The 144179-nt window shown below is 36.0% G+C and overlaps 1 protein-coding gene across 3 annotated transcripts; it reads left to right on the top strand.

Moving 5' to 3' along the window:
* The first annotated feature begins 53836 nt into the window (after positions 1–53836).
* LOC149564477 (uncharacterized) lies at positions 53837–104021 on the top strand. 3 transcript variants are annotated; one of them, XM_089818022.1, is made up of 6 exons: positions 53837–54081; positions 54184–54343; positions 102366–102459; positions 102740–102777; positions 102954–103089; positions 103381–104021. In XM_089818022.1, the coding sequence occupies exons 1-6, from the start codon at positions 54002–54004 to the stop codon at positions 103803–103805; spliced, it is 933 nt and encodes a 310-aa protein (XP_089674148.1). In that variant the 5' UTR covers positions 53837–54001; the 3' UTR covers positions 103806–104021. The 3 variants fall into 3 exon arrangements, with proteins under 3 accessions (XP_089674148.1, XP_089674147.1, XP_089674146.1); XM_089818021.1 differs by having other exon boundaries at positions 54154–54343; XM_089818020.1 differs by having other exon boundaries at positions 53838–54343.
* The last annotated feature ends 40158 nt before the right edge of the window (positions 104022–144179 follow it).

The following is a 144179-nucleotide window of genomic DNA, read 5'->3' as shown; positions in this document are numbered from 1 at the left end:
AAATCAATGACCATGAGCTTAACTACACCACTTATTAGTTGGAACTTGTAGCAGTTGTGCATGTGCTTGTGCATTAGAGACATTTCTTTTTAGGACATAGCTTTGAGCTACATAGCAATCATCATAGCTTCTAGTATATCTTTACTCAGCCAAACCTAAATGCATGACAACATTGCTAGATGGAGTTCCCATGTGAATATGATTTTGATGTTGACTGCATCAAACAGAAAGAAAATGTCATCATGGACGCCTTGAGTAGGAGGTGACATGAGATATCAATTTTTTCATTGAGAGTGGATTTGTGAGGCCATATCTTAGAGTCTTTTCCTAGTGAAAAATGGTATCATGAGGTGAGGGCAGAGATTGAGTCCAGACGTACCTTTAAGGACAGATTCATAGGTTATTTTCTAGATTTTGATGGACTATTGCGACACTTGGGGCTCATTTATGTGCTAGCATCTGGTGATTTTTGTACCTTGATTTTGTCAAAGGTACATTATGCACCATATTTTGCACATCCTAACATCAAGAAGATGCATGTTGATCTTAGACAATTATACTTTTGGGTAGGGATGAGGTATAATTTTGTTGATTTTGCTTCCCTATGTCTTGAGTGCTAGAGAGTGAAGGTAGAGCATTAGCATCTAGCAGCACTTTTGTAGCCACATACTATTCTAGAGTGGAAGTTAGATACTATATACATTGATTTTATCATGAGGTTTCCTATTTCATCATGATTACATGATTGTATCATGGTGATAGTTGACAAGTTGTCCAGGGTAGCACATTTTTCACCCATGAGAGCATCCTACACAACTTCTTTTGTAGCAAATGTTTTCTTGGAAGATATTGTTCATTTGCATGGAATCCCTATTGGAAATAATTGAAAATATCATGAATGAAGGATAATGGAATTGGCAATGAATGTTTTCAATCATTATTTTGTCATTGATGTCAAACTTGCTACTTCAGGAATGACATTTTCTTTAGTGATCCAAATATTATTAATTGGTTGATTGACAAGGAGGTGGCAATCAATAAGATGTAACTAGAGTACCTAAGAGAAAAGGTTGAAGTTATGATGATGTAATGAAGTACAAGGATCAGCTGAGCCATTGATGAAATAGTATATTGATGACATATTCTAACACATGTTGTAAGGATTAACTAAGTGCTGAACAGATTCTCAGTTGAAGTCGAGCAAGCTCAACTTAGTGTATGCCGAGTGATCTTCAGGTGTCGAGTGAATATCAAGTGACGAGCAATGTTCAGGTGCCGAGTGAAGATCAGGTGCCGAGTAGCAGAAAAGATAATAAGTGTCGAGTAAGTCTTCAAGTGCCGAGCAAGATATAAGTGCCAAGTGATATTAAAGTGCCGAGTGAATTCCAAGAGCCAAGTTTCATAGAATTGCTTCAAGTGTTGAGCATCAGTAAATCAATGATGCTGAGCTGCTGGATTATTTTCAAAAATTGAAGATTTGCCAGATCTAAGCTGACATGGTAGTTATCTAGAATTTTGTGAACTAGATAAAAGATAAGAATGATGAGCTGGTGGAACATAACACTATGTAAAACATTTTTGACGAATGCTAATGGATTTATCATGAAGTTTCTAGATAGAAACAAGATATGGGATAGATACATTGTATCCTACCTAATCCATTGAAACCCTAAAGTTAGAGAGCAATATTTGAGTGGAAAATGAAGAACATAACTTCTTTATAAGGAGTTATAGGTCAAAGATCAAAAGTGAGTGCAAGAGAGGGAATTGGTCATAAGTGTGATCATGCGAAAAAGCCAAAAAGGAGTAAGAATAGAGCATCAAGACTCGGAGTTGATCAAGTGACCAAGAGATTGCATTGGCATAACGAGTGGAAGAACTCAAGGAGACAGATCTTGAAGGGTGAACAAGTTGTCAGCATTGCAACAAAGAAAAGCCAAGCAAAGAAAGGAATTGAAGAGTGATATGAAATCTACACAGTTAAGGTTGCAAATCTGTATCAAATCAAAACTTTTCTAATACTTTCTTACCATTGTATTAGATATTGAAATCCTACATTGCTAGGTTAGCTTAACAGCTAGGTGGATAAACCTTAGGAAAAGGACAAAGAGATCCCCAAGAAAAGGACAAAGAGATCCTTAGGAGAAGGATAAAGAGATCCTTAAGAGAAGGATAAGAGATCCTTAGGAGGAGGATAGGAGATCCTTAGAGAGGGATGAAAGATTCTTTTGAGTAGGTGACTAAAAATCCCATGGACTTGGGTGAGCCTAACAGCTCTCTGTAAATCCTTTAACAGGGTGACATTCCAAGTTGAATGTTCTTAAATCCTTTAACAAGGTCACATTTAAAAATGTGTTATAGCCTTTAATAGAGTAGGCCTTTAACAGGGCAGACCATCAGAAGTGGTTGAAATCAATTGCGCAATTATTTTGTGGGTATCATCCCCACTCTAGTTTTACCTTCTTATTCTTGGAGGGTTTCTGGGTTATCGAATCCTTAGTGTTATGATGTGATGCATGTTTACTTTTTCATGGTTGTTTAATGTTTAATTGCATGCACGATAATTTCAGTTATGTGCCATTAAGGATTTGTAAAAAAAGTTTTAATCGAACATCATTGGACCTTGGATAACTGATTCACCCCCCCCCCCCCCCCCCCCCCAGCTATTCTAAATAATTCTAACAATCCCTTGATAGATTATATCAAATAGATATCCAATATTTACTTCATCACTATGGACATCTCTCCAGAATACTTTAGGTGCACAACTCAGTTTTAGTTTAGCTTACCACCTAGAGACCAATGGTCAGATAGAGAGAATGAACCAGATTTTGGAAGACATGCTTCACATTTATGTGATAGTTAGGTAAGTGAAGTGGGAGGACTATGTGTACCTTTTTGAGTTTTCTTATAACAATGGGTACCATAGCTCTCTTGGCATGTCACCTCTTGAGGCCTTTTATGGTATACCATGTCATACCCTTTGAGTTGGGATCATTTAGAGGACCAAGTGATTTTAGGTCCAGAGATGCTTTAGGATATGGAGTAGTAGGTGTTTCATATTAGAGAGCATTTGGTTACTACTCAGGACAGGTAGAAGAAATATGTCGATGCCCATAGGTTGGATCATCACTTTTTAGTTGGTGATGGGGTGTTTTTGAGAGTGCATCTGAGGAAGAGCCCCATCCATTATGGGAAATGCTCTAAGTTGGCACCACATTTTGTCAAACCATTTGAGATCCTTGAGAGGATTGGTCATGTTTCTTATCAACTAGCATTGCCACCTAGCTTATCATACATCCATGATGTTTTCCATGTTTTTGTTTTGAGGTAGTATATACTAGATGTGACCCATGTACTTGATTGGGATGCTTTGCAAGTGGAGGAAAGACAACTTTATTTGGAGCCCATCCATACCCTTTAGCATTGAAGGCTAACCCTCAAAGATTGGGACATAGAGCAGGTAAGGTTCCAATAGGACCTGAGTGATGAGACTTCTACTACTTGGGAAGATGCTACACGGTTGAGAGATTTGTACCCTTATATATGTGTAAGCTTCCAGGAGTAAGCCTATGCCTAGTGGGTGAGGATGTAGTGCCTCCCATGTTTATATTCTATACCTTATTATATTTTGGTTTTGAGATATACTTTTATACTCATGTTAGAGGACATTCAAGATCACCTGATGGTCAGATACTTTATTTTGATTTACCAAAATCATAGATGTTAGATGCTATTTTGTTCAGTTTGATCGTATCTACATGATGATGTTTATTGATGTGACATGAGGCTTTATGATGATATCTAGTTATTTTGTATTCAGACATATACTTTGTTTATGATTATATGAAGGACTTATTGGATTCTAGATACTTTGATTTTTTGCTACGACTATTGAATTCATTCTTGCTTTGAGATATTTTATGATGCAGTGAGTGATTTAAATAGATGATTTTAATGTGATTAAACAAATGGTTATTTAATGTGATATAATTCATTTATTGCTTCATCTATATTATTATATGCAATTGCACTTGATCATGTTATTCGGTGTGCAAGATTTATATCCCCGGTAGTGGCATGTGGAGTTAGTGATTTGATTGTTCTTACGTTGCCAATGTCATCCTTGTATGGTCGATGTATCTTATTTAATTGATTAATTAAACCCTCTTGTGTCTAGACCCATTTGCATTATGTGATTAGACCAGTGAGTGTGTTTGTGCATTTATAGGTTTGCAATTGTCATGAAAGTTATATTGAAATATCATGATTTAATAGTTTAAGGGAAATTTATATTTGATTTAATTATTTTAATTCCTAGCAGCTTCTCCATAGTTGAGTTCCATTTATTTGGAATCGCTAGTTAATTTTTTAATATTATATTGCACTTTTAAAAAGTGAATATATATCCCAAAATAGAATTATTCCCTCACTTATCACTTTTGAATTAGAAAGTTTGAGAGAAAAATTCAAATCCTCTTCAAGAGGAATTACTCTTTGATTTATTGTGGAAGCTACAAGAGTGGGATTGTCACTAGGCTGGTCTTGTAACTTGTTGGATCTAGCTTGGGGAGACTTTGGTTTTTCAAGCTTTTATGACCTCCACAGAGTGATTATTTTATTGTGTGCATTCCTATTTTGCCCCTTTTGGTTGCTAGGTAGGGTTCTCCCATTTTTATGTTTTGGCTATGTTTAAGAATTTGTTTTGGATAGTATTTTGCTAGGAGGCAGAGAACTAGTGTTCTCCTTCATTCCTGTATGTCGGCTCTACCCAGTTAGGTGGGTACGAGCATTTGATTGCTTTTTGACTTGAGGGTTTGGGTTTTTGTGTTGTTATGTGGTCATTTTCACATACAAACTCTAAAGAAAACTTTCATTTGACATTTGTGGCTTTTGTACCAAAAGACATAATCCCCTTACAATGCTTAGATACTTTTTGCTTTGACTCTAGGTCTATCATCTAATGGCACAAGATCCTTTGTTATAAACAATCCTTCTTGTTAGGCCCTCAATGGTTGTAGTGCTATGGATGGAAACATGTTCAACATCATGAAATATTTAAGTTTTTGGGCATTCCATTTACTAAGCCTCTCCTATGGAGCTATAGAATGTTTTCATGTTACAGATTGAGAAGAAATTAGACTATTAGATCACCAAGCCTTTCTCCCTTGCAAGCAATTTTTAGATTTGCCCCAAAGTGCTCACTTCTATGCACATCTACTAATCCTTGTGTTGGGCCCCTTCCAAGGCTTCCTACCTCAAGCTTGAGCATCTCGTATGGTATTTCCTCTAGGCCTCTGATGTTGTGCATCATGGCTTTCACAGAGTTGCTTGGGATTTCTATTATTTTCCCAAAGACTATGGTGGTCTTGGACTACTTTCCACTCACAAACAGGGGATTTCCCTCTATGCTAAGTGGGTCATCTGATCTCTCACTAGTGATGAGGCCTAAAAATTTTTATAGCGACATTGCATATCTCTCACAAAATGGTTGTTAAGCCAAATCTGTTAAGAGATTTGAAATCACTGTTGCAATTGTTAGAAAGTAACAATAAATTAACCTGAATTAGGATGCAATTGGTTTTGTTGATTATAGGTCTCTGATCATCATCATTTTATCCTCCTTAATCAATTATAACTTTGATGTTCCTCAATGATCTCTGGTAATTCTTCAAAATTCGCTTCCGTAATAACCAGTCTTCATATCACATTAGATCCATCACACATTTAGAATTTGTAACTTGACTTCTTATTTATATCATTCAGATTATCAAGTCGGCTCATTCACATGTTACATTTATCAATATACATCAGTTGGCTACAAATATTTCTTTAGACAAATAGACGTTATTTCAAAAATCAATTAAATCCTTTATCGGTCGACCCTTCTTGGTAGATACTGCTTCCAAAAATTTCCTGAGTTAACCATCTTGACTTGATTAACATTACAACTTCTGCAAAATCCTTAGGTTACCAAGTTAGCTCGGTAAGCGCTAAATTCCTTCTTTGACCATGAGATCTTGGTAAGAACTATTTCTTCCATATTTCCCTTTGATGACCGAGTGAGCTCGGTAACAACTAAATTCCTTAAAAGCTCAGTAACAACTGTCTACTTTCTTTACTAACCTTCTGAGCTTGGTAGACTCTTTCCTTTGCCTTACTGACCAACAGAGCTCAGTAGACTCTGTCTAATGACTGATATGACATTTGTGTGACATCAAATACAACACATAATTGAACAATTGTATCCAACAATCTCCCTCTTTGGAATTGATGGCAACACAACATGTCAAAGCAGAATGAAATTTGAAAACAAGTCTTTACTAACAAAATACTTCACTTTCTTCTTCAAACACAGTAAACTCTCTCTTTCATAATAATCTCTCCCTCTTACACAAACTCTTATTATATTGCAAATTTTAGAAAGATATGACAATATATTCTCCCTCTTTGATAGCACATGCCAAAGACAACATAAATCAACTGAATAGCATTGTACCTAATGTATTGATTCATATGCAATGTCTTCACTACTTTTCTGCATCAACTGATAGATCTTCAATTCTATTTCTGTTGATGCATCACTAAAACTGTATTTAGTGAGCTTCAGATAGGGGAATGACCCCTAACTTACCTCTAAGATAAAAGAATGCATCCTTAAGTAAAGGCTTTGTGAATATGTCAGCAATTTGTTCCTTTGTATGGACATATTCCAATCTGATTTCCTTTTCTTGTACCAATTCTCTAACAAAGTGATACTTTATGGCAATATGCTTGGTTTTTTAAAGCATCACTGGATTATTGGAGATATTAATTGCACTTGTGTTATCACAAAACATAACAATAGGTTCTTTGATTTCTTGCTACATACCTTCCAATAATTGTTTGAACCACACAATGTTTGAACAGTTTACTGCTGCTGCAACATATTCAGCCTCTATTGTGGATTGGGATGTACAATTCTACTTTTTACTTGTCCAAGAAACCAACCTTTTTCCAAGAAAGAAAACTCCTCCACTTGTGCTCTTTCTATCATCAACATCTCTTGCCAAATCTACATCAGTGAACACTTTTAAATCCAGATTTCCCCCAAGTTTATACCATAATCCATAATCTTCAATTCTTTTTAAATATCTCGTGATCCTTTTGATTGCCATCATGTGATTTTCTTTTGGTTTTGCTGAGAATCTTGCCATAATTCCTACTGCAAGGGCAATGTCTGATCTTGTATGCACTACATACTACAACTTTCCAATCATAGATATATACAATGTCTGATCCACTTCCTTTGATTCATCATCTTTGGTAAGTTTCAATCCAATACACATAGGAGTCCCAACTGGTTTGCAGTCTTCCATACCAAACTTTTTCAGTATCTCCTTGATGTATTTAGATTGAGTAATGTAGATGTCATTCTTGCTCTATTAAATTTGAAGACCAACAAAGAATTTGATTTCACCAAACATTGACATTTCAAATTCCTTGTTCATTTGTTCTAAAAATTCTTTGCAAAGATCATTATTTCCTATGAACAAAGTATCATCACAAATATCTCTGGTAAAATAATCTTATTATCTAGTCCTTCCTTTATGTACAAACTACTATTATCATTAGTTCTTTGAAAATCAATCTGAATAAGATAGTTATGCAATCTTTCATACCATGCTCTAGGGGCTTGTTTCAGACCATATAATGCTTTATGTAGTTTGTAAACCATGTCCTTCTTGTTTTGATCAACAAAACCTTTAGGTTGTTCAATGTAAACCTCTTCATCCAATGTGCCATTGAGAAATGTTGACTTGACATCCATTTGATAAACTTTGAATCCTTTGTATGTAGCATATGCAAGTAAGGTTCTGACACCTTCCAATCTTGCAACACGAGCAAAAATTTCTCCATAGTCTACACCTTCTTCTTGAGAGTATCCTTTGCATACCAGTCTAGCTTTGTTCCTTGACACCTTACCATCTTCATTTAACTTGTTTCTTAATACCCACTTAGTTCCAATCACATTTTTGTCTTTAGGTCTAGGTACAAGAGTCCATGTTTTGTTTTTCTCTATTTGTTCTATCTCTTCATTCATGGCTTCAATCCAACTTTCATTTTTTAATGCATCTTTGACATTTCTAGGTTCAAAATCAGCAAGTAAACAAGTGCCTTTCAACTTACTTCTTATCATTGTTCCTTCTGATTTATCTCCAATGATCTGATCTGGTGCATGATGCTTCCTGACATACTTGGCTAATACAGGCTCCTTGCCTTTTGAATGACTTCCATTGTTATCTTTCTGTGTCTCAACTTTTGGTTCTGGATTTGGTTGCTCGGGCTTGGTAGATGTTGATTCTGTAGCTTCTGTTTGCAACTCGGGTTCTTGCAAGTCGGTAGGCATTAGCTCAATTTGAACTTCCTGTGACTCAGTTACTGAAGACTCTAGAGTTGAGGATTCCTAATTAATAGGTATACTTGGCATTGTATCAAATTCAATTTAAACAAATCTCCTGTAGTCTTCAAGTTCCCTTTTGCTTTCTTCTTCAGATTTTTCTGCAAACTCATCAACTTTCACATGTGCACTTTCTATGACTTTGTGAGTAGACAGATTCAAACAACTATATGCTTTGCTTTTGCAAGAATATCTCAAAAATATTCCTTCATCACCCTTTACATCAAATTTACCTTTTCTAGATTCTTTCAAAATGTAACATTTGCTTCCAGATACTTTTAGGTAACTTACATTAGGTTTGTAGCCATACCATAACTCATAGGGAGTCTTGAATGAGTCCTTTTTCAGCTGTACTCTGTTCAAAGTATGAACTGCAATGCTGATAGCTTCCTTCCAGTATTTGATAGCAATGCTCTTTTCAATCATTAAGGTTCTTGCACAGTCCATGATAGATCTATTCCTTCTTTTAGCTATTCCATTTTGTTCAAGAGTTCCTGGTGCTGAAACTTGTCTTTTGATTCTCCTTTCAATGCAAAAGTTATTGAATTCATGTGAAATAAATTCACCACCTCTGTTAGACCTTAAACATTTCAGTCTTTTTCCTTTTTCCTTTTCCACTCTGGCCAGATACCATTTGAATTTTTCAAATGCTTCTAATTTTTCTCTTAGGTACATGATAGTCATCATTCTTGAGTAATCACCAACAAAAAGAATGAATAATTTTTCACCAGTATAACTTTCAATGCCAATAGGTCCACATAAATCAATATGCACAATTTCTAAAATTTCTTCAGACTGACAGTTCTTGCTTTTAAAGCTAGTCTTTTCCATTTTACCAATTTGACAAATCTTGCATAGACCAACTTCAGGTTTCTTTATGTTAGGAATGCCTCTTACTTTCTTGAATTTACTTATCTTTACCAAGTTGTCAAAGTTTACATGACACAACCTCCTATGCCATAGCCAACTCTCTTCAACTTAAGCAATAAAACACATGAACATTCACCAAGTTCAAGATAAAAACAAGTTACCTTTAGTTTGAGTGCCTGATCCAATCAGCTTTCCTTTGCCATCCAACAGTCTTGCTTTTCCATGCATAAATTCCACTTTGAATCTATTATTGAGTAGTTATGCCACACTCAAAAAATTATGCTTTAATCCTTCTACCCAATATGCATTATCACATACAAGTTCCTTGGTTAGTGAAATTTTTCCTTTTCCTTTTATATAACAAAGTTCATTGTTACCAAATCTTACACTACCACCATCATAGTCTTCAATGTGTTCAAACTTAGTTTTATCACCAGTCATGTGATGAGAACAACCACTATCTATAATCCATGTATCATTTTTTCTCACATGAGAAATAAGTGCCATTTCTTCATCATTATCAGAGTCATCCTTTATAGCTATGTAAACAATTTCATCTTCTTCTTCATCATTAGAATCATTAGAATCTTTAGCCATGAAACATGTTTCCTTACCTTTGTCCTTGAATGATTTGAAGTCTTTCTTGCCATTACACTTGTGACCCTTTTTCTCATCCTTGTTTTTCTTATTTGGGCACCTAGCAACAATATGTCCAATTTCTTCACAAGAAAAATAGATTAGAGGAACCTTACCTTTGTATTTTCCTTTTTCTCTTGAATATTTCCTTGCTAGCAGAGCTTCAACCACTTCAAGATCACTGTCTAAACTTTGTTCTAATTCTTCATCGCTGTCTGATTGAGGATCCTTTAACTTTTTGCCTTTTTCTTTGAGTGAAAGCTTGGCTTCAAATGTTGATTCAATGTTTTTGGCAACTGGAACATAATTATCATAGTTGTCTAGCTCAAATGCAATCAATCTTCTAACTATGGCCTCTAGATTTATCTTATGATTTGCTTCACATCTTCTTTCTTGAATTGTAGAGACTCTGATTGCATAAATAAGAAGTAGAGTTCTAAGAACTTTACTTATAACTATCTCCTCCTTGATATCTCCTCCAGATGCTTTGATTGCACTAACACATGCTTTAACTCTTTCAACATATTTTGCAATGTTTTCATCCTTTCTCATCCTCATTTGATCAAACTATCCTCTCAAGCTTGCTACTTTGGCTCTTCTCACATTATCATCTCCTCCATAGATTTCTTTCAACTTGTTCCACATTTCAAAGGTAGTTTTGCAGTCCTTGATGTCATCAAATTCTTCATAACTCAGAGCAGATGCTATATCTATCATCATGTTGTTGTAGGTCTTCTTTTCAGCAATATCATTGACAAATAATGTACCAGTAGGTTTCGCATATTTTTCATCAAGGTACTTCAATCCTATATCTCCAATAGAAGCTAGATGAAGTCTCATCAACCCTTACCATGCTAAGAAGTTGTCCCTGTTAAGTCTTGGAATTTCCCTCTTATAAGACATCCTGACCTTTGGTTTAGATCCTTGAAATCTTTTCCTGCAAGCACCAAGAGCTCTGATACTAATTGTTGGAATTATAGATGGAGTAAATGAGAGTGGGGGGGGTGAATTAGTTACCACAAAAAAAATCCACAGATCCCTTATATGTCTTTAATAATTATTTACTAATACTCGGTAAACACTATAAGAATGTTGTAACTTGGTAGATTAACTAGTTACTGATCATCTAGCATTCATAATTATTAATATGCATGCAAAAAAATGAACACAAGAGACACCAAATTTAACGTAGAAACCCAATATGGGAAAAACCACCAAGTAACTAGCTACCAATTTTTCACTCTTCTGAAGTGAGCCCTGTTAGGAGCCAACCCTATTAAAGGTTACAATACACACTATTAGGTGTGACCCTGTTAGAGGATTTAATCACCCTGTTAGGAGTGGCCTTGCTAGAGGTCTTTAGAACAATTCAACTGAACTGTCACCTTGTTAGAGGATTTACAAAATGGCTGTTAAGTCAACTCTGTTAGGAGATTTGAAATCACTACTACAATTGTTAGAAAGTAACAATGAATTGACCTGAATTAGGATGCAACTGGTTTTGTTGATTATAGGTCTCTGATCATCATCATTATATCCTCCTCGATCAATTATAGCTTTGTTTTTCCTCAATGATCTCTGATTATTCTTCAAAATTCACTTCCACAATAATCAATCTTCATATCACATTAGATCCATCACACATTTAGAATTCACAACTTGACTTCTTATTTATCTCATTTAGATTATCAAGTCGACTCATTCACATGTTATATTTATCAATATACATCAGTTGAATACTAATATTTCTTTAGACAAATAGACGTTATTTCAAAAATTAATGAAATCCTTAACTGGCCGACCCTGCTCAGTAGATACTGCTTCCAAAAATTTCTTGAGTTAACCATCTTGACTCGGTTAACATTACAACTTCTACAAAATCCTTAGGTTACCGAGTTAACTCGGTAAGAGCTAAATTCCTTCTTTGTCTGTGAGAACTCGGCAAGAACTATTTCTTCCATATTTCCCTTTGATGATCGAGTGATCTCGGTAACAACTAAATTCCTTGAAAGCTCGGTAACAACTTTCTACTTTCATTACTAACCTTCTAAGCTCGGTAGACTCTGTCCTTTGCCTTGCTGGCCAACAGAGCTCGGTAGACTCTATCTGATGACTAATATGACATTTGTGTGACATCAAAGACAACACAATTAAAAAATTATATTCAACAACTCCTCCTCATGATCACCTGAGAAGCCAAAGTGGTTTTGTGAGCCATTCACAGACTCCCAAGTCGTAGCCTCATTATTGCTCTCCCAGTGGTAGTTTTGGTGGTCAGCACTACTCAGCCTTGCCTCTGTGGAGGTTGGGTATGGGTTGATCCCCTAAGGCTCCCCCTGCCCCCTGATGTAGGTTGGACTTCTATTCATAGAGACTCAAGTAGGCTTTCCATCAACTAGACTTAGGTATCTCTCTACCCAGGCAGAAAGAAGAAAAAGAAATTGTTGATGTTTTTATTGCCCCTGTTAATGGTTGGGATCCCACTGAGCCAACTACCAACCCCAAAGACTTCAAAGGGTTTTGATGATAAAAAGCCTCCCTTAGTTGGCACTACTCTTGTAGCCTAAGAGCTTTATATTTTTTGTTAATGTTTTTTTTTTATGAATAGTTTTCTTATCCAACTTCATGCTGAGTGAACTTGCAGGATATGCATCTTTAATATTTTAATTAATAGAAAAGGTCTATTCATCAAAAAAAAAAATGTATTGCAAAAAGTTGCTAATTGAATGTTCATTATATTGATTTTTTCCAAACCAACTCACACAATGGCTAGGATAGTTTGAAAATAAAAGTTGTCCTCTGCCATAGGATCAAAATGACCTTTTGCATAATTCAAATTAAGGAAATGTACTATCATATTCCAAATTATAGATCTAGAGGAGACAAAAAAAAAACTATTTTTACTACCAAGCCCTAGGTTTTAAACATCTCGCTATTAGAGGGCAATTGGCAACTAGGTCTAGTAGCCCAAAAGGTAGTTTATGAACTTGGGGGATATAAGGACTTTAGAGATCTATTTTTTTAGTTGTAATAAGATACATTATGAATTTTTGAACCCTTTCCACTCCCTAACATCAAAAATTCTATATTTGTACACTCATTGTGAAAGAAGGCCAAGGAATCAAATGGATTCTTAGCATAAGTATAACATGAAATTCATGGCAATGTTCCATAACTTTGCAAAAGGAGTTATAGGAACTGAAATGCTCTAAGAAGCCTAGTTTTTGTTCCTATCCTAGAGGGAACTTTTTTTTTTGTTGGACTTTTATTATTGACTGTTGGCTCTTCCTTTCCCTCTACATTTTCATTTCATCTTTTGTGTCTTATCATTTTCAAGTTTGTTTTTTAATTTAATGGCCTTCTTCATCCATTTTTGAAACCAAATTTATAGTATCCTCATGTTGTTACTTTTTTTCACACTTTATTTTCAAAATCTATATTAGTGCACTTGTCATCAAAGAAAAATTCCAATTTATGAGGAGAAATAAGAACAATGGAGCACAATAAATATTTTGCATGATTTTATTTACATGCTTATATTATTTTATGAAAATATAATTTTTAATAGCTTTGGGAATTTGAATATGACTTTTGTGCTTTTTTCTAACTCGTATCAAGAGAGTTTCACATCTTTTTTACTTGAAATCAAGGTTTTAAATATCTAACTAATAGGCCTTTCCAGAAGGGTATAACTTTCAAGCCCTTTTGGTAATAAAAGTTGGCATTCACAATGAAGGCAATTATATGGTTAGAATGGTTAATCTGGGAAGATATGATATGAAAATGTAACTTTAGTCCCACCTCTACTTTTTTTGCGAATAGTATGTTTTATCTCTTGTAATAAAATGAACTATATATATTACAAAATAAAATTCTTCTAAAAATTTGCCCTTAAAAAATTTAAATAAATTAATTAAATTCAAAATGTTCTTCATCATAAAAAGTCTATTAATTTCAACAAACTGTAAATATATAAAGACAAAAAACTTTAAATTAAGCACTAGTCCCATGGGATGTTTACTTTCCCACCCCTCTACTTTTTTTGTGAATAGTATATTTTATCTCTTATAATAAAATGAACTATATATATTACAAAATAAAATTCATTTAAATAATTATCTTTAATGAAGATGAGAATAATATTTTGGAGGCACTTTTTTTGCCTTATACACCTGAAGTTGTTACTACTAGATTATCTAATGTTGGTCAATTGGAGAGGTCATGGTTAACTTTTTTTAAAAATTGGGTTAATTTCTCTAAGATTCTTGTAATCAATCATGTTTACTTCTTGTCAGGGTCCCTCAAAGACTTATCGAGGATCTCTTATCTCATACTAACATTTCTCTTTTAATTTAAGTGGGTATATAAAATAATGTGATGGTAGAAGTCTTATGATTTCCTTTCCCACCCCTCTACTTTTTTTTTGTGAATAATATATATGATCTATTAAACGTAAACAATTATATAATACAAATTAAAATTCCTTTAAAAGTTCGCTTATTAAAATTTAAATAAATAGATAAATAGAATTCAAGACGTTACTTGAAAAGTGAAGAAAGGAAAAATGCCTAACGTTTAAAATATTAAGATACTAATGAAACAAAAATAAAATAAAATGTTTCTTTTCAAATTATGCAAATTGCTACTACAATTAAGATTCATACAAACTTATACATTCCAATACATATTTGCTCTTTAATCATGTCTAATTATTAGATGTCTAAAATTAACATTTAAATTACCGTGTTCACTCCAATATATGTTTGCTTGTTAGTTGTAATTTTATTTTTAATATTGAGATCCTAATCGTTACACGTCCCTGGAGAGAAGCCCATGAATAAGATGTAAAAACCATGGTAAGACTACACGAGGAGAGCTTAATATTATTGAGGATATAATACCCTTTCATCGGTTACCTATATCCAACCTGGAACTAAAAGCAATAATAACAACAATAAAGAGTTACATCATACAACTTTCCGACCTTTGATCAGCCGGCAAATTAGCAGTGTCTGGTGAAGAAACGTTACCATTCATATCGTTAGTGCCACCATTTTCGCAGCTCTTTGGATTCCTCTTACCATTCATGGCGGCATTAGGATTACTTCTAAAACTACGCTTCCCAGAAAGATGACTGGCTGCGACTGTTGCGGGTGTGCACTGGATTCCATTGCGTGGTGGTGAGAATTTCACCGGCAAATACTTTTCAGTGTTGCATGGAAATGTCGAGTTCAGAAAATGCTCTTCTAGAGCTGACTTGCCCTGAGAAAAAAAGAATGAAAGGGATCAAATTCGAGTATAACTAGGTATATAATGAAACCCTAAGTTCCAATTTTTTTTGAAAAATAAGAAACCCTAAAACATGAAGCTTTAGGGTTAACTGAATGAATGTACCTGCAGGCGAGCATAACTTATCTCGCAAATCTTGTTTGAATTGAAGCGCTCCCACATTTTCAAATGGCGAGCTCTGTAGAATCTCAGGGCTCCTTTCACATTCGTGAAATTTACAAACCCGTAACCCAAATTGCAGCGGTTTCTGTTCAAAGACCTTGAATATCATTCACAAGGATTTGTTTGCGATTTTCTTTAATGAAAGACGAAATATATGACTCACTTGAAATCGATAGGCAAGTAGACAAAATCATAGGCCGATTCAACTTCATATGAACCAGAATTTTGGCTGTTTTGCTGTAAACAATGCTCATCCAGCAATTTTATCAGCTCAGACTGGCTGTGGCATAAAAAATATCAAAGTGACCAAACAGGAAGATTCAGCTTTCCAAACGACAAATAATTCACTGTATGAAACCATGGCAATCGGAAATGAAAAAAAAAAGTGATTTTGTTGAATACCTGTACTTGTTGGGAATATTTCTGACCATTAGAGTAGTACGAGGTTGGCCCTCATATATTTCTGCTGCATTCTCATCAAAAACGTAAAAGTTACCAGAATCTCTTGAACTAGTCCGAGGACTCAACCCCGTGTGGTAACTCAGATGATGAGCAACTCCATTGTCAGATCCCTTGAGAGGAGGAGGAAAATTCCACATTAGCTTTTGTTGTTGCTGTTGTTGCTGGTGAATTACAGCCATTTGTCCATAGATGTTATGAGAGTTCACAGATGAACTAAATATGCACTGTGAATACAAGATTGAAGGAGGGGTGAACTCGGGAGCATTAGGGTCCAGACACTTGCCATCCCCAGGATTCGAACACGAGACCCCCAAACCAGCTGGTCACCATACCAACAGAGAAAAAAAACATCATCATGTCAAACCGCAAGACATTATAAAAGATGGATTCTTTAGCCCCTCACCAAGAAGACATGAACATATGAATTGGGTGCTAGCAACAAATGATAATTTTAAATCAAATATTGGTTTCAGATGATAACACAAGGATTTCCATAGCTTTCTCAGAGCTGATTTTAATATTCAAAAAAAATTTCTCATGAAAGAACAAGAGCTAACTACCTCTGTTGCCTCCTTCGATTCGATGAGCTCTTTCTTTCCCTTCGTCCTTGAGACCACATCCTTCACTCCTCATCCTTCCGAAAAAATGTGGGTGCTGCCAAAAAAATTGTTTAGAGTAGAATTTTCCTTGCTCCTCACTCACATTACCAAGTATATGGCTCCTCATGTTGATTCCTTGTTTAAATGCAAAGAAAAATGAAATCTTTGCTGTGTAGATTCCAGAGTGAGCCGCCCCTCAACGTGACGGTTACATATATTTCATGTCTATTGTGCAGAGATAGCCGCCCATTAGCGTGACAGTTACATGTTTCTCAGACCAGAAGATGAAAGAGTGTATCATCCATCCGTTACAAGTTTTTCTTTCCTATATGGACGTCCTGACAGTTATACACTTAATTTCTTTCCTATTTCATCGCTTCAACCTTACTCCCTCAAAACAAGCTCTGCTCTCCGTATTTATCTCCCGCCAAATTGTTATCATATCATGCAGAAAAAGAATATGACACGACAAATGCTATTATTGATTTCAGTTGGATGGATCGATTGCAAGTCGCCCCATGGGATGACAGTTATACCCTCTTTCTTGAAAGCGTTCTTAAACCTGCGTGACATTCCGAACATATCAGGATTGTAGGAGTTGTAAAACATGTTAGCTAGTGGCTACTATTTGTCTTCCTAGTATTGGAAAAGTGGTATCTGTTGTGGCATTCTATAAAATAGCCCTAAAACGCTTTTTATATTATTGATAGATGAATCATTATAATCATTAACGGGTCTAGTAGATTCTATAGATGATGGTTGAGGTTGACATTTGGGTGGAGGTAGCAAAGAAGATTATGAGGTAGATTATCTTAGAAGAAAAATATATTAGCTTCTTAGTTATCATTTTATGTTATTAAATCATTTTAGACAGTATTGGCTAGTTTCTATACACTATTATTGCTCCATTTCCTTCGTTATAGTATCAATGAACATAGGAAAAACCAAATTTACCTGTTCTTCTTATTATGCAGCACACAAAATGTATGGTAATCCATCTAAAAACCTTCCTAGTCTTAGCATAATATAGAAATTTTACATAGTGTTGATGTGAAGTATTTAGATGTGTCCACTAACCCAGATGACACTCCCTCTAATGCAAATGTATATTTTCATGTTCGTAACCTTAAGCACCCCAATTTCGATGCGAAGTATTCAAATATGCATCTTGATGCATATAATTCTCCCTCTAATGCACAATTATACGATTTCATTTTGGTAAACTTAAACACCTCAATAAGGAGACCATTGACTAAAAACCTTTGTGATTTATGGATTGTTAATCTCATTATAGTTTTGACATTATAGTGACAAAACACTTGGTCATCATCTAGCATAGTTAGTTGGTCATCTTTGTGACCGAGCTACTATTTAGGCCGAGTGCATAGTGTATGTCGAGTGAACAGAGTGAACCGAGTGATTAGTGCAAACCGAGTGCATAGAGTATGTCGAGCATAAGTTTCTAGACAATACATGTCAAGTGATATGATAGTTAGTGTCGAGGAGTTAGTATGTGCCGAGTCACTCAAGTGCCAAGCAGACAATGTATGTCGAACATTTAGTGTATGCCGAGTGATTTAGGAGCTGAGTAAACAAAATTAGAGCATAACTAAGGTCAAACATTAGAAGCCTATTGATGTCGAGTAACCAGTCAATGACATAGATGTTTGTGGTGGCACAAACTTCTATGTAAACCATTTTTGGCTGACATAATCTCAAATTTTTGATATGAAGAGGTAAGGATCAAGTCATGTCATGCATCCCTATGCAATACATGCAACCAATCAAAAAAAAGAGAAGCATTAGGCAACAATAGCAATCAACTAGATCCATTAATTATTACCTAAGATCGTCTCCAAGTGCCTACTTAAAGAGGTAAACCCTAAAGGGGAGTAAGAATGCGGAGGATACTAAGGCGAGTATCTTGTATGAAAGAGGCATGGGGAAGATGGATAATTGAATGAGCAACAGAGTAGAATTAGTTAAGGAGAACATATTAGTTGTGAAGACAGGCAGTGGAAGGTTAGAGGGTATATATTAGATCAGGAAGATCAAGATACAAACTGTAAAGAGGAGATTTGACATCTAGCAAAGAGGTGCTAATCGAAGGATCAGGTAGTGAATCATTTAAATGGGTAATACAGGGTAAATCTCTTTAACAGAGTAGTCCTAAGAGACTTTTGTAAATCTCCTAACATAGTGCTTACTTAATTATGAGTTTAAATCCTTTAGTCAAGGTGAGACCTAATAGTCTTCATAAGCCTTTAACAGGGCAGACCTCTCATAGGGTAGATCATAGATTATGGAAAGATCTTGAAGATGGAAGTCTACAAATTAGGAAAGACTATTGAGAACTAGAAGATTGGAGTACAACTTGCCCTACATCAACTTAAGGAGGCAAGAGATGAACACAACATTCATTGAAAAGAAGAAAGGAATTGGCCATTCAACAAAATAACACTCAATATCAAGAAGAAGACACTACTAGATCGTTTGAGGAAAGAACTCTGAAGAATTTGATGCAACAATTGCAAATATGATGGAAAAGAATAATGCCCTAAATGAAGAAGTGGGGAATCTAAAAAGGGAACAAGAAACTCAATCGGTTATGTTATGTGAGATAACTAAATTGAAAAAAGAAAGATGAAGAAGACAAAGTCATGATTGAATAAGATTAAAAGAATATTGGCAAACAAACTTGAAGATAAAACATCAAATGTGCAAAAATTGGCAATCATGCAACTGGACACAATGAATTAGCTAATGATTGTAAATCAAAAACTAAACATAAAAGACATTGAGAATACAACTATGAAATCACAGAATGACCTACTACATAATGAATTGAAAACAAAAAATTAATTTATTGAAAGGTTCGATAAACCTAGTGAAGCCATAAAGTACTTTGAAAAACTAATGAACACACCAAGGACAAATGATGATATTGTTGGATTGGAATATTCTACTACTGAGGAAGGAGAATCATTTAAAAGTGGTGAAAAAAGGTATAATAATGGTGTAAGAATTTTTCTAAGGGAAAAATTCACCCAGGAACTAAGAACTCAAACACAAGCACATAGTAGACCAAAGAGAGAGAGAGTATGATCAGAATGACAATGTAGTCAATATGCCATGCAATGTGCAATGTAATGTGCAACATAAAAGTACACTAGGAGTGCCTGTATATAAAGGCCTCTGAGATACATCTAGAATGCCTCATAATTAGCACCATGATGTGTCATACAACCAAGCACATGTCCACCAGATATGGGTTATCCTCCATTAAGCACAGAAGTAAGTGTGGCGATGAGAGGATAAGCCTACAAGGGTGTGATATGCAAAACAATGTTGTAGACACCATGTGCTAAAATAGAGTTGCATATTCCTGTGTTGTCAACATGACAACTCAAAAAGGTGCACAAACTCCTAAGTGTCTCACAAATAAAAATAATAAAATAATGCAAAATAATTAAATAATGCATTAACCTAAGTAAACTAAAGTAAGTGTAATAAGTAAATACTTATTTACACCAACAAATGGAAAGACCAAAAAACCCACTTGTCATCATTGTGGCAAACTAAGTCACACAACAAATGTTTGCAAGAGTAACATTGGCAATCAAACCCCTAAGCAAAAAAATAGAGGACACTACTATAACTGCAAGAAGCAAGGACAGCAAGCACATGAATGCAGGACAAAGACCATCAACACTCGTAAATTTGAAGGATATTATTACAACTATCAGAAGTATGGACACAAAGCATATGAATGCAGATCTAAATCTAAGTGGACATCAAACAAGAAAACAAAGGTACACCATCATGAAAATTCTTATAATTGGGATTTCAACATAAGGTACAATTGTTACATATTGTGGAGAATATGGTTATGTTGTTGTAAATTTCATAAGGACTCACTTTAGAGATAATTACAAAAAGTGGTTAAATGAAGAGATTGTAAGCTTTAGTTGTCTTAAGGTCAGTTATGTAAGCAAAAACTACCCAACTTGGTAACTTGCACCGAGTAATGAATTTAACAAAGGAAAAGAAAAGGTAGATGTTGAAAAGACAAAGATGCACATGAACAAGACATGGAGAAAGAAGGAAGATTGCAACACATCAAGCCAAGATGAGGTCACTTTATCCAATGGATTAGGTGATCACATCAGCCTCAATTAGGCAATCAAAGGTATGTATGGAACTAACATTTGAAATGATATATTTTGCATCAGTTCCAAGCATTTGAGGAATGAAAAGGTTTATTAGCATGAATTAAGATGCAATGAAGTGGTTAGAGGAGAATTAATCTATCAATATGTTATATTTTGTGTTATTGTTGAGTATTAGAGAAATGTAGTTAGTGTCGACTTATGGAGGTATCATAGTGGTTACTGAGTTAGCTATGTTGACTGAGCATTTTGAAAATCCTATGGTGATCAAGCTTACAACTATGTATGCACTAAGCATTTATTGCAAGGTTTTCAAGGTTATATAGTCAATTTTTGAATTATTTGCACTTACTAGGTGATCAAAGAGAAAGAAGGTGAATTGTGAAAAGAGGATTCCAGCAACTAAAAACAAGATTCTACTACACCACGACACTATTTTTTCAATTCAGAAGGTATTTACTAGTGTCGAGTTACAATGTTTCAAGTTTGTAAACCCTAGACAACAAAAATGGTAGTGATCTCTCCAACAACAGAGAGGAAAGAAGGTAAAGAGGTTATGAATGTTTAGTTGATAATTAATGATGTACAAGAACCTCCTACATTTTGAGCCATACCATAAATCACTAACAAGCGAGACTCGTCGGGTGTCTTATCAACTATCGCAACGAAGTATTTGATGATTCACGATGTACATTGTTGCTATATGTGCAAAATAGGTGAAGTTAGAGACCAAGAGATCAAGGAGACCTACCAAAGGCTATGTAAAAATGGAGTGTTGAAGGAAGAGAACAAGATTGTAGAACGAAAAGGGTTAACGGATGCCCTAGATTTTTCGCAAAATTTCAAGAGAAAATGGATTAAAATTGTGTTGAGCCAAATTCATGATAATCAACTATGGTTAGAGGATGGTCCTATCAAAATTTCTAAAAGAATTATTCATAGGGTTACAGGGTATCCTACCCTAGATAGACCCAAGACCATGAGGAGTGATGCCAAGGAAGTAATTTAGAAGAACATTTGAGTAGTATTCAAAACAAGAGGGGTATGCCAATTGATCCAATCATAGACCCTATTTATTGCATTTGTAGTGCATGTGATAGAACATAGTTTTTACCAGTCTAGCCAACTCAATAGTGTACCATGTGGTATCATGGACATAGGTTATAAAATTGTCAAGAGAGATCACAACTACAACTTAGCCAAGCTACAACTTCAACAATTTTCAGAAAACCTAGAAGCTATCAGAAAGGCAAAGAATTCACAATGTAAGTTTGGCTCACTCATTTTCTACATATTATTTTATGTCTGAAATACTTTTCCTACATCTGGCAAGGTAGTTTGGAAGACCAATCAATTAGTTACACAACAGATGCAGGAGTATATTGAGCAGTTAGGTGAACATTTTGATTCAATAATGACTAGCTATTTTGAATACTTTAAGAAGTCTATGAAGCAAAGATCAAGAATTCATGTGTCTCTAGTGGAGCAACATTATAATGATGTTTGTTTCCTAGTAGATGTCGACTGTGCATATGTTCATACAACTATTCCAATGGTTAGATGGTTGAGACCATTACCTTATGAGGTAAATGTTGATGAAGTATCAACAACTATCACTGCATTATTGGCAGAAGAAATTGAAAAGGATAGGTTGCATTTTGTTTTTTATGAGGATATCATCCTAGGTGCTTATAGACACATTGACAAGGTTATTGGAACAATAAATGACATGAGATTTATAAGGTTGATAACTCCTTAATCCTAACGTGTTGTTGAATCTACCAAATATTACACATATATCTATTCTAGTTAAGTCATTCATTAGTTTGGCCAAGGGTGCTTCGTAGAAAGGATCACTTGCAAAGGCTCAATTACCTTTAAACTTTCAAGATTGTCTAGAAAGGGGGATTCTTTGAAATACACATAGAAAAGCCATAAATCTTACGTGACACCTTGACAATGAGGAAAATATTCTTTATCTAAGTTGTGCATCCAAATTCTATACTTTCCTAGTCATTACCATATAAGTTCCAATCCCTTATAACATAAACATCCAAATTGTTTAGATTTTTAGTATTTGTTGAAGGCTAAATACTATTGCAATCACTTTTCATTAACGAGTGATTAAATTTTCTTATTTCAACCAATTATAACTCAAGATGATTTTTTTCTAATTTCTAAATTTATGTTTGTATAGTATACTTGTGAAATATTTTCTTTATAAAATTATCTTTAAAAAATTTCTCAATTGTGATTGGTGGATATGGTTGACATCTTATTAGTGAATTTCAAGCAACCACTACTCATTGATGCTACTTTTAAGGATGCATATACATTTTAATTTTATAGTACATTCCTTCACAAAAAAAGGATTATTTATAATAATAATAATAAATTAAAAGCATTCTTAATTTTTGAGGACCCATTATTAAATTTTAGATTTCACTCTTAATTCTCTAAGATACAATGTTAATTTTTAAGAAGAATTCTTAATTAATTTTATAGCATTTAATTGAATTTTTAGTTTATTTTTATTTTTAGCATTCTTACTATATTAAATTATAATTAATATTATTATTCAACTAAATTTATTTTCTTATAGTTATTAAATTTATTTTTAAATTCTTAGATTAATTCTTTATATTTTCCTTTTATTAAAGTTGTTTCTACTATACCTAATTGTATTTAAAATTAAAATATAATTAAATTTAGTTTACTATTTTTATCAATTTTATTAATAATTAAAATTGAACTAAACTACTTGTTAGTACTTGTCGATAGGCTAAGTACTATTGTGTCACACCAATTTAAATTTATTTCATTCCATACGTTTCTATAATATATTGTTTATTGAAGAAATACATGACAATTTTTTTAACTCTAAAATTTATTTATATTAATTTTCTAACTTTTAATTGGATAAATGAATTAGAGTCTTATATGAGGATTCGCCATATTGTGCTTTTTAATTTCTCTTATTCCTAATTTGCATTTTTATCTATTTATTAAAAGTGTGTTAAATTTCTATTTTAACACTAGGATAGAAAACTCTATATTATAATAGTATAATAAATAATTTGACGTTTCTTACTTTTCTAGAAATATTGTAATTACTTTTTGAATTATAAAGAAATACATTGAAAAAAATATTTTATATATTATTTACTTAATTATTTATTACAATTCTTAGATAGGATGTTATTCCCTTCAATTTTTATTAATTAGTAATAAAAAATCTCTTAATTAATTTTTTAAAAAATTATATTAAAATTGTAATATTTGTTAAGAGTTTTAATTGATAGATATACTATAGTTATTTCTTATCAAACTTATTATTAAATAGTTCTTTCAATTTTCATTATTTAATTATTAATATTGTATTAAAAAAACTTTAAAAATAAAATATTATAACACAACTAGTATTAGTATTAGATGACAATTGAAAAATATAATATTGTAAAACTATAAAATTATTATTCTACATTTTTCATATGTATTATAATATGTGAATCTTACGTGAATTAATGTGTTGATTACTGATGCTTCTTAATTTGAATCATTTGTCAAACAAAATGAATTACACTTAAATATTAAATATAGATATTAATAATTATGAAAGTAAACATTAATATATTTCATACATATGATAAATATATACTAAAATTACAACTAAATTTATATACCAATTTAAAACTAATATTATTAAAAGGCAAGTACTAAACCACTACGTGGCACTTGTTTTAGACATAAAACCTATCATAGCCATTATTTTTCTTGATCCATATAAATAATTATATTTCATCCAAGATCACTAATTTCTTTGAGTAAAATACTTTGTTAAATATATTTAATTCAAATACAATATAAATTTTAGAATATAAAATTTTGAATCCAAAACTTTTTTAATACCACCAATATCTACACTATATATTAAATAAACTTTCCACAAAAAATAATTATTAGTTAATAATCAAAATGCTCATATATAATTGTTGGGGGAGGAGATGGTTTTGGGGTTTTTTTCACTCTGCTAGGGTTTCATGTTATCTTTGAGTTTTGTTGGGGGAGGAGATGGTTTTGGGATTTTTTTCACTCTGCTAGGGTTTCATGTTATCTTTGAGTTTCCTTGAATACGGCTCTTTGTATGAGCTTTCCTTTTGTGTTTTCCACCTATCAAACCACATTTACTATGGGAGTTTTTAGGCTAGTTTATAATGGCCCTAGCCAGTGGTGACCCAGTTGTTGATATCGGTGTTCACATTGCTACTTCGGAAAGCCATGACACCTCCATTGAACAAACATCCTCGCAAATTCATCCCAAAGGTTTTTCACGAGGTAATCTTGATATTATCCTTCCTTTGCAAGAATTTGATGTTGCGTGTGATTGGTTAGAACAACATACCTTGATAGGGTATTTTGTGTGTAGGACTCCTTCTGAAGCTATGCTCCGAGAATGGGTTAACAAGAGTTGGACTCATGGAGTGTGCCTTGACGCTGTGCAAAACTTTACCAAAGGTTTTTTTTTTTTTTCCTTCTTTTTGCTTTGCCAACCCATCACAATCAAACATGGTTTTTAGCAATGGTCCTTGGTCTATGCGTTCTTCCCTACTTGTTTTTCAAAGATGGTCGAGAGATTTCACTATCTTTGATGACAAAAAGCTTAGGGTTCTTATGTGGGTAGAGTTCCTGGGTTTACCCTTGCCAGGTTGACCTTTTATTGAATCCATTGCCAATACTCTTAGCAAAGTTATTACAAAGGAACATGATTTTTTTTTCAATTCTTGTCCTTAGAAACGCGTTGAAGTTGAATTTGAAGTTGATCTTGAAGGATTTGAGCAAATATTCAAATCAAATCCACTAAGCCCTCAAATACCTATATGTTGAAAACCTATCACAGAGAAGAAAAAGGCAAGAAGAGGCAAGGGTTTGCTCTTAAAAACACTCAAATTGTATTCTTAGATGAAAAAAAGATAATGAATTACAAAGAGATCAATCCTTATAAAAGGAGATCGAAACTCAAAAAGGGTAACCTAATAAGTTGCAAAAGGTAACCGGGTAAGTGCACAAAGTTGTGCCAAAAGGGGGGTATAAGTGGACACCTTTTTCTTGAAATCTAAAAATTTTGAACTTCAACAAGAATTTGAAGATAGTTACGCTCAAAATTTTAAGATATGAAAAAAACAAAAGTCGTAGTCCTTTGAATCTAGTTTCTAAACTACTAATTTTTTTTCAAAATGGTTTAGTTTTAGGTCCTCAAAAAAGGGGGCCACAAAAAGTGGTACTGTTTATTCCAAAAAAACATAACACAGTACAAAGTGTGGCCCCCCTAAAATTTTAACTTTTTTTTTTAAATTCTTTAATCGCTCTGGTCAAAAGTTACTTAACACTATGTAGTTTATCCCAGATTTTTCGGATAATTTTATAATGTGTATTTTTTTTTTAATAATTTTTTTAACTAGACACATCCCAAAAATGTGAAATATCTGTGTGCTCCCGCTAGAAATAATTGAAAACTAATCTAAAATCAAAACTTTTTTTTTTCAAAGTGTGTAGAATGGAGTCTAGTTTCTAAAAAACTAAGTTGTTGCAAAATTCAATGAACGAGCTAAAATCTATAGCCCAATTAGTACATGGTGGTCTTTGACAAAAAATGAATATACATTCAAAAGAAATTATAGATGAAAGGTTTGAAATAGTTCAAATTAAAAATAAATTATATGGTTAGATAGCTAATACAAAGACCTATAATGCTATGTAACCTAATCTTATCGATACCCAACCATGAGGAATCTTGAAGGGGAGCACACAAGAAAAAAAATCATTTTTGGTATGTTTGCTGGAAAACACATCTCAGACCTATTCATAAACTCCAAACCTTTGGGTTGGATCTCCAAGGCAAAACCAAGCCTTAGGCTCGGGTTTAAATAAGCTTTCAATAGTGTGAGCGCTCTATAGCGCACACGCGCTATCTAAAAATGATTTCTCAGTAGTGTGTGCACGCTATAGTGTGCACGCACTATTAAGACCTTAATTCCATAAGAGAACTAGGTTGGGGGGATAAGGGAATGGCCATGTGTGTGTGAGAGAGAGATAGAGAGAAAGTAGGGATGGGAGAGGGGAGAGAGAAAGTGAGAAAGAGTAGGGATGGCAAAGAGAGTATAGGATGGGAGAGAGAGTAGGGGTGGCAAAGAGAGTATAGGATGGGAGAGAGAGTAGGGGTGGCAGAGAGAGTACAAGATGTGAGAGAGAGAAAGTGGGGGTGGAAAAGAGAGAGTGCAGGAAGGGGGAAAGAGATTGAAAGTAGGGGATGGGAGAGAGAGGAAGTGTGAGAGAGCATATAGGTTGGGAGAGAGAGATTAAGAGTAGTGGATGAGGGAGAGAGAGAGTAGGCGATGGGAGACGGAGTGGGAGAGGAAGAGTGAGAGAGAGGAGGATGGGAGTGCATGTGTGTGAAAGAGAGAGAGTGTGGAATGGGAGAGGGGGGAGACAAAGTATCTCAAGAGAGAGTAGGGGATGGAAGAGAGAGTAGGCAATGGGAGAGGGAGTGGGAGAGGGAGAGAAAGGGGGGATAGAAATGTGTGTAAGAGAGAAAGAGAGAGAGAGAGTAGGGGATAGGAGAGAGTGTGAAAATGTAAGAGGGAGTAGAGAGAGAGAGAGAGTAGGCAGTGGGAGAGGGAGAGCGAGTGAGAGAAAAAGTAGGGGATAGAAGAGGAGAGAGGGGGGATGGATGTGTGTGTGTGTAAAAGAGAGAGAGAGTAGAGAATTAGAGAAGGGAGAGAGATAGAGAGAGTAGGCAATGGCAGAGGGATGGGAGAGAGAGAGAGAGAGAGAGATAGTAGGCGGTGGGAGAGGGAGTGGGAGGGAGAGAGAGGTGGAATGGAAGCATGTAAGAGAGATAGAGTAGGTAGTGGGACAGGGACTGTGAGAGAGAGAGGGGGGGAATGGGCATGTGTATTTATTTATAAGAGAGATAGAGTAAGAGATGGGAGAGAGTGTGAGAGTTTGAGAGAAAGTAGGAGGTGGCAGAGAGAGCTCATACAAGATGGGGGCGAGAGAGAGAGAGAGAGAGTAGGGGATGGGAGAGAGTGTGAGAGAGAGTAGGGGATGGAAGAGAGAGAAAGAGAGTAGGGGATGGGAGAGAGAAAGTAGAGAGGGAGAGAGAGTACTTGAGAGAGAAAGAGAGATAGTAGGCGGTGTAAGAGGGAGTGGGAGAGGGAGAGAGAGGGGGGATGGGAGTGTGTGACAAATCTAGAGAGTAGGGAATGGGAGAGGAGAGAGAGAGGGAGGATGGGAGTGTGCTTGTAAGAGAGACAGAGTAGGGGATGGGAGAGAGTGTGAGAGTTTGAGAGAGAACTTAGGTGGTGGCAAAGAGAGCTCGTACAGGATGGGGGAGAGAGAGAGAGAGAGAGAGAGAGAGAGAGAGAGAGAGAGAGAGAGAGAGATAGTAGGCGGTAGGAGAGGGAGTGGGAGAGGGAGAGGGAGAGAGATAGGGGGGATGGGAGTGTGCGTGACAAATGTAGAGAGTAGGGGATGGGAGAGAAGAAGAGTGGGGGGATAAGAGTGTGTGTATCTCTAAAAGAGAGAGAGTAGGGGATGGGAGTGTGTGTGTGTAAGAGAGATAGAGTAGGTGATGGGAGAGAGTGTGAGAGAGTAGAGGATGGGAGAGGAGAGAGAGAGAGTAGGGGATGGGGGAGAGAAAGTAGGCGGTGGGAGAGGGAGTGGAAGAGGGAGAGGGAGAGAGAGAGAGGGGGAATGGGAATGTGTGTGACAGATGTAAAGAGTAGGGGATGGGAGAGAAGAAGAGTGGGAGGATAAGAGTGCGTGTATCTGTGAAAGAGAGAGAGTAGGGGATGGGAGAGAGTGTGAGAGTGTGAGAGTAGGGGGTGGCAAAGAGAGTACGGCAATGGGGGAGAGAAAGTAAGCGATGGGAGAGGGAAAGAGAGAGGGGGGATGGGAGTGTGTGTGTAAGAGAGACATAGTAGGGGATTGGAGAGAGAGTGAGAGTAAGGGATGGGAGAGAGAGAGAGTAGAGAGGAAGAAAGAGAACTTGAGAGAGAGAGATATATAGTAGGTAGTAGGAGAGGGAGTGGGAGAGGGAGAGGGAGAGAGTGGGGGGATAAGAGTGTGTGTATCTATGAAAGAGAGAGAGTAGGGGATGGGAGAGAGTGTGAGAGTGTGAGAGTAGGGGGTGGCAGAGAGAGAGTACGGCAATGGGGAGAGAAAGCAAGCGGTGGGAGAGGGAAAGAGAGAGGGGGGATGGGAGTGTGTGTGTAAGAGAGACACAGTAGGGGATGGGAGAGAGAGTGAGAGTAAGGGATGGGAGAGAGAGAGAGAGTAGAGAGGAAGAAAGAGAACTTGAGAGAGAGAGAGAGATAGTAGGCGGTAGGAGAGGGAGTGGGAGAGGGAGAGGGAGAGAATGGGGGGATAAGAGTGTGTGTATCTATGAAAGAGAGAGAATAGGGGATGGGAGAGAGTTTGAGAGTGTGAGAGTAGGGGTGGCAGAGAGAGTATGACAATGGGGGAGAGAAAGTAGGCAGTGGGAGAGGGAAAGAGAGAGGGGGGATGGGAGTGTGTGTGTGAGAGAGACAGAGTAGGGGATGGGAGAGAGTGTGAGTGTGAGAGAGTAGGGGATGGGAGAGGAGAGAGAGAGAGAGAGAGCAGGGGATGGGGGAGAGAAAGTAGGTGGTGGGAGAGGGAGAGAGAGGGGGGGATGGGAGTGTGTGTATGAGAGAGACAAAGTAGGGGATGGAAGAGAGTCTGAGTGTGAGAGAGTAGGGGATGGGAGAGGAGGGGGATGGGAGTGTGTGTGAGAGAGAGATAGAGTAGGGGATGGAAGAGAGTGTGAGTGTGAGAGAGTAGGGGATGGGAGAGGAGAGAGAGAGCAGGGGATGGGGGAGAGAAAGTAGGTGGTGGGAGAAGGAGTGGGAGAGGGAGAGAGAGAGGGGGAATGGGAGTGTGTGTGTGTGTGTAAGAGAAATAGAGTAGGGAATGAGAGAGAGTGTGAGAGTGAGTAGGTGGTGGTAGAGAGAGCTCATACAAGATGGGAGAGAGAGAGAGAGTAGAGAGGGAGAGAGAGAGATAGTAGGCAATAGGAGAGGGAGAGAGATAGGGGGAATGGTAATGTGTGTAAGAGAGACAAAGTAGGGGATGGGAGAGGAGAGAGAGTAGGAGATGGGGGAGAGAAAGTAGGTGGTAGGAGAGGGAGAGGGAGAGAGATAGGAGGGATAAGAGAGTGTGTGAGAGATCTAAAGAGTTGAGGATGGTAGAGGAGAGAGGGTGAGAGAGGTAGAGAGAGTAGGTGGTGGGAGAGAGTGTGAGAGAGTAAAGGATGGGAGAGGGGAGAGAGAGTAGGAAGAGAGAGAGGGAGGGGATGGGAGAGAGAGTAGGGAGGATGGGGAGTGATGTGATTTCACATAGTGCGTACGCGCTTTATAGTGCGTATATGCTATAGTGTGTATGCACTATCTCAAATACCTAAAAATGGTAAAAGAAACCAACCTTGGGGCCCATTTCATCCATTTCTTGCTTTTGGTCTATTATGCACTCTGTTATTCCAATAGAAATCACGGGTTTCAACATACCAAACACTATTTCAACACTTTTGGAAGTTAGCAAACACCAAATTCAATCATTGGATACGTGATTTGAAGACTTTTTGAATATTCCTTGTATAGAAAAGGTTAGTGCAATCCATTTTAAATATTGTTTGTCAATATATAGATACAAATTTGATTATAATTTGACATGTTATTTAATATATAGTGAATTCATTGAAAATTGTATGTTTGAATGAAATGTTATTTCGGAATGGTTAGAAATTTGACAAGTCGTTTGATATATATCGTGTAATCATTCAAATAATTATAATTTTTATATGTAATTGAATAATTTGTAATTTACACATTTTAAGTAATTCAGATGTTTGAATAATTTGACATGTAGAAATCATCATCATGCCAATGAAGAAACCAAAGATTCAAACAAATAAAGAGAGGGAGAGAGATTTGGCAATTAAAAGAGATAAAATGAAATTACTACGTGAACAAAAAAAATTACAAAGCAATAATGAAGAATTGACTTTCGAAGAGGATCAAGAACCACCAATACAAAGAAACAAAGAGGAAGAATTAGAAAGACAAAGAGAATGAATGAGATTGTTACACTCAAGAAGACAATTGAATCGTGAAGCTACACCATCCTCCAATGTTGGAGTCATATCATCCACTACACCATCTTCCAATGTTGGAGTACCATCTTACAATGTTGAAGGCATATCATCCTCTCATGTAGAAGAGACACTGATTTGTAGACCTGACGATATACACACTCCATCATGTCATGTTGAAAGCACAACATCAACACATCGAGTAGGTGATACTCCATCTTTTACATCTTATTGCCAAAGCACATCATCTTCGGTTCAAGGTACGCAATACACTCAACCTTATATTGATGTTCAAAATGTTGAGAGAATTGAAGAGATTAGAACACCTTCTAGAATTCATTTTAGAAGACCAAAATATTTGATTGATATTGATACTAACATTTTGAAATCAATGCTTGACAAGATTAGCAAGCGTACTTGTCAAAGAAAAGTTAATAGTATGTGGAGATTTTTTTTGAAAAAATAAATATTACAAGTCAATGCCAATTATTTGTTGAAATGATGAGAAATTTAAAATTTAGGCCTATCATGAAGATTCTTGGGCTAAGAACGATGGACAATTCAAATGAAAGAAACATTGTAAAGAATCTAATGAGTGCTTATGACAAAGTGGGTTCTAAATCATGCACCAAAGATAGTAATATCACAAGATGAGTACTCACATCGACAATAGTAAGTAGCCAAATGAAGAAAGCTCGACTCATGAGAAAGACAAGCAAAACATTAAAAATTGGTAGAGGTACCCTAAGGAGAGCCATGCTAAGGCGTGAGAGATTAGAAGATCCAACAAAAAATGAGCTATGGACATTTAGCGGTAGACTATCGCGAAAGGATAAAGAAATTAGTGAAGCCTTGAAATCATTGATCGAAGATTTTTGGAAAAATAATACACGTGTTTCTCCTAATCAAAGAGATGTTGTAAGAAGGAGGATTGGTAGCTGAAATCGCGAGCCACATGCGAAACATTTTTTGGACTCAACTCAGACACAATTTTTTGCAAAATTTATTGGTATGTATCCTCAAATTCGAATAAGTCAAAGATTTTTTGAGATGGGTAAACCTTTTTATGTGAAGATAAATCACACACGCACAACTTGTTGTTGTAGGATACATATTGAATTTTCTAACCATTTTGATGTTTTTAGGCATATATGCATAGTTTTGCATTCTCATTTTGTTTTGTAGGATTGTGACATAAAAGAGCCACCAAGATCTTCAAGGGAATTCATATCCAACATTTTATTTTAAATAGGTGATGGCCAACAATTTTACAAGACATCATGCTTGGATGGTATGTGCTTATTTTGTGGTTCTTTGCAACTTTTATCAACTTGTCAACATATGGATAGTACACATGCAATTGGAAATGAAATAGTAGATTACAGAAAATTCAAGATAGTGACATATGCTCTAAAAGATGGGAAACATGGTAAAAGATGTGATCTAGTCATTGAAAAGATTCCAGTGTATGAGTTCATGAAAAAATTTTGTGAAAAGATTATTTACGAGTATGCAAGGCATACCCATAGAGCTCGATGGTTGGATTTGCAATTCAAGTTGTGCAAGGATACGTTTCCATTGGATACCATTGTTTCAATTGTAGATTTTGCAGAGAACTACACACTACACCCACAAAATGAGGTGCAAGCAAAGTATTATACATCTCAACAGGTTTCCATATTTGTTTACATAACATTCATGCATTCACCTACAAGTATAGAGGATGATAGGAAGATTTTGAGGGAGTACCATTTTTACATCAGCGATGATCGATCACATTCTACGGAGTTCGTACATGGTTTTTTTCAACTATTTTATGGAGATTTGGCTAATAGGGGCATATCATATCGTTAGCACATTATTTGGTTAGACAATTGTGCGTCTCAATTCAAGAATGCACGGATGTTCTATTGGTTGAGTAGGATGCACAGGTTGTGTAGAATTCAATAAATGTGGAATTTCACAGAGGCTAGTCATGGTAAGGGAGAGCACCATGTTGTAGGCACATGCATTAAAAGAGCCTTGGCTCATGAAGAACTAAAGTACAAAGATGGAGCAATATTGATAGATGCAAAATTCATAGTCCAATGGTGTAACGCTACAATGGGTCTAGGTAAGGAAGGTGAGTCTACAGTTCGTAGATTATTTTGGTTGATAGATAATACTAACATTGCACTATATCAGGATTGTTGCACACTAATAGGATCTAGTGAGTTACACTCTTTTAGAAGCTCTGATGCAGGTTCATGGAGTATCCACACACCAAAAATGGCATGCTATTGCCCATCATGTGCAGAGGGAAATTGGGATGACTGTGAGTCAACTAAATGGGTGGACAAATGGGATATACGGGTATTGGACCCAATTGACACCTATCATCCCCCACAAGTACTGGAAATGGTAGAGATGGATTCGTCTATTGACTTTGACTGCTTGTCAGATCTAGTGCAACCTGGTAATATATATATATATATATATATATATCTTTTTAATTTCAATATGTAACTTTATAACTTTTACCTAAGTATTTTCTGAATTAATGACCGCATTTTGTACATTTGTCACTGCAAGCCATGTTTTTGTTGTTATTGCACCTAAAGACAATGAAGAAGGGATAGATTATTATTTGTGTTGTTGTGTTGAAGCCAAACAAAAATTGGATCACTCGGTTATAGATGGTGAAGGTTTAGAGTACCATGTCGATGCGGTGGTTGTAACAGGCACATGGCTTAGACGATATCCTATGAAGAATCCTAACTTGTGGTTATTTGAGGATTGGCAAACAGAGAGGAAGATTCTTCATTATTCAAACCTTGTTGTTGCATCAAATGTCCACTTGGAAAACCACATAATAAGATTGTTTGGAAAGTTTGCGAGTCAGACCATGAGGTAATACTTGAGACATTAAAATGTCGAGTAGATCCAGTTGGCTCATTAGATTGAATAGGGAGAGAGGGAGAGAGATAAAAAGTGATCAATTGGATCCAAATACAATGTTACAACCTCTTCCCCAAGACTATCACATGACTAAGGTGGACCGTATTGTTATGATGTGTAAGTGATGATATTTAGTTTTCATTTGTTTAGAATCTAGATACATTATTTGAATTTATATTAGATTCTTTAATAGGACCCATTTTTAAAATCTTATCTTAGATTTTTTACTATGCTAATTCTTCATTTGTAGGTCACCAAAGAAGAGGGCTAATAAAGTTGACACATAAGTTTGTTCAAGTGACATATGATGAGGTTGTCGCATTAATTAGTCACATTCCTAATATTGACACACAACTGAATTGGGACCAACTATTCCTCACAGGTTTACACCAGCAAACATATTTTAATGTAGATGCTCTATACATGTGATGCTCATAGTCATCTATATTTTAAGAAAATCATCACTACTTACATGTGATGCTCTATACGGCATATTGTGTGGTGACCATTCCAAATATAAATTGTTCACCATTTCATATGAAACTAAACTATCATTTCTTCCCATATTATTGGTTTTTCTTCCCCTTCCTCTGTTTGCATTTCCTCTACCACCTTCTTGTCTCTCTTTCTTCCTATTGACCACATCTTATGCACTTATAGCCAATTGGAAACTATCTCTAAGCGTCTTAGGAAAAATCAAGGTAATCCCATTTTGCAAGTTTTATATGAGCCCATTAAGATACCTTGCAACATTTTCATCTTTATGCTCTAATCCACCTCTTATGCTCAACTTGTGAAATTCCTCTATGTAGGTCATCAAACCCATCTCCTTTTCTTTCAAGTTATTCCTTATCCTCTATTTTTGGATTGTATTATTTGATGGAAGAGGCACATCCTTCACCATTTGGTCATGTTTGTTCCACCCTTACAAAACCTCTTTTCCATTACACTACTCCACCATGTCAATGTTGTCCCTCTTAGCTATGTTTTGTATAGCTTTGCCTTATTTTACTTCACTTATATCTCCATAATTATAATAGTTCTCTTGGGAATCTATCAACCGCAAAACCTCTTCACTATCTATCTTGCCATGATACATATGGAAATTAGTTATTGTCTTTCTTCTACCACATTGAAATATCTTCAACAACCTTATCATCCTTCTTTCTTCAAGATCTAAGTCCCCTCCATCCTCTCCATGAGGATTCTCAAGTGCTTAAGCATCACTTTCTTGTTCTTCATGCGCATCCCTCATAGGAATCCTTTCCAAAGCTTCCAAGATTTCCAAGATGGTTGCATTTTACTTGCTTACTTGTCTCAGTTCTCTTTACCTTATTACATCTTAGTCTCTTTGTTTCCTCAACTCTCTATCCATTATTTTAGTAGCTTATATCAGCTCTTGTATCTCCTTCTATATTTTTTTTTGAGGCATCTTCTCAATATAACAATCTACAACACAAGTAACTAATTTTGCACCCCTCAATAGATCTACTAGATTTGATACCAATTATTTGAGGAGTAAAACTAGATCCCCAAGAAGTATTAACATTCAGCAAATGACTTGTTTCAAGAATAGATTCAAACCATTAAACTAAATACCTACCCTTCTCCACAAGGGTCCCTCCAAATGTTCAAATTGGGTTACCAAACCACATTCCACAAAATATCCTTCTTATGAGGAGCATTCAATCCTCTAATATTCTATGATATGATATTCCTTTATAACTTTTATTACAACTCTCCTAGATGGTGAACTGTCTCCCATTTACTATATCAACTTTACTTGCCAATTCTCTTATTTCTTTATTATTCTTCCTACCCAAAAAATAATTCTTACCTTCCACATTAGGTTTGTACTTTCTCTTAGTAACCATGTTAAAAAAGGGGCTAGTAGTCGACAACTTCTTCTTCCTACTATTGACTTCTACCCATTGGCTTTGAGCTTTGTTGGTGCAGGAGCACCTAGGAAATATGCCAAGTTTCCTAAATCATTTTTGGCTTGTAGTGGTCTTGGCCAGACCACATGAATAAGGTCTATGTGATAAAGCCCCAAGTGTGTGAGTTGTGTTTGTAAATAATTTTTTGTTGTGTTTGAGTTCCCAAGTTGCTTCTATGTTAGCAAAATTGGTTAAATTGCTTGTTAGAGCCTAGAATGGTCAAACATTGACCAAGACCCCAGGAGGATGGGAAAGATGGAAAAAATATTAAAAGTTGTAATTACATGTAAATAGGTTCATTTAACCATGTTTGAGTTCATGGAGCCATTAAATGCACAATAGTGCAAAAGTTGCACTTGGCAAGTTTGCAAGTTTGCAAAGTTGCTTGACAACATTAACAAAAAGTGTTAAAAATTTATAAGGGCTTCAAGAATCAGTTGGAAACCTATGAGATCTATTGATTCATGTGGGTAAGAGGTATTTAAGACCAATCCAAGTCAGTTTGAGGGTTGGCACATGCTTTTGTACGAATTTGGGCATTGGAATGAAGAGAAAACTAGGCATTTTGATGACAATTTTATGATTTCACCCTTCATCCACACCTTTAATGGATTGATAGGGTTGCTATTTTCATGTGGTTTGATAGTGTATGGAATGTAGATGCTTTGGTAAAGATTAGGAGGTTTTTTGATCAGTTTTTTTACTAGTTTGAAAAATCTTTTTAAAGTTGCCAGTTCGCTGGTCTATACAAAACAATCAGCAAAGAAACCTCTATAACTTGAATTCCAATGGTGGAACAATGATGGCCTTTTGTAATCAAGTAATAGACTATATAAAAATGTAAATATGTATTTTTTTCTTGTTTTGCAGAGTTTTTTTTTTTCCCAAGAGGCCCTAAGTGAGTTTACATACCCGGCTAGGCAATGAAATCAGCAAATAAGTGTTTGAAAGAAGCATAGAAATCTAGCCCTAGGCGAGTTTGCATACCCTCCTTTCTAGCACCTTTACCCTAGGGCTTTCTATAAATCTTACTTTGCAACGTCTCTAGAATCCAAAAATGGTTCAAACACCTTCACTTTGGTTATATTAGATGACTTCCAATGTAAAATGAAACTCTTGTTTAGAGAAAACACTAAATCCACCTTTGGAGCAATCAATTTCGACTACCCAAACTTGTATCCCACATGTGGGAATGAGGTTTTAAACTCATTTAGACTCTCAAAACCAAATGAAACCTCCCTTTGGATCCTTTACATGACTTGATTAAGCCCATTTTGGCTTATATTGCCAATGTTGGCAATTTTACAAAATATTGCACTTTTAGTGCCTTTTACATATTTTAGAGGCTTTGATAGCCTTATTACATTATTTAATACCTTTATAGGTATTTTCTATCCACCCCTAACCTAGGATCAATCCTGATGTAGAGGATAAGGTGATGGACCCAAGTAACAACCCAAAATGAGCAAATTTGTAACAATGTGCCAAGTGACCCTTCTAGTTCCTGATGGGAAAATCCTACAAACAGTCAACTCTAAGATGTTTTTAGGCTTTAATATGTTTTTTCTACCCTATCTAGCATGTTCCCATCAACACCTTTCAGTTTCCATACCCTCCAAGCCAAAATGCATAATTCACCCAAATGTTGTCAATGCAAAAATTGCAAAGTTGCATTAGCAACTTTTGCAACAATTTAGCAAATTTTAGGAAATAACCATAAAACCATCTATATTCCTATATTCCTTTGAGGTTTTACTATTTCCAAACCTTTTCTAAGTCATAGAATTGGAATCAAGTGAAAAATGTGAAAATTGCACTTTTTGTGCAAAGTTGCATTGTTGAAAGTTGTAAAAGTTGCTCAAATTTGTAACTTAGTGGAAAAAAGGTTGTGGGATCGAACTATCTACTCTTTTAGCTCCGGGTGGCTAGGTAAACCCTATCCTCAACCTCATTCTGTTTGCTTCAGCGCTCGAACGTTCTCGAGCACGCCGAACCGAAATATCCCCAAGGGTCACTAAATGCTAGAGGGCTGCGATCTTTGACAGGGCATATCTCGGAGCTCATGTGAGGTATGGATGTGATTCTAGTTCTTATAGGACCGTGTTGCAGAGACCTACAATAACCTCTCTCTCTTTTTGGAGATCACATTCCATTTTCATTTTACAACACCATCTCGGGTGATGCTGAAACTTGCAGTGTTGTCTAGTACAAAGTTGCCAACTGCCAAATCTCTCTCACCTTTCGTCGTGGGATCGAACTATCTACTCCGTTAGCTCCAAGTGGCTAGGTAAACCCTATCCTCAACCTCGTCCTATCTTCTTCAGCACTCAAACATTCTCAGGCATGCCAAACCGAAATGTCCCCAAGGGTCACTAAATGTTAGAGGGTTGCAATCTTTGACGAGGCATATCTCAAAGCTCGTGCAAGGTATGGATACAATTCTAGTTCCTATAGGACCGTGTTTTAGAGACCTACAGTAACCTCTCTCACTTTTTGGAGATCACATTTTCATTTTACAATGCCATCTCGAGTGATGCTAAAACTTGCAGTGTTGGCTAGTACAAAGTTGCCAACTGCCAAATCTCTCTCACCTTTCGTCGTGGGATTGAACTGCCTACTCTGTTAGTTCCGAGTGGCTAGGTAAACCCTATCCTCAACCTTATCCTGTCCCCTTTAGCGCTCGAACATTCTCGGGCACGCCTAACCAAAATGTCCCCAAGGGTCACTAAATCCCATAGTGTTGTGATCTTTGACGGGGCATATCTCAGAGCTCATGCGAGGTATGGAAACGATTCCAATTCCTACAAGACCGTGTTACAGAGACCTACAATAACCTCTCTCACTTTTTGGAGATCACATTCCATTTTCATTTTACAATGCCATCTCGGGTGATGCTGAAACTTGCAGTGTTGGCTAGTACAAAGTTGCCAACTGCCAAATCTCTCTCACCTTTCATCGTGGGATCAAATTGTCTACTCTGTTAGCTCTAGGTGGCTAGGTAAACCCTATCCTCAACCTTGTCCTATCCCCTTCAGCACTCGAACGTTCTCAGGCACGCCGAACCGGAATGTCCCCAAGGGTCACTAAATGCTAGAGGGTTGCGATCTTTGATGGGGCATATCTCAGAGCTCGTGCGAGGTATGGATGTGATTCTAGTTCCTATAGGATCATGTTGTAGAGACCTACAATAACCTCTCTCTCTTTTTGGAGATCACATTCCATTTTCATTTTACAATGCCATCTCGGGTGATGCTGAAGCTTGTAGTGTTGGCTAGTACAAAGTTGTCAACTGCCAAATCTCTCTCACCTTTTGTCGTGGGATCGAACTATTTGCTCCATTAGCTCCAGGTGGTTGGGTAAAACCTATCCTCAACCTTGTCTTGTCCCCTTTAGCGCTTGAACATTCTCAGGCATGCCGAACCAGAATGTCCCCAAGGGTCACTAAATCCCATAGGGTTGCGATCTTTGACGAGGCATATCTCGGAGCTCGTGCGAGGTATGGATGTGATTCTAGTTCCTACAGGACCGTGTTGTAGAGACCTACAATAACCTCTCTCTCTCTTTGGAGATCACATTCCGTTTTCATTTTACAATGCCATCTCGGGAGATGTTGAAACTTGCAGTGTTGGCTAGTACAAAGTTGCCAACTGCCAAATCTCTCTCACCTTTGGTCATGGGATCGAACTGTCTACTCTGTTAGCTCTGGGTGGCCAGGTAAACCCTATCCTCAACCTTGTCCTATCCCCTTCAACGCTCGAACATTCTCAGGCACACCGAACCAAAATGTCCCCAAGGGTCACTAAATCCCATAGGGCTGCGATCTTTGACTGGGCATATCTCAAAACTCGTGTGAGGTATGGATGCAATTCTAGTTCCTACAAGACCATGTTGCAGAGACTTACAATAACCTCTCTCACTTTTTGGAGATCACATTCCATTTTCATTTTACAACGCCATCTCAAGTGATGCTAAAACTTGCAGTGTTGGCTAGTATAAAGTTGCCAACTGCCAAATCTCTCTCACCTTTCATCGTGGGATTGAAATGTCTGCTCCGTTAGCTCCAGGTAGCTAGGTAAACCCTATCTAAGCTTCATGTGAAGCTGATACATTCTAGATTCCTTGACAAAAGGAGTAGACAACATTGGTTGAGTAGTGACAAGAAATCCAAGTGCCTAAACCACATATGTTTAAACTTAAAAAATGGTTTACTACCATTGGGACTCCCCTTAGATTCAATACATAAAGAAATGGCAAAATGATCTAAAGCAACCAAAGTGAGGATTTCTGAATTAATATTAATATTTGAAAGGAATCAATCATGAGAAATAAGAAACCTATCAAGTCTCTAGTAATTTGGTGAAATTCTTGTCCCTTATTGGTCCATGTAAATGCCCCTTTAGAAGGAGGGATATCAATGAGGGTGTTATTATTCACAAAATCAAAAAATTTATCATTTTATGAAGAGGGGGAATATACCTTCAATTTTCTCATCCTGAGATAGAATGCCATTGAAATCCCCAAGCACAATAAATTTATTATCTTGAATGTTGGAAATAGCCTAAGAATAGGAATCCAAAAGTTTTGTCTTATCATCACATGTAGAAGTAGGGCCATATATATTGAGCACTGTGAATGACATACCAAAATTAGTAACAACTACTTGCCACTAGTTAGGAAAAGACTGAATATATAGCAGTGCAAGATTTATGGTTCCAAAGAATACATGAACCACCCAAAGCACCTGTAACATGAACATTAAATGAGTTCCACTTAGTCAACTTTGCAATTATAGAAGAATACGATTATTAAGACAATTTTGTTTTTTGAAGCAAAATTACATCAGCACCACCCGCATCAAGTTACATTAGAGAGCACATCTTTTGTCTGACACTTCACGAAAGGTCCCTCATTCTTCTAAGGAGTTCCTTTTGCACTCCTTTTCCTTTTGCTATCTATCAAATTTTTTTCCAGAGTAGCTTGAATAACAAGGTCAATTTTCTCCTTAATCTTTTAAGCATTAGGTTTGCTTTGTTGTCTCTTACAAGTAGACACTTGAATTGAATCAGGCATGGGAATTTGATGTGGAGAATAGCTTTGCAAAGGATCAAAATTCTTCTTAGAGTCCTTATTCGCAAAATATGACTTACTACTAGGCACCTTATGCACAACCAAGTCAGAATTAGTTAAATCCTTATAGAAATTATCAACTATTATAGGACTGTAATGAATAAAAGGAAACATTATTGGGGTTACATGGATTAGTAACTATCACTATTCCCTTAAATAATAATGAACACTGTTGTATACACATAGCCAAAACTAAACAAAATTGTTGTTTCAAATGTTGTTATAGGGACACTAGCTAAATAACCTAATATTTGCACAACAAAAAGTGGGTAAAGTAAGACAAACCTTTAATTGATGAGAAAAATAAGAAATCTAAGGAGGAGATGGCTTTAGTGAAACCAATTATATCACCAAGTACAAGATCAATCACATTACAAGACAAGAAAAAGATGAAAAAGAGTAGAAGAGATAAGGTAATATTAGATGAAGCTATCATACTTTCAATCTATGATCATACAAAATTGGATTATGATGCTATGATAAATTATGGAGAATTGTGAAGGGGAAAGATGCAAAAGAGAAAGATAGGAAGTGAAGTACAAACAAGTATTATAAGATGTGAAGGACATCTTATTACAAATTGTTCTAGATGCACCAGCCAATGACAAACCTCCAATGATTGATCAATTAAGTTTACTTTTAAAATAGGTAAATGCACCTAATGTTGATGTTAATGAAAATTTGATACAATTAGAAGAGAAAAGAATAGAGAAGAATATTATGGAGAAACTAAATGAGTCCATTACTACTCAACAAGTTGAACTTGGTGGTATTACAACCGAGCTAGAAAATATTCTTAAGGAGATAATCCACCTACTCCAATAGTTATGTGATGTACTACATTTGACACAATATATTTTAAAGAAAGTTGAAAAATATTGATGAGGATTTAAAGAATAGTGTTTCTAAGTTAATTGAGGTACCTTAGTTAATCCAGGTTGATTTAAGTAAAGACATGGACAATATGAGAAGACAAAGTCTTGAATTTCAAGCACTCTTGATACCTTACTTGGAACTTACCTTACTTGGAACTCATACAAAAGAATTTTAATAAGGTTAGATAACTTATTCTTACTCCTAAAATGTCTATTATTTAACATGTGATTGAACTTTGAATGGAGATACATCCACAACACTTGGCATTGGATGGCCACTTGGTAAATATTAAGTCTATCTCTCTAATATTTGTAGACCACTATTTTGTTGGATAGAGTAATTTCAAACTACTGATTTCTTTAATGGAGTTCCTAATAAATCTCAAGGTTCTCATTTAGGTGACCAATTGCCAGGAGGTCCACGAATATTGCCTAATAAAGTCTATTGCCAATCAATATTGTATCAAAAATTCAAACTAATTAGGTATTGAATTAAACTTGATAAACAAATGATAGAGAAGGAAAACTTTAAACATGAACAAGATCATAAATCATATGACGATGACATATTGCAAATGCTTAACTTATGCTTAAACAATTATAAAGTTTATTGTTAATCAATATTCTATCAATTTTTTGAATAGATTAGGTATTGAATTTAATTTCATGCATGCACATATCTAATTTAATGTCATACACGAAAATATCTAATTTAATGTCATACATGAACAAACATATCATATCATATGTCGTATATGAACAAACATATCATATATTAACCAATAATGTCATAAGTCGAATAATGTCATACATCGAATAAATGTCATACATCAAATATAGAATGTCATATACATCAAATGTGTATCGAATATGTCCACTGATGCTTATATATATATATATATATATATATATATATATATATATATATATATATATATATATATATACATGTCTAGATCAACTACATCTTTTCCTTCCCACGAGGGGAAGGAAACAAGTCTCTCGACGTTCTTTGCCATTGTGTGGAGGGAGACAGTGGAGATGACGGGGCCCTCCTGACACGCTCACTCGACCTCTTGTTGAGGCTCTTCTCCAGCTCCAACTAATACAAAGAAAGTAGATATGAATCAATATTTATTATTCTTACCGCCAACAAATAGTCACTCTGTAAGTTCACCTCAAATGCTCGTGGAAAATTAGGCGTGACGAGACCCTACAACAATTCAATAAATATAATCACTTATAAATACACATATCACCAACAAAAATATTGTACCCAAGTAAATATCACCAAAGTCATCTTATACCCACCAATTCCAACCCAAGTTTTGATTGTGGGTCCAAGATATTTAGAGCGTGTGAAATTTGATCTAACAACTTATTTTTGGGTTTAGAGAGAAAATACGTGTCATAAATGGTAAGATAAGGTCCAATAAATGAAAGGAATTATTTGATTGAAGTTGAAATAGAGAAGCACACTTATAGATAAGGGTAACCTTGAGTTTTTAAAGAAAATGAATCAATATAGGACTTAAATAATAATTTGAAGGTCCAATGAGTGTTTAAAGAAGAGTGTGAAATCAATGTAGGAACCCATAATGTATATTAAAATGGGGCTAAAAATAATACCAAATAAGTGTTCTTACTGTTTCAAATGATACATGTAGTCAGAAGAAGAAAAGAGAAAGAGGTAAAGATTTTGGGAAAACTACAAGGAGATTAAATACCACCAAGATGAAGGACAAAAGCTCCCAAACCAAGAATATTAACTATTACATTCATTTGCAAGGATACATAAAAGAACAACAAAATCCTAAAGTTTACTAAGATTCCAAGTCAACTAGTTGAAGAGACCTCACTCAAGAAAATGTCTCAATCTCAAGCATCGTGTTGTAAAAGCTATAGAAAAAGCTCAAGTGGTCACTTGAGAAAAGAAAGAGCAAAAATAAAAGATAAGAAAATACTCAATGATTTATCCCACTAGCATAGCTATAAGAGTATGAAAAGAAGAGAGAAGGGCCATGGATCCAAAATTCTAGTAAGTTATCTTATCCAAGTTTATTTTGTATGAGAGGAGGAGGAGGACGAGAATGAAAGAATGTAGAATTTTGTTATGCTAGTTCCATTCATCCCAAAGAAACGGTGAAGGAAAGTTGATGGTGTTGATTCCAAATACTATAGTTTCTTTCAATCCTAAGGATATGCCTAGTTCTATTATCAATTTCAACATTTGACTTTGCCCTATGAATAATATTAATTTAAAACACAAATTCTCCTACACTTATGACTCTACTAGACCAAGGTGAGTATATCTAATCACCAATTATATCTTTAAACTTGACTATTATTTACAAAAAACATACAACTTCCATCTTGTAGGTCCTACTCCTAGTTGCAATCAACTTGGAATACAACTAATCTTCTATTCCTATCTTTACTTTTAATTTCATTATCTCCTACTCTTAGTCCTCATACCTTTATTTGATTTTCCTACTTCTTCTCTACTTCTAACTTCAATATGTGCTCCTAGTTCTTCTTTATCTAATTCTTTCACTGCCACTTCTACCTTCACTCCTAGTTTTTGAATTAAAAGCAACCAAAACTAGGGGGCTGACCCTTTAACAACAAACTAACCTACTATTAGCAGATAACCATTAAACAAAACTACCCCTTACCACTTAGTAAAACAAAAACAAGGTTTCGATCCATAATTAAAAGAGTATCAGTAGGCCTAACATACATACTGCTTGTGTAAAAACCATAAAAGCTATAGTAATATATAAACAAAGGTTAACATTAGAAATTTTGAGATTAACTATTATAAACAACAACTAAAATGAAGAAAATTCTTTCATACCTTCGTTAGTGGCTATGAGCTAGCCACAGCTGTGGCCACTCCACTATCAACAGACTGTTGCAGATGAGGAGGTGTGTCTGACATCATGAGTTGCATGTCATACAATACATGTTACATCTAACATGAAACATAAAATAAATATAATCAAATGAATTAAATTAACATGAAATAATTGTACTTGTGTGAAGCTCATATGATGTCTATGCTCCGAGTCTGTGATAAAGGTTGAGGGTCCTGTGGGGAACTGATGCACATGCATAATTTTTTTGTCAATCCTTAATATGATTACATAATAAATATATGTATTAATTAAAATGATTAAATCGATACATACCTCAGGACTCATGGAAGGGACAAGAAATGGGCCTGGAGGATCGCTGCTAGGCCCAGCAACACTTTGACCCTGAATTTTGAACAATGTCAATAGATGCTAATTAATTAATCATTCACTATACATATGAAATGTGATCAAATTAGTAAAATATAATTGTAATTTACCTGTGTGTCAATGCCAAATGTGTCGTTTAGGAACTAATCGGTGACAAGCCCATCATCTACACCATCTCCAGCATGAGTGCCAAATGTGCATAGGGATCCACATGAAGTGCACATGTGACCATGACACACAAAAGGCTCCCCCTCAACTAATGGGCTCATGGAATGGATGAGGGTCTACGTCAAAGCATTAATGGTCCCTAGAGTGCTGGCCTCTACATTTTCCTTCACAACTAAAGGAATAGTCACATGCTCATGCTGTGGCTTGACCATAGGTGCCCTAACTACATTAGGGTCACGACGTGCTCCCGGCCTCTCAAATGACAACCCCCCACCTCTACACTGGGAGTCTAATATATCAAAATAATTGAGGTCTCCCCAAGGACAAACTCACAATATAATTTCTTCAAAAAATACATGGGGACCTCATGATTGTTGCAAGGAGGGGCATCAAAAACCATCCACCATCTATCCCAAAAATTATTTCTAATAGCATCGTGTATGCACCAATGGATGGGGAATCGTTTAGTACCATCTCTAACAGTATTTTGCTCACTGAGTTTTCTAAATAATGCACATATACTACCTTTTGGTATTTTTTTTTTTTAACATCTTCATATGACAATTTATTTGCATAAAATCTTTTTTGTTCATCCCTCTTAACTCGCCAAATATCTAACTGACCACTAACTGAGGCTATCTAGGTGTTAATGGATTTGAGGGGTGATGCCAATTGAGCCCTCATTGGATTGGTTTGTCTGGATTCTTTCAATCGAGCAATGAGTCTTTCTAATTCAATTTTGCCTCTCACTATTTCATTTATTATATTTTCTTATGTGCCTGGTGGAGGTCTTGCAATTGGTTCAAATTGTGGAATTTGTTGTTCTTCTTGAGGAGGGTTTTGGTTTTGAGGTTCTTGAGGGTTTTGATGTTCTTGTAGATTTTCTGGTTGATTATGAACATTTCCCGATAAAAAATCAATTGCAATCCAAATAAATAAACAAATCTAAATGAAATTTGTAAAAACCCTGCAAAACAATATAAAAAACTTACAAAACAATATGAAAAATATATCAAACAATGCAAAGTTAGGTTTATATCACTTACAGCGTCATCGTGGGTGCGCTTGTGGTCTTGGATTTCGTCGACGAGGAGGCATTTTGGCAAATGGTGGTGAAAATGTTAAGTCTTCAACTCGCGTACGCACTGCTCGCTGTAGGAGTAGAAGAAAATACTGATGAAAATGATGGGTTGCAGGTCTGCAGCCCATCATATATACTTTTTATGTTTTTAAATAGTGTGCACGCGCTATTTAAAATAGGAAAAAAAAAACTACTTGTCACATTTTTGGCACCACAACTCGGTGCATATGCCCAACCTAAAAGGTAAAAGCTATTTAATAATTACTAATTAATTATTAAATACAGAAAGCATAAAATGCATAAAATGAAATCTTAAGAAGGGAGAAAAGGTAATTTAATTAATGAAATTAAATTAACCTTTTTCTCTAACACCCCCCCTTAAGATGAGCAACAATGCAATTACAATAATGCAGAAAGAGCAAGGGAACTACAATGTGATGTTGAAAACAAACTTGGGTCCTGATAAGAAGGCCTGCCCAATCACAACAAAATTTCTATGAAACAAAGAAACAGAGAAAACCCAGTGGGAAAAATTGTACTCAAAAAAGAGATAGCTGAAAGCCTAGTGAAGGACTGCAGAAGCCTCCAACCAGAGGAACGTTCCAAAAAATAGGAACAAGAGGAATCATGAAGAAAAGCACTGAAGCATGTAGAAGCTACAAACTTTGTCAAACATAAATTGCTAATCTGTATAACTTCTTTTGAAATAGAACCTGACTAGGTAGAGAAGACAGTAATCTGCATCGAATTAAGAGGCAAACAAAGGCAAACAACTGAACTCGAAAATACAGATGGCATGAAACACCAAAGCCTAAAGAGCTAATCAATCAAACCAAGGAGGCATGAGAAACAATAGAAGAACCCCCCAATGCAGACAAGGGTGAGGTGACATGCAACTAAGAAAGTGGGCCAATGTCTCTTACAAAATAGAAAGAACCAAGAACATCAAGAGTGAGAAAGAGGTACAGACACCTATAAAGGAACGTGTTATTGACACATCATGGGGCTAATGTTGTGGAAGGGACACTCACTTGACAAAGGAAGAGGGCACTAAAAGGTAAACAACTATACCTCCATGACACTTATAATGTAGTGCGAGTACAATAAGTCACAATAATGAAAAAGATCCCAAAAAGCAAGGAGTGGCACTTTATCACAGTGTGTTTGCATAAATATACTTACAAATGATATCAACAATGATCAGAAAGGGCAAAGAGCTGATAGAACAGATAATACAAACCAAAAGAAGAGATCTCATGCCATGAAAATGATCCCCAAACCTAAAACACCAAAGATATCCATCATAGTGCAATAAAGAAAAAAATATGATAGAAAGAGCATGGAGCAGAATCTAAAGAAAATTAAAGCATTTCTGAAAAGAGGATGTAACCAACTTTCCAAAAATATAACATTTTCGAAAAATGGAGATGGGACACTCAAGATATGCCCTTAGGAGTGAAAAACGAAACATCTAGCTTTGATTGCCCAAACAAGAAACCAAAAAAATCCTGATCCGTCATCTTCATCTTGGTACTAGCTTTTTGGTGCTTCTTTTGGATTGAAAAAATACATTCGTATGCTCAAGTTATGGTGAAAAAACAGATAGGGCCCCTGTATGAGCAACAGAAAAATTATTTTTTTAATAAAAAAATAATTAAGAAAACTTTTTTTTGAAAAAAAGCAACCACCGTTGAGCGGCAGAGGAGTGGTGCTTGGGGCGGTGGAGCTGCAGCTACGGTGGCGGATAGGAGGTGGGTCGGAGCCGCTATGATGAAGCCACTGGTGGAGCTACTAAGTAGGCCGCTAAGCGGTGACCGTAGCGATAACCAAAGTAGTGACTGTAGTGGTAGCCACAGCGATGCTACTGTGGTTAGTTAATCGCGACAGCCCAAAAAAAAATTGATATTTTTAATTTTTTTGCATCTTGAACTGTGTGCGGCCCTACTCGGTAAATTTTTTTGCCTCCCAGGTCAACATTGTCTAAAATAGATAAACTTTATATGGAAACAAAGATTTTGATGCCTTTTGGATCCATCTGTGAGGTTTGTTTGGCCTTAAGCTGCTTCAAAAATTAGTAACCCCAACATTTTCTCAAGAAATACTCAAAAAACTCCAGATATGATTCGTCAAACCCTTGTTCTCTCTTTTTCTCCAAATACCAAACAAGCTACAATAGATTTGGCTCTGATACCATGAAAGATTTGAGAAAATATGCAAATCAAATCCATGAAGCCCTTGAATACCTACATGTAGAAAACTTGTCACAGAGAAGAAAAATATAAGAAGAGGCAAGGGTTTGCTCTGAAAAACACACAAATTGTATTCTCAAGATGAAGAAAAGATAATGAATTACAAAGAGATCAATCTTTCTAAAAGGAGATTAAAAACCAAAAAAGGGTAACCTAATAAATTACAAAGGGTAACCTAAAAGGTAAAAGCTATTTAATAATTACTAATTAATTATTAAATAGAGAAAGCAAAAAATGCATAAAGCAAAATCTTAAGAAGGGAGAAATGGTAATTTAATTAATAAAATTAAATTAACCTTTTTCTCAAATAGATCTCTCCAAGGATCTTAAGGATTCTGTGGAGATACAAATTGGTTCCCAAACCTTCTCTCAGAAGGTGCTTTATTTGAACCTTCCTAACACCTATTATAGGTGCTAGTCAACGGAACATGAGATTAGGGGTTGCCCTAAACCCCTGCCTAAAGAGGCTCCTACCAAACCAACAAAAGGGAAGCAAAAGGAAGAATGGACTATTGTTGGGCACAAGGGAAATGTTCCCTTGGGTCCTAAATAGTCATATGTGACTGTTGTTTTGGTTCCTCCTATCACAACAAGAGCACAAACCCCATCCATTGCAGGGACGCAAGCAATTTTTTTGGAACCAAACCCTGGTGTTTTATAGGTTTCAAACTCTGGTTCACAAGGGATTAAGGCAGCCGCCAGAGCTAACACCTCAGTTGTGGTTTGCACCCCTCTTGTTGCTTCCTCCATAGTGACTCAGAATGTACAACATTCTCATAGTCCTCCCAAATGTGCTGAGAAACTAGAGGAGAAACATTAGGCCATCAGTCTAGAGGATTTTTCTTTTGGCTCTAACCAAGTTTCAAATTTCTTGCAAAATAGCTATTCCTCTCTCAAGGATAAGGAAGATATGGAAGAGTTTTCATGAATTTTTTATCATGGAATGTGCGAGGTCTTACAAACCTCTCCAGAAAGTACTATGTTAGGGATACTTGTCATAGACTTGGTAATTTAGATTTTCTTTGTATGCAAGAAGTTAAGGTCTATGGTTTCATGCTTTCCTCTACATGTTGCATCATTTGGCTAGATGGCATTATGTTCTCCTCTCAGCACGATTCTAGTAGAGGTGGTGTAGTTTCTCTTCTGTCACCTCGTCTTCATTCTGCTATTATTTCGCACAATTCTAATCCCATGCACAGAATTGTTTGGCTTTTGCTTTTTATTAGAAATCATTCTTTTGGAGTCGTTAATGTTTATGCTCCCAATGATGTTGTGGAAAGATCTTAATTGTGGGGCTAGCTGGCTAAAAACTTGCCTCCAGCTACTTGGGTTATGTGTGGTGACTTCAATATGGTTGAGTTGGCCTCTGACAAAGATGCCATTTTGCCTTTTCCCTAGACAACTCAGAAAAGGGAAGCCTAGTACTACATGTATAGTAAATTGGGTCTTTTTTATCCCAATACTAACCGTCACCAACATAGTGGGGTTTGGCATACTTGGTCCAACTTCTGAGCTAGCTCTGATTGCATTTTAAAATGTCTCGATCATATGCCATGATTACAGCACAATCTTTTTTCTCCTTTTTTGAAGATCAAGATTTACTTGTCATTCCTTTGCTAGATGTGACATTATTAGACCACTATCCCATTTATTTTGCTATTTCATAGCACACAGCTGTCCAGCAAGTTGTCAGGACTCAATTTTTCCTCAACAAACTAGTGTTGATGCATGCTTCCACTATTGTGCATATCCTACATGTCTAAATCTTGGAGTCATGTTCGCATTCCTCGATAGGGTGGATTCAATGGTGGAATAATGCCATTACCAGAACCACTCACTTTTTGTGCATCTATGGGCAACAGTTGGTAGTTTTCAGAAGGCAGTCTTATGAATCTAATACCAGTGCTCTCAAGAAAGCTTTTGAGGCTCTCACCCTTAACCCTTTTAATGTTGATTTGCAAATTCAACTTGCCAACCTACACCGTGACAAAGAGGTTGTGGATAATTATGCTGCTCAAGGGGTCCAAATCAAAGCTCGCCTCCATTGGTTGGAGGTTGGTGATAAAGCTTCGAAGGAATTCTTTCAAGCTCTTTGAGCTTGTCATACCAATTTTGGGATTAAAAAAATAAATGAGGTACTTCTGTTCTTTCCAGTCTCCCTAACATCTTGCAAGCTTTTGTTCCTACTATGAAAACATGTTTGCTTCACAGGGAAATTCAGTTGCTTAGGAGGAAGCCCTCAAAAAGTGTATTTCTGTTACTCCAAATTGCCTAGCAGTTGAGCAACATGCTTCTGTGAGCAACTTCTTACCCTTTGAGACCTTAAAGAGGCGATTTTCTCCATGGCTGATGACAAGTCCCCAGGTCTGATGGGTTTCTTTGTGAATTTTACAAACACCTATGGGAGTATATTGGTCCCGATCTGCATAAAGTTTATCTTGAAGCCTATCATTCTAAAAGCCTAGGAGCTATTATCAACAAAAGAAACATCAAATTCATACCTAAAGTTGGCGATCTTGAGGATATTTGTAATTGGTGGCCCATTACCCTTCTTAATGTGTCTTATAAGATTATTGCTAAGGCAATTTCTCTTAAAATTCGCCATCTCCTTCCTTTAATTCTGTGACTTGAGCAAACTGGCTTTATTAAATCCATGTTTATTCTTGACAACATCATTGCTGTCTAAAAAGGTATGGAGTGGGCTCGCAAGTCCAATCAGCAATCTATTTTTTTGAAAATAGATTTTGCTAAAGCCTATGATTGGATTGAATGGCCTTTCATTTTGGTGATGTTCTAGGCTCTTGGTTTTAGTCCCAATTTTCTGCAATCTATGGAGATGCTAATGCTTGCATTACTAGTAATAACTCCCAATCTAATGCCTTTGGGCTTTTTCGTTCCATCAAACAAGGTTGCCCTCTGGCTTTGGTGTTATATGTTCTTGTTATTGAAGGGTTTGGTTACTTGCTAGTCTACTCCATGTCTTCTGGTTTGGTTCGTGGCATTTCTTTACTAGAGTTCTCTTCCCAATTGGTCAATGGTCATTTTGTCAATGATTCTTTTTTCACTCTTTTGGAGGATGAAGAAAATATCAATAATGCCTTGAAACTTTTTGTCAAGTCTCTGGCTTTGCTATTCAATCACATAAAATGCTCTATTATTGCCAGTCTTTTTTGCCAGCTCCGCCTTGGCTTAACTAGCTTGAATGGAAATGGGTCACACATGGGGAGATTTTCTACTTTTTAGGCATTCGTTTTGCCTTTCAAGCATTACCAGTGGATCTGTGGAACATTGTGCTTGCCAAGATTACAAAGAAGCTAGACTATTGGCTTACAAAACCGCTTTCTCTTGTAGGCAAATTTTAGATTTGCTCTAAAGTTCTTGCAACTATGCATGTCTATTATTCTTCATGTTGGGCTCCTTCAAAAGCCTCTTATCAAAAATTAGAGTGATTGCTTTGTGATTTTCTTTGGGCTTCTATTTCTGACCATCATGGCTTTCACAGAGTTGCTTGAAATTTTTGTTGTCTCCCCAAAGAGTCTAGAGGTCTTAGCCTTCTCTCCACACTGAAGCAAGGCCTTGCTCTTTGTGCAAAATGGATTATTTGTGCCATCACTAGAGATGAAGCTTGGATGATTTTGGTTTGGCATTGCATTTCTTCTAGGTTTCTTATCAACAGACCTGCATGGAAGGGGATTGGCTTTCAAACCCTTCTCATCATGCAAGAACCCATGTACATACAGGGCTCTTTTGTTATCAAGACCATGTGGAAAGCTTGAGAAGCTGTTAAGCCTTGGCTTCACTAGTCTGGTGATGAGTTCTACGATGGGCTCTCTTTGAACCAATAGAACATTTGGTGGTCTCCCCTGTTTGCCATCTAGGGTATTCCCCTAGCCAAGACTCAAGGAGCTAGTGCTCTGTGTTTTTTCAAACGAGGCATCAAGACTCCTAAAGATCTTTTCTCTAGGGTCTTCATGAGTCTCAGATCTTGGGAAGATATGCAAGTCTAGTACCGTCTTGCCCATTTAGATTGACAGACTTTCAACTTATTGCTTTCTACAATTCCAGGCCACTTAATTCATAAAGTGGGTATACAGTTTGTTCAACCTTGGTGGATTGACTGGAAGTGGTATCCTGCCACTCCCTTCACCAGCTATAAGCCAAGTTTGGGATATAGATGGCTTTCTCCCCATCTGCGGATGGTGGATACACTCAATCAGAGATGGCATTTGCAATCTTCCCTTTCTCAATGGAGAAAGCGCTTTGACACCATTTGGAGTGCCATTACAGAACCCAAGATTGCTCATTTTGTTTGGTGCTTGGTTTTTCAAGGTCTTCCCCTTGGGCCTCAACTTAAGCATATTGGGGTTTTGGATCCTCGGTGTCCATTTTGTGGCCAACCAGAGTCTTTCTTGCATATTTTCTGGTTCTGTAGACATGCTCAAAATTATTGGCATTGGATTCATGATTTTTTAAAGTTGTTTTGGCCTGAACCCTTTTCTTGGCATGGGTGATTCCCCTAGAATCCCTAAAAATTTTACCCAAATATGGCATACCTTCAGGATGGAGATTCTGTTCACTTTGTGGAAAGATAGAAATGTTGTTCTTTTCACTCACAATTTTCTTGATATAAATATTGCTATGTACACTAAAGCATGCATTTGTAATAATGTAATGATGTAGATCCAAGTACAAGCAAACAAGGTGGCCTTGGAGGTGGCCCACCTTCAAGAGCTTCTTAATCACTAGGGCAATGCCCCTTGTACTATTGCTAGAGTACCTCCAAATGCCTTAGTTGACACCACACCGCCCAGAGGCCACCGCCAAGGGCATAGTTCTTTGGGCCACCGCTCACACACGTTGCATTTGCAGGATTTTTGTCACCGCTCTTCTAGCGATGGCAATGGTGGTTGGCGGCACCATTCGATTTCCTTGCCCTGTGGTGGCACAGGCTGGTCCCTGGCTCCTCTTGGTCCTGGGAGGGTGGTTTCTAGAAAGTGGCCTTTTCGCTTGGAATTGCCCATCTCACCTCTGTGGCCTAATACAAAGGATGCTGACCAGGCCAAAGATGATGCTGTTGATGACTGGACTATTCCCAACCCACCTGCCAATCCCAAGGATGACTAGAGATTTCATGATCGGATCACCCACCCCCCTCAGTTGGCACTGCTTTAATTGCCTAAATATTTTTTGATGAATAATTGTTGATTCCAACTTCGACCCTGTGAACTCTCATGGAATGATCTTGTATCCCTCGACCCTTTTTTTGTGAGCTGTAATCTTAGTATATTATTTATTAATAAAATAAAATCATTCATAAAAAAAATAAAATACTCATATATTAAATTAAACAAATTAATAATTATTTTTTTCACTTTGAAAAGTGCCTCCAAACCTGTCTTAAAATGCCCATCCCAAGTTTAAAGGCACCATAAAGTGACAAACGGCCTTTCAGCTATGGCTTTTGTGAAAGTTGAAACTCGGCGGATTACATTCTGCCACATTCACTCAGTTTCTTTCATAGAAGTTTCTGCCCTTATAACCCGACCGAAATGGAATAGCTTATCAGCAGGAGGATATGCGATGATATGATATGGCTACCATTCCAGCGCCTGCAATTAAGTACCTATTATTTCCCACTGCGATCACAGCTGCAAGAAACTACGTTCCCAGGCAAGTTTTCAAAACTTCTTCAGTCCACTTCGAAACAAGCAATTCCATAATTAATGGGAACTATGTAGTTAGGTCAAAATGTATTTTGTGGAGAAAACACAGAAGAAGTGCAAGAAGCGGCAGCAGCAATGTATGCAAAGCCCAGACGGAAGATAATAAGCTCTCCGAGATGGACATAAGAAACAAGAAGGCACTACAAGCAGCTTTGTGGACTATGGAAGGAGTTTACATATGTTGGTTGTTCCTCCTGCCTAATGCTCCGGTACAACAGACTTCTTTCCTGTTCTTTTTATTTTGAAGTAGTTATGGGTTGGACTCCTCTGAAACAGTTTGACTAGGTTTCCTGGAAACCCACTTCTTACTTTTTCTGTTACACCTACAAGATGCTCTTTTGACAACAGACTTTCCATATTTATAAATTTTTTAAATAACATGAAATGCTCAAAATGTGCTCTTCTTACGGCAGAAGTTCCCTTATAACTTGTTTTTTGTTATTCCTTCTTAGTAGTCAGAATTTTGTTTATTTAGCAGTAGAGTTTTTGAATTGGATTTTTGAATAATTGTTGACGGGGTTTCGTAGACGCCCACTTTATGTTTTCCATTAAATTCTCTTAAAATATGCTGCATGGTAAAAGAGTTCGTAATAAAGTTTCACGCACTATTTCTTATTCGTATTATTATTTTTGATTGTCCAGAAATTTGTTTTTTTTCCATAGAGTCTGTGAATGGATTCAGTAGAGCATTATAGTCAGGTTTCTTAGATTCATTTTTTTTGAGCATTCTCAAATGTATTTTTTGACCACTCAAATGCGGGAAGGTCATTCTGGAATATTTTGGCAACCTGGTCACACAATTCAAAGTGAGCTGAAATTTGAAAATTAGTAAAACACCTTACCCACAAGGTTTAGCCCAAAACTCATCCATATGGCATTCTAAAAAATATTTTAAATAGAATAAAAAAATCACAGCCCTGGATGTGCCTTCTTTTGGTTTTGTGTGGCATATAACATGTCAAAATGGGAATAGAAACGTCCAAGTAAGTTAGATTAAGGGAAAACAGTAAAATTTGGAAAAACTTTTAGGGCCTGAGAATTCATGATGCATCTAATGTATACATCTTTCTATTTTCATTCATTGGTCTCTCTCTTTCTGTGAGAGAAGTACAGAAAGAAGACACTTCGAATGGCGTAGAAGAACCATGCAGCAAGGAATGCAGGCAAGTGAGGAGAAGTTGCAATGCTCCAAGAGCCAAGAGGGACACAGAGAAGATACCATGCAAGAAGAAACAATAACTCCACTCAATTGGCTTAATGATCTTTAGTATCATTAAATTAAGATTTTAAATGTTCAATATTTTTTTCTCATCGGTTTTACTTCAATGTAGATCTTTGTGCCTTCTGTTGTAGTATACGTTAATTTCAATAACCCAACTTTAGATTAACTGCTCAACAAATTACGCATAATAGAAACAAGAACATTGTTTGTATATCTGATTTGTAACAGCCAATACTCTGGGTTAATTAACAACAATAAGCAATGGAAGTAAACTCTAAAGAAATCAATAATGAATAACACAAAATATACATGAGAAATCCAACATGAGAAAACCTGCAACTACACTTTGATTCAGTTTCAAGAGCAAGAGCTCATACAATAGATTACAAGATTACCACAAGAATTATTTCGGCCTCACAATTTACTCACTGTCATAACGCTCACTTTCCCTCTCAATGTGCTAAGGGACTCTCTTCCTCTCGATATGCTAAGGAACTCACTTCCTCTCCCTATTCTCTTAGAAATACTCTTCCTCACAATATTCTCTTGGAAATCTCTTCCTCACAGATTGTCTTTTGGAAATCTCTTCCTCACAAATTGTGTCTAGCCTTAACACATGGGCTCTATTTATAAGTTGTTGTCTCAAAAGCAGACTCCTCTATATAGATTGTTTTTCTAAATTTAGACATCTTGCATGAATTATGCCTATTGCAAAGAAGCTATGACTTCTACCTAAAACTAGGGAAAAGTAAACTGAATATTGAACTTCCTCATGCATTCTAAAAATAGACCTGAACACCTAAAAAAGAACTCAACATGCAAGTAACTTGTAGACACCTTACAAGCTACAAAAATCAGCATTCCCCCTTAGCGAGGAAAGTGTTCTGTACAACACACGTCTTATCCCTACAGCATACAATCTTGCCCTTCATCACAGCCTTGGTCAATATGGCTACAACCTACTCATTTGTAGGAATATACTGCTACTTCACTATCCCCTTCTGCACATAATCTTTGTGTCATGCCCAAAATATAAGGGGGCAAAATGCACACAATTTTTTATTTTTATTTTAAAAAAAACTAATTTAGATAATAAGGTCGACAAGGTTCTGATGATTATCTATAATGGAACTAACTGATCAAGAAGTTTGAAATTCAGATAGCCGAAGGTACTAGAAGATAGAAGCAAGTTCACATTGTCATAGAATAGATGTTTTGGATGAACTTAAGGTTTCTTAGTAAATCAATTTATTTAATTTAAGCGACAAATTCATTTAACATTAAGAGACACTAAAAGCTCTAGAAGGTCAATTAAATTTAATTATCCTACCATACTAACTACGCTTACCACATTAGTCAAAAAATTAACTAGTCTTTAATAACATACCATAGAGATAACAATTATTATCGATGATACTATCTACTTTTAATTTTATAATTTTTTTCCCAACATACCCATAACAATTTCATTCATTAATTTATTCTTTACAATTTAAAATTGAAGCTAAAATTAATTCAACGATCTATACGTAAATCTAGACTCTATTTAACATTATTAAAACTTTTAAATTCAACATTAATAAGGTCCATATAAAAGATTTAATCTAACAAAGCTCACCATAGTATTTAGCTGATTAAAACATTAAAATTACTCTAACTAAGATATTCTAATTTCCAAGTAAAAACTTTTAAATTAAATTAATTTTATATTCATTCCCCCTAAGACACTATTTAATACTAACATCTATATTATCATAAACATACTACATTGCTTCCTTATAAACAAAGGTTACTAGTCTAATTCTAAACTTAACAATACTAAAAAAAAACACTAACATCTATATAAAAATACCAACCTAAGCTACATAATAATTATGATTTAAAATAACACTAACTTCTATCCAAACCCAACATACCTATACTAGCCTAGTCTACTCCCCTATCCCCACACACTTTACTACCAACCTAAGACATGACCTAGCCAAGTGGCTTCACCACTTGGCCTACCCACCTACCCTCCACGTTGCCCAAAGCCCTCTGCGCACTGACCAAGGTCTGTCAGCACAGACCTGGCCCCTTGCGCGAATGAAGACATGGGAGGTCAGCAAATGGGGGAGTTATAAGGGAAGTTAAAGGTTATGCAATGATGTTTGAATAAAAGATTTCCTTGCTTCCCATCCGACCTGACACGTCATTAATGGCATAAAACGACACCAGTACATTTCGCCCACGCCTAGCCTCCAATAGGATAGAGAAATAAGGTTTTCCTTCCCTTTGTGGGGTTTTAGGAGATGGTAAGTGGAGTTATGTTAAAAGTTTATTAGGTGGATTAGATAGGAACTGTCAACTATAGTTACTATTGCCACCCAATTAAATTTAATAATGTAAATTTGAATCAACGAATTTGGTAAGAGATTTCCTTTATTTATATATATATATATATATATATTTTGAAAGGCATCAAGCAAGAATATTCTCTGTTGCCTTTGGGTCAAAATTTGGCAACTCTCATACAAATTCCAGAGAGCATATGTGCTCTTGGGGGTGTTTGTTTTTTTTTTTTTTTTTTTTTAGTAAGAATTTTGCCATTGCACTATAATGTATTGGTGTTATGAATATTGTGGTCTCTATCCTTGTGATAACATTGATTTTTACTAAACAAGCATATTAATGCAAGGGAATGTTTAAGGTCATAATCTTTTTGTCTATCTTCCTAAAACTTATGTTTTATTAATCATTATATAACAAGGAATATGATCCTATAATCTAAACTCAAGGTGTGCATAATTCTTGATCGAATTGATTGTGCCAATTATGAAACTTAACAATGAGAGAATTAGCTTTGTACTCACAATATAGAATTTCCATTTCCTCATAATACTTATAACATCAAATTGAAAACTTTAACATATCCAATTGCTTTTCATTACATAGTTAAAAACTTAGAAATTCAGAATTCAAAAGCATTATCTAACATTCTATTTTCTCCTAAACACATGCAAAACTCGAAATCACAAGAGAGCAATACAAGGATATTTCCATAATCTTTTTCTTTCTCTATTATTCATCCTAGTTCAAGGCTCCATCGGGAAAGAACCAGTAAGAAAACCCGACGTCTTTGCCAATACATCAAAATTCAAATACATTTTACATAATATTACAATTCAATTGAAATTTCTTCAAGGGCTTTCACAAGAAAACTTCTTCAATATCTCCAATGCATCAAGGAAACCATGGGAGAGACAAGAACCAACATGGGGGTAAAACAACACAATGAGATGAACAATTCAAGTATGCATCCCAAACTTGATTTTACACAATAGATCCAAACATTGGACTTGACTAGGGGGGAGGTGGATTTTCCCAATGGGAGATGTCAATCACTACACCATGACATGGCCCTTTCGGGGCTAAAACTTCAAGAATTTCCATTCTTTTACAAGGCCCTTTCGAGGCTACTATCACAAGGATGTTCATTCCTTTCCATATTCAAGATTTCACAATATCAACAAGGTATGTGATGACAAGTAGGGGCCCATACACCCTACCCTCTTTCCCTCCTCTCACCCTGAAAAGAGACTCTCACCATTGAGGTCCAACTAAGGCCCTACCCCCGTACATGACCACTTCTTCCCTATCCAAGGGTGAGTGATGCCAAAACAATCCGCATGAAATCCTCTCAAAAACACAAAACATCAAGCAAGCGTGGAAATAACATCAAAGAAATTAAGTTAAGTTCCCTCCCAATCAACCCCAATACGCAAGCAAGCAATGCATAAACAACACAAAACCTTATGCAAGATTCAAACATGGTTCAAGCAAGAGCACATGAAGAACAACTCAAAGAAGTGAAGAACTCCTACCTTCACAAAGAGTGATGGCAAAATGGTGGGTTGAGAAGAGCTTTCCCTTTTCTTCCTTCAATCTTCAAAGACTCCTCTCTAAATGTAGAGATTGGGTAACAACCTCTACTAGTTCAAGAAGGGCCTCTAAATAAGCCTCAAACTCAACCACCAAAGGGATCAATAACTTCACCCACCCACCTACAAATCTAGAAGCTCCTAACTCAACTCACACTATGGTTAATCACTAAATGGAGGTGAGGTGATGCAACTCATGGTAGCCATAGTCAATTTTCGCACAAAGGCAAAAAGAGACTATTTGAGTGACTTCGAAAGTCAATAAAAGGGGCTTAGGGGTTGGAAAAGACCCCCAACCAATACCCATACCCCTTGGGTATAATTATTTCATGTTTTAAAGCTTTAGGAATAGGTTTAGAGCCAAACAAAGGCTAGGAAATAATTAGGACCAACTAACAACTCTAGAATTGCAGATTAAGCACTGATTCGGATTAAGGGTGACTAAGCTCGATTTAGAACCAAATTAGCAAAAGATACTAACTTAATCCGACTTAAGTCCAAAGGTTACACAGCTAACCCTGAAATAGCACGCTGAAGAACATAAACAATTCACTAGTGTCAAGCGACACTAAAAGAACATAGTTACGAACATAGCATTCACTGATCACAGGAAAATACATACATACATCACACAATTAAAATACTTAAATTACGAACAACAAGGTTTCCAAAATTAGCACATAGGGATCAGTTCTGTTCCTCCGTCGATTTTCTCGGCTAAAATATCTGCACACTCATTGCACACATCAGTAGTCTCGAAAATCACATGTGCATATGTATATACGTATCAGGAATCACATAAATTAAAACATCCATCTATAACAAAATCAGGGTTCCTATTATCCTATTCAATTCTTAACCATTCAAATCTCTTAAATCAAAGTGTAAAACATTAAATGACAACATCGAATATCTGAAAATAACATCACACGGCATGAAATAATATAATATGTTCTAAGCATCAGATAATGTCTCGACATCTCGAGTCGTGAGTATCAAAATAATAGTAATGTATCACTATGCTACGATGGGTTAGGGCGAGGCCTCACACTTTGATGAAGTGGTACTCGATCTTCCTCCCTGTTTGGTTCTCCACTATCAATACACCACACATTGTTGGCTATTGAACTTAAGAAACAGGCAATGAGTGAAAACTCATTCTCAAACCCTGCTGCAAACTCGTCCATCTTTGCAGTAGATGCAATTTGATTCTTTTGCTTGCCCTTGTTTCTTTAGTCGGGCACTGACCGACATAGTGATCCAACTGATGACAACGATAACACTTTACTTCACTCAGATCTTTCTTTGTCTCACTTTGGAAGAAGACTCTTCACTTGGCCCTTTCTTGCCTTTCTGCTTTCCTTTGCTTACAAGAGCAACTTTCTCTTCATTTTCAACCTTTTTTTTTCGATTTCCTTGTTGTGCACCTTCCTCTTGGACAAAATTTTCCCAAAGTCTTGCCCAGTCAGGTAAGTGTTCTTGTCCAACAACACAGTTGACAAACACATACCAATCTTTTGAAAAATCATTCGAGGCTAAATCACCCATCTCATTGTCAACAATCATCTAACCAACAGTTGCTATCTTGTCCTTGACAATAGTCAACCTAGACTAATAAAATGTTTCTCTCTTTCATACATCTTGGTATTATGCAATTTGTTCTTGAGCGTCATCTCACAACTCTGGTATTTGCTCTGACAAAGTCTTGTGAGTATATCTCACATCTCCTTAGCAGCGTCTTTTCATGACAAAAGTCAATTGATCTCTTTCCCCATCAAGGATGAACCTTTGTGCCTTGGCCTCCTTGATTTCATGTGCATCCAGGGCAATGAGATCGTTCACCGTAGGAGTCACTACTGTACTAGCATAGGCCCACAACCTTTTCTTCTTGAGAACTGATGTAATCCAAACCTTCCTTTGCAAGTAGTTTGAAGCACCCTCAAGCCTATCCTCATATCAAACACTGGCTGCCATTGCAGAATGAAACCCTCAAAGAAAAATCTTATTTTTTTTCTTGAAATTTGTGTCACAAAACTTGGCTTCTCACTCAGAGATTAATGCTTTGATGCCATGTTAATTTCTATAACTCATCTTCAATAAGTGCTCAACAAATTACATAGAATAGAGACAAAAATATTAATAAGTAGGAGATATCTTTCCACATGTCAAATTGTGATATTGCTATCAAGATTCAACTGTGTAGTTTTTGAGTCAAACTCATTGACGCACATTTCACGAGCAGTGGTTCACATGAACCCATGCCTCATGATAAAGAATGGATTACATAATACTGATTGGATCTAGGTGATGCTCATAGAGGTGAAGCACCGGGACTTCCCGGGAGGTCACACAGTGAGTGAAGCACTGGGACTTCTCGGGAGGTCACACATAACACTTACTGGGATGGGTGACCTCCTGTGAAGTCCCGGTGCTTCATCTCTGTGAGCATCACCTAGATCCAATGAGTGTTATGTGTTCCATTCTTCATCATGAGACATGTGTTCATGTGAACCACTGCTCATGAAACATGGGTCAGTGAGTTTGGCTCAACAATTACACAATTGAATCCTGATAGCAATATCACAACAAGAATATTGTTTGTATATCTGATTTGTAACAGCTAGTACTCTAGGTTAATTAATAACAATAAGCAATGGAAGCAAACTCTCAAGAAACCAATAATGAATATGACATAGAATATATATACAGGAAACCCAAAGTGGGAAAACCTGCAACTACACTTTTATTCAGCTTTAAGAGCAAGAGCTCATACAACAGATTACAAGATTGCCAAAGCAATTATTTCAGCCTCACAATCTACTCCCTGTCATAACACTCACTCTCCCTCTCAATGTGCCAAGGAACACTCTTTCTCTCAATATGTCAAGGAACTCTTCCTCTCTATAGTCTCTGAAAAATACTCTTCCTCACAATATTCTCTTGGAAATCTCTTCCTCACAATACTGTCGTTTGGAAATCTCTTTATCACAAATTGTGTCTAACCATAACTCATGGGCTCTATTTATAAGTTTTTGACTCAAAAATCACACTTCTCTATTTAGTCCACTTTTCAAAAATTTGACAGCTTCTCTGTATTTAGATATCTTGCAGGAATTATGCCTACTATGAAGAGGCTATGACTTTACCTAAAATTAGGGAAAAGTAAACTGAAATTTGAACTTCCTCATGCATTCTAAAAATAGAACTCAACATGCAGAAGCACAAGCTACAAAATCAACAGGATACTGAATTATTTATTGTTAGGAAGGTGTTTCCATTAAATATTGAATAAGATGATTCAACTATAAGTATGATGCTTATCTAAAACTATAGAAATGCTTTCCAGGCATAGGCATGTTGTATTTCAGAAACTTCGGTAGTTAATTGGCAACATTAATTTATTTAGTTTTGCACAGAATCTATGTTGTCTTGGTATCAGAGTTACTAAATTTGGACTCGTGGGCTGATTTTGGGCTAAGACTTGGCACAAAATCCCATCATAGACTTAGCAATTTGGAAAAGTCATGATACATAGAGACTTCTTAAGCAAGCACATGTTTTTCTATGGGGTCTTATCTGCATCAATTTTAAAGGCATAGAGCACTAATCAATTTCATGCTGCTTTATTCACAAACACAATTATGCATCAAACAAATGAGTATAGAAGCAGATTTAAACTGAAGGAAACAAGATTTAATGTTTTGGTCTTAAATTTTATTGGTTCAATCATAATGTCTCTTTTTAATTATAATTTTTTCCCATTTGAGTGTTTTTTCTTTACATATCAGATTCACTAGGTGAGATTGCAAGGCTGCACAGACCAGTGAGTTAGTCAGGAGGTTAGTAGATTTATGTTGTGACATGACTGAGGATTTGGGAGCCTTACAGGGTATACAGTGAGTCTGGTAACTATAGTTGCAATAACCATAACTAATGAAAATATAGATCATATTAGTATCAAAATGGTTGCTTCCTAGCTTATGAGAGCTAGGAAAAGATAATCTTGTTTGAAACTCAAGATGTCTAGATATGCCTTGGAAATGAGACAGTTATGAGAGTGCCTTGAAAGATTGAATTGAACAATAATCCATACAAAGTCATTTTCAACTCTTCAATCAAAAGGGTATGGTTGAGGCAACACGAAGGAGCAGGATACAAAGTACAATGCAGCAAGAGAGTACATTGAAGCTAATCAAGAGGAAGCTGGTGCAAAAAAACACAAAAGAAAACTCAATGAACCCAAGCAAGCTAAAGCAATGATTGTTTTCTTGGAAGGAATACAAACTTCTGCTCAAGATGAGACAGTTATGGGAGTGCCTCGAATTGAGTAATAAGCCATACAAAGGCAATTTTAATTCTTCAGTAAAAAGTGTATGGTTGAGACAACATGACAGAAGCAGGACACAGAGTACAATATAGCAAGGTAATACATTGAAGCTAATCAAGAGTGGGAAGGTGAGAAAAGAATCAAAAGAAAACTCAATGAAACCAAGCAAGCTAAAGCAAGGACTATTTTCTTGTAACGGATACAGACTTCTGCTTGATAATGATATACAAATTAGAGGTAATAGCAAATCACCAATAGCCAAGGCAGAGTGGGAAGCAACTAAAATGAGGCGGTGATCTGCAAACACTCAAATGAATGTAGAAATAATAAATTTGAATAAAAAAATATTAAAATATACTGTTCTACTTGCTCTAACATAACAAAGCTTGCTCTAACATAACAAAGCATGAACTTTGTTGAAAATAAAAAAATAATATGCTTTTAATAACAGATTTGACACAAATAACTCAGTAATTGTACCCTGGAAACCCTGTGGGTGGAAATATCAGCTTGTGTCTGGAAAGCGTTCATATGCTTTAATACAATTAATTGAAAGAAGAAATGCATATAGTGGACTCAATGATAGTTGTTCCTCTACTACTCCATCAAGCTTGTCTAAACTATGAACAGCTGAATTCTCCTAAATTCTTCAACACCAACGCTCAAATCTTTCCTACAATGCCAAAACACACTCTCCACCTTTATTTATAGTTACTGACGATGCTGAAGAATTCCTCTTGGGCACTCGAAGAAATTTCTGGAAGTTGGAAGTTGAAAGTTGAAAGGACGTTGATTTGTTTCAATTCCCAGTTTTCCACAGTCAAGGGTCAAAATTTAGAGGTGTTACTATGATCTGCATGTTCAACCTGCAAAGTGTCATTTTGTTACTTTGTCCCTGCTTCTTCTGATAAACTTTGTTTCTGTCATTTTTCCAAATTCAATTTCTATTCAAGTTTTGATTTTTACTGGTCCTAATGAATCTAGGGGACAGCCTACCAGTGATGGATGAAGCAACACAGTCTTCACTTACCAGCTGGATTCTTGGGTCATTAAGGGAAACAAAGGAATGTCACGGACATCTCCATAGGTCCACATAAGAGTGAATAAATAGTATCAAGGAAAAGGCATCAATCGTTCTTTGTAAGATTTTCATCATTTGTGAATTTTGTGTAAAATCAAACATTGACTGTTAAATTTATCCAAAAAAAATAGAAACTATTGGGGAAGTTCTCCACAAAGAAGAATGCACTCTAGGAGAACTTTACAGCTGCAAAATTTCAATTGAGATCACATATGGAAAGAGTGAGTCAAAGTCAGAATTAGAAAAACCATCATCATTTTCTGAGTGATTCAAAGAAATTCAAAGTGATAAAGGAAACTATATCATACTTTGCTTACTGGATCAACTTGGACTCAGCAGATCAAATTTTTTTCTAACTTGGCAAAACTCAACAACTTTTAAGAAAACTGAGGCACAAAAATGAAGTTTTTCAATCTGCAGTTTATTGGTGTTTTAGGGCATACTTTTCAATTTCCAGTCCTGTTTCTTATCCTCCAGTGGGTATGCTTTTAAGTATAGTGGCATTTTTAGGGTACTTTCTTCAGTCTACAATTGTGTTTTAGAGCACATTTTAAGTATACAGGCATCTTTAGGCCATGCTTTTCAGTCTACACTAGTGCTTTAGAGTATAAATTTCACTGAACACTTTGCCCTATCTGTGTGTTGAGTACTCGTGCAAACTATGGTCTAGAATGTACAGGCCTTGCCAAGGTGGAGACTGTGGGAAAGAGAAGAATCACTTTCAAGAGGCTAACTCAGTGAGAAGTAAAAGGATGGCATGACTCAAGAAGGCGGCCCAAATCTTTGGGATCCACTCAGTGTGTGAGCTTTTGAGGAACAGATAGCCTCCCAAAATGGGTGGTATGATCCTAAATGGATCAAATTTAGGTCAAAAAAATAATAGTTAGTCAAATGGTGATGAAGTATACAATCAAATTCATGCTGGTATGGAAATTGGTGGGAGAAATATTCACATAGTCCCTAAGGCAGTTACCAAATTTGGTTCAAAATTTTGCTATTTGACCATCCAAAATGAAGAATTTAGAAGATTGAGTTTTGAACATGATTTGTTATGCAAGGTCTAGGTGTAAAGAAACTTTGAGATGTAGCTTGTAGAAATACCCTTGCTAGTGTACATACCGATTTTTAGTCTCAAAATTCATCCCTTTGTTTCCTCAGTCCGAAGATCAGTCTGAAGCATTCTAGTTGAAAGTTATGATACTTGATCATACAATTTTGAATGAGATGAATTGAGTGTTTTTTATCCATAAGACCTTGGAGGTAGTCTCCTAGGGATTGTTACCCATGAATTTGTTAGTTTTCAATTCTTCCTATAGATTCAAACATAGTTGTTTCACCTCAAATAGATGCATTAAGTCACACATGTTATAATTTGTCACACCAACATGAAAAAACAGAAAATAAAGACAAATGCACAAAATTAACAACCGATAATTGTAGCAAGGATACATCTTGTGTAAAGTTTAGATCTGAGTTGGTGTAGACAACCTAACTTATATTTCTTCTATGTATTCTACTTTATGTCAGCAAATCTTTCTTGTACAGGGATACAGATCTGACTTATTTATTTAATGTATGATAGTTATTCAATGTTCAGACTGAGATGTGTATGCCATGGTTATTGATATTGTTCTACAGCCCTAAATGAAATATATTTTATATGTGTATGAGACATGACTTCGTAGGGGCATGACCCTACATAGTCATGCCTCTACACATATTTAACAGTATACACAACACACTGGTGCATAACCATTCGATGTTTAATAACAACAGTTAAGATCAAAATGTTAATAATGACTGATCAAGAATGGTTACCAATTATTTTGGATGCCTGATCAAGAGGAAAAGGTGCGATTTATAAATGTTATTGTAAGTGAACCGAAATCGTCTCATATGAACGATGGACAATATATATGTGTGTGTGTGTGTGTGTGTGTGTGAAGTATTATAGTCAGTTCTACACAGAAAGAACAATGTATTTATATTTGCTTTTAATGTCCTATGAGGCTAATATCCTCAACACTAACTCTTTAGCGAGAAAGACATTCAAGCAGATTTAAGGCAAAAAAACTTATATCACTTTAGATGTGATTTGAAAAATATGGTGTTCGGCAAAATATGGTCCGAAGAATCATAATTGATTTTCATGGTGTCCAGCAAAATCTGGCCCGAAGAACCATGAAGGTTATCCAGGTGAACGGCAAAATCCAGTCTCAAGAACCAAGATAACACTTTGCTCCAACATTTTAATGTTAGGACATAGATCAACTATTAATAAGGTTGTCACCTTATAATAATGATCTTACACATATGAAAGATTGTCACCTTTCATAACACAAGTTTGCAAACAACATTTTTAAATTTTTCATGAATATACATACAACTTTTACGAAAAAGTATTTACAATTTTGTCATACCAAGTTTACCTCTGAAGTACTCTATTTTCAACCTTGCAAGAGGCTTGGTGAAAATGTCAGCATTTTGCTCATTAGTGTTGTTGTGAATCAGCTTAATAACATTTCTGTCAACCATGTATCTTATATAATGGTAAGGAGTCTCAATGTGCTTTGATCGATTGTGGAAGACAGGATTTGTAGAAAGTTTGATGCAGCTCTGGTTATCATAATGAATGACCATAGGATCTAGTTGCTTTCCAAATAGTCCAAATAATAGCTTCCTTAACCATATTGCTTCACGAGCTCCCATGGAGGCTGCCATATATTCAGCTTCAGTGAAACTCAAGGCAATCGTGGGTTATTTTCTATTAAACCAGGATATCATGGCTGATCCAAGACTGAAACATCTTGTAGTACTCTTGCGGTTTATAGAACAACCAGTCCAATTAGAATTAGTGTATCATTCAAGTTGAATCTCAAGATTTTTGTATTTCAAACCAAGACCAATGGTACCATGTAGATATCTCAAATATGTTTAACAACCATCAAATGAATCTTGTTTGGTTCATACACATGAAATGACTTAAAACATTGGTGGCATAGAAATTATCAGGCCTGGTATTTACTAGAAACATAAGTGATTCAATGATTTGTCTGTAGAGAGTGGGGTCAATAGATTCTGAATTTACAACTTCTTCTTTTAGCTTGTGTAGATTTGTTTCCATCGGAGTTGCTAGGGGTTTGCTGTCCATCATTCCAAATCTAGCCAAGATGTCATGAGTGTGCTTTCTTTGATTTAGAAAAATATAATCTTTCTTTTGACATACTTTAAGACCCAAGAAATAGTTTAGTAGGTGTAGATCCTTCATTTCAAATTCAGTTATAAGATCTTGTTTGCATTTTTCAATTAAGTGGTCTTCACCTGTTATCAAAAGATCATCAGCATATAAAATAAGTGTTAACATGTCATTATTTGATATTTTGAAGTATATGTTAGGATCAACTTCGTTCTTAGAGTATCCTAGTTTGGAGAGGTAGCTGTCTTTTCTTTCATACCAAGCTCAAGGTGCTTGTTTGAGGCCATAGAGGGCTTTCTTGAGTTTACATACATATAGATTCTTATCTTTCATTACAAAGCCTTCAAGTTTTTCAATATATACTTCTTCATTAACAACACCATTTAGAAATGTAGTCTTAACATCCATTTGATGTATCTTCCATCCTTTGGATGTTGCAATTGCAATAATTGTTCTTACGAAAGTGTATTGGGCAATTGGAGCAAAAGTTTACTAATAGTCAATACCTGCTTTCTGTGAAAAACCTCAGGCAACAAATCTTACTTTATGTATTTCAATACTGCCATTTGAAGCACATTTGATTTTGTATAACCACTTTGAAGAAACAACTGATTTTTCTTTTGGCCTAGGTACAATATTCCAAGCATCATTTTGTAATATGGATTGATTTTCTTCGACCTTGGCATCTTTCCAAGCTTGACAGGTTAGGGCTTCTTGAACACTTGATGGTTTAGATTTAGTAAGCTCGGTTATTAGTGTAGTATAACAAGATTCGTTTCTAGTTTTCTTGCTTTCCCTAGAAGTTTCATCTAGTTCAACATTGTTTTCTTCAATCATTTTTCTTGACCATAATGGCCTTTTCTTGATATTAGAGATGTCTCCATTTTCTGAATATGGTAAAGGGACATTTTCCTCTGATACATTTGCCCTCTGATTTTCAGTTTGTTGATTTTCATCTAAGTCTGTGATGGGCTCATCTTTTGTACTTGTTGATAGTTCAAATATGACATCTTTATGATATTGCTGTTAGGATTTAACTGTGTGATTTTGACTCAAACTCATTGACCCATGTTTCATGAGTAGTGATTCAACATGAATCCATCTCTCATGAGAATAAATGAAACTCTTAGCACTCATTGGATCTAGGTGATGCTCATAGGGGTGAAGCACTGAGACTTCCCTGGAGGTCACCCATCCTAGTACTACTTCAGCCTGAGCATGCTTAACTATGAAGTTTCCTCCATGGTTAAACCCAAAGCTTGCAACCTCATTTGCAAAACCTTCACCAAGTGTTGTGCCTTATATGAACCATTTATTAGGAAGCCCCTTTAGCTCATCAATTGATAAGTAGGAGATAATTTCCAGAGCAAGTCAAATTATGATATTGCTATCAGAATTTAACTATGTGATTTTGAGTCAAACTCATTGACCCATGTTTCATGAGTAGTGATTCAACATGAATCCATCTCTCATGAGAATAAATGGAACACTTAGCACTCACTGGATCTAGGTGATGCTCACAGGGGTGAAGCACTAGGACTTCCCGGGAGGTCACCCATCCTAGTACTACTCCAACCTGAGCGCGCTTCACTACGGATTTTCCTCCATGGTTAAACCCAAAGCTTGCAACCCCATTTGCAAAACCTTCACCGAGTGTTGTGCCTTATGAACCATTTATTAGAAAGCCCTTTTAGCTCATCAATTGATAAGTAGGAGATAATTTTCATAGCAAGTCAAATTATGATATTGCTATCAGGATTTAACTGTGTGATTTGAGTCAAATTCATTGACCCATGTTTCATGAGTAGTGATTCAACATGAATCCATCTCTCATGAGAATAAATGGAACACTTAGCACTCATTGGATCTAGGTGATGCTCACAGGGGTGAAGCACCAGGACTTCCCAGGAGGTCACCCATACCAGTACTACTCCATCCTGAGCACGCTTAACTATGGTGTTTCCTCCATGGTTAAACCCAAAGTTTGCAAACCCATTTGCAAAACCTTCACCAAGTGTTGTGCCTTATGAACCATTTATTAGAAAGCCCCTTTAGCTCATCAATTGATAAGTAGGAGATAAGTTCCACAGTAAGTCAAATTATGATATTGCTGTTAGGATTTAACTCTGTGATTTTGAGTCAAACTCATTGATCCATGTTTCATGAGTAGTGATTCAACATGAATCCATCTTTCATGAGAATAAACGTAACACTTAGCAGTCATTGGATCTAGGTGATGCTCACAGGGGTGAAGCACTAGGATTTCCTGGGAGATTACCCATCCTAGTACTGCTCTAGCTAGAGCACGCTTAACTACGGAGTTTTCTCCATGGTTAAACCCAAAGCTTGCAACCCCATTTGCAAAACCTTCACCAAGTGTTGTGCCTTATGAACCATTTATTAGAAAGCCCCTTTAGCTCATCAATTGATAAGTAGGAGATAATTTCCACAGTAAGTCAAATTATGATATTGCTATAAGGATTTAACTCTGATTTTGAGTCAAACTCATTGATCCATGTTTCGTGAGTAGTGATTCAACATGAATCCATCTTTCATGAGAATAAATGTAACACTTAGCACTCATTGGATCTAGGTGATGCTCACAGGGGTGAAGCACTGAGACTTCTTGGGAGGTTACCCATCCCAGTATTGCTCCAGTGAGAGCACGCTTAACTACGGAGTTTCCTCCATGGTTAAACTCAAAGCTTGCAACCCCATTTGCAAAACCTTCACCAAGTGTTGTGCCTTATGAACCATTTATTAGAAAGCCCCTTTAGCTCATCAATTGCTAAGTAGGAGATAATTTCCACAGCAAGTCAAATTATGATATTGCTATCAAGATTGAACTGAGTGATTTTGAGTCAAACTCATTGACCCATGTTTCATGAGTAGTGATTCAACATGAATCCATCTCTCACGAGAATAAATGGGACACTTAGAACTCATTGGATCTAGGTGATGCTCACAGGGGTGAAGCACTGAGACTTACCGGGAGGTCACCCATCCTAGTACTACTCCAGCCTGAGCAGCAAGTCAAATTATGATATTGCTATCAGGATTTAACTATGTGATTTTGAGTCAAACTCATTGACCCATGTTTCATGAGTAGTGATTCAACATGAATCCATCTCTCATGAGAATAAATGGAACACTTAGCACTCATTGGATCTAGGTGATGCTCATAGGTGTGAAGCACTGGGACTTCCCAAGAGGTCACCCATCCTAGTACTACTCCAACCTGAGCGCGCTTAACTACGGAGTTTCCTCCATGGTTAAACCCAAAGCTTGCAACCCCATTTGCAAAACCTTCACCAAGTGCTGTGCCTTATGAACCATTTATTAGAAAGCCCTTTTAGCTCATCAATTGATAAGTAGGAGATAATTTCCATAGCAAGTCAAATTATGATATTGCTATCAGGATTTAACTGTGTGATTTTGAGTCAAACTCATTGACCCATGTTTCATGAGTAGTGGTTCAACATGAATCCATCTCTCATGAGAATAGATGGAACACTTAGCACTCATTGGATCTAGGTGATGCTCACAGGGGTGAAGCACCATGACTTCTCGGGAGGTCACCCATACCAATACTACTCCATCTTGAGCACGCTTAACTATGGTGTTTCCTCCATGGTTAAACCCAAAGCTTGCAACCCCATTTGCAAAACCTTCACCAAGTGTTGTGCCTTATGAACCATTTATAAGAAAGCCCCTTTAGCTCATCAATTGATAAGTAGGAGATAATTTCCACAGTAAGTCAAATTATGATATTGCTATTAGGATTTAACTCTGTGATTTTGAGTCAAACTCATTGATCCATGTTTCATGAGTAGTGATTCAACATGAATCCATCTTTCATGAGAATAAATGTAACACTTAGCAGTCATTGGATCTAGGTGATGCTCACAGGGGTGAAGCACTGGGACTTTCTGGGAGATTACCCATCCTAGTACTCCTCTAGCTAGAGCATGCTTAACTACGGAGTTTCCTCCATGGTTAAACCCAAAGCTTGCAACCCCATTTGCAAAACCTTCACCAAGTGTTGTGCCTTATGAACCATTTATTAGAAAACCCCTTTAGCTCATCAATTGATAAGTCGGAGATAATTTCCACAGCAAGTCAAATTATGATATTGCTATCAAGATTTAACTGAGTGATTTTGAGTCAAACTCATTGACCCATGTTTCATGAGTAGTGATTCAACATGAATCCATCTCTCACAAGAATAAATGGAACACTTAGAACTCATTGGATCTAGGTGATGCTCATAGGGGTGAAGCACTAAGACTTCCCGGGAGGTCACCCATCCCAGTACCACTGCAGCGTGAGTGCGCTTAACAATGGAGTTTCCTCCATGGTTAAACCCAAAGCTTGCAGCCCCATTTGCAAAACCTTCACCAAGTGTTGTGCCTTATGAACCATTTATTAGAAAGCCCCTTTAGCTGACTTCAATTGATCTCTGTCCAGGTACATACACTCTATACCCTTTGGAGTTTTCATTGTACCCAACAAATATTCCTTTCTTTCTAGATGGTTCTAATTTGGTTCTCTTTTCGTTAGGTATGTGAATGTAAACAGGGCAACCAAACATTCTGAGATGACTTAAGTTCAATTCCTGTAAAAATTTCTTTAGGAGTTATGTTTTCTAGAATTGAGTGTGGGCACCTATTTTGGATGTATACGGCAGTATTAGTGGCCTTCGCCCAAAATGAGAAGTGCAAATTTTGATCATGAAGCATGGCTTTTGTTGCCTCAACAATGGTTCTATTTTTTCCTTTCTACTGCCCCATTCTGTAGTGGATTATAAGGTACAATATGCTCCCTCTTAATCTTAAGAGAGGTGCAAAAATCTTTGAAATTTTCAGAGGTATATTCTCCTCCATTGTTTGACCTGAGAGTCTTTGTTCTTTTTGACGTTTGATTTTCCTCTCTATTTGAACTCTTTAAATTTTGATAAAACCTCATTTGATTCTTTGACCTTTAGGAAATAGATCCATGTTTTCCTAGAGAAATCATCAATAAATATTATGTAGTAAGAGAATCCTCCTAGAGACAATGTTGGCATAGGTCTACATAAATTTGAGTGAACTAGTTCTAGAATTGATTTAGACTTGTGTTCACTAGGAGGAAATTTTTTTTTAATATTTTTTCCTAAAGCACATCCTTTACCAGTGCCTATATGATTTGAATTCAAGCTAGGTGTTCTAGTGGTGATTTTTTTACATTTGGAAGTGAACCGAATCCAATGTGTCCAAGCCTACTATGCCATATTTCATTAGGATTTGTCACTCTGAAGCTTAGGGCTTGCTTTTGAATGTTACATAGTTTATATAGGGTTCCATCTCTGGTCCCTATGATGATTGCATTCTTGAGATTAGTATTTTTAGGCCAGTACAATACTTTGTCTTCATTGAAGGTGACTTGAAACCCTTGATCAGCAAGTCCAGAGATCGATACTGTATTCCTTTTTATGCTTGTTATGAAAAGGACATCTTTTAATTTTAGTGTAACTCCAGTTCTTAGTTGTATAAAACATGTCCCAATTCCGTTTACTGGATAGGTGGAGTTATCTGCAATGTTGACTCTTTCTATGAGATAATTTCCAAAAGTTTCAAATTTATCTCTGCAACCTGTTATGTGACGAGAAGCACCATTGTCTATTATCCACACATTTTTGTTTGATTTCGTCTCACTTGATAGGGCTGATTAGAATAATAGATTTTCAGCCTTTTTTGTTTCGGCCAAAAAAGCTAGAATTTTTTCCCTTTTAGGACAATTTCTGAATACATGTTTGAATTTCTCACACTTATAATATTGAACTTTGGAGAAATCGTTCCTTTTGAAATTATTGTTACTTTTCCTTTTATCATTTTTCTTTCCTCTGAATTTCCTCTTCTTCCCTTTGCTATTAGAGACCGAGAAGAGGGCTTGATTTTTTCCCTCTTGATTTGAAATGATTCCTCTAGAAATCAGTCTCGATTCTTCTGATGTGCAATCATTTTTTAGTTGATCAAAAACTGGTATTGAGGGTCTGCTGACAACTTGGATGAATGCTTCCCAAGATATAGGTAATCCTTTATGTGCTATTATAGATAGTTCTTGATCTTCTACTTTGTTGTCAATAGAGGATAGATGATTCTTTATTTCAGAAATTCTTCCTAAGTATGATGAAATTGACTCTCCTTTATTCATTTTTGTATCAGTTGATTTTTTAATGTAATTAGTCTACTTGAGTTGTTGATCTCGAATGCATCCTTTATTGTTTTAAATACCTCAAATGCCTTTTTGACATTTGAGATGGATGGAAGAATATGATCTTTACTGAATTTACAATGATTTTCCTGGCTTTATTATTTTGCCTTATTTAAGTGGCCTTTTCTGCCTCATCTTTAGGCATTGAGTATCTGATTCAATGAATGATTCTAGTTCTAATTCTTCGAGAATTGTTATAATTCAAATTTTTCATGAGAAGAAATTTACTGCTCCTTCAAGCCTATCTTCTACTCTGACATTGTTTGTCATGATGTCACTTTTGTTTTAACAATTTAGTTTGGAAGTCTCTCTACCAATTAGGCTCTGATACCATGTAAAGTTTAGATCTGAGTTGGTGGAGACAGCCTAACTTATATTTCTTCTATGTATTCTTCTTTATGTCAGCAAATCTTTCTTGTACAGGGGATACAGATCTGACTTATTTATTTAATGTATGATAGTTATTCAATATTCAGACTGAGATGTATATGCAACGGTATTGATATTGTTCTGCAGTCCTAAATGAAATATATTTTATGTGTATGAGACATGACTTTGTAGGGGCATGACCCTATGTAGTCATGCCTCTACACATATTTAATATTATACACAACACAACGGTTCATAATAATTCAGTGTTTAATAACAACAGTTAAAGATCGGCATGTTAATAATGACCGATCATGAATGGTTAACAATTATATTGGATGCCCAATCAAGAGGAAAAGGTTCGATTTTTAAATGTTATTATAAATGAACCAAAATCGTCTCATATGAAAGATGGACGATATTCTATGATGTTCAAAAACTGATATAGTTAATTCAGTAATATAAGACTATGATATATATATATAGATGCATGAAGTATGACAGTCAGTCCTACACAGAAAGAACAATGTATTTATATTTGCTTTTAATGTCCTATGAGGCTAATATCCTCAACATCTTGTAGGAACCCCTAAATAGGTGAAAATACCAACTGAGAGCAAAAATCTGGACTGTTCATCGTTAGGTCACAGATCTGACAGAAGGCAACCCTATTTTATGAGGGCATTGTATCATGTCTGTGTATCATATTATGTATGGAAATTGTGATAGAGAGAAAGATGTTGCTTCGGATGTGTTGTAGGTTATATCCCTTCATTTTGCTGAACAAGTAAAAGAAAGGATTAGTTGTTTCTCAGTGGATGTAGCCCATATTGGGCAAACCATGTATATCCATGTCTTTATGTTTTGTGTTATTTTTTATGTTTTAGTTTGGCATCCATTTAATTGTATATTGCTCTTGAATTCTATATCGAACATCCATGATTCATTCGAGGCAACAAAACATCTTCCTCTTTATCCAACATAGAAGGTTCAAACAAATAGAGCATGTCTATGAGATAATATGCAAAGAATTTCCTAGTTAATCCTACAAGGAGAGAGTTACAAGATATATGATATTTACAGATTTTAGTAGCTTTTTGGCATAGTAGCAACACTTGAAAATAAACAAATGTTCAGGAGAAGAATAGAAACAATCACAAATGAGAGTGACACTGATGTATCTTGGGCAATTTTTTCAAAGCAAAAAGTCCAACCCTCAAAATACCAAAACCAATGTATTATTAGTAACTACAAGTTACAATATAGTATCCAGCTTCAAGTGTAATAGGAGAGCAACATTCCCAATCCTACTGAATTTTGGAAGCACAACCCTGCATAAAATTGAGCATCATATCTCCATATCCAGCCTTCAATATATAGGCTGATGAGATCTAGGAAACTATGAGTGGTTTTCTTAAGGTGGGGCCAAAAACCATTAGGCAAAGACTAATGAAGGTGGTCCACATTCAACCCATGTGCCATACTTCCGAGTGTAACTCCACAAATAAATTGCAACTCTTCGTTGATTGGTTGTCATCCCAAGACCATGTAAAGTCAAAATAACTCCATAGTACTCCATGTAGGTGTAGTTATTGCCACGTACATACCTATAAATAGTTAGTCAAGATGTTAGTCCTAGTCCACTAACTCCCTCCCCAACTCAGTGAATTCTTCGAGTAGATGCCAAAATAATTCATCAATTATCTTTATCATTTCTTTAATTAGCAATTATTATCGCAATAAATCATTGCAAAGACGTTATTTTCTTTTTCTTTTTCTTGTTGAGAATACTGAGTAAATGCAGCTATAGTAGGAGTAAATAAATTTCATGCTTGGACGAAGGAATAGTATTAACTCTGAAATAGTGATCATGATACATATTAATAAAACCTTCTTGAGGTTTTTCCCAATCATTTCCTACATCCCAAAAATTTCTGATTGTTACCAAAATGTTGAAACATTATCTAAGTCATCCTTAGATAAACAAGAACCTGCCTGTATATCACACAAATTCATTTTCCATTATATTTAAAGCAATTTTGGATTGAATTCAACATTCTTGCTTACATTTGTTCTAGCTATCATGCTAAAAAATTCAATAGAGGATTTCAAGATCTCTTCGACCTGGTATCTCAATTTTAATGCCTACTGCTCTACTTGTTTTTTGATTGATGAATGCTTTCATGCGGAGCTATGAACTAGTGAAGCCACATTTTTGAGGGACCTTATCCTCAGATTTGTTTGGCATTAACACCCTTATTCTCCTTTGCCATCTTAATGCTTGCTTTTCTCCTGATCACTTTGTTACCCTTTGCTGGCCTCCTTATCTCTCCATGCTCGAATGCCTCCATATTACTCCTTTTCTATAATCTCCTTACCCCTGCACCTCCTCCATCACTCTGAGCGCACCTTATCACTCTACCACTCCTTATCGCTCCCTCATCTCCTTATCTCTACTTGACTCCTTATCTCTTCATGTCCCCCTTATCTCTCCCATTATCCTCCTACACTTATCTCTCTAATCATCCTTACCTCTCCATCTTTCTAGCTCGCCACACACTTCTTCACTTCTTTTCAGCAGTTTTTGATTCCAATCTCCAGCGATTCCATCTTGTTTAGTCAAACCTCTGCTACGACCTCGTAGGACTCGTCCCACCAACCATTGAAGCTCATATAGAGTGCCTTGATCTTCACACCTCATGAAGTACGCACACCTTTTTATCCTCCATTTGCGATTTTCTCCCTTTGCTAGGCATGATATTCGAGCGTGAGACTTTGTATCAACACAACTTGCAACGTTGTCATTGCACTGCAGGGTGAACTTGTTGACAATCAGTCAAGTTTGTTATTGGTGACAACACTTATTCAGATTCTGTATGGCGACCGAGCTCATTGAACAGTCTACAGTGTTTACCAAGTGAATTTAGTCAGCATGAAGTCCAGTAGTTCAACCTGAGCACTTCAGTGGTTACCGAGTGAATTCAATTAGCGTGAAGTCCAGTAGTTCAACCCGAGCACGTTTGTGGTTACCAAGCTTTGCAGTTTCTATCGAGCTAGTAGTTCATGTAAAGCGAAGTTAGTGTTAACCAAGCTGTATGATGATTAGTGTTTACCAAGTGCAGTCATTGTAAACATGTAATTCAGTTTATACCGAGTTACACAGTATCTAGCAAGTCACCAGTGCAGACTGAGTTCGAGACTACTCTGAGGTGATTAGTATGAACCGAGCTTCTACTTCTATCGAGTGCATGATGATGCTGAGTAATGATAGTGGATGTCGAGTATTAGAACTTCACCAAGTCAGTCTTTAGAACCCGAGTATCTACATATGGGCCGACTTTGTAATATTGGTGTTAACTTGTATGATGGTCAACTTTGTAATTATGTAAATTGGATTGATATATATGTAATGTATTGTATCATATCCAAGTGTGACAATAATGTGAAAAAGAAGCATGGGAATGTGAATTAGCAGCAAACCAAGTATATTGTAAGGTCATATCAGAAAAGGAGTAGAAAAAGGCAAATCCATCACATAAAGGTGATTAGTACTTCAAGGAATCTCTATCAGTAATTCAGTTGTAAGTCAGAGATCCACTGTTTCATCCTAACAGGTGAACTAGTCCAAATCTTTTAACAAGGTAGACTTAACAGTCTTTTCTCAAATCTCTTAACAGAGTGCATACTTCATTGTGTGTTTGTAAATCCTTCAACAAGGTGGACCTGTGGACCTAGCAATCTTAATTGCTCCTAACAGGGCAGATCATTAGAAATGATCATTGTGAGCCTTAACAGACCAACTTTATGCTGCAGTATTGAAGTTTTGTGGGTATCATCCCCACCTAGTTTTACTTTCTATTTGGAAGGTTTCTAGGTTACCAAATTATTGTGTTCAAGTGTTATGAATGTTTTATGTTTTCAGTTTCTCATGCATGCAATTAGATCAATAGATGATAATTGTTATATTGCTATAAAGTGTTGAATTTGTTAAAGTTTTAAAGGTTACTGATTCACCCCTCCCCTCTCAGTAACCTAGCATAGTCTTGAATATTTCCAACAATTGGTATCAAAGCTTTGTGGTTCTCAGGAGAAAGTTTAATAGCTTAAGCAAAGATCAAGGATATGGAGATATTCAGACTTGATAAGGCAATTGACAATGAAAAGCTGGATCTAGAACTGGCCATTGCACAACTCAAGAAAGCTAGGAGCAACTTTCCCAATCCCTGAAAAGAAGGAAGGAACTTGCAAATCAAATGAATGATCGTCAGTACATTGAAGAAAGAATTGAAGACTTTTTCCCTTAAAGCAATTCAGATGAAGTAAATGATGCAATCAAAGAACTCATAGAGAAGAATGGTTCCTTGCAAGAAGAAGTAAGAAAGCTCAAAAGAGAACAAGAAATTCAGTGAGTAAGGCTATGTGAAATCTTGGAACAGAGGAACAAGATGAAAGAAGAAATGGATGGAAGAAACAATGAGATCTAGAACCAATCCCTTCAACATGCAGATCTTATGGATCAAATCTCCAATGCAAATGAGGAAATCATGAGCCAAAGACAGATCAATGAAAGATTAAGAAATGATCTAAATTTGGAAAGACAAATCAATGAAAAAATAAGAAATGAGCTGAGATCTGAAAAGCAAATTAGTGAAAGGTTGAAAAATGACCTAAACACTAAAAAGCAAATCAATGAAAGAATGATGAAATCTGAAGGAGACATGAATCAATTAAATCAACTGAATGAGTAGAATCTCTATAGGAAAAAGGGTAAAGCAGGAATTGGATACAAAGAAGAAGGTGAATCCTCCGAACAAGGTGCTTAAAGGAATCAAAGACCTACTTGCAATCGCTGTGGTAAGATAGGTCATACATCAAACAAATGTTGGAGTAATGGTAAAGAAAAATTCAATGCTAAATGCTACAATTCCAGTCAGCATGGTTACAAGGCTAATGAATGCAAAGAGAAACCAAAATTTGAAGGCAAGTGTCATAAATGCAAAAAACAAGGTCATAAGGCACCAGGTTGCAAAACTAAGTCATTCAATCCAGCAGAGCAAATTGTGAAAGCAATATTCGGTTGGGACTACAACACTTCGTGTAGATGTCATTACTGTGGAGAATATGGACACATTGGCATGAACTGTGTTAAACATCACACAAGGAAGAGAGATAACACCATAAATGTTTTACTTGTACCGAACTTGGTCATCTAGCCAAGAATTGCATGAATACAGGTAGAGTTGAAGATGAAAAGAAAGCAAAAGCAGATAACATTTGAAAGTAGATGAGGTAGCAATGGATTCCTAAATCTACCAAGGAAGCTAGTTCAAGTAATGATGGTCATATCACTCAAGAAGTGGGTGACTCCACCATTTTCAACTAGGTTTCCAAAGGAGAACTAGAACTGTGTTTTCATGATCACATTCAAACAGTTCCAATTGAAAGGTGACAAAGATCCAAATTAGTATTCAAGATACAAAAGGATCATTGAGGAAGATAGGTATCAGTTATCACCGAGTTACCTTCTTTACCGAGTAAGGTCGGGTCATAGACTCTACCGAGCAAGGTCAAGAGTAACAAGTCACACATGGTTACCGAGTCACGAAACCTTCATCGAGTAATCAATTGAATAGTGGATGACAGGCTATCGTGCATAATGTCAAGCACGATGTCATCACAGCTACCTTCGTACCAAGCATCAATGGCAAAATTTTAACAAAAAAGCATGAAATCGAATTCATTTTTCATCGAGAAATCTAAGTGCCTTTACGAAGAAGCGAATTGCAGAGCGATCAAGCGACTTCGAGGGGAATTTGCAGCTAAGTTCTTCAAAGTTTTCACAGCTTACCGAGTAGCCGTGGCATCAAGTAGCAACATCAAAGCAAGGAAAGGGTCAGAGATGTTGGTCCGAGGAGTAGAATGGAAAGCACTTGATTTCAAACTTGTGCCGGCGGTTGCTGAAACCCTCGACCCAAACAGAGCGCAATCGCAAATTCCTCAGGTACTTTTCATTAATGATATCCGAACTCATTTCAAGTGCGCAATTTAGGAAATTGGAACCCTAGAAATGGATGATACCCTAGGTGAATTGTGTGTGAATGAGATTCTCAAACCTGAGCATAAACATTTGGAAGACAAAGGTTTAACCCACATTCCTCACCTACCCCGAAGTTTTCAAATAAAATGGATCAAATACATTCTAAGCTGGGTGCACAATGGTCAGCTATGGCTTGATCAACCAGTTTTGATTACCAAGAAAATGATTCATCGTATCACCAACCTCCCCATGCTCACTAAAGCCAAAACCACCAAAACCCTAGGTCGGGCTGAGCTAGAAAAGAAAACCCTAGCTGAGTGGGACGACAGAGGTATGAAGATTAGTAGTGTAACTGATGCAAAACTGAAATTCGGTATACATGTGATAGCCCACGAGATTTACTGTTCAAGCCGTCTCAATAGTGTGTCATGTGAAGCTGTTGACTTGGCATACAAGGTTGTGAAGAACAACTTGTCATATGATCTTGCAGATTTGTTGTTGAAGCAGTTCAACAAAAACATAGAAAGTATCAGGACTTCCAAAAACAACTCTGGCAAATTCAGTTCTTTGTTGACATGTTTATTTTTCTATGTTCAGAAATTCTTCCCTTCAAAAGGCACGGTAGTATGGAGAAAGGATGTGCCAGTGTTATATTAGATTAATGAATATATTTTTGAATGGGGAGAGAATTTAGTTAGTATAATGGATAACTATTTTGATGTCTTCAAGGAGAAAATGAATAACAGATTTAGGATACCCAGGAAATTGGTTGAAGGCTACAAAGATGACGTTTGTTTCATGGTAGACAGTGACAAAGTTTACATTCCGGCAGTAAAGCCCAAAATTGTATGGGTAAAACCTTTTCCCTATGAGGTAAACATTGATGAAACTAAAGACATCATTGAAGCTTTGATTAATGAACCTGTTGATCCAAAGGCACCATACTTTGGAACATATGATGAGGCAAAGGCAAGAATAGAGCTTGAAATTAAACTTCCATAGGCGGTTAACAAAGGAAAGAGGAGGATAGAAAAACTAAAATCAAGCACACCTCTAATGTTAACCCAGAGCAAAGGAGAAGATATAGATGAAGAGGCAGAGGATGAGTCTGAAAAGGAAGAAGAACCCTTGAAGAAGAAAGGCAATGTGATCATCACCAAGCCATCCACTGCAATTTTTACAAGGAGGTCCAAGAAGAAAGGCAGTGAAATTGTCTTTAGCAAACCTTCTCCCACCTTCCAAGAAAAATTGAAACAATTGGAAGAAGGTGCAGGTATAACAAACTTCAAATCCTTGAAGTATGAAACAAGATCAGAGGTAGAAAAGAAACAGGTTGAAGAATTGGTGTTAACCAAAATGGGAAAATGGAAGTATTTGCCAGATCAGATAGCCTCCCAAATCTCTAATGAATTATTAGAGAAAACAAAGCCAAGATGAGACTTTGCTATGCAAACAGCAAAAGATATCTATGCACAGATGCTGAGGTAGTTGCTACCTAGCATGACAAATGCTGAGGTAAAAGAGTTCTTAAAGAAAAATGAAGATAAGATGACTCTTAGATTTAATACTTGTTTAATTTTGATTAAGGATATAGAGCATGTGGTTAAGAATGCCACAATAATATGGAAGAATGTTTATCATTTGCATAAACAAAGTGACTTCCTAGTAGATGTTAAGGTTGATGACAGTGATGACGAGGAAGAAGAAACTAATACTGAGCTCACACATTTTAACAATGAGGAAGTTGAAGAAGACAAAGAGGAAAAAGCTACCCAAGAAGACAAAGAAGATGATGAGGAGACTGACCCTATGAAGATAGCAGCTGCAGTTATTGCCTCACTTCCTCACTCTCCAAGCAAACCAGCAGCCATATCAAGCTCGGAGACAGTTTCAGCAAGTTTAATTGTGACAACTAGAGGTACTTCAAAAGTACAATCACTCTCGCCCCCACATAGCTCAGCACATCATTGATAGAAGTGTCTACCACTTCATCTACTGAGCTGCAGCCTCCCTCTTCTTCAGCTTTCGAGTTGCAGTCATCAGCAATGGATACAATGGCTTTTACAATTTTGAGCTCTTCAGCAGTAAGTACTACAGTTTTGTCTAGTTTAGTTTTGGATTCAACAAGCATTCCTATTAGTATTCCATCTGTTGGCATTGTACAAATTTTCACTGCTAGTCCTACTATCTCTACTATTGTTTCCATTCTAGATTCAAAGGCATTAAGTACAAGGACAGTTAAACCTAAGGCTCAACCGAGTACAAGATTTATGAGTAAAGGAAAGGAGATAGAGGAGGATATAGATTTAGATGAGGAGATTGAAATTCCCAAATGGGACTTTGATAATCTCAATGCGAATCAAATGCATATAGCTGGTCAACTCCTCCAAAAGAAAGCAAAGCAGAAGAGATTGAGAGAGGAAAGAGATAGGGAATATAAAATTATTGATGATGCCAAGAACATTTTGTTCGAGGCAATAGGTATTGAGATAGATTCTTCTCAACCTATTTTATTGGAATTAGAAGAGGTAGTCCAAAAGTTTAATGAGGACTCTAGTGGTCAAGACAAGTTAATTGAGAAAGCTGAAAAGAAATTTGATAATAACGTGCGTGAGCGCATTGCTCAACAAATTGCCATTCAACAAGTTGAGCTTTCATCAATTTTGACAAATCTTGAAACCTCTTGCACCAATGTGACATCACTTTTTGTCAAGTTATGTGATGTTACCGAGTTCACAAAGGAGATAAAGAGCAAATTGACAAAAATTGCTGAAGATCTGAAGGCTACTGCATAGCAGTTGTAACTTGACTCTAGTTCAAGCTTTGCACATCATATGAAAATCAGATTCTTGTCAAATATGCAGGCAGAATTGTTGAGAGAAGAAGCAAGGATTTGGTCTACACTGATAGATATTTAGAACATGATCCTTCCCATCATGGATACAATGCAGAAGCATATTGTTTATTCAAAAACATTGATCCATGACAACAACTTCTCCATTGCAGATCACATTATAGAACTCTTCGCAGAAGTGCAAATTGCTCTCCATACATGCAAGATTTTGCAAGAGAACTGGGATAAAACTCTAGCACTTATACTTAAGGTACATTCTAAGTTTCTTTCTCATTTTGGTGTCTCCATGTAAATAAGTTTTGAATAAATCTTTGGCATTATTGTCAAAAAAGGGGAGAGACACTTAATATGCTATATATGGGGAGAAATACTTGTTATGCTATGTATATTGTATGGGGGAGAATCATGCAAAGGGAGAAAGTGTATATAGCAGAGAATTTGCAAATATAGTATACTGTATATACTTACAAAGACAAATTTTGAAAAATCGAAAAAACAGTATACCATACTGAGCTAGTATCACATTGTGATGTATACAAGTTTTGGCTGATAAGTGTTGTTGTCACTAATGCCATAGAGGGAGATTGTTGACATTCAGTCAAGGTTGTTATTAGTGACAACACTTATTCAGATTATGTATGGCTACCGAGCTCATTGAACAGTCTACAATGTTTATCAAGTGAATTCAGTTAGTGTGAAGTCCAATAGTTCAACCCGAGCACTTCAGTGGTTACCAAGCTTTGCAGTTTCTACAGAGCTAGCAGTTCATGTAAACGAATTTAGTGTTAACCAAGCTATATGATGATTAGTGTTTACCAAGTGCAGTCATGGTAAACATGTAATTCAGTTTATATCGAGTTACACAGTATCTACCGAGTCACCAGTGCAGACTGAGTTTGAGACTACTCTGAGGTGATTAGTATGGACCAAGCTTCTACTTCTACCAAGTGCATGATGATGCCGAGTAATGACAGTGGAAGCCGAGTATCAGAACTTCACCAAGTCAGTCTTCAAACCCAAGTATCTACATATGGGCCAACTTTGTAATATTGGTGTTAACTTCTATGATGGCCGACTTTGTAATTATGTAAATTGGATTGATATATATGTAATGTATTGTATCATATCCAAGTGTGACAATAATGTGAAAAAGAAGCATGTGAATGTGAATCAGTAGCAGACAAAGTATATTGTAAGGCCATATTAGTAAAGGAGCAGCAAAAGGCAAATCCATCACATAAAGGTGATCAGTACTTCAAGGAATCTCTATCAGCAATTCAGTTGTAAGTTAGAGATCCACTGCTTCATCCTAATAGGTGAACCAGTCCAAATCCTTTAACAAGGTAGAGTTAACAGTCTTTTCTCAAATCTCTTAGTAGAGTGCATACTTCATTGTGTGTTTGTAAATCCTTCAACAAGGTGAACCTAGCAGGCTAATTGCTCCTAACAGGGCAAATCATCAGAAGTGATCATTGTAAGCCTTAACAGGCCAACTTTATGCTACAGTATTGAAATTTTGTGATATCATCCCCACCCCAATTTTACTTTCTATTTGGAAGGTTTCTGGGTCACCAAATTATTGTGTTCAAGTGTTATGAATGTTTTATATTTTCAGTTTCTCATGCATGCAATTAGATCAGCAGATGATAATTGTTATATTTCTATAAAATGCTGAATTTGTTAAAGTTTTAGAGGTTACTGATTCACCCCTCCCCTCTCAGTAACCTAGCATAGTCTTAAATATTTCCAACAGAACTGCCCACTGCTTTACTTGATCAACAGTTTCTTTCTTGTATTCTATAGCGTGGAACCAATAATGGGGCTGTTTAAATTTATCTTTACCCAAAGTTTGAATATATTGATAGAACTCTGAATCTATTCCAAACTTCCACATGTTTGGAGTGCCTTCGAAAATGTAATGTCCTCTGTCAAGGCATTAATTTATTAATTTAAATTTCTCTATTCTGACTTTCTGCAAACTGTTTTGTGTATATATTTCCTCCGTATATCCCTTCATATTCCTTTCCCAATGTCTATATATATAATTTTCTCTCTAGAATCATGTCTTATCATAAATCATACTATTATATTAATATTATATATTATATCACTTATATTAATAATATATAGATTAAATTAATTATATTTATTATTAATAATATTATTTTTAATACTAATATTATTACTTGCATAATATATCTACTTTATATATATTATGATTATTAATCTAAATATTATATTTTGTCGTTTAATATAATTACATATAATTCTCAATATTTGAATATTAATATATTATGCAATATTATAATATGATTACAACTATACTATTATTATATTATTATTATTATTTTAAAATTTTTTATACCCTATTTTGACAAGGATATCAGCCCTCCACCCTCAAATTTTGTTTGCCTTCAATCAAAAAATCAGTTATACATAACTTTTCTTGTAAAACCATCATACAAAGCATATAATTGAATACAAGAAGATCTTAGTATACATCATAATGCATGAAAACACAATTTTACACAAAGTAGACATATGAATGCTTGAAAACAAGAAGCAGACACATGAGTGTAGGAAGACACGAAGGAGACACAATGCAGAAATATAATGCATACATTCTTGATTAGTCCCTTACTATTTGCAATTAACTAGGGTTAAGGAAAAGATTTGCAAAATTTTATTTCTTTAATAGAATCCTGCAACAATAAGTGATCATAGTACATGTGTATGTATAAGTTTCAAGAAAATGTGAGTCAAGATAATTTACTCCAAGCTAATCCCACACTTCCACATGAGGTGGCCTACTTAGGGGATGCTTGTTTTGTTTTGCACTTATTATTTTTCTTAGTTGAGAAGAACACTTAGGATGTAAACAGATTGCTTAGGCACCAAACTCAATGGTCTTCCTCAAGGTTTCTTGTGGATCCAAGCCCTTCATCCCATCTTGGACGTGTCCTCAATGTTGAAGTTTAGCATTTGTCAAACTCATCATCAGATTATACGTACCTATATATATATATATAGATATCATTGATTTTGCTATGTCTTAACTTCATGCAAGCATCCGATAATGAATCGAGCTGTATACGATCTCTTATATATATATATATATATATATATATAAAGTATCTAAGTTTTATGATTGCCTCCAATTCATATTGGGTTGGCTAATGACGCTGTTACACCGATTAGGGATCAGGTTCTTATTACTGATCTTGCTATGTCTTAACTTCATGCAAGCATCCGATAATGAATCGGGCTATATATGATCTTAGACAAAGTCTGATTATAATCGCTGTGCATTTTGGATATATATACCATAGTTGAAAAACTCACCAAAGCCAAAAACTCGCCAAGTCCCCCAAAAATTTAATCAGGAAAAACTCGGCAATTTAAAAAAAAAACTTGGGAAAACTCAAGAACCTAAAATAATCACTGAAATTTAATTAAAAATACGTTGGAACCCTTTTTCTCTCCCCTCCTCAAGCCTTTTTCTCTCCCCTCCTCAAGCCTCTAATCGCACAATACAAACTTGTGTTGAAAAAAATGAGATTTTCTGCCCTATATCGCTTTTCCCAATGCGCAGCCGAGTTTTTCTTAAAAACTCATGAGTTTTTGGCAAAAACTCGCCGATTTTTCGAGCGATTAATCGGTGAATATTTTGTTGGAGCCGAGTTTTAAAAATGGCAAGTTTCTCTGCCATTTACTTGCCGGCCGAGAAAACTCGGTGATTTCCTACTACTCGCCGATTACTCTGTGAGTGTGCCAACTATGATATATACAATGTTCATATCACACCCGAAAAGTATCGGGCTTGTTATCCTTAACCAATCTGAGCTTACAATATGAATCATGAACATGTAGGGTCATGTCTATTCTATATGATATATATGCTCACCAAACTTGGAGACAATGCAATATCAAGTACTAACATATTTGCAATCCCAAGATCATTCTTTAACCTGCAGTTTTAAAGTACACATTGTCAGCATTGGCCATTGAAGATTGAAGCTGAAGATTTATACACATCAGCATTAAGAAAGGTAAGGTTGTAATTATCTTTACCAGTATTTCTATCAGAGATCCTGTATGCAATAACATGGTATCAGAGCCATTCTAGTAAGAAATTATTATTCAGTAATTACAGTCCTTTTGATAAAAAGTAATTATTCAGAAATTGCACATATTTATTTACAAAACTCAAAAAAAGATCTTCAATCTTCTCAAATCAAAATGACCAACCACGTAAGGCTAGAAGATAGGTTGGAAGGGGCAACAATTTTTTCATGGAAAACTTGTGTTATGATTATTTTAAGAGAAATGGAATTAGAAGAATATGTAGAAACAAATAAAGTCATTCCTGACAATGAACAAGAGAAAACTACATGGAAAAGACATAATAACAAAGCTATGAAAATAATTATAGATTCTATGAAAAATCATATTCTTATTCAATCTCAAAACTTAATACAACATTCAAAATGTTCTCTAAAATTAAAGATACTTTTGAGATTAACAATACTAGCAGACTGCTGACATTAAAACAAGATTTGTTATACATTAAAATGAACAATGGAGAATCTAATAACGTCATATTTTTTGAGAATATTTGAACTAAAAGATCAACTTGCGACTATTGGTAATCTAGTTGATGAAAAAGAACTTTCCATGATTACCCTAAGAGGTCTTCCCATATCTTGGGAAACTTTATCAGAGGTCTAAGCTCCTGAGTTGAGCTTCCCAAGTTTGAATCTCTCAAAAATGAGTGTACTCAAGAAGAGTCAAGGTTAATTTCTAGGGGATAAGTCTACACCAAGAGGGAGATATTCAAGCGCTTCAAGTAAGTACAAATAAGAAAAGGTCATTTAAACGAAATAAAAGAGGATCAAATAAACCATCTAAGAAAAGAGATTGGTCTAAAGTGCGATGTTTTAAATGTGATAAACTTGGTCACTCACATAATGTCTGTCCTGAACGAAAAAGAATTCAAGCAGCCCTAGCAGAGATAAAAGAAGAAAAGGAGGAAGTCAAGGAGTACCATGCATTCTATCTAGCATTATCTAGTGAATTGAACTCAAATAAAAACACATGGATTATTGACAGTGGAGCATCTCAACATATAACAGGCTTCAAAGGCAAAATTGAAAACTTCTCAGAATGCACCGCAGAAGAAGTAACCATAGGAGATAACTCCACCCATCCAATCAAGGGAATTGGAACCTGCTCAATTCAACTAAATTCCGGGATCACTCTTCAGCTTGATAATGTATTATATGTACCTGGAATTAAAAGAAACCTTGTCTCTGTATCCAGTCTCTCTGATCAAGGATACCGAATTGCTTTCCAAGAAGAGAAAGTTTTGTCTTGGCCTAAAAAGGCTAATATCAAGAAAGCTGTCCCCATTGGAATTAGAGATGGGAGTCTATATAGACTTTGTATCCTTCAGAACTTTGCGCTATGTCATGAAACCTCTAAGACAACAAAGATTTAACATAGAAGACTAGGCCATCTCCATTTTTGAGCCTTACCATCTATAAGTAAAATTGTAAAAGGCTTACCTAGTCTTTAATCTGACCATGCAGGAGTTTGTAAAGGGTGTGCTCTAGGCAAAAATTCCAAACAGTCCTATCCTAAAAGTGTTCACAAATCAAAATCTATTCTTGAACTTGTTCACACTGACTTGTGTGGTCCTATGAGCACACCTTCTATAAATGGGTGTCTCTACTATATAATTTTTGTTGATGACCACTCTAGGAGAACTTGGATTTACAAAGAGTCTAGGGAAGTTCTTTCTGAATTCGAAGAATTCAAAGCCTTGGTAGAAAACTAGTCTGGAAAGAAAATCAAAATTCTTCGATCTGACAATGGAGGTGAATACATTTCTGATATTTTTAAAGACTTTTGCATTTCTGTTGGGATTAAGAGGGAGTTTTTTGTACCTTATAATCCTCAACAGAATGGAGTTGCAGAACGTAAAAATAGGTCAATCGTAGAGTCAGCCAAAGCCATGATTCATGATCAAAACTTTCATATTTCATTTTGGGCATAAGCATCTAACATTGCTGTTTATATTCAAAACCATTGTCCTCACTCAGTATTGGATAACATTACTCCAGAAGAAGTTTTTATAGGAATCAAACTAGACCTCAACCATCTCAGGATATGTCCAGTCTATGTTCACATTCTTAAAGAGAAAAGAACAATGCTAGAACCATCCAGGAAGAAAGGAGTCCTCATCGGTTATAATGAAAATTCCAAAGGTTATAGAATCTATGTTCCAGGACAGAAAACAATTGAGATCAATAGAGATGTTAAATTTGAAGAAGACACTACCTTCAATCTATTTAAATACAATGATGAGTCAATCTCAAAACGTATCTTAGATTCAAGCGAAGGTCACCCTGTAGAGAATGAGAGGGAGTATAATTCTGAACCTTCTACATCAAATCCTGAAGAAGTTGAAAATAACAACAATAAGAAGAGACCACTTTGGGCCAAAAAGTTTATAGAGGAAAATAATATCGAACTTGATGTAGTGTTAAAAGAAAACAAGAAGACAAGATCTCAGTCTTGTTATGTTGCCCTAATAATAGAACTTAACAAAACAGAACCTTCTAACTCTACAGATGCATTAGCAAGGCAACCTTGGAAAGAGGCCATGATTGAAGAATACAATTCTATATTGAAGAATGATGTATGGCATGTCGTACCTTGACCTAAAGATAAATCAGCAGTCTCTTTCCGATGGCTTTTGAAAATCAAGCATGCACCTGATGGTAGTATTGAGAAATACAAGGCAAGGTTTGTGGCATGTGGATTCTCTCAAAAGGAAGGTATAGATTATGAGGAAACTTTTGCTCCAGTTGCAAGATACACATTTGTTAGAACCATCCTAGCTATTGTTGCATCAAAAGGATGGAAAGTTCATAAAAATGGATGCTAAAACGACATTTCTAAATGGTGAAATTGAAGAAGTGTATTTTGAGAAACTAGATGGGTTCACCACTCACAACAAAGATACTCGTGTGCAAGTTAAAGAAAGCACTATTGGGCTCAAGCAAGCTCCCCGAGCCTGGTACGAAAAAATTGACAACTACCTTATGAAGTTAGGGTATTCTAAAAATGAATCACGTCCCAATCTATACTTCAAAATAGATAAAGATGATATGTTTATGCTAGTATTATATGTTGATGATTTGTTAATTATAGTTGAAGATCATCTAATAGGCAAATGCAAACAAGAGTTAATAGCTGAGTTCGATATGAAAGACTTGGGTATTCTTCACTATTTCCTAGGATTGGAACTCTGGCAGAATGAAAACTACATCTTCCTAAATCAAGGGAAATATACTATTGATCTTCTTACGAAGTTTGGTATGATGGATTGCAGGCATGTGTCTACTCCTATGGAACTAAATCTACATAAATTAAAAGATGATATGATCAAATCTGAACCTGCTGATCCCACTCTATGTAGACTAATAATTGACTCTTTAATGTATTTGGTGAATACTTGTCCAGATATTTGTTATGCTACTAACACCTTGAGTCAATTCATTTGTGCTCCAAAGAAGATTCATTTGGTGGTAGCCAAACATATTTTAAGGTATCTAAGGGGAACTATTGGTTTGGGTATTAGATATGATCAAGTGGAAACTAGTCTTCATGGTTTTACAGATTCTGATAGGGCAGGCAACTCTACTAATTGCAGGAGTACTTCTGGATGTTGCTTCACTCTTGGTTCTGGAATGATCTCCTGGTTTAGCAGAAAACAATCCTCAGTTGCACTAAGTTCTACTGAAGCAGAATACATTGCCGCTTCTTTAGGAGCCAGAGAAGCTATGTGGTTACAAAAGTTGATATTTGATTTATTCAAGAAGTGTTTGAAGCCTACTATTATCTATTGTGATATTCAAAGTTGTTTTAAGCTCTCTATTAATCCAGTTTTTCATAACAGGGCCAAGCACATTGAAGTTTCCTATTATTACATCAGGAACATGGTGGATCGAAATATTATCAGATTAGAGTACATCAGTACTAATGAACAATCTGTTGATATATTTACCAAGCCTTTGGTAATGTAATGATCTCATCTTTTAGCAGTTGACCAAGTGTGTGTGCGTTAGCCTTGTTCTACATGGTCCTGAGGGCTAACAAAGGGTTTAATGGGATCCTGGAGTGTTTTGGCCTAGTCATTTCCAGTTTGGGCCAAAACGAAGTTGATTTACTCAGTTTCAGGCATACTTACTATTTTTAGTAAGTCGGCAGGACATAGTGCAGGTCAATTTTGGTGATTGGAATTCGATACTCCTCGGTGAGAGCTTTCCGATGAGCTATCACTCGCATTATTCGGAGTCCGATTGCTAATACATTTTAATGCCTGAAGTTTTATTAAAGTAACGTCTAGTTAATTGTAAAATATTAAAGTGTTACTTTAATATTTATTTTATGGTAGTGTGTACCTAAGGGAGACATAAGGGGTATTTTAATATATGTTTTATATAGTACACATCTTTTATCCCACATTGCCCATATGAGTTGAGCGGACCCTTGGAAATAGAATAAAAGGAAGCATTTGTGGCTTCATTAGGCAGGTTGAATATGAGAAGAAATTGGTGTGTGAGTTGCAGCTCCGTTCTTGGCATTTGAGGACGTTTATCCTCTCTTGTAACATTCTAGACGTCATTCCCTTGGGGTTTGGCCTTTGGAATTCTTTGTTATCGGCTTCATTATCAGGCAGTTTAGTTGCATTTCCGGCTACAAGCGGATTTGGTATTTTGCTCATATCTTCTTCACTACTTGTCCGACGCTTATGCCGCTTTGAGAGAATGATATTACGAAGGTAGTGGACTGATTGAAGGACAAAGTACTGTAGCAGCAAGTTCGAAAGCATGTGCTGGAGTATTATGTCAATAATGCTGAAGTAATTAGTGAGTTGATAAATCTGCCATGTATTTGATTGTGAATTGCATTTGATAAGAGTTTGGATGTGTGAATCACATATCTTTCTTGGCATTAGAGGACGTTCATCCTCTCTTGTAACATTCTAGACGTCATTCCCTTAGGGTTTGGCCTTTGGAATACATCTCTTTGTACTTGATTGCAGCATTTTTAGAATTAATATAATTCCAGCTTTGGTTCAGCTTTTGGGCATTCCTGGGTGTCCATTACAGGTAAAGATAAAGTTGCAATACTTTAGAGGAAAACTTGGTATGATTTATTTGTAATGTTGAATATTGTTTTAATTTCAATATATATATGTGTTTTGTACTTGTTCAATTTTGATTCAGATATGTAATGAGAGGTGACGATCTTTCATTGACATATGCATTCAAAAGGTAATATTTGTAAGGTGACAATCTTACAAATGATAGGCCTGTTATTATGATAGTGTTATGATTTTATCAGAAGTCATGAATAACAAAACAAGTTATGATTACTATAGATATTGTTTCGGACAATTAGAGATCATATCTTATGCTTGATAATCTTCATTGCATGAAAACTTAAATTATTTGATGAGTCTCTATTCTTAGAGTGGTAGTGTCAAATAATGTGTTAAGATTAGATATCTGGATTATTACTTCACGCTTGCTAAAGAGGGAGCATTGAAGTTTAGCATTTGTCAAAGTAATCATCAGATTATACATACCTGTGCATATATATATATATATATATATATATATATAAAGTATCTGAGTTTTATTATTGCCTCCGATTCAGATCGGGTTGGCTGATGACACTTGCTGTTACACCGATTAGGGATCGGGAAGTATCTGAGTTTAATGATTGCCTCCGATTCATATCAGGTTGGCTGATGACACTTGCTGTTACCCCAATTAGGGATCAGGTTCTTATCATTGATCTTGCTATGTCTTAACTTCATGCAAGCATCCAATAATGAATTGGGCTGTATATGATCTCAGACAAAGTCTGATTATAATCGCTGTACATTTTGGATACATATACAATGTTTGTATCACATCCGATAAGTATCAGGCTTGTTGTATTGCTGTGTATAACACCTGATAAGTATCAGGCTAGTTATCCTTAACAAATTAGAGCTTATGGTATAAATCATGACCATGTAGGGTCATGTCTCTTCTATATGATATATATGATCACAAAACTTGGAATCCCAAGATCGTTCTTTAACCTGCAGTTTCAAAGTACACGTTGTCAGCATTGGCTATTGAAGATTGAATCTGAACATTTATACACCAGCATGAAGAAAGGTAAGACTGTAATTATCTTTACCAGTATTTCTATCAGAGATCCTGTAAGTAATAACACTCAAGGCATCTTTGGGACACTGATCCTTACCTGTCTCGGAACAACCGATTGCCTGGATTTGCACTAGCCTTTACCAAAATACTCCTTTGTTCTCTTTCCCGAGGCTACCCTTATAGGTAAGTAATAAACTCTATTTGAAAGGGTCATGCTATCTTGGTTATAACTCTAGCCTAGAAAGATTGATGAAATACAATAGATCACTTTGACACCAAACTCAATGGTCTCCCTCAAAGTTATTGTGGATCCAAGCCCTTAAACCCATCTTGGACGTGCATCTTTGGGACACTGACCCTTTACCCATCTTGAGATAACTCATTGGCGGGATTTCTACAGGCCTTTTCCATATTGTATCCCTACCCTATTCTTTCTAGCCTAGATTTTATAATGGGACTGAGCATGGATATTATTCAATTGATTAATCATACTTGCCCAAAGGAAAGAGTGCAACAATCTTTTTCAAACATCAGAACTGTAGGTAACCACAATCACTGGGACTAAGGCATCCATGAAGTAAAATTATTTTCTGATCAAGGATATGTTATGAGTGCTATAGCCAAGAGTTATACTAGCACTAACTCTCTTTGGCCTGAGCTGTACTCCACTACCATAAGGTATGACCCCATCCTTTTTGGTTCCCACAAACAACTTCACTATTGTTCGATACCATTTCATGCACTCTCTATCTGCATCAAGGGTCAATACTCTTCATGAGACTTTGTCTTGAGTGTTAAACTTAGGAGCGTACAATTTCCAGTCTCTTACTTGCAGCTGTCTGAGAATGACAATTCCCTGCGGAATGAATAGTAGAACCTCTGGATTTGTATAAGCTTAAAAGCAATAATGTTGTTCTTAGATTTTAAATTCACTCTTCTGTCCCTTTCAGTGGAAAATATAAATCACCACCAGATGGCATGCTGTTTCAGATTTCTGGAGGCTGCAATTAGGAGAAATAGAATGCACAGGGCATACAATTCTTTGGCTCCAATGATTTATTTCCCATAGCACTATTATTTATCATCTATCCCACCCTTTTCGATTCCTGGTGCAATTAGTCTTGGAAATGGATATATAATGATTATTTAGTGTTTCTGATTCTTGATGCAATTTGTCTTGGAAACGCATATATAATGATTATATAGTGTTATATATGGCCAACATAATGAGCATGCTAATTATTAATAATACTTGCCAAATGTTTCTATGTATCATATCTTGGCTCATTTTATACTTATTTCACAATCTGTAGGACACTGTGGTCTTAGGTCCCCTCAATCTCGTCTCTCTCATAGAAACATATATTATTGTTTATACAGTCTTATGCGGCCTCCTGAATAATTGTTGTTTCTTCTTCATGGCAAACTTAATGATTAGAGATGCTAGTCTTATCCCCAACAGAGAACATATCAAACACTTCAAAATATTTGATGGTCATCATTCACTGGAAAGCACTCGCTGTAGATGATATATCTTGATTAGGATTTGGTGTGAAAAATGCGATATTGTTTTTCTTTTTTGGAGGCTTGTTACTCATAAAATATCACCTTAAACTCTTCCTTTCATCTTCAGTTATCTGCGGAATAATTGTGTGTGTCTGTCCCATAATAACGTGGTGATGACTAAACTGGCATCATTATAACGTATACCTCAAGATAATGCAGTGCTTGTATTTTGGCAAAAATATCACCTTAAACTCTTCCTCTCCTCTTCAGTTATCTGTGTAATAATCGTGTGTGTCTGTCCCATAATAACATGGTGATGACTAAACTGGCATCATTATAACATATACCTTAAGATAATGCAGTGCTCATATTTTGGCGAACTCAATCCGTATGGTTTATTCCTCACTCATTTCATTTACACTGGTATATAGGAGAAAATCGTGTACCATGCATTTTCATCAGATCCCAAACTGTGGCCAATCATTGGTAAAGCATCAAATCTTTTCCCATTATGGTTGGAAGATATTACAGGATAGAGGATTATCTACCCAATTATCAACTTCGCTTTATATGGAACACTAGTGCTTAACGTGACAGAATTCGTGCAAATTAGAATAGAGCATGATCGTTGTAGGAGAAGGGGATTACGATGCTTTCATTCAATCTGATTGCTATGACAATTGGAATTACAAACGCAAATATAATTATGAGGAACCTGATTAAAGGCACGTTCAAGGACTCTTTAATCCATGCAGCCTTTGTCAATTTGATTTATATTCCAACAGTTCACAGCTCCCAGAAATTCATTGACCAAGCCACCGCAGTCAATGTGGCTGTCTGAAATACAAATGCAGGCCCAAAATAATGAATTGCAGGTTCCCAATAGCAACCACAGATCTCTATTCAACCATCCCAAGCCTCCAATATATAAATGCAGGCTTCAGATCAGACCATATATGCCCAGGAGAATTGATGCAGGTCTCACTTTATGAAATGCAGTCCCTTATACAGTAGCACAAATTCTCTATAATGAAACACCTCCTCTGATATGTATTGCAGGCCTGTTATCAGGAAGCCACAGGCAGGAAAAAGCCAAATGCTCCACTAACAGGATCGGCAGCCTCTCAAATGCACTCTTGACTTTCTCATGAACAAATCATAGATATGTATTAATTCGTCAGCAACCAACAAGTTCTATGATCTCATCAGCATAAATTAACTTCTCATATACAGAAGCAACAGTAGAGAAGTAATAACTATTTGCAATCACAGTTGCAAATGCAATACTCCCAACCACACATAATAACAATGGAATCACTTTACCTCAACAATGATTCAAAAACACTCCTTAGCTTCCCATATACCTTAGCAAGGGCAACAAAATTCGGTACCTCAGAAAGCCACAAAGGCAACAGAAGAAAATAAATATTTAAACATGTTTTTTCCAATGAATTGAGCTCATATTTATAATGCTTTGTTGATAAAGTTTCCCAAAGAACTCAACTTTAGAATCTCGGAAAGTTTCCCAAATGAACTTAGCCCTTGAAACTTTCCAACAAAACATCACTTGAAATATTTAATACTTGGCTTCGACATATAATAAATGGCCCCTTCCAATGATGACTCAACCCTCAACTTAAGTGAAATTCTAAAGTTAAATTATAACTTTATAATAAGCAATTTAATGATTTAATAATAATTTGACCACTAAAAATATATTAACTCCCAAAATGATGATCATTTAAATATGCCGTTTGAAATAGGAGTCACACCTATCATTTCTCCATGTGACCAAATGCATTTTCCAAAAATAAAAAGGGTCCATCTCAATCAACACCCAACTTACCAAAAATAGTAAGTACACAAATCCAAGCCCAAATGAAGTCCAATCTGAGCCAAATGAAAACCAACCTGTAGCTTATTGAATTGTGGAAGAGACAAGATCCTCCCAAGCCAAGCCATTGCCTCAGAATACCCTCAATCCACAATAATTGACCTATGAGGATCACAATAACATGTTAATCCCTAAAACTCTGATGCTGACAAAAATGGGTACATTACACCTTCACGACAAGGCATAAAAATATTCAACTTCAAATTCTGGAAATAATGCAAGCTCTTGATCCAATAATTGAATCAGATCTTCACCAATGAATATGGCTTTTGCGATGAGATATAAAAATATTTCAATTTCTCCCAACAAAATCGCTGTAAAAAACTGGAACGTAATAGCAGAGGATTTTCTCAAAATCTTATACCCAACAAGATGGCAAGGACGATGCTTTGATACCAATTGTAATGTTCCTTGTCAAGACATTAATTTATTAATATAAATTTCTCTATTTTGACTTTCTGTAAACTGGTTTGTATATATATTTCCTCCATATATATATCATCGTATTCCTTTCTCAATGTCTATATATATAATTTTCTCTCTAGAGTCGCGTCCTTTCATAAATAATTCAAATATATTAATAATATATATTTTATTAATTATATTAATTAATTTAATATAGTTTAAATTAATTATATTTATTATTAATATTAATATTATCTACTTGCATAATCTATTTACGTTATATATTGATTATTAATCTAAATATTAACAATCCTAAATGTTGAAGATTGTAGTGGTGATAGAGATCTTTATCTCTGTTTTTATAAAATAGAAATGTGAATGTTATGATCGTTATGGTCAACTTCAGTTGAAGAAGACATTTGTGGTATTATTTAAGTTAATATAATGTAAAATGACGTGTCATACATCATGCAAAGAGGCATGTGTATGGAAATATGAAATGTTGAATATTTGGAAATTTGAAGGGTCTAGTATTAGAAGTTTGAAGAGACCTTTGTGCGTAAACTGCAGAGTCTCAGTTCAATCTATTTATATGATTGCCCAGTTCATTGTAAGCAATCAAGTGAAAAGTTTTTGTACTACAACTTTTTATTATCAATATAGTGATATTTTAGTTGTGTGGTTGGATTTTTCTCATCAAGTGGAAGGTTTTTCGAAGGGTAATTTTTTGTCTATTCCTTATTGCTGTTTATCTTAATTTATGGGCTCAAAGTTTAAAACTAACAAGTCCTCATTATGCAATGACGCAAGGTTCAGTCTTGATGTTGTGAGGCCATGCTCCAATCAAAATTGATATTTATGCTTGACATGGCCAACTGGATCCTAGTCTAGATTACTTAGTTTGCACAACATTGTGATGTTGACATGGGTGATGAATTTGAGGCTTGCAGTCTCATGGTGGCTGTACGATCATCTCCGTTGGCCAACAAAACCAAAAAGCAGACACAAGATAATAACATTTAAAGACTTTGGAAAAATTAAATCTGATGAGACATTTGGTTGTTAGAGCTTAGAACAAAGGGGGGCTGGTGGGTCAACAACTTCATACCCTTCAAGTGAGGACGTAATGAGCTAGTTATCAGGCTAGCTAGTCAACTGAAAATTAAAACTGCTAAGTTTTAGGGTTTTAGGCTAGGCTCTCAAGGCAACAAGGGTTTTTAAAATTTATTTTGCATGACCTAAAAGGTCTAGGAAGGCTAGGAACCAAAATTTTTATAGGTTCCACAACACTCAAGATTTGCGCAATCGTCTAATTCCTTTTCAAGGCTCCACAACTGCATAAAATGGTACTAAAAGCGAGTTCTGATTCGTAATGTGTGTTTTGAGAGTATGAAAGTTATATGATCTTAATAAATGAAATAATTTGCACAAATTCATTCCTAATAGTCAATTTCACAATATAAACTAATATTTTGAAAATGATTACTGTTGAGTCTTGATGCCAAGAGCATAATGATAGTGAAACCTGGGGACTCATCTCGCACCCTCCCCCCCCCCCCCCTCCTTCAAACCTTGAAGTACCCGTCCCCGAGACGTCCCTACATTGGGTACTTGGAGTACCTGAGTACCCCTGCCTGTATTGCATAACAACACTGCTGCTGGGAAGAGTACTTGAAATTTTATTTGAATTTTGATTTTTGAATGTTTTTATTGGGTATGTGCTATATTACTACGTTAAATGTTCAATTGTTCTAGTTTCTGTTGCAAAATGCTATGTTAAAGTGTTTCAGTTTGGTATGTTATATTGAAACATCATTTCATTTCTACAATTTTAAGTTATATATGTATAGTATACAACACCCCTCCCTGTCCTAGCATCTCCTTGTCATTGCCCCCCCACTGCCTCAAAATTGAGACCCATTTTCCCCCGTCCTAGAATCTTGTCCTAAGATCCTGGCATCCCGATGTACCCCAGTGCTGGTGTTACACTGAATAATGGTTATTTAGATCATCGATTAGAGAACTTTTTATATAGAGTCCAAAATGTGTAAAGCTGCAAAGGTTTCAAGCACAGTTTGCAAACTCTTTGGAGTATTCTCATTATTGTTGGCTGAGTACTCACAAGTTCAACTCTCGCTTATTTATAATTACAAAAAACCATGGACAAAAATGTTGATGCAAGTAAAACGTTGGTTAAAAAGTGTTTTTCACATGGTGTTTTTGCTATAATATCATGCATTTTCACTTGCAAGATATCATTTTTTAATTTAATACATTTTGTAATTGAATTTAACAAAGAAATATGTCTTTTAAAGAGATTCTAAATTTTAATTCTAAGTTGCCAAGATTTTGTTGAGTTTCCTCCAAGTTGAGAATTTTGGGCTTGCTGAGTACTCTCTGAGTCCGAGTCTGAGTCTGCAAACTATGGTTTCAAGCACTGCCTTAATGAAGGGTTCAACAGAGTTACTTTTCCATCTAAGCTTACCTGAATTTGGAGAGTAATAGGAGACACAAACTCAAAACATAAAGATATAAGATTTCAAGGAAATAATGCATTGGAAAAATCTTTTTGAAAAGACAAAGAAATTAGTGGCAAAATGGATTTCCCAAGCTGCCGGCTTCCCATCATCTGTCCAATGTCCAAACCTAAGTGTTGAATGTAATAAGCATTATCTAACTTGTGATATTGCTATCAAGATTCAACTCTGTAGTTTCAACAGTCAAACTCATTGACCCATGTTTCATGAGTAGTGGTTTACAAGAACCTATCTCTCCAAGAAAGAATGGAACACCTTAGCACTTACAATGAGTGCTAAGGTGTTCCATTCATTCTTGCGAGGGATAGGTTCTTGTAAAGCACTACTTATGAAACATGGGTTAACGAGTGTGACTCAAAACTACATAGTTGAATCCTGCTAGCAATATCACAATTTGACTTGCTGCGAAAAGTACCTCTTACTTATCAATTATCTAACTGCCTCATGAAAGATTGTTGCTCCAACTGGTAGAATCTTGGCAACCTATCAATTGAAGCAGTCATAGAGACTTCAAGAGTCCTAACTTACCGAGTAATAACCTATGACATTGTAACCAAAGATGAAGCCAAGAAAACGTTGCTCACATGCCTGATAGGTTTTTAGAGGCTACTAATACAAGGTGGGGGCTAAGACCTTATACGGGAGTGACTTTATTGTTGAGATAAATGACATGATAACTTTGTTTAGTAGAATAAAGGCCCAAGGGATTGAGTTCTGATTCCAACTTTGAAGGATAGATTTCTTTTGAAGGATAGATTTCTATTTTTTCGAAGAAGTAGATGACCTCCTCGCTCAAGTCACAATGTTAACAAACACACTGATTTTTGACATGACTTCGTATGTAGTGTACGTCTTAGAAATTTGAGATACTGGTGATGACTTGTGTGGGCCCTGTTGGAAATGCTCCTGAGTGATTTAAGGTTTGGGACTGTTATCCCCAGCTCTAATCGCATAATTCTTCTCACTGCAGGAGTGTCAGTGACACCTTCACTATTATTATCATAAGAATGCTGCAAGGAGATCTAGAAAAAAATCTGTTAAATGAAGCAATGCAGCTGATTAAAGAATATGGGTATTGGTTTATCCTCACTGCAGGAGTGTCAATGATTACTTCACAATTCTTATCACAAGAATGCTGGAAGGAGATCTAGAAAAAAATCTGTCAAATGAAGCAATGCAGCTGATTAAAGAATATGGGTATTGGTTTATCCAATTCGCAAAGCTTACATTTTTAAGAATATAAGGTTTTTAGGAAGACCTAGACTTCCTAAATATCCTATAGGTAAGAAGATCATATTGGTAGATGTCACGAGACAGCTGTGTGCCCAACAATGAGGGAGTATGCCAATGCCCATTCCTTTGATACTACTATGTCCACTATTTATTCCACTGTGCCACCTACTTTTATGCTTCCTATTCCTTCCCTGTCCCTTGTGCAACAATTATCCCAAGGACTGTACAATGAGGACATAATCAATAAAGCTTCAATGGAAGGTGAAACTTTATTCACCAAAGCCACTGCTACTTTTGGGATTACTTCAATAAGGTTATTAACTAACCAAAAGTCTCAGTGGCTTTGGTGAATAAAGTTTCACCTTCTATTGAAACTTTATTGATTATGTCCTCACTGTTGAAACTTCAGTTACCTAGAAAATGAGATAAACATGTGTACGGTTGTTGAGAAAGTTTTGTAAAGTTATACTTGAAAAACAAAAAGCTTTGAGCTTTTGAGGTTCTAAAGAATTGATAATTTGTATTTTAAGCTTATGCTTTGTAGAAATTATTATTGTATCCTTTCCTATGCTATATGCAATGGCATTGATATCTTATGTTAGATGTCCTTGCTGTCTTTGGAATCTTCTTGTTAGCTTTCATGCTTGTTGTAACATAGTTATTTCATTTCAGAAACATTGTTGTGTAGGTTTATCAAACTTTTTTTTTTCTATTTGCTGAATCTGCTCATTTTCTTCTTCTCAAATCCTATATCTGCATACATTTGCCAAACTTGTGAACTTTCTGCTTGATATTTTTGTACTGTTCCATTTTACAGTTGCTCTCAAAATCCCCACATCTGCCCCCCTAAATAGGGAAAATATCTGACAAGTATACAGTTGTTCTTTTTAGTGTCTGAAATTTGGGTTTTCATTAAAGACTCAGTTTCTTGTGGAGGCTTTTTACTCAGTAACTGTTGGTAGATGTGAAAGCAAATGCACTTATCAACACATCTATTGCTTGATATATGCAATATCTAAAAGAGGGGCCCTTTGGCTACTTCGTGCAGTGAACAGAATTTTCTTGCATTTCTAGCCGTATTAGGTAATTTTAATTTATAATCATGGTTTTGTTTAGTAGTTTATTATGTTTTAACTTAGTTCTAAGTGCCTGAACTTACTCTGCAGGGTGATCCAGTTTGGGCAATCAAACCCGAAACAATCAAAACTCTATTGGATCTTTCACTCAATTTCTTTTTTGTTGATCCATTGGCCAACTTAGGTATATTATTCTTTATTGATCATGATGGCTGATTCCTTCTAAGAAGGTATCTTTCCCGATGTTTTTTTCCATTTTAATTTTGGAATGCTCAAGCATGACTAATTTGTATTGGTAATCGAGCAGCAATTTTAAATATTTTTTTGAAAGCATATTTGTATCAGAACTTACCACCAGAAATTATCCTGTGTCAAAAGATGGTTTAGACACACATTTCAAGTTTAGATTTATATCATGACTGACAGCTGATACTAAATTCATATCATAATTTTGGACAGAACAGTAGGCATTCATTTATTGGAGGCTCCTGTGGTTCATCCTGTAAGTCATACAAACACTTGAAGTTTGCATGAGAATTACTTTGTGAATTTTTACAGATCATCTAGTTCTTTTCTAGATTGGGTTTTTACTAATTTTTTGGTTCTTTTTCCTTTTGTTTTTCTCCTTCGGACACATCTCATAATATCTAGTAATTTGGATACCTTTGAAAATCACAGACTACTGAGGCTTTATTCAATTTTGTCATTGGTTGGACGTTGATGTTTGCTCCACTGCTTTTTACGGACCGCAAGCGGCATAGTTATGGAGGATCTCTTGGGGCTCTATGGGTTGCTCAGATGCTTCTGACAAACAGTATGCTAAAGCCTGGTCCATTAACTTTTAAAATTAGTTATACTATTGCAGTTTGATTTGTTGTGAGTTTTTTTTATTTGTCCAGGGTGAATCCCTTTTATAAGATTATTTTGCTTTTAAGTTTGTGTTTAGATTTCTTTGGTTGTTGGAGTCCCCTTACCATCTCTTATTAGCTGTTGTGACTTGCTGTACTTTTAAGTCTCATTAAACTACTTTAACCTCTGATTGATGTTAATACAATTTCTTCTTATTGTTCAAAAGCAAAATTATTTGGTTTTGTTGTGTTAACAGCTTTATTAATACCCTACATGGCAATCCGTCTCAGTGGAAGAAGCAGCGATTCTTTATCAAATTCAGCGAAGACCAAGTCTGGTTTACAATCAGTAATGATATCAGGTGCTCAAACCATAGGAATCGTAGGTGGCTTGGTGGGGGTCATTTCAGTAATTTGGGCACTTTTTGGCAGAGCCAATGCTGGGTTTGGCAGCCTGGAAGACCGTTGGGATTTCTTTCTGAATTATCTTGGGACTGATCGTCCAGGTTATGCCTTCATTTGGGATATTTGTCTTTATAGTATATTTCAACCCTGGTTGATAGGTGACAACCTTGAAAACTTGGATGAACGTAAAGCTGAAACTGTTCGCTATCTCAGATTTATTCCATATTTGGGTTTAGTCGCATATCTTTTGGCTTTGCCTAGGGAGGAGGATCAATGAGAAACCAATTATCTATATTTAAGCTTAGTAGTCTTCTACATCATTTTTTCATGTTTATGGCTACAAGTAAAAGCCTAAACGTTATGTTCCGCTACATAATTTATTTTCTTTTGGCTGTTATCTTTGGGTAAAGACGATATAGCTCAAAGTTGAAGTTCTTTCCTCTGCAATTTTTAGTTTCCAGCTAGTAAAATTGCTATTTTATTTGTGACGAAAGTTTTTCCATATTTTCATTTTTTCCTTCCTTTTTTGTCTAACCTTTACATGTGGCAAATTGCATGTTAATGCTAAACCTTATGTGTACTCTATATTTTTGTTCAAACTTTCTTCTTAGATGAACTAACTAAATGGTGCCTAAATTGATTCAAAATTTACTATATATCTTAGAGTCTGTTTTACTGGAACGAAATCTGCCTGGAAGTGTTATTTTTTGCAAGGTCCTGAAAAATCTGTTAAGGATTATGATGCTGAGCTGGTCAAAACGGAAAAAAAAGCAAATCAAATCTTTAGTTATTTTCGTCGATTGAGGAAGGAATTTGACTTGTTTGATGTGATCATTTACTTATATTTTTACATGAAAGGCAGAGGAGAAAGTTATTTGATTTTGAAAGACTAAGAATTGGACGTCGAATCTTTTTTTGCATATAAGGCTCTTTCCTTAGTTGGAAAGAAAAAAGGAAGATGCACAAACAAAAATAAATATAATTTGAAGCCCATTTAGGGAAAATTAAGCCTTGCCTCAAGGTTGAGTTACAGGGTTGAAATCTGCAACTGTTGCATGTTGATGCAGGCAGTAACACTTCCATTTCATAAGGAAACAAAAATACCTAGTTAGTGAATGAGATTATGCTCTGATCTTTGCTCTTGGTTTACCTAAATGTTGGTTGTGAAGCACTGTTGTTTAACAAGCATCACAATCCTTTCTACTATTTTACTTGTGTTTCTTATTTTGAAAAATGGTGGTTTCATCCTTTTTTTCCTCATGTTTTATTGCAACTTAGTGTTTGGAGTTCATATGCTTGTGAGGATCCTTTACCAAGAGACAAATCAAGTTTTTAGCATAGTACCTACTTTCATTTAGGGTTGGGTTGTTTTTTCACACATTTTAGTCTTGTGATATTATTGTTATGCAGTAAATACACCAAGAAATGGGCCAATCGAACTCATAAGCTATGCTATATATGGAGTGGTCACCTGCTTCAATAAGATGAATAATTTTTAGAGTCACTAGAAGTTGGAAATTGGTTATAAAATTTTCCTATCATCTCTTTAAAATTGATAGTGATTTTGGCCGTCCCTTGCATAATTCTGCATTTGAGTTCAACTTTCTGATTTGTTTCTGCCTTTTTAATAGTTAGTTTTTTTTCCTTATTTCAAGTTGGCTAAATAGCTTAAACTTTGTTTCATTAGTTAAATATCTAGTAGCATTGGCATCTCATCCTCACAGAAAGGAGGCTATGCCAAAATTTTCACCTCGATAGTAGAGTAGATGCCTAAAATTGATACTTTGATGTTTAATTCAGTTAGATGTCACTGATCTGATTTTACTTACTGTTTATGAAAAATATTTGATAGGGTTGAATATCCAAGCTGATACTTGGTTTTGGTGTTGCCAAATTTTATCATAGGATCGTTCTCTATGTTGTATTCTATGTATTCTAGTATTTTTTATTGGGTAGGTCTATATGATGCAACATTACAATACTAAAATCAATTGAGCACTACAACATGACTTCTGAAAGATCACACATCCTTGTAGAGAATATTAATTAGCCTTTATATATACTTTCTTTAGGAGGTACTAATTAGCTCTTGTACAAGCTTTTGTTATATACGCCTTTATATAAGCACACTATGAAGCTTGGGAAATGCAAAGGATGCAATGTACTTGGATTTGATTGATGAGCTTGGTATCTTGTTTATCTTGGTTTGTCAAAAATTCCTTTTGAAAGTATAATTATTTGATTGAAGGAATGTTTATATAAGACGATATAGAGAGATCAATAGGTAGGGTAGTAGGTTATTGCCAATTGAGATGAATTTGGTACATGTGCTCTTCTAACGAAGTCATTTCTAAAGGAGATTGTTTTTTTCACTTTCTTAATATTATTCTGAGACACATAACATTACCTCCTAGGCTTGACTTTTGTACGTAACATATTAGTGAAATTGTTTGCATTTGATTAGATATTTTATTTTTTAGTTAGACCAAAAGTAGCTTTTAAAGAGACTTGAAACCCTTTTACAAGATGGTTACAAAAGATACAACTTCAACAAAGAATGGAACATAGAACAAGGTGAGAGTTTAACAACAAGCTCCCACAACCTAAACCTAACATTACTTGAAAAAGAAAGCAAGCAACCAAAAGAAAAAGAAGGGGCCAAAGAAGACATCAACCGAAACATCCACAAACACACATCATTAGCATTTACTTTTGTTCTTACCCTTGGGATATCGAAGGGTCATATCAAATGAGTGTGAGGACTTTTTAGATTTTTGTCCCATTCATAATAGTCCAACTGCCTTCCACCTTAGTAACCTCGTCTTATCATGTTAGCAAATCTATCATTGGAATTCTAGCACTTTGAATTGGAAAACCAACACCTTAGAGTCAAGCATAAGACCCGACGACCATAAGATATGGTCAATAATAGATGAAGATGCACCACAAACACAATCTCCAACATTAATTCTATTACCAACAAATTCAATTTGAGACAATTTCCCACAAACAATTGAGACAACCATAGTATAATCTGGAGGATTTCCCCTTACAAACCTATCAACAGAAACCAAATCAGATTATGAAGAATCCTAAACCTAGGAATTCATAGCTAGGGAACTTCTTTGAGTCTCAGATTTCTTCATTATAGTATAATGTTGGACTGAAGCACTGCTCCACCAAGGAGACAACCTTTTTCTCAATGGAATTCTGGAAGGGAATGAACAGTCGAGTGACCCATTATAAAACATCTTCTACATCAAAAGAGAACTCCTTCATAGTCCAGAGTTTGAATCCAACTTCTCTTTGAGGATGTTAAAATGGCTTCGATTATAACTTTATGTTGTCGGAGTTGTCAATTTGATTATTGAAATTCTAGGGGTGTCTCTCATTCTTCATTGTAAATGTTTATTGCCAAATAATACAACTTTTCTCCTATAATATAAATGGAATATTAAGTTACACACTAGATAACTCGAGAGAAGAAATAGTTGTTAAAGAGATAACAATTGACAATTACTTACTAAGTACTAACGATCACTTGCAATTGACAATTGTTTAGCTAAGCACAAATAGACTAACAAATTAAGTTAATTGCTACAAACATCACACACTAATCTTTGTGTTTGCATGTGTAGACACACGTGTGTGTGTGTGTGTGTGTGTGTGTGTGTGTGAGAGAGAGAGAGAGAGAGAGAGAGAGAGAGAGAGAGAGAGAGATTAATCTCTTAAAGAAAAATCACAATGGGTATTAATATACATATTAGAATACTATCACAAGATGCTTTAATTAAAATAGATTTTTGTTGCTTCAAACTTAAAGATTTCACAAGAATAGAAAAACTGAACTTGATAATTAATGCAAATAGTCAAAAAGCTATAGTCTAGTTAAACAACAAAGTTATATTGATACTTGTTTTGATTTTTGACTCTTATAACACAGTATAATGGGGATCAAAGTTCTAACCCTTTCCATCTTCTTATAATATTAAGACAAGCAAGCATCTAATGGTCCTTAAAATTAATCTTATAGAAAGAATTTCAAATTACATTCAAGGGATGAATATTACTAGCACTTGCACCCAAAGAAGGTGCAAGAGTTTTTTTTTGATAGGTAACAAGTTTTTTGTATTGATTATTAAGATAATGTTTACATATGTATGCCATAGTGTAGAGTGACCAAAATCTCATAAGTCCTCCTAAATACCCTTCCCCATTGACATTAAAGACAAAACATACATACTAAGGGCATTAACACCCACAAACATAGCCCATCCCAATACATAAAAATATTCGCATACCATGGAGAAGCTACACATTATCCAAAAAAGTCCTAGCACACTTAGTTCTTGAACCAATTTCCAGCATCCTCCTTTGTAAAATTTGGGATGGAACGATCGTTCACTTATTATCTCTTCTTGCTAGTTTCATTCGTGCCCACCTCCTCTACCAGAGACACATCAATCCAAACCCTTGCCCTCATGGACTCCCCTGTAGCACCATGTCCCTCTCTTGCTAGTTGGTGTCTCATCGATTCTCCAGGTGCTCACACACTCTTTGTTGGGGTCATCTTCATAAAACTCTTCCACTCATCATCCATCACCTAGATCTTCTCCTGCAAAAAACTAACCACCTTCCTCCATCCTTCTGTCCCATTTGGTAGATGCACCCCTTGAGGAGCTACAGAAGACTAGATGACCAAAGGTTGCACCAAGGAATCTCCACCCCCAATCAACCTCCATGATTCTTGCCCCATTTCTAGTCCAACACTCAACACAGCTCTGTTGATAACATCATCTATCCCCAACAACCATTGCAGGGTCTAGACACACTGCAATGACCTTGCAAACTTCCTCTTTTGTCTCTCCAACTAACAGAGCCAGAGCCACAAAGAGGGACGCTATATCTAGGTTGGTCCTCCTCCAGTAGGTTTCTAAGTATTCCAAGCCGAACATCTCCATAATACCACTCAAGAATCCCTAGTCATCAAAAAGAAAGATGCTCTTCAAACAGCTCATTGAGATCCTTCCTTCATACGCGTGAGTCCGATTGTTTGATTCCAAAGCAAAGTTAGCCTCCATTTCTGGTTACTTTTCAACTCCTACTGAAAAAAGATCCCACCCTTCTTAAGATCACGCCCTCGAAAGATCTAGAAGCCCACACTTTGAGAGTTGTTGATTCATGATTACGGGTCCTTTGTCATGCGTGAGGGATTACTTTCTCATGAGTGTCCTTCAAAACCAAGGTTAAAATTCATAATTGAGTGGTGCTCCTTTAAAAGGGAGGTATTCACTCGTGAAGCCACTTCAATACACTACATCCTTATTCTAAATTGAGAAATCTAAAGTCTTAAAAAATTTCATGTTGGTTCCCAAAAGAGACATTCACTCCCAAGTTGGCCAACTTATTTGTCACCTTGTTTGCCTCCCTATAAACATGAGATATCCTAAAGCCCTCAAACATCATGAGTAGACACTTTATTTGGCTAATGTGCTCATCAAGATGCCAAGACTCCAACTTCCCTTTCTTGATTCCATTAATAATAATATCTGAATCTCCTTCCAGATGCACTCGATGTATACCTAATTTAACTCCTAACACTAAAGCCTCCTTGGCTGCTTCACATTCTGCCACATTATTGGTTCCATCCCTTGATCGTTTAGCCACAAATGCTACATAATTACCTTCATGGTCTCGTGCCATGCATCCACAACCTGATATACTTGGGTTTCCTTGAGCAACCCTATCAAAATTTACTTTTATCCATCCTTCCTCTGGTGGTTGACAACTTCACTTTTCCTTTCTTTGTTGGGGATCAACCCTCGAAGGCCCATTAACATGCCGAAAGGTGCAAGAGTTATGCAGATATACAACAATATATAATTTAGTATATTAAAAAGTATAATTTTATATGGTGCATTTATGATATATTATTTTATTTTATAATATAATATTTTTTGTTTGTATAATTTTAATTAAGTTTAATTGTTATGTCATTTTAATTTATTTTGTAATATGTGGTAAATTTAAAATTAAGACAAGTTAATAGAGAATAAAAAGGGTATAAAAAGATCTTTAAAATTTTTATGACATGGTCGTATGAAATTTTAATGGATTTGATCCCTTTATCCTTAAGTTTGCATGTACTGATGTAGGAGCATCTTGGGTTCTTGATAGTTTGTTTGGAAGCTACTTTGGAGTTCTCTGTGGAGTACTTAGTTCTTGTTCATTAACGTTCATGGTAGGTGCTTTGGAGTGGTCCTGGATGTTCACCAAACATGCTTGAAGGACGAGCTCATGCTCGGTTGATGTTTGGCTCGTTTAGAAGTTGGTGATGTTTGGTCACTTACTAGTAGTTCTTAGTTGGAAGATGTGGCTTCACCAATGGACTCAGTGATTGAATAAGCTTAGTGATCCTGGTGGTGCTCAGTTGGGGTTCAACTCAATTGATATTGTGCTCAATGGATGTGTTCGAGCTTTGTTCTTGTGTTCTTACACTGTGTGGCTTGGTAGTTGTTGGCAACATTCGATTGTTGTTGTTGTTGCTCAGTGGTTTGGTTGACTAATGAGTGCAATCTTGTTTGTTCTGGCTGGCTGACTTGTGCATTTAATTCATGTTGCCTGTGGCAGTGACATGGATCATTTGTGGGATGTGTGAGGACCTATATGTGGTCTTGGTTCTTTCTTCTATGTGTATTTAATGATGGTTGTAAGTTGACTCAAGGCATATTGTGTTTGTTTTGAATTCTAGAAGTTTCTATTTGCAACATGTCAACTTGTGGCTATGTAAGTATAAAAGAAGGGGTTGCATAGAGTTGTACACATGAGATTGAGGGAGCAGGGGAAGGGAGGAATTTTGAGTTGCAAATTGGAGAGAAGAGGTAGTAGCTAAGTGTGGGCTTAGAAATAAGAGGGTTGTTTGGTGGCTTACGAGCAAAAGTTTATATCTTTCTTAGTGTTTCAACAAGATTGTTATGCTATTACAAATCTGGGTTAGCTAGGGTTTGTTTGGATCTTATGATATCTTGTAGAAATGTTACTATAATTGCTTTGTATTTGACCATATTGAAGAAAACCTTACAACTCGGGACACTGCATGCAATAAGTTATTGATGAATCAAGAAGACATATTTATGTTAAAATTGTATTGGTGTTTATCTTTTTCTACTGTGGTTGTTTGTTGGGGGCTTGGTCACCTCCTTTGGGGGTTCACTCAACCTTGTCCTATGTCATGCACCCAAAAAGAATATGTCAAGATGTGTGTGTGTGTGTGTGTGTGTGTGAGAGAGAGAGAGAGAGAGAGAGAGAGAGAGAGAGAGAGAGAGAGAGAGAGGCTGAAAATGCATGGTATAACTTTTTTATAGAAACTTATTTAAAATAAAAATAAAATCCCTACAAAATGAAATGAGAAATTTCTTTTCTCTAAATTCACGTAAAGTAAATGGTGAATCATCAAAAGGCTACCATATGACAAAGGTTATCAACACTGAAGTGCATATCGAAGGATCAGGTCCTGATACATTCAAACAGATGTTTTAGGGTTAAATCTCTTAATGGAGTGGTCGTAGTAGGATTTTATAAATGTCCTAACAGAGTTCTAGACCTAATAGTCTTGTAAGCCTTTAACAAGGAAAACTCCTCACATGATAGATAATCAAAAGTGATCAAACATTGTTAACTTAACATGCACACGTTATTGTTGTAGTAGTGAAGATTTTGTGGGTGTCATCCCCACCATATTTTTACCTTCACCTTGGAGGGTTTTTGCATTGCCAAATATTTGTCTCAAGTGTCATATGTGTTTATAAGGTTTATTCATGCACTTAGATGTTAGATCTGATATTATATTGTAGTGCATGATTACTTTGATATAAGGTTCAAGTTTAATGAGGGTTTGTGATGGAGATATCAAATATGGTTCATGTTTGAAGTATTAATTTAGTCTTATAGATCCTCCCCCCCCCGCTCTCATTGTCTTACTTTCCCTATTAGATTTCCAAAAATTGGTATTAGAGAAATTTACTCTTGGAAAAATTCTAACCACTTAAGAGTAAAAGATCTTAGAGATGGAAGCCTACAAAGTAACTGAGAATTAGAAGCTTTATGTTCATCTTGCATTTGAACAAGTTGAGATTGCAAAGGGGACATTGAGGAAATCCTTGAAAAGAATAAAAGAAATAAAATTCAACAAAATGACATCAAATACAAAGAAGAAACTATTGAAGAATTATTTGATGAAGGAAAAACTAGGGAATTTGATGCAACAATAGTAAATCTATTGGAGAAGAACAAAATTTTGAATGAAAAAGTTAGAGCATTGAAAAGAGAACATGAGATACAAGCAGTAAGACTATATGAAGTTACTGAAAAAAAGAAAAAGAATGATGAAGATAGAGAAAAAGATGAAGAAGACAAAGTAATGACAGATGGAGATAAAAGACAGATGGCTAGAAGACTTGATGAAGGGATCAATTAGTTACTAAGTGCAAGTTATGAGATTGCAGGAAAGGAGATGGAGATTGAAAATCTAAAATACAAGAATGAAAGATTGAAGAATGAGTTGAAAGATGAAAAGGAATTAATTGAAAGGTTGAACAAACCCAAAGAGGCTATGAGATGACTAAATGAACATATGATTGCACCGAGGAGACCTCATATGACACTTTTGGATTAGGATATGCCAAGTTCCTATTAGGTGTCGAGAAAGGTGAGTTACCAAAGCAAGTAGAACAAAGGAATTCAAAGAACAAGAAAGCTACATGCTACCACTATGGAAAACCATGGAATAAAGTAAACAATTGCAGAAGAAAAAATGGTAAGTCAACTCTTAAGCCTAAATTCAATGTGATTATTTTAATTATAATAGGCATGGACAATGAGCACATGAATGTAGATCAAAGGTCAGTAAGACACAAGCTACATCTAGATTTGAAGGCTATTGTCATGCATGCTAGAAATATGGTCATAAGGAACAAGATTTTAGATCTAAAGAAAAGAACAATTGGACACCTAAAGGCCAAGGAAAAACACCTAGGCAAGGTAGTACTATGAATTGAGATTACAATACTTGGGTGAATTGTAAATTTCATGGAAAGTATAGACACATTGTAGTAAAATGTTCTAGGATACATCTTAGAAGAAGATTTGGAAAATATAATGTTTTTTTACCAATATATTTCAATTATCAAAAGGTTAGTCACCTAAGCAAAGATTGCATGAATCGATCATCAACACCTAAGGTTGAAGAAATTAATGGAAATGAAAAGGTAAATACTAAAGAAGTAAGAAGCCAAATGAATTAAACATGGAAAAAGAAAACTAAAGGAGATAATAGATCAAATGGTGAAGTTGTGATAGCACAACCTAATGATTTAGGTGATTTCCCCAACTCAAACTAAGAAACGAGGTATGTATGGAACTAAACTTAATTTTCTAAATCATACATTAGTTCCCAAGAGTGTTTGAATAAAAGTCCAAATCAACATGATATTAGATGCATAAGGACAATTGTGAGATTTGAATTTTGCAATGTACTTTGGTACTAAGTTGAAAATTTGGTGATGGTAGAGTGTCAGTTTTGAAATTTTGAAGAGATTGATCCATAATGTAAGCTATGACCAAGTCATGACATTGACTGAGTAAATGGAATTTATGATATGCGATAATTGAGTGTTATAGAGATAATCGAGACAACTATATCTCATCTACTATGTGTATAGAGTATTGATGAGGCCCTAAATTTGATTTTTTGAACTATATAGAAAATTTTGCAAGTCATTTTATGTACCTTGCATTCAAGTTTTAATTGAGAATTTAAAGGGATGAAGAGTTTCATGTGCATTTGAGTGATTTTATGTTGGATTTCAGTGCATACCTTTGGCTACAAGAGTGATTTGCGAATAGATTGTTGAGGCAGAGCTACACAGAAGACTTTGTTCATACCCTAAATTGAGACAACGGTGTCAAGCACATCTACATGTGAGAAGAAGATGGAACTAAAAGTAAGCAAGACTTAGTAAGTTAGAAATGATGCATGTCCTCCACCAGAATCCATAGAATATCCAAAAATCATGATGAAGGGTGATTCTTCAGGTGCCCTATCATTTATGCCACCTAGAGTGATCATGATTCATGAAGTGAGATCATGCTATATGTGTAAGATAGGAGAGGTTGGAGATTTTGAGATAAGGGATGCATATGAAAAGTTATGTGAAAATGGTCAGTTGAATGAAGAACACAAAGTCATTGCCGAGAAAGGGTTGACTCACACTATGAATTTTCCAAGGAAGTTTAAGATGGAATGGATCAAGGTTATTTTAAGTCATGTTCATGACATAAAGCTTTGGTTGGACAATGGACCAGTCAAGATCACTAAGAAGATAATTCATGATGTCACAGGGTACCCTATTACGGACAGGGTTAAGACCATTTGATGCCAAGAATAGGATCTTCTTAGTGCCAGGATCAAAAACTAAGGAGAGGATATTGAGGGCCTTTCATGACACACCTTTGGCTGGTCATCAGGGATACTTCAAGACATACAAGAAAATTCAAGAGCGGTTTTCATGGAAGGGTATGAAGGAGGATGTCCTTAAACACATTAAGGAATGTATGGTATGCCAACAAAGCAAGAGCGAGCAAAATTTTCTTGGAGGGGTGTTGCAGCCACTTCCTATTCCTGAAAAAAAATGGGAAAGTATTTCCATGGACTTCATCACTAGGTTGCCCAAGGTTCAAGGTAAAGATTGCATATATGTGGTGGTAGATAGACTAACTAAGTATGCACATTTCTTTCCTATCACATCTGATTTCAAGGCATCACAAGTGGCCGAATTGTTCTTCAAATTTTTTTTTAGATTACATGGCTTGCCTAGAAACATTTTGAGTGACCGGGACAGTAGATTCCTCAGCTCTTTTTGGAAGGAGCTCTTTCATTTGGCAGGAATTGAACTTACTCCCAGTACTAGCTATCACCCTCAAACAGATGGACAAACAGAGATAACTAATAAATGGATAGAGGGATATTTGAGGAACTATGTTTCAAATCAATAACATGCTTGGGTGAAATGGTTGCACCTAGGGGAGTATTGTTACAATACATCTCATCACATGTCTATTGGTATGTCTTATTTTCATGCTCTTTATGGTTATGATGCCCTTTCCTTTGTTGATATAGTACTTTCAGATAGCAGAGTACCTGCAGCAAGTGATTTCATCAAGCAAAGCCAAGACATAATAAGGTCCCTCAAGGATAATCTACAACATGCATAGAACCAACAGAAGTTGTATGCTGATAGGAAAAGGACCGAAAGATCTTTTGAGGTGGGAGATTTGGTATTTGTCAGGTTTCCGTCATATAAGAAAAGTACCTTGAAGAAGAGTGGGGTAGAGAAACTCAAGCCAAGGTTCTATGGGCCTTATAAGATCACCAAGAAGGTAGGAGAGGTAGCTTATGAATTGGAGCTCCCACCAAACAGAAAAATACATAATGTTTTCCATGTATCTTGCCTGAAGAAGGTTCTAGGCTAGAAAACCATAGTATCTATAGAATTACCACCTCTTGATAATGAAGGAAAATTAGTTTTGATACTAGAAGAGATCTTGGATACAAGAGAGAAAAGATTGAGAAATAGGAGCATCATAGAGCATTTGGTCAAATGGAAAGGATTACCACTGGAGGATGCAACTTGGGAAGGAGCACATATTCTTGAGCATTCCAACCTTCATTGCTTGAGGACAAGCAATACTTGGGAGGGGAGGACTTGTCATGTCCTTTTTTCAAATAATTAAATAATAATCTTTGCTAAGGCAGGCAGGCCCAAAAAGGTGAAGTTTCAGAAAAAGGGGCTAATCTTTGAAAACCAATGGACTACTAAATAAAAAATTATTATTAAAATATATTTTATTAACCCCTCTTGGACGTGAGTTAGGGTTATGCCCTTTTTTAATGGATTTGGAGGCATTTTGGGCTCATTTCAGAACTTGATTTTTGCTCATTGTTTTGTTGTTCTTTAGAGGCTGCCAAACCTGTGGAGAAGGAGACCCAAGGATGAGAGTTTGTAAGTTTTTAGGAAGGCTAAGGACGGGAGTTTAAATCCATTCCATGTGCAATCTCATGCAGAGTTTTCCCTTGTGCTGAATAGTGCAAATTTGTGAGTTTTCGGGTGTATTTTTTTGTAAGAGTTTGGTGTTTTTGGTTGAGTATTTCATATTAGTGTGGGTTTCTGCTATATTTCAGACATTTAGATGTTAAAATAAAGTTGAATATATGTATTGGGTCATGGTTAAACTTCTGTGATAGATTATTAGTATTTTTGCGGTGTTTTCGGGCTATTTTGTGTTATTTTTGAGAGCCCGATGAGCATTATTTTTGCCCTCTGTTTGGGAGCTATTGTGTAAATGTTATATAGATCTGGAAATATCATTTTGTGGGCTGTTATGCTACTGAAATTTTTGTAAAAATTTCCACTTTCAGATTTATTAATAATATGCGAAGCTGTGAAATTTTTGCACTATTTCGGGCATACCCAATTTGAGGTTTATTGAGAAATTGGTGGATCTTTGAAATATTGGTTGTTTGATTTTAAAAATCTGATTAGAGGCTTGAAATATCATATAAAATTAGAAAAAGGGACATTTCAGTAGTATTAGAGCTATGATCTTGCCAGCCTGAGGATTTGTAGAAGTTTGCATGCAACTAAGTGAAAGAGACACGAGATATTTGCATCGAGAAAAGAATAAAGAAATTTTGATCAAACCTCCATTTGAAAGTAAAAGTACAAAATCCAAGGAAGAAAAAAGTATGGCTGATCCATATGAGATGGCAAAGAAATTCTTCCAAGACATCCAAAATACTTAGAAGCAAACAGTGGATAGTTTGGCAGAAACTAGAGAGGCTTTGGGAATATTGACAGAAAAACTACAAGGAGTTGCATCTATTAATGAGAAAGGGAGCACTTCAAAGGAGCCAAGAAATCTGAAACCCACTCCCTCTAAATCAACAAAAACTACTTTCCTGCTTGCAAATGAGCCACCAGTGCCAAATCCAACCCTTAATCCCGTGGAAGAGGTTACAAGTAACTTGATTGCATTAAGAGCTACTTACAATGGCTTAGATAATGAATTTCGTAGTTCAGTTCCTTTTAGAGAATATGTGGATATGATGATACTTTGATGCCCAAGAAAGAGTACAGGAGGGAGCATGACATAAGTGGAAGAGAACTCAAAAATAAAATAAACAAGTTTAAAGCACCTACTTTTGATGAAACAAATAAAATTTCAGCTAGAGCATGGCTACAAAAATTATAGACCTTCTTCACACTTAACCCCATTAGGAGAGTGATGTTGTTCAATTTGCAAGTCTACGCTTGGAAGATGCAACCTATGATTGGTGGTATCATGGAATGACTACTCAAGGTCATGATCAGGTAACTACATTTGATGATTTCAGTCAAAGAGTGATAGATAGATTTGACCTTAAGGATGATGAAGAGTATTTTAAAGAATTGTCAAAGTTGAAGCAAACCAAATCAGTTAATGACTATATAGAAGAGTTTCAAAAAGTGGCTGTTATGGTACCTGATATGAGTGAAAAGAGGATTTTTTATCTTTTTCTTGATGGTTTGAAAGATTTTGTTAAGGGTTTGGTTAAGGCTTTCTCACCCTCAACCTTACAGGAAGCTATCAAAAGAAGCTTGCAACTTGAAACTTGCGTGCCTATAAGACCAGTCACTAATCAAAAACTCCCAAATTTTTGGCAACATAAGGGGAATTTTTAGAAAAAGACTTTTCCAACACTACCACAAAAAGATGTGATAAATGTGTCAAAAAAGAAGGTAGATGAAGAGACTAGGAGTGAATTATGAAGGAAAAAACTTTGTTTCACTTGTAGAGAACCATGGGTTCCAAGACACAGATGTTTGGGGAAAGGTCAAGTGCACTATATTGAAGTTGCTTCAAAATCCGATTTAGAGCATGAGGAATTTTATGACACTAAGGAGGAGGAAGAAGAAGAGAAAGAAAAAGAAATCAGCAAGGATGACACTTTAGTAACATTATCAGGAGTCCCAAGATACCATCCCTTTCGAATTCGAGGGGTACTAGCAGGGCAAAGGTTGACAGTTCTTCTTGATAGTGTGCAACTCACAATTTTATTGATGAGGGATTTGTCATGAAAAGATGGATTAAACCAAAAGATTTTGAGGGATTCAATGTTACTATAGATGATGGATTCACTATGCCTTGCACACGGGTGGTGAAACAACTCAAGATGACCTTAGGAGATAATGAGTTATGTGATGACTTCTTTGTTGTTGGCATTGGGGAGACAGATATTGTATTGGGTGTTCAATGGTTGCACTCTATTGGAGGCTATTACATGAACCATCAAACTATGGAGTTTAAATTTCATTCCAATGGGAAAGAAGTCTTATTGAGAGGCTTATCGAATGGAGCACCTAAGGTGGTCTCTACAAAGAGGATGGAGAGGACTTTTCAAAGAGGACAAGTAGCATGGGTAGCAGGAGTCATAATCCATCCAACAAGCTCTCCAAAGAATCAAGGTAATTTCTATTTTGAAATTCAAAATATTCTTGATAAGCATAGTATAGTTTTCAATGACTTGTCTCCAGGATTACCACCAGATAGAATCTTTGAGCATATTATAGAGTTAGAACAGGGTGCCAAACCAATTATAACAACCCCATACTGCCATCCAAGAGGTTATAAGGAAGAAATTGAAAAAACTATTAAGGAACTCCTAGACATGGGATTCATAAGGCCTAGCTCTAGTCCATTTGCATCATTTGTGGTATTCGTCAAGAAAAATGATGGTACAATGAGAATGTGTATAGACTACAGGGCTCTAAACAAGAAGACCATAAAGAATAGGTATCCCATACCACACATAGATGAACTCATTGATGAGTTACATGGTGTTGTATACTTCTCAAAAATTGACTTAAGATCAGGTTACTATCAAATCCGAATGAGGAGTGAAGATGTGAAAAAGATTGCTTTTAGATGTCACTATGGGCACTTTGAATTTCTTGTTATGCTATTTGGCCTCACTAATGCACCTGCAACATTCCAATCTTGTATGAATAAGGTATTCAGCCAACATCTTCAAAAATTTGTTTTGGTATTTTTTGATAATATCTTTATTTATAGTAAAATATGGGAAGAGCATCTTAAGCACATAGACACTATTTTGGGAATCTTGGAGCAACAATCCTTCTATGCTAAGCTATCTAAATGTGAGTTTGGTTTGACAGAGGTCCTATATTTGGGACATATTATAAGTTCTAAACGAGTTCAGGTTGATGAACAAAAAATCCAGGCAATTTTGGATTGGCCTCCACCCAATAATCTTACATAGTTGAGAGGTTTCTTTGGGTTGTGTAACTACTATAAGAGATTTTCCAAGGGATTTTCTCACCTTTCTGCCCCCTTGACTAATTTGACAGAGAAAGGAGCTTTTGTTTGGATAAAAGAGGCACAAAATATATTTGATAAGCTTAAGAAGGTAATGAGTTCATGCCATGTGCTTGCAATTCTAGATTTTTCTTTACCTTTTGTTGTTGAATGTGATGCTTCTGGAGAAGGTATAGGGGCTGTCCTAACTCAAAAGGGACATCCAATAGCATTTGAGAGTAGAAAACTAAATCAATCAGAAAAAGGTTACTCCATCTATGATAAGGAAACGTTGGCAATCATGCATGCACTTCATAAGTTTAAACAATATTTGGTATGTGGGAGATTCATTGTAATAACAGACCATAATAGCCTCAAGTTCTTCTTGAACCAAACGGATTTGAATGATCATCAACAAAAATGGATAAGAAAATTGCAAGCTTATGATTTTGATATTGAATACATGAAAGGAAAGAATAATGTGGTTGCTGATGCTCTCTCAAGAAAGCCCACTCTGTGTTCCTTAACATCTATCTCTGCTGATTGGAAAGTCTCCATAATTTTAGAGTATGCTAAAGATTCCTTTGCCACCAAGATTTTGGATAAGTTAGTGGATGATAATAGGTACAAGGTTGTTGATGAAATGATTTATTACAAGAATAGGATCTTCTTAGTGCCAGGATCAAAAACTAAGGAGAGGATATTGAGGGCCTTTTATGACACACCTTTGGCTGGTCATCAGGGATACTTCAAGACATACAGGAAAATTTGAGAGAGGTTTCATGGAAGGGTATGAAGGAGGATGTCCTTAAACACATTAAGGAATGTATGGTATGCCAACAAAGCAAGAGCGGGCAAAATTTTTTTGCAGGGCTGTTGCAACGATTTCCTATTCCTGAACAAAAATGAGAAAGTATTTTCATGGACTTCATTATTGGGTTGCCCAAGGTTCAAGGTAAGGATTGCATATATGTGGTAGTAGATAGACTAACTAAGTATGCACATTTCTTTCCTATCACATCTAATTTCAAGGCATCACAAGTGGCCAAATTGTTCTTCAAGAATTTTTTTAGATTACATGGCTTGCCTAGAAACATTGTCAGTGATTGAGACAGTAGATTCCTCAGCTCTTTTTGGAAGGAGCTCTTTCATTTGGTAGGAACTAAACTTACTCCCAGGACTAGCTATCACCCTCAAACAAATGGACAAACAGAGATAGTTAATAAATGGATAGAGGGATATTTGAGGAACTATGTTTCAATCAACAACATGCTTGGGTGAAATGGTTGCACCTAGGGGAGTATTGTTACAATACATCTCATCACATGTCTATTGGTATGCCTCCTTTTCATGCTCTTTATGGTTATGATGCCCTTTCCTTTGTTGATCTAGTACTTTCAGATAGTAGAGTACCTGCAGTAAGTGATTTAATCAAGCAAAGCCAAGACATAATAAGGTCTCTCAAGGATAATCTACAACATGCACAGAACCAACAGAAGTTTTATGCTAATAGGAAAAGGACCGAAAGATCTTTTGAGGTGGGAGATTTGGTATTTGTCAGGTTGCAGCCATATAAGCAAAGCACCTTGAAGAAGAGTGGGGTAGAGAAACTAAAGCCAAGGTTCTATGGGCCTTATAAGATCACCAAGAAGGTAGGAGAGGTAGCTTATGAATTGGAGCACCCACCAAACAGTAAAATACATAATGTTTTTCATGTATCTTATCTAAAGAAGGTTCTATGCCAGCAAACCATAGTATCTATAGAATTACCATGTCTTGATGATGAAGGGAAATTAGTTTTGATACCAAAAGAGATCTTGGAAACAAGAGAGAAAATATTGAGAAATAGGAGCATCATAGAGCATTTGGTCAAATGGAAAGGATTACCACTGGAGGATGCAACTTGGGAAGGAGCACATATTCTTGAGCATTCCAAACTTCATTGCTTGAGGAAAAGAAATACTTGGGAGGGGAGGACTTGTCACGTCTCCTTTTCAAATAATTAAAATAATAATCTTTGCTAAGGTAGGTAAGCCCAAAAAGGTGAAGTTTCGAAAAAAGGGGCTAATCTTTGGAAACCAATGGACTAATAAATAAAAAATTATTATTAAAATATGTTTTATTAACCTCTCTTGGACATGAGTTAGGGTTATGCCCTCTTTTAAGGGATTTGGAGGCATTTTGGGCTCATTCCAGAACTTGATTTTTGCTCATTGCTTGTTCTTCAGAGGCTGCCAAACCTATGGAGAAGGAGACCCAAGGACGGGAGTTTGTAGGTTTCTAGGAAGGCTAAGGATGGGAGTTTAAAGACATTCCATGTGCAAGCTCATGATGAGTTTGCCCTTGTGCTGAACAGTGCAAATTTGTGGATTTTCGAGTGTGTTTTTTGTAAGAGTTTGGTGTTTTTGATTGAGTATTTCATATCAGTTTGGGTTGTTGCTATATTTCAGACATTTATATGTTAAAATAAAGTTGAATATATGTATTGGGTCATGGTTAAACTTCTGTGATAGATTATTAGTGTTTTTGTGGTGTTTTCGAGCTATTTTGTGTTATTTTCGGGAGCCCAATGAGCATTGTTTTTGCCCTCCATTTGGGAGCTGTTGTGTAAATGTTATACAAATCTAGAAATATCATTTTGTGGGCTGTTATGCTGCTGAAATTTTTGTAAAAATGTCCACTTTGAGATTTATTAATAATATGTGAAGCTGTGAAGTTTTTGGCACTATTTTGGGCATACGCAATTTGAGGTTTATTCAGAAATTGGTGGATCTTTGAAATATTGGTTGTTTGATTTTAAAAATCTGATTAGAGGTTTGAAATATCATATAAAATCAGAAAAAGGGATATTTCAAAATAGAAATTTATCCCATGCCAAGAATAGGTAATGCTTTGCAACAATAATGTTGTCTTCAACTAAAATGATTTGCAACAATATAGATTTGAAAAAATTTGTTACGGATGAGTGATTTTGATTTTCATGTCAAACTTGCACTGTTAGCAACAATATGGAATAATATTTGATTAGATTTGTTTCATTGATCACTCATACGCTATCCTCCTTGATGTCTTCTTGCTGTAGAAAACCTTTTAGCACAAATCTATGGTGGAAAGAGCCATGGTTTGTTTCCAGTTGATAAATATGGATCATAGGTTTTTTTAAACATGCATCCATGTAAGTGTCCTTGCTATCATCTCCATGTATTATGGATTGTGGATGATATTTGCAGCAGACGTGTCTATATCAAATTTGATGGAGCTTTGTATTGGTGAAAGAGCTTCAGAAAGATGTATAGCGAGTGAAAGGAAGAACCATAGGTGACAGGAAGATTTGTAGGCAACATGAAGATCTAATCACAAATGAACATACTATGATAATAAAGATTAGTATAAGCAATCAATAATGAATTTTCCATATTTTGATCCCAAAACAATATTAATACTACTTATTTATATTAAACCATATCCAATGTTATAATGGTAAAATGGAATGAAATGGGATAGAAATGGAATAGAGAAGTAAGTAGGAAAGTGCATAAGATAGATTAAATAGAGCATTAAATGGTTTATAATTAGCTCTCATCACTCACCTCAAGTATACAAGGAAAGCCTATCACACTAGATGAATTGATTGTGATTCCTAACTGGAACACAAACAACTTAACTTACGATTAGATAAAGACACTTAAGGAGATATTGGAAATAAAGACAAGGAACAAAGAAATGAGAAGAGAAAAAAAATAGAAAGAGGTATTATATGAGATCAAGGATGTATTCTTGACACAAATTTTGGTGATAACCTGAATGAGAAAGCTCCAATAATTGAACAGTTGGCTCAAATAATGGAGAAATTAAATGAGCCACACATTGACCCAAAAAAATAATCTAACAGAAAGTCTGAGAAAATGGTGATGGAAAAGATTGCATCAGAGATTTTTATAAGATAGGTAGATCTCTCTAAACTTGTAGATAATTTGGAGAAGGTAGTACAAAGTGTACATATATAATTCAGAAAGTTATGTGATGTTTCCCTATTTACAAAAGATATAAGAGCACAAATGGACAAAATTGAAATTGATTTGTAGTATAGTGCCAACACAATGAGCATGGACAAAAGTCCTAGTTCAGTTCACATTCATAAAATGATATTTTTACAAGGGAGAAAAGATAAGTTGCAAACAAAAGACAACAAAATAAGAGAAAGACCCATTTCAATTCAAGCTATTTTGACACCTCACTTGGAGGCAATGCAAAGACATTTGCAAACTACTAGAGAGCTAGTAAAGAGTGATCTTAATATTTCTATAGCAAATAATATGGTGTTGGAAACTACAATTGGAAAAATTGTTATGTTGTCATTGATATCAAATATGTTTGATGAGACATGTTTCTTTCTGATCTAAATGTCATATCTATTTGATTGATGAATAGAATTTGAGAAATTGTTCATAATAAAAGCACCTAAAGGAAAGGTTGAGTTATGAAAAGGAAGCTATAATGAACACGTTGGAATTATGATATATTTGTCATTAGTGCAAACACTTATTCTATCTTGAATGCTCATCTTGCTCATCACTTAGTCTCAAGTATATACCAAGCATTCAGTGGTTACCTTATAAGTTCAGCAGGTAAACAGTTCTCATCGAGTATTCCAGAAGATACCGAGTGAATGAGAAGTTCAATAGGTAAATAGTTCTCACCGAGCATTCCAGAAGATACCTAGTGAATGAGAAGTTCAACAGGTAAACAGTTCTCATCAAGCATTCCAGAAAATACCAAGTGAATGAAAAGATCAACAGAGCTTACCGAGTGAAAAAGGTAAACGAAGATCAGCAAAGCTTACCGAGTGAAAAAGGTAAACATAGGATTCAGTGTTTACCAAGTTAAGCAAGGTAAACGAAGAAGATAGTTTCTACTGAGTGACACTACATCTACCGAGTCACCAATGGTTACCGAGTTCCAAGCAATGTTCTGTGACTATTATGAACCAAGTCTCTACTTCTACCGACTGCATGACGATGCTAAGTAACGAAGTGGATTTCGAGTATTAGAACGTCACTGAGTTAGTTTAGTGAACCCGAGTTTACTAATGGGCTGACTCAGTAATGTTTTGTTCACTTGTGTTTTGGCTAACCTTGTAACTGTAAAATATTGGAATGGTATATATGTAATGTATGATATCATTTTGATATATGAATATGAACATATTGGCATGATATAAGAGAGTATTGTTCACATGTGAAGAAGGTATTGCTATTAGCAACAGAGCAAAAGGAATAAAACAAGGTCAACATAGGAGCAGAAAAGTTATATCTATCACATCAGGTGATCAATGCAAAAAAGGATCTTATCAGCAAACAAGTTGTAAGTAGATCCACTACTTCATCCTAACAGGTGAATCAATTTTTAAATCTTTTAATAGGGTAGACTTAACAGTCTTTTGTAAATCTCCTAATAGAGTGCATACTTCACTATATGTTTGTAAATCCTCTAACAAGGTGGATCTAGCAATCCTACTTGCTCCTAACAGGGCAGATCACCAGAAGTGATCATTGTAAGCCTTAACCGGCCAACTTCATATTGCAGTAATGAAGTTTTGTGGGCATCATCCCCACCCTAGTTTTACTTTCTAATTGGAAGGTTTTTGGGTCACCAAATCATTGTGTTCATGTGTTATGAATGATTGATCTTTCATTTATGTAGTAGATTAGATGAATGAATGATGAATAGTTAAAATGCTTAAAATTTTTCTATGTTACTGATTCATCCCTCCCCTCTCAGTAACATATCTTATCTTGAATATTTCCAACAATTGGTATCAGAGCATTTGGTTCTCAGGACAAAGTTTGATAGCTTGAGCAAAGATTAAGAACAATGGAGATATTCAAACTTGACAAAGCTATTGAAAATGAAAAGTTAGATTTGGAAATAATCATGACTCAACTCAAAGAAGCCAAGGAGCATCTTTCTCAATCCTTGAAAAGAAGGAAGGAACTTGCAAGACAAATGAATGATCATCAGTATGTTGAAGAAAAGATTGAAGACCTTTTACCATCAAGTAGTTCAAATGAAGCTAATGAAGCAATCAAGCAACTTCTAGCAAAGAATGGTTCCCTGCAGGAAGAAGTAAGAAAACTCAAACGAGAACAAGAAATCCAATCAATCAGGCTATGTGAAGTCTTGGAACAAAGAAACAAGACAAATGAAGACTTAGACGTAAGAAATAATCAATCCATTCAGCATCAAGATCTTATAAATCAACTTTCCAATGCAAATGAAGCAATTATGAATTTGAGATCTAAAAATGAAGACCCGAGGAATGATTTGATCACTAAAAAAAAAAATCAATGAAAGCTTAAAAACCGACTTGAGATCTGAAAGACAAATCAATGAAAGTTTGGAAAATAACCTTGTTGGTGCTCAAAATTGAGTTCCCATTTTGAGCGTCTATTTAAAATTTTGAGTTACTTTGAGCCCCTATGTATGCTTTTCATGCATATGTACCCAGTTGTAGATTTTAATGCCTAATGGTGTTTTATGTTTCTAACACCCTTCATTCAGCCTGTCCATATGTCCTACGTTGATAGATTGACATTCCAAACCACTCAGCGAAATCTTGTTTTGAGTTGTGTCAATTTTGCATTTTCTACCTGTGTCAAATATCAAGAAGAGCCCAGTTTGCATTTGGGTCCACGCTGTGGCAGGAGGCTCCATTTTCAATTTCCTTACAGGGTAGGGGCTCCATTCTTCAACTCTCACACTCATTTTCAAAGCATCCCACCTTTGGTAGGTCACAGGTTAAAATTATAGGCATCCACGACATGCAGGAGTAAGGAGTTGTTCTCTGCAGCAAGGAAATGAAACCAATTTAATCCCATATGCTTTGCAAGGAAGGCATTACAAGCCTTTAAATACACGGGTGCACAATGGTGAAGTGTCTTTGAGACACATCTCTTATGAGATTTCCGCTACTTGCTTGAGGGTCTAGGTCGGTTAATGCCATTTGACTGTTCCCGTAAGGTCGAAGCGCAAATTTTTAAAGGCTCTCGATCTTATGATTCATCGTAAGGTCGGAGCGCAATTTATAAAGTCCCTCGATCTTACGATAAATCATAAGATCGTAGAGCAATTCCCAACTTTCTCCGATGTCACGACTGGGTCACCTATCGTAAGAGCGTATGGAGATTCCCCACCCTCTTCGATGTTACGATATGAAGCCTAGGTGTAAGAGCAGGGGCCGACCTCTAAGGGGTTACGATGCTACGATGGGGACCCAATTTCCCATGAGATCGAGAGGCTGAGTGTAAAGGCCTACGATCTTACGACTAGCATAAGATCGTAGGGAGACTTTCATCCATGTGCGATGCTTCGACGGGGCCCGTGCCATGATATCGTAAAACACCAAATTTTGCTCGTCGATGCTACGGTTTGGTCGGGTGGTCAGATGCTCAGTTTGAAAGACATACGATGCTATGGGTTTGCCTTCATCGTAAGGTCAAGGGATTGATTTTAAGTGCCCAAGATGCTATGAAAATAAAGATAAATGGAAAATATAACAGGGGGGCAACTCAGCAAATCAGTGATGGACACGTGGACACATGACAAAGGGGGAGAATAAAAAATGATTTAAAAATCAAAATCATAAACATGAGAGTGCTCAGATTATAAAAGGAAAATATTTGATTAATTTTTAAAAGTTTATATAGTTCAACCATGTAACATTTTAAAAAAATTCATTTTTAAATGCCCTGTTCATCCCCAAGAGCCAAAATTTCAAAGTGATCTTCAGGGGGCTATTTTTGTTCAAAATATCAAGTGTCATATATCGTTGGAACCAGGAGAGAGTGAGCTCTCCATTTTTGCAATCAGAATTTTAGTAGGTGTCAACTGGTATCAGCCACAGGTAGTTTTTTGATTTTGGGGTTTTCATGGTAAAAGTGAAATTCAAATGTTGCAGATGAAATTGCAATATGAAATAGATATATTTTCATCATCTATAACTTCTCCAACAATCTTCAGGTTGATTTGATGGTTTACAAATGCAGTTGGGGCAGTTATTGTTTTTGATAACAGAGCAAGTTGATTTTGTCGACAGATGTAATTTGACATGTTGAAATCAGATCTTTTTGAAACCTCAGTACAATTTGATGATTCTGATATCTTCTTCAAAGAGATATTTGAATATTTTATGAGGAGATACATTAGATATTTTGCATCATTTATGGTTGATCAAGTGCAGGTAGATGAAGGATGATCAGTTTCAGTAACTCTAGATTGAAGACATTCTCAGTGGGACAGATGTCAATGGAAGATCACTTTTCCTGAGATATCTTCTCCTATATATCTCCTTCTTCTACTCTTTGTATAGGTTCCAATTCTTTTGAAATTTTCTGAGGGTTGTGATACCAGGTTCCAATTTTTATGACCTGTGAGACTACAAGGTTGGCTCCAGTCTTAAGTTGTGATACCATTTTTCTTAGTCTGATTCTATTATGAACAGCATACTATATTCCTTTTGATGCATTTTATATTACACAGTCATTCTGCTTCGTGTATTTTCTGAGTTTTTGATATATAGATGATGTATTGTTTCCAAGGAAATTAATGCAAGAGTTTCACCTTTCTTAGTTTCATTCTGATTCTCATCTCCTTCTTCTGTTATTTGCAATGTTCTGTGCTTAAGAACCAAGGTCTTGAACTCAGTTGCAATCATTTAAGGTTGTATGTCATGATAACATAAACTTGCTGTTGGAACAAAGAATCCAAGTAAGTGGTTGTTTACATTGACAGGATTGTGGATTATATGAGGAGGATATCATCATAAATACAAGAGTTTTAATGAAGATTGATGTCTGTTTGCAAGTCAAGTAGATAGATCATATGCCTGAATATATGAGTATATTTTAGGAATCCATCTATATGTTAAGATTTAGTTGATGCCCAATGGATAAGGGACTAGTCAGTTTGAAGGATACATGTTTTCTGTTGTTGCATACCTGGGTTATACTGAGAAATCAAAACTTTAATCAAATATCAATTTCCCATTTTATATTTGAAGAACTATAATTGTAGCTCTCGCTTATTTGTGGTTACTTTCCTTAGTTATGATTAGCTACTGTAATCAGGAGATTTACCAACAAATTGAAGAAGAATATTGACCATATCTGCTATAGAGGGTAGTCTTGGAGAAGAAGTATCAAGATAAATTAGACAAATCTCTTAGGTTTTCTCACCTTGGCTTTGCAGAGCCTAAAGTGAAGTGAGTCCTAATATGACTCTGTTAATTGGTCTAGAACTAAGATTTAGCCTTGCTGAATATAGGATTTAGCTCATCCTTAGGCATGTCCCTGGTCTTTGTTTCTTGGTATCAGGTTTAAATCTACCTGGTATGTTCTTTACCAAAAAGAACTCAATGAGAGAATGATGAAATCACAAGAAGACATGACTCAATTAAATTAGCTAAGTGAGCAAAATCTTCATAGGGAAAAGGGCAAAGCTAGACTTGGTTACAAGGAAGAAGGTGAAACTTCCAAACAAGGCGCACAAAGAAATCAAAGGCCTACTTGTAATCACTGTGGTAAGATAGGTCATACATCAAACAAATTTTGGAGTAATGAAAAGGAAAAATTCAATGGCAAATACTTCAACTGCAATCAGCATGGTCACAAAGCTAATGAATGCAAAGAAAAACCAAAATTTGAAGGAAAATGTCACAAATGCAAGAAACTAGGTCACAAGGCATCTCAATGCAAATCAAAAGTATTCAATCCAGTAGAACAAATTATCAAAACAATATTTGGTTGGGACTACAATACTTGGTGCAGGTGTCACTATTGTGGAGAATATGGACACATTGGGATAAACTGTGCAAGACATCACCTAAGAAAGAAGGATACAACCATAAGATGTTACAAATGTACTAAACTTGGTCATATAGCTAAGAATTGCATGAATAATGGAAGAATTGAAGATGAAAAGAAAGCTAAAGCTAATAACGTTCAGAAGAAAATGAGACAACAGTGGATTCCAAAATCTACCGATCAAGACAGTTCAAATAATGATCATGTCACTCAAGAAGTGGGTGACTCCACCATTTCCAATTAAGACTTAAGAAGACTCAGGAGCTGCATCTTCTAGCCACATCTTAAACAGTTCCAGATTATAAAAATGGATGCAATTGATCAAATCAGTATTTTAGATACATGGATCATAGAAAGGTTATCATTCACTGAGTTGCATGTACTGAGCAAGGCTGACTAAAGACCTTACCGAGCTAGGTCATGAGTATCAAAGATTTTGTTAGACCACCAAGTTGCAAGGTTCTATCGAGTAATTTAATGACAGACTGGCACGCACTATGTCATCTCAACTACCTTCGTACCGAGCTTTAATGATAGTATTTCATTAAAAGGGTAGAATTCGATTTCATTTTTCACGGCGACTTAAAATACTCAGAGCCAAAAGGATTTCCAGTTACATGCCAAGCGATTTGAAGCAAAATTCCTACGAAGTAATTGTTTGAAAAATTTATCATCCACTAAGCAACAATGGCATCTGCAAGCACCAGTAGCAAAAAGGTGAAGAAGGGTTCTGAAATGCTCATAAAAGGAGTCAAATGGAAAGCCCCAAAATTCAAGGTAGTGCCCGCTATTGCAGAATCACTTGACATTCATGGAGCTCAGTCAAAAATTCCTCCTAAGGTAGTTCTTGTTAATGTTATTCGCGCTCATTTCAAATGTGCTGTTCAAGAAATTGGTACATTAGATATGGATAATGCCCTAGGTCAATTATGTGTTGCATAAACACTTAGAAGAAAAAGGCTTGACCCATATTCCGCACCTACCAAGAAGTTTTCAGGTTAAATGGGTTAGATATGTTCTGAGCCGTGTACATAATGGTCAGTTGTGGTTGGAACAACCGGTATTGTTAACCAAAAAGATGATTCATAAAATCATGGGTTTGCCTATGCTAAGCAAAGCCAAAACCACTAAAACCCTAGGTCAAGATGAATTGCAGAAGAAAACCCTAGCAGAGTGGGATGGTAGAGGACTAAAACTTAACAATATATCTGATGTGGAACTCAGATTTGGCATTTATGTAATTGCATATAAATTATACAGTTCCAACAAATTGAATAGTGTACCGTGTGAAGCTGTGGATTTAGCATTTAAGATTGTAAAGAAAAATTGTGAATTTGATTTGTCAGAATTGCTGTTAAGACAAATGAATAAGAATATGGAAAGCATAAGGACTTCAAAGAATAAGCCCTGTAAATTTGGTTCTTTGTTAATTTTCTTATTCTTTTATGTACAAAAGTTTTTTCCATCAAAAGGATTTGTAGTATGGAGAAAAGACACTCCAATTTTATATTAGATTAATGAGTTCATAGCAGAAATGGGTGAAAATTTTGACAAAGTCATGGATAACTATTTTGAAGATTTCAAGGAAAGGATGAATAACAGGTTCAGAATTCCTCCTAAGCTTGTTGAGGATTATAAAGATGATATATGTTTCATGGTTGACTATGATCATGTGTACATACAGGTAGTCATACCCCGAGTGGCATGGGTAAAACCATTGCCTTATGAATTAAATATTGATGATGCAAGAGATATCATTGAGGCACTCGTGAATGAACCAACTATCCCTAACATCCCTGCCTTTGGAACTTATGATGAAGCAAAGGCCAGAATAGAGCTTGAAATCAAGCTACCTTAGGCAATAAGCAAAGGCAAGAGGAAGATAGCCAAAATGAAAACTGCTACCAGTCCTCTTGTGCTAACTGAAGGTAAAGGTGAGAATGAAGATGTGCACTATTTTATTCTTAATATGCACTATTATATGCAAATGCACTAATACATTATGTGTATGCGCTATAGAATTGTTTGTAAGAGCTATTTGATTCATATGTGCTATTATATTTTGTGGATGTGCTAATCTACCCCAAAATTAGTGTTTCCAAATGTGCTAAAAAGCCCTATGCATGCACTAAAACATTACCCATATGCACTAAAACAATGCAAATGTGCTAAAGGAACCTTTATATGCACCGAAGTGCTAAAATCAACACATCTACCCTACAAATTTGCACAAAAAATCCCAAAATATAGGTAAAAATGCTAAATCACAAACAAAGAGGATCTCAATGACTTACTAGGGCACTGTAGTCTGCTGGATGCTCATACTGATGGCCCCTCTCAAATCTATGCTTGCATAATGGAACCACCATCTTCTCTAACTCAAAGCTCCAAACAACCAAATGCAAAAGCCAAAAGTGAAAATGACAAGGGTAAAAGGTCTTTTTGACCTATTTATCCCCCCCTCCCCCCAAGTGGCATTTAAATCACCTTTTTGAATTATTTATCCCCATTTGGCACCTTTTTGATCACCAAAGCCAACTTAGGTCTTTTATCAAACCATTCTAACTATCTTTCCCACCAATCTCCCACCATGTCAAAAATAAAATTGGAACCTACTCAACTTTTGCATGTTCTTACTTTTTTCCAATTTTATTTTTGAGGGGGCAGTATATTTGTATCAAATTAGGGCATCCAAGCTGGGGCATTAAAATTTTTTGAAATATCAAAAATGTCCTACCCTAGCCAAAAAATTTCAAACATCAAAACCAGGATATCCAAGCAAAATCATTGCAATGCCAAATCAACATCGCAATCCAATCATCAAATCAAAAACAATCAAAACATCAAATCATCAATGATCAAACCAAGCCATCAACAAAAAAAGACTACGACAATGATAAAATGATAGAATATCATCAAATAGACATCCAATCATCATGAATTTGACCTAAAATCAGAAAATCAAGATAGTCTTTGAACTAATATGCGAAGCATATTAGCTCAAAGAGGGACATTTGTAGACACCAAAAAAGAGCAAAAATCTAAATCACGCAATCCCGATTGATCAAGTCCAAATTAAAGAGAAAATCAGAAGAAACACAATAGACTTTCAAATCAAAAATCACATCAAGTCATTAATCACCTATCAAATTGACAAGACCTAAATCAACTTTAAAAGAGGAAGAAAACAATTCAAATTCATAAAATAAAATTCAAAAAAGGGAGGAAGGAGAAAGAAAAAGTGTTGAAAATAAATCATTTATTAAATCAATAAAATCATTTTATCCTCAAAAGATTGAAAATCTCCCTTTTACCATTTAAAAGAATTTAAAAAATCCTCATATTATCCTCAAAATCAAGTCTTGTGATCAACCTCCTTATAGCAATATCGTGAGAATGCTCGAAATAACAGAATACAAAGTGATAGCAGAACTCAGAATGAATCTACTGATCGCAGGCCACTTCGAGGGGGTAACCTCCTTTGAGCAAGCTCAATACAATAAATTCGTCTGTGCCCATCAAGGGCCTCAACCTATTCTTATATACTGAGTACGATCTAGAAAAGTAATACTACCTATGCATGTGGGATAATAAAATATACTCACGGGACGACTTACAAAGCATATGCGTCCAACATCACTACTCTAACAAAATAAACAGAAGGAACACACAGGTTCCTAACATCCCCTCTCCCTTAGAAAAAAGCTTTGTCCTCAAAGCTTAAGGTGTGGAAATTGTTGTTGAATCTGAAGAAGGGGTTCCCAGGTAGCATCCTCTGGTTGCATGCCATGCCACTGAATCAAGACCTCAGAGATGGAGCGAGAGCGAAGCTGGCGAGTGCGCTGGTCAATGATTGCCACCGGCTCCAGGATAATGGATCCTTCCGTATCCATTTCAGGGAGAGTAGTTTGTGCTCTGACAGTGGTACCCAGAACTTTCTTTAGACAAGAAACATGAAAGACTGGATGAATGCGGGAAGAAGGAGGAAGTTCCAGTTTATAAGCAACTGAACCAATCTTCTGCAGAACCTTATAAGGCCCATAAAATTTTGGGGCCAGCTTATGACGCCCTTTCAGCTTTAGGGAGGATTGTTTGTATGGCTGTAGACGAAGAAAAACCATATCCCCAACTTGAAATGAGCGCTCAGAACGGTGTTGATCTGCTTGCTGTTTCATCCGATTACGGGCCATGTGAAGATTATCCTGTAAGGTACGAAGAATCTGATCCCTGCTGCGGAGAACTATGTCAACTGCCTGGACTGGTGAGCTGTTGGGAGTGTAGGGAAGGAGCACTGGAGGTGCCTGACCATAGACTGCTTCATATGGAGTCATTTTAGAGGTAGTGTGGTAAGAGGTATTGTACCACCATTCAACTAAAGGGAGCCACTTGGCCCACTGATGTTGCTGTTCGGAAGTGAAGCAACGAAGATAAGTTTCCAAGCATTTATTGACAATTTCAGTTTGACCATCAGTTTGTGGGTGATAGCCCGAACTCATCTTCAGTTTGGTGCCAGTTTTCTGAAATAGTTCAGTCCAAAAATGACTGGTAAAAGTTGCATCACGATCAGAGACAATGGAAGAAGGGAGTCCATGAAGACGAAATATCTGGTCCATGAAGATTTGTGCAACAGAGGAGGCAGTATAGGGGTGGCTGAGGGCACAAAAATGACTATATTTCGAGAGACGATCAACCACAACCAAGATCACTGTCTTGCCACCGGATTTAGGAAGCCCTTCAATGAAATCCATAGAAATATCAGTCCAAATCCGTGTAGGGATGGGCAATGGTTCGAGCAAGCCAGGAAGGAGGGTCGTTTCACCCTTGTGGCGTTGGCAAGTATCACATTCAGCCACCATCTGTTGAATCGTCTGTTTCATCCCTTTCCAAAAGAAGTTTCTCCTTGCTCGCTCATAAGTTTTGAGGAAGCCTGAGTGCCCTGCTGAAGGAGAAGCATGGAGTTCATAAAAAATAGCCTGATGTAGAGCTGGGTTCTGAGGAAGCACTAGCCGACCCTTGTATCGAAGAGAAGCACCATCCCAAGAGTAATGTGGTATAGCAGAAGGATTATTGGCTAGCTGGTGAATGATTTGAGATAAAGAAGAGTCACTGTCATAGCCCTGCTGAACAGACGCTAACCAATTGGGAATGGGCATAGAAATAGCGGAAAGGGAAGCTTGATTATCAAATGTGCGAGAAAGAGCATCTGCCACAATATTCTCCTTACCCTTCTTGTAGGTGATCTCATAATCATACCCCATGAGTTTGCTGACCCATTTCTGTTGTGTAGGAGAGGATACCCGTTGTTCCAGGAAGTATTTCAGACTTTGGTGATCGATTCTGATGCAAAAATGACTCCCTAAGAGGTATGGCCGCCACTTCTGTACAGCATGCAAAATAGCCATCATTTCTTTTTCATAAGTAGAGAGGGCTAGATTCTTACCAGAGAGGGCTTTGCTAGTGAACGCAATAGGATGGTCATCTTGCAGGAGAACAGCACCCAATCCATTGCCGCAAGCATCACTCTCAATAGTGAAGGGTTTGGAAAAATCTGGCATTGCGAGAACAGGTGTACTGCACATAGCCTGTTTCAGTTGTTCAAATGCAGTCTCAGCAACAGGGGTCCAGGAGAAGGCATCCTTTTTTAACAGAGCTGTCAATGGTGCTGCAATTTTCCCGTAATCTTTGACAAACTTGCGGTAGTAGCCAGTCAACCCCAAAAAACCCCGAAGGCTCTTGAGAGTTTTAGGATGCGGCCAAGTTTTCATGGCATCTATTTTTGTAGGATCCACCCGCACTCCATGGTGTGCAACAATATGCCCGAGATACTCCACTTCCTCCTGGCCAAACACACATTTAGATAGTTTTGCACAGAGTTGATGATCAGAGAGAAGTTGCAAGACAAGCTCCAGATGATGGAGATGCTCAGCCCAAGTTTTGCTATATATGAGGATATCATCAAAGAAGACCAGAATGAATTTCCGAAGGTATGGTCGAAATATGTTATTCATCACTGCCTGAAATGTTGAAGGAGCATTCGTGAGGCCAAAGGGCATGACTAAAAATTCATAGTGACCATCATGTGTGCGGAAGGCAGTTTTAGGTATATCCTCCTCATTAACTCGAATTTGATGATACCCAGAACGAAGATCTAACTTGGAGAAAAAATGAGCCCCATGAAGTTCATCAAGAAGTTCATCAACAACTGGAATGGGAAACTTGTCCTTTATAGTGAGATGATTAAGTGCGCAGAAATCAATGCAGAGTCGCCATGACCCATCTTTTTTGCGAACAAGCAGAACTGGAGAAAAAAAGGAACTGGTACTAGGGCGAATAATACCTTGCTTCAGTAAGTCACGGACAAGTATCTCGATTTCGGTCTTCTGATGAAATGGGTAGCGGTAGGGCCTGATGTTGGGCGGAACACTGCCAGGAAGGAGCTGAATATGGTGGTCCTCTGGACGAGAAGGAGGTAATCCCACAGGTTCAACAAATACACCAGAATACTTGTCCAAAATGTGTTGGAGATCGGCAGGAGTGCTAGAGACTGCTGATGGCTGCATCTGAATGGAATGGAGCTGAGCGATGACACCATGGGAATTCTTCTTAAGAAGTTTTTCCATACGGTGTGAACTGATGATGCTGAGAGACCCTGGTTGTAAGCCTTTCAAAGTGTGTTGGTGCCCCTCGGCTGAAAACTGCATCCAAAGTTCAGCAAAATCCCAGAGAATGGGGCCAAGAGTGCGTAACCATTGGGCACCCAAAACCACATCACAGCCACCTAAGGGTAAGGCAAACATGTCAGAGCGCATGTTATAATCGCCAATAGAGAGACGCACATTGCGACATTTCCCTTTACAAGGTAAAGTGCCCCCATTGGCAATCATGACTTCAAAGCTAGAGCAGGGATGGATAAAGCAATCAGCCTGTTTGGCTATTCGTGGATCAATGAAGTTATGAGTGCTACCAGAATCAATGAGTATAGTAAGAGGGATCTTCTTGAAGAAACCCTAGACCCGCATGGTTTGTGGAGTAGTGACTCCTGCCAAAGCATGGACAGATATCTCTGGTGGAGCTTCTGGTGAAGGAGGTTCAGGCTGGTGAGGCTCAACCTCATCATCCACTGTTTCCTGAGCATCTACATATTCTTCCAGTTCCGGTGGAGAATCCACATCCAAGAGATAGAGCTTTTGCTGAACACATCTATGGCCCCGAGACCATTTCTCATCACAATTATAACAAAGCCCTTTGTCTCGCCTGACTCGCATCTCTGTTTCAGACAAGTGCTTGATCGGAGTAGTTCTGGGAGCTGGTATGACTGGAGGGTTGTGAGAACCTATATTTCTGAATGGAAAAAAATTAGATCTGGAGCGTTGTAGAGCACTAATCTTGTCTTCCGCTAACTTAGCCAACCCAAGGGCTTCCATCATTGTAGTAGGTCGAAACATTTTGACTTCTGAGCGAAGTACATCCTTCAGACCACTGACAAAACAACTACGGAAGAATTCATCAGACAAGCCCTCTGTGTGATTAGCTAATTTTTCAAACTCTGTCTGGTATTCTCTTACAGTGCCTGTTTGACGCAGTTTAGTGAGTGATCCTATGAAATCATCAAAGGAACTAGGGCCAAAGCGCTCCAAAATGAGGGTGCACAATTCTCTCCACGTTGGGCCTACATTAGCCTTGATGTACCAACGGAACCATTGAAGAGCTTCATGTTCCAAATGAAAAGATGCAAGGGGGACTTTGTGGTTATCCAAAGTATTATGCAAGCTGAAATACTGCTCTGCCCTATAGATCCATCCAGTCGGATCAGAACCATCGAAGTGTGGAAAATCAAGCTTTGGTCTACGGAAATTGCCAGAAGAGGACCCAGTATCTCCTGAATGGTTTCGGCTCATGGCTGACTGCTGAAAGTTAAGACCCAGAATTTTGTCATCTAGATCTTGAAGTTTGGTTTTGAGGGATGCCATTTCTTCTTCCATGATTTTTGCTCCTGTACGCGTAACAACCATAAAGCAAGGTTTTTTTTTTTTTTTTTTTTTTTGGAATGGGTAGAAGATGAGAAACAAAAACTTTTTTAGTTACGGCAAACTTGGATTTGGGTAAAACTCAGATAGGAAATGGGTGTTCGACGGGTGGTGGGAGACTATCTAGGGACAAGGGAAACAGAAAAATGAGGGTTTCAAGGGTAGGGAGGCGAAATGAGGCGAACAGTCCAAGAGGGATAAGGGAGCAAAATGAGGAATTGAATCTTGTGGCTCAGTTTGGTGGCGATTGGATGAGAGGTGAAAAAGATAGGGCAAACCCTAAAATTAGATAAATGAGGGATTTAGGGCTTTGATATGTAAAATTTGGGGTTGGGTTGCCAAGGAAGGAAGTATGCGAAATGATATTGCAGACGTTCTGCGGAAGTATGAGCAGAAACAGAAAGCAAACAAGGAAGCTACGACTAAAAAACAGAAAATTTTTTACTCTAACAAGAGATTAGAAGTGAGAGGAACCTGAAGGCCACGACAGAAAAAAAAAAATTGATGTAATTTCCACCCAGCGAGCCCAAGAGAGTGCTCTGATACCAGATGTGATGAACCTCCTTATAGCAATATCGTGAGAATGCTCGAAATAACAGAATACAAAGTGATAGCAGAACTCAGAATGAATCTACTGATCGCAGGCCACTTCGAGGGGGTAACCTCCTTTGAGCAAGCTCAATACAATAAATTCGTCCGTGCCCATCAAGGGCCTCAACCTATTCTTATATACTGAGTACGATCTAGAAAAGTAATACTACCTATGCATGTGGGATAATAAAATATACTCACAGGACGACTTACAAAGCATATGCGTCCAACAACACTACTCTAACAAAATAAACAGAAGGAACACACAGGTTCCTAACAAGTCTATTGGACTCTTCCTCCTGGCCTCTTATGAGATTTGTTGAGTTTCACTTTCACCCTCAGTCAAAAGTGGAAATTGTGGTTCTTACCCTAACCCCTTTCGAAATCCTATAAAAAGGAGGGAAATCTAAGAGGCAAGGGACCTCAAGTTTTTATGCATCTACACTATAGGCATATTTAGACTCATTATTTTAGCATTTTTATTGTAGCAATTTCATAGGATTGTTAGCATCATCTTGTATCATTTAGCTTCATTTATTTCATATTTAGTTCATAGCATGATCATTTCAAGAGCATTTCTAGGAGTTTTATTTCACATATAATCTGCATTTTAGTCATAGATCTTTCATTTTTCATTATAGATCTGCATTTTTAGCACAATCCCATTCTAGAACTATCACTAAGATGCTACTATGAGAGCTATTTTAGTAGTTTTAGTTAGGGAGACATTAGACACTTGTAGAGATTACATTCTGATGATGATATCTTGGGTCTAGTATAGTTTGTCATCAATCCATTTGCTTTCTATAGTAAGGTTTCATGGATACACATTCATAGCATGTACAAATATCATTCAACACATTCAAAGGGTAGCCAACTTAGATACTTGTCCTAATTTTCTAGGACAAATGGCTTAAAGGTTTACGATTTAGACTTAAGAATTTATCTCTCCTCTCTTACCATTGAGATAATGTGATAGGGTATGCTCATCCTAGCAATTCAGGGAAGTCGATACCCAATACTTGCAACCTGCATAAAATTCACACATGTACAAACACAATATATATAAGCTAAATAGGCAATGGTAGGAAGTGGTGCATTGTGTAGATCTCGACTAGCAAGTGACTATGACTCCCTTCCTTAACCACATAAGAAATGCCATACATAGAGAAAACATACACACACACACACACCATACACATGTAGTATGGGATAAATATCCGTAAGAAAACACATATGATAATCGATCTAACTAAACATCATCAATAACTAAAAACACTAAATAATCATCATGCATACATGAAGTATAGGGTGCCAAGTAATCTCATCATATATCAATTGAATCTAAAATAATAACTAAAAATCTCTAAACAATACTACTAATATTCAAGCATAAAACTGGCCTAAAAGAGTTTAGCAATGAAAGAAAAATGTAAACTAGGGGTTGGCACTACAGAACATCATTATCCACATATGTAAAATGTACTATAGTCTTTAGGCTCTTCATTACATGAAGCATTGCATTTTTCTACAAACTCATCAACTCTCACATTTGCACTTTCCACAACTTTGTTAGCATTAGAATTTAAACACTTATAAATTTTTCTTTTTGTGGAATAACCTAGGAATATGCCTTCGTCACTTTTTGCATCAAATGTTCCATCTCTATTATCTTTTAGTATATAGAATCTACTTCCAAATATTTTGTAATATTTAATAGTAGGAGCATAATCACACTATAGTTCATAAGGTGTAGCATTTTTACCTTTCTTGACTTGAACTCTATTTAGGGTATAGATAGTAGTACTAACCTCTTCTCTCCAATATTTATGTAATACACCTTTCTCCATCATTAGTGTTCTTGCATGGTCCATTATTGATTTGTTTATTCTTTTAGCTATCTCGTTTTGGGGAGGGCTCCTTTGTGCTAACATCTGTCTTTTAATTCCTCTATCATTGCATAATGTATTGAACTCATGTGAAATGAATTCACCACCTCTGTCAGATCTCAAACACTTTAGAATTTTCCCTATTTCTTTTTGACCTCTAGCTAAATACCACTTGAATAATTAAAAAGCATCAAATTTAACTTTAAGAAACATCACAATAATCATTCTAGATTCATCATCCACAAATAGAATGAAATATTGGTCTCTATAGTAACTTTTGACACTAATGGGTCCACACAGGTCAATATGAACCAATTCCAAAATATCACTGGCAACATATGCTTTATTCTTAAAAATAGGCTTGGTCATCTTTCCTAATTGACACTGTTTCAACATAGCATTTTCAGACTTCTTTAGTTTGGGCAATCCTCTTGTTTTCTTCATCTTACTAATATTCATGAAATTGTCAAAATTCACATGACATGTCTCTTCTGATAGGTCTAGATAGAATAAGTTACCTGTTGTCTTCTCACCAATTCCAATTATCTCACCATCACCATCATGTATCTTGGCCTTTGTATTGTAAAATTCAACCCTGCAACCTAATTTTTTCAATTGTTAAACACTCAACAAATTATATTTAAGTCCTTCATTACCAAATTTACATATCCACCATTGTATGGACTAATATCTTCAAATTTTTCTTTATTACCAATCATATGATTGGAACATCCACTACCAATTATCCATCTACCACTTTTGTTCACGTATGAAATTAATGTAGTTAATTTTCTTATCTTCATTAGACTCTTCTTTCATAACAACATAGACAACTTCATCATTATTACTCTCAAATTCATTATCAGTCTTTTCTTTAACAATATAAAAAGATTTCTTGCCTTTTTCATCCTTGCTTCTTTTGTAGGCTTTGTCATCTCTTCTTCCTTTATACATGCTTTCCTTTTTTTCATCCTTATCTTCTCTATTGGGACATCTAGCAGCAATATGACCAACTTTGTTTCATGAAAAATAAATGATAGGTTATTTACCTCTTCCTCTTCCAAACCTTTTTCCAATGAGGGATTCAAGTACATCAATCTCATCATCATAACTATCACTTTCACTCTTCACATGTTTTCCTTTCTTCTTACTAAGAATGAGTTGTGACTTGAAAGAAGATTTAATGGTAGTAGGTGTGAAGTTATCAAAATTAGACATCTCAAAGTAGCAAGTTTGCTAACTACACCTTCAAAGGTCAAATTATTACCCGATGTGTATCTTAGTTCTTGAAAAGCAAAGAATCTAATGGCATAGATAGGGAGTAAAGTCTTCAATACCTTTCTTATCACTATTTCATCTTCAATTGTTTCATGTGCTCCTTGAATAGAATTAATAACCTCTTTAACTCTTGTGTGGTATTGTACTATGTTCTCATCTTCCATCATTCTCATATCATCAAATTTACCTCTCATGATTTCTTCTTTGGATCTTAGTACATTGTCATCACCTCCATATATAGTCTTGAATCTATCAGTTGGTTAATAGTTTATCGTCCCATTAGATTTTATAATCTTGACTCTTTGATACCTAATGCTTGGAAACATAAAATGATATTTACCAACAACTAGGTCAGCGTATGTATACCTCTTGGCTCATGTCTCTTATCTCATTAAAACACCAAGTCACCTTCCATAAATTTTCTTGTCCTTTCTCTTCTATCAAATAGTTTCTTTATCCTTCCTTGATGTTTTGTAATCTTTTCAACCATCTCTTCTCTCTCTTCTTGCAGTTTAGTAAGATACAAGATCCTCTTCTCTAACCCATCTTGGAAGACATCATCTTCAATTATAGTTTTCAATTTACAAGTAGCTAATTCTAATGGCAATAGAAAATTAGGTTCTACTCCATATACCAATTCAAAAGGTGAGATCCCAATAGCCCTTTTAGGTGTAGTCCTATCAACCCATAAAGCATCATGAATCTTCTTGTGCCAACCTTTCTGATTATCTGAGACCAATTTCTTCAAAATATTAATCAAGTACTTATTACTAAACTCAGCCTACCCATTTCCTTGAGGAAAATAATCAAAGGAATGTACAACTTGAATACCATTATCATAGAAAAACTCAGTGATCTCTAAAGACGAAAGATAAGATGCATTGTTCATTATCAGTTTAATAGGAACTCCAAACCTCATCCAAATATGTTCTTTGAGAAACTCACATACCACTTCTGAGGAGATCTTCTTCATTGGCTTAGCTTCAACCAATTTATTGAAATAATCTATGGCAACCAGTATATATGAATGTCCTTGACTAGAAGGGGGATTAATTGGACCTATAAAATCTAAACCCCATTGATGGAAGGGAGCTTCAATTATTACTGGCCTAAGAGGCAAAGCAAAAAGATGAGGTTTACTAGTAAACATTTTGCACTTCTCACAATTATCTACCCACTTATATGAATATTTAAATATACCAAGCCAATAATAACATTGTCTCCAAATTTTGAGATCAATAATAGTAGAAGAAAAGTGCCCTCCACATGCTTCATTATGAAAATATGTCAACAATTTTACTTGTCACTCTTTATCCACACATTTTTAAATGTTCCATCAATGGCTCTCTTGTATAAGATATAATCATGGATCATATACTTCAAGGCCTTTTTTTAGATCTCTCTTTTTCTTAGTAGTCAATTCCTTAGGGCATTCACCATATCTTAGAAAATAAGCCATGTTTGAGAACCAAGGATCTTGTAGACTTACCATAAGAACCTTTGGAGTATCTTCTTCTTCTCTTTGTTGATCCTTTGCCAAAGCTTTATAGAGTGCATTTCCTCTTACAAGTTTGGGTTGGTTTTATTTCTACATCATATGCTTGGACCTTTGCCATCCATACCCCTTTGTTATTACAACCAACTTCTTGTTGTGTCAAAACACTTTTTACTACAGGATCTAGCACATATATTACTAAATGAGAATGTAATACATAAAACCTAAAATTTTTAAGGGTTCTCACCATTGCATATACATGGGTTTCAATCTGTGAGTATCTCAGTTCTTGATTTTTCAATGGTATACTCATGAAAGCTATTGGGGCTTGTATTCTCTCTTTATTTTCTTGCATCAATATTGTTGACATGGTATGCTCTGAAGCATAACAGTAGATGATGAACTCTTTGGTGTAGTCGAGGTGAACAAGCACAGGGGCTTTGGCACTATCATCCTTGATATCTTCAAAAGCCCTTTTCCCAACCTCACTCCACTTGAAAGTTTTATTGCATTTCATCATATGAAATATACATTTAACTATTTTAGAGAAATCAATTACAAATCTTCTCAAAAACTTTACCTAGTTAAAAAAAGACATCACTCTAGTTTTACTCAATGGAAGGTTTAATTGTTGAATAGCTTTAACCTAATCTGGATCGATCTTTACTCCTTCTCGAGATATAATATAACCAAGCAACTTGCCTTTTGTCACAGAAAATACTGATTTCTTTGGGTTCAGAGAGATACCATGCTCTTTGCATCTTTCTAACACCTTTTCTAGATCTCTGATATGATCCTTTCTTTTCTTGGAAAAGACTATCAAATCATCAAGATATATGACAATAATTCTATCTTTCAAACCTTAAAAAGCCAAATTCATTCCACGCTAAAAAGTTGGTCTTGCATTAATTAGATCAAAAGGTATTCTATTGTAGGTAAAAGTACCCCATGGTGTGGTAAATGTAGTCTTGAACTAATCTACTTCATCTACCTGAATTTGATTATATCTTGAAAAATCATCTAACATGGACATTATTTATGATCCTGCAATAATTTATAAAAGATGATTCATATTAGGGAGGGAAAAGTTATCTTTGAGTGATGCTTGATTTAGATTTTTTAAATCTACACAAATCCTTATCTCTCCATTCTTCTTGCTTACTGGCACAATATTGGCAGCCCAAGTGGAATGATGAATAGGGTATATAATCCTAGCATGCAACATTTTTTCAATCTCCTTAAAGAATGCCCCTTCAACTATAGGGTTATAATTTCTCTACTTATGCCTGAAGGGATTTTTCATCTAGTTTGAGAGGGATTTCATGTTTAAAATTTTCACCCATAAAATTCTTTAGGTATTCATGACTTGAAGAAAATACATCTTGAAATTCAACAAGTAATTTCCAAATTTCTACTCTCTCCTCTGGTGTGCAACACTTATCATATTTGGACTAACTTCTTTCTCTATGTTGATTCCATCATATTCACCACTAGTTTTTCCTTTTTTATCTCTTTCCCTCTTTATGTATACATCATTCCTATCTAAAAGTTTTTCCATAGAGATTAGATGGGGTGGGATCTTATTACCTTTCAATTGAATCATATGAAGCTCTATTTTCTTCTTATCCCCTGTCACTGAATCATCACCATTTACATTAGTGCTTCCCTCAAAATACAAACATTCAAAAGAATCTTCCCCTCAAATGAATTTGAGTATTTTTTTATCATCTTCAAATACCTGCTATGACTCCTCATTATTAGGGACATTAGGCCTGAGTAGAAGTTCTACTTTATAGGTTTTTTTTGAAATCAGGGTGTGGTAAGAGCAATGATGTAGAAACTACCAAAGAATCAACTCTTGAATTGAATTCTCTGAGTACTGATGTAATTGAGAAGGCATCAAAACTTTTAATTTCATCCCACACTTTATTATAGTAGCTTCTCAATCTTGAGTTCTTGACTACATATTAATTTATGACTTGTCTTACTACCAACTTTGCATCTCCTTATGCTTTAAGCATGTTGACTCCCTTTTGTTTTGTTTCCATTATACCAAGAAGAAGAGATATATATTATTAGTATTATTAGTGTTTTTGAAAT

This window comes from Cupressus sempervirens, chromosome 3, assembly GCF_028749045.1.
Source record: "Cupressus sempervirens isolate cs-2001-9-10 chromosome 3, ASM2874904v1, whole genome shotgun sequence".
NCBI lineage: Eukaryota > Viridiplantae > Streptophyta > Pinopsida > Cupressales > Cupressaceae > Cupressus > Cupressus sempervirens.
Note: the sequence above shows the minus strand (reverse complement) of the source record. Positions and strands in the feature narration are given on the sequence as shown.

Excerpts from the sequence above, each read along its gene's own strand:
- LOC149564477 (XM_089818020.1), top strand. The coding sequence starts at position 54,002 with ATGGCTACCATTCCAGCGCCTGCAATTAAGTACCTATTATTTCCCACT. Across the intron at positions 102,778-102,953 it reads AGGCTCCTGTGGTTCATCCT|ACTACTGAGGCTTTATTCAA; the intron begins GTAAGTCATACA and ends TGAAAATCACAG. Across the intron at positions 103,090-103,380 it reads TCAGATGCTTCTGACAAACA|CTTTATTAATACCCTACATG; the intron begins GTATGCTAAAGC and ends TTGTGTTAACAG.